At 46.4% G+C, this 131,397-nt stretch overlaps 1 protein-coding gene and 1 long non-coding RNA gene across 3 annotated transcripts; one reads left to right on the top strand and one right to left on the bottom strand.

Moving 5' to 3' along the window:
* Positions 1 to 17,940: 17,940 nt before the first annotated feature.
* LOC128832442 (uncharacterized) lies at positions 17,941 to 19,404 on the bottom strand. Its single transcript, XR_008443985.1, has 2 exons — positions 19,071 to 19,404; positions 17,941 to 18,395 (listed from the first exon to the last, which is right to left on the bottom strand). It is a non-coding gene; the product is annotated as an uncharacterized LOC128832442 (long non-coding RNA).
* A 5,750-nt stretch (positions 19,405 to 25,154) lies between these two features.
* CLPTM1L (CLPTM1 like) lies at positions 25,155 to 129,206 on the top strand. Of its 2 annotated transcripts, none has more exons than XM_054018288.1 (17): positions 25,155 to 25,464; positions 30,721 to 30,821; positions 32,921 to 33,110; positions 36,742 to 36,887; positions 40,485 to 40,563; positions 43,849 to 43,966; positions 49,177 to 49,271; positions 75,809 to 75,893; positions 79,431 to 79,534; positions 86,798 to 86,863; positions 91,432 to 91,482; positions 114,472 to 114,554; positions 117,329 to 117,363; positions 118,461 to 118,516; positions 118,611 to 118,655; positions 125,130 to 125,245; positions 126,549 to 129,206. In XM_054018288.1, exons 1-17 carry the CDS (start codon positions 25,273 to 25,275, stop codon positions 126,631 to 126,633), a joined length of 1,647 nt encoding a protein of 548 aa, XP_053874263.1. In that variant the 5' UTR covers positions 25,155 to 25,272; the 3' UTR covers positions 126,634 to 129,206. The 2 variants fall into 2 exon arrangements, with proteins under 2 accessions (XP_053874263.1, XP_053874264.1); XM_054018289.1 differs by lacking the exon at positions 25,155 to 25,464 and adding an exon at positions 25,528 to 25,712.
* Positions 129,207 to 131,397: the final 2,191 nt, after the last annotated feature.

Genomic DNA, 131,397 nt, shown 5'->3' with positions numbered 1-131,397 from the left:
CATAACAACCTAGTATGATATTAGTCTCTTTTGTAGCTGCATCATATTGTTGACACATTCTCTTTGTGATTCACTATAATCCCCAGATCCTTTCCAGCAGTACTATTGCCTAGCTAGTTATTCCCCATTTTGTAGTTATGCATTTGATTTTTCATTCCTAAGTGTAGTACTTTGCACTTGGTTTTTATTGAATTTCATCTGCTGATTTCAGATCAATCCTCCAATTTATCAAGGGCATTTCAAATTCTAATCCTGTCCTCCAAAGTGCTTTCAACCCCTCCCAGCCTGGTGTCATCTGCAAATTGCATAAGTGAACTTTCAATTCCATTATCCAATTGATTTATGAAAATATTGAATAGTACTGGACCCCTGTGGGACCCTGCTGGACACATTTCCCCAGTTTGAAAGTGTATCATTGATAACCATTCCTTGATTACTGTCCTTCAACCAGTTTTTCACCCACCTGCACATGACTGAGCCATAGAAGGCAGGCCAAGCACATACTTGGCTAAAATAATGTAGAAATATCTTGTGGTTAATCTGAAGAGCAGAAATACACTATTTTTCTTCTTTGACCAAGGAGTGACTCAGTTATAGGTCAGAAGGAGGAATGTGCTCATGCCATCCAGCAAAAGTAACAGTTTCAGCCAGATATCTAGGCACTGGGACAGAGGCTGGGTGAGAAGCTGAGAGTTAAGGTAAGCAAGCTATATTTAGCAGGTGCCCCCTATGAGACTGAACTCAGGCCAGTGGGCCATTCAGGTTAGGCATAAGGAGCATACAAAAGCCTGTGCGGTTACAACTAAAGCTGGGTGATTTTTTTGTTCAATCAAAACAACATTTAAGAAAAAATGAGTAGAAAAATGTTGTTTCATTCAACTTTTGTTTTCCACTTAAATTAAAGTCTTTAAAAATGGTTTTCATTGAGCTTTTCCTCTCTTGGGCTTTCCTTCTCCTTTCCTCCTTTTCCCTCTTGGGGCAGGGAGAGAAAAAGGTAAAGAGGGAGAGAAAGGAGGCAGGGTAGAGGGGTAACAACAAATTGAAAACCTTGGAGGCTTTTTTGGTTCTTGTTTCACCAAGAAGCAGAAAAACACAAACAAACAAACAAATAAAAACCCTTCTAAACATTTCAAATGAAATGAGAATATTTTAGAATCCCTGACCCATCCTGCTCCTTGTCCCCTGACTACCCCCCGTTCTGTGCCAAGAAGTGACCCGCACGCAGACTGTTTGCGCTGCTTGGGAGAAACCCATATCAGCGAAAGGTGCAAGATTTGCAAGTCGTTTAAGTCTCGGACCAAAAGAGAAAGGGACATTAAGCTCCAGGCCATCCTGATGGAGTCGGCGCTGACCCCGACCCTGGCACGCCGCTCCAAACCAGTACCCGGCACCGCTCCCCATCCACGGGGCACGCCAAGAGGGCCAAGAAGATTCCCTCTTCGCAGTGGCACCGAGGGAAATCTGGGACAGAGGCTAGGCCCATGTTGGGCAGTCCTTGATCCCCAGCAGGCCCCAGGCCTCCAACTCAACTTGAGCGGAGTAGCCCGGCCCCTTCGGAACAGGCCTCTCCAAATGTCCAGATACCTTCCACGCCTGAAGCCCTCCAGGTGGCCTGGGACGTCATGTCCATGCCGATGCCCGGAGCGCCGCCGATGTCAGCCCCGCGCTGCAGAGGCAAGCCGCTGCTGGGGTCTCCGCTGTCGCCTCCGGCCCAGTTCCGGTCTCAAGAATGTTCCCGACACTGATCACCGCCTGGTAACTGCTCGGGACAGAGTCCAGGTGGATTGCCTTCAACGCCACCCAGACTGTCTGTCTGGGTTCCGGTCGGCTGGGACTCGTGGCACCGATCGTCCTCAAGGAGCGAATATCGATGGGACCACAGTGGGCGTCGCCGTCGGTCCTTGTCTCAGAGAGGGTACCACAGTCGGTCACGGCACGGTCATCGACACTGTTCCCGCTCGGACTCCCACTCCAAGTCTCCGCCAAGACATCGCAGCCCCGGGTGTCGATCACTGTCTCGCCCTCGCGGGTCCACTCTTCGAGGCCGTTTGCGGAGCAGCTATTACCGTCAGTACCGGTCCTCCATGTTGAGATCGCGCTCCTGTGGCCATCGTAGATCCCAGCACCGCTGCTCCTCCCGGTCCAGGGACAGCAGCGGATCTTACGCCAGCCCAGTCTCCATCCATAGCCGTCCTTCGATGGGCCAGGCCAGCCAACCTGGACAGCCGGCCCCACCGGTGCCACATCAGGTGCAGTGGCACCAAGTGTCGTGGCCGGTCGAATGATACCAGTGGGCACTGTGCCCTCCGGCGCAGCCCCCGGTAGGAGCTCGCTCGGTGCCCAGACCTTCGGAAGCACCATCGGCCTCCCTCTCCAGACTCCCGAGAAAGGAGTCGGTGGGACGTACGTCCTCGGCATCGTGCCTGGAGTCCAACCAGATGGTGGACTCTCCGGTGCCGGCTGACACCCAGAGCACCGCACCAGCCTCTTTGCCCCGGCCGGTGGAGGCGATTGCGGCCCCGCCCTCCTCCATCCCGCAGGAGGACTCTAGGGCCCACCAAGAACTCTTAAAGAGGGTGGCAGCAAGCCTACAACTCCAGGCAGAGGAGATGGAGGAGCCCTCAGACTCTCTATTTAACGTGTTGTCCCCATCGGCACGGGTAGGTGGCCTTGCCTCCCCATGAAGGGGTGGCTAAGATTTCAAATGCCCTATGGCAAACACCGGCCTCGTTGGCCCCCATCTCTAAAAAGACGGAACGCAAGTACTTTGTACTCACTAAGGGGCATGAGTACTTGTATACTCACCCGGCGCCCAACTCCTTGGTGGTCGAGTCGGTCAACCATAGGGAACAGCAGGATCAGCCAGCCCCAGCCCCAAAGAACAAAGACTCTCGGAGACTGGAGTCTTTCAGAAGGAAAATTTATTAATCTTCGAGCTTCCAGTTATGAATGGCGAACCATCAGGCTCTCCTGGGCCGGAACGAATTCAATCTGTGGGGCTCCCTGCCTAAGTTTGAGGACTCCCTCCAGGAGCGCTCTAGGAAGGAGTTTAAGGCGCTAGTGGAGGAAGGGACAGCGGCCGCTAGGGCATCCCTGCAGGCAGCCTCCACGGTGTCCATGACATGGGCGTCATGGCTCCTGCTCTCTGGGCTGTCCAGCGAGGCGCAATCTTCCATGCAGGATCTCCTGTTTGATGGAAAGCTGTTTGCGGAGGAAAGAGATACAAGGCTGCATGGCATGAAAGACTCCCGCATGACCCTCCAGACTCTGGGCCTCTATGTCCTGGATCCGGCAAAACCTAAATTCAAGCCACAGCAGACTCCTGCCCAGGCTGCCCTCCCAAAGTATGAGGCCACCCATAAGAAGCAGCGGGACTATAAGAGACGCCCTCAGAGGCAGTCTCAACCTGCCCCCCAGCCTGGGTCCTCCAAAGGCAAGGAGGTGGGGAAAAGGCGTTTTTGATGGGATGCTATGGGGCACCCCGCCAGTCCTCATCAGGGATCCACCCCCAATAAAGCTTCCCTTCTCCAACCGGTTGTGTGCTTTCCTCCCAGAATGGTCACAGCTAACCTCAGACCAATGGGTCCTCAACACCATTTCCCGGGGTTACACCCTCCAGTTTACTTCCTCTCTGCCCAACCACCTCCAGCCCCCATTCCTCTTGGGGGACCCCTCTCACGAAGTTCTGCTCGAGCAGGAGGTGGGGCGGCTCCTAGGACTAGGAACGATAGAGGCGGTGCCAGAGGAGTTCATGGGCAAGGGGTATTACTCCCGTTATTTCCTTATCCCGCAGGCCAAAGGGGGGCTCAGGCCCATCCTGGACCTCCGAGGTCTGAACCAGTACATGGTGAAGCTCTCCCTGGCCTCCATCATCCCCTCCCTGGATCCCGGGGACTGGTACGCTGCCCTCGATCTACAGGAGGCATACTTCCACATTCACATATTTGAGGGGCACAGACGCTTCCTCCGTTTCGTGGTGGGACAGAATCATTACCAATTCACGGTCCTCCCGTCAGGTCTATCCACTGACCCCAGGGTGTTTACAAAATGCCTGCCGGTGGTAGCAGCCTACCTCGGATGGCAGGGGGTCCAGATATTCCCCTATCTGGATGATTGGCTTGTCAAGGGCACCTCAGTCACAAGGTTCCCGGTGACAGCAGCCAGGGTTTGCCTGCAACTCTTGGGTCACATGTCAGCATGCACGTACGTGGTCCGTCACACCACACTCAGGATGAAGTCCCTCCAGCTCTGGTTGGCCTTGAAGGTCTTCCAGGCCACGGACAGGATGGACAAGGTCTTCATCACATCATCTCTGTGATCATCTCCCTACAGTGGTGGTCCGCCCCAAACAACATGCTCCAAGGGGTCCCATTCTGGGACAGGGCCCCGTCATTGGAGCTGGTGTCCGACACGTCGGACCTGGGTTGGGGGGCCCATGTGGGGAACTTTCAGACCCAAGGTCTGTGGTCAGCTCAAGACCTGACCCTACATATAAATGTCAAGGAGCTCAGGGCGGTGCGGCTGGTGCGTATGGCCTTCCGCTCGCACCTGGAGAGCAAGGTAGTCAGGGTCCTCACGGACAACACAGCCTTGATGTTCTATATCAACAGGCAAGACAGGGCCCGATCCTCTGTCCTCTGCCGCGAAGCCCTCACGCTGTGGAACTTCTATATAGCCCACGACATCACCTGAAGGCCTTCCACCTACCGGGCGCCCAGAACAAGATAACTTGAGCAGGGACTTTTCCTCGCAACATGAGTGGTCCCTCCACCCGGAAGTGGCCCATCAGCTCTTCCAAAGGTGGGGAACTCCCCAGGTGGACCTATTCGTGACTTGGCAGAACTGGCGATGCCCCTGGTTCTGCTCCGGGGGGGCCTGGGGAGGGGCGCTATCTCTGAATGCCTTTCTCCTGTCCTGGTCAGGCCGGCTTCTCTACACCTTTCCCTAATCAGCAGGGTCCTGGAGAAGATAAAGTCCTCCTGATTGCCCCGGCGTGGCCCAGGCAGCATTGATACAGGACCCTGACGGGCCTGGCGGTAGCTCCACCCTGGCTGTTCCCGCTCCACCCAGACCTGCTCTCTCAGGACCAGGGCCGCCTCCTCCATCCCAGCCTAGCGGCTCTTCACCTCACAGTGTGGCTGCTCAGTGGTTAGGTGGAAAGGAAAGGACATGCTCGGACCAGGTTCAGCACATCCTCGAAAGTAGACGGCCCTCCACTCGCCGCGCTTATTTGGTGAAGTGGTCCCGGTTTTCTAGGTGGGCGGCAGACCAGGGTGTCTCCCCAGTGACAGCCCCGATCCAGCTTATCCTTGATTACCTCCTCCACCTGAGGACCCAGGGCCTGGCGCCCTCGTCGATCAGGATGCACCCAACAGCCATATTGGCCTTCCATCCACTGGTGCAAGGGCACACAGTATTTTCCCATGCTATGATTGACCAGTTCCTTAAGGGTTTGGACCATCTTTTTCCGTATTCTAGACCCCCGGTCCCGCAGTGGGACCTAAACCTGGTATTGGCTCATCTCACGGGGCCTCTGTTTGAACCACTGGCCACGTGCTCCTGGTCTCACCTCTCCTGGAAGGTGGCCTTCCTGATTGCAATCACATTGGCCAGGCGAGTCTTGGAGCTCAGGGCCCTGACCTCCAAGCCTCCATACATCGTCTTTCATAAGGACAAAGTCCAGCTCCGCCCACACCCTGCGTTCCTCCTGAAGGTGGTCTCCGCTTATCACATGGGTCAGGACATTTTTCTGCTGGTCCTCTGCCCCAAGCCTCACGCATCCAGTGAGGAGCGCCGTCTCCACACGCTTGATGTGTGGTGGGCTCTGGCTTTCTACCTCGAGCGGACTAAGCTGTTCAGAAAATCCTCACAACTGTTGGTCGCCTTGGCTGAGTGCGTGAGGGGCCAGCCGATTTCCACTTAGCAGCTTTCCAGTTGGATCATTTCATGCATCCGTTCCTGTTATGAATTGGCGGGTGTTCCTCCGCCACCCATTGTGAGGGCACACTCGACTCGGGCACAGGCCTTGTCGGCTGCCCTTGTGGCCCACGTCCCCATCCAGGACATTTGGATGGCTGCCACGTGGTCTTCGGTTCACACGTTAGCCTCGCACTATGCGATCATCCCCCAGACCAGGGATGACGCCGGGTTCAGCAGGGCTGTCCTCCAACAGATATAGCTTGGAATCACCTATTGTGGAATACACATGAGCAATCACTCGAAGAAGAAAAGACAGTTACCTTTTCCGTAACTGGTGTTCATCGAGATATGTTGCTCATGTCTATTCCACATCCCACCCTCCTTCCCCTCTGTCGGAGTTGTCTGGCAAGAAGGAACTGAGCCTGGGGGGGAGCGCGCAGCTCCCCTTATACCGCGCCAGGCAGGCGCTACTCCAGGGGTCACGGGGGTGCTCCCCCCCACAGGTACTGCTAGGGGGAAAGCTTCCGGCACTGGTGCACGTGGCAAGCACGCACACCTACTGTGGAACAGACATGAGCAACACATCTCGAAGAACACCACTTACGGAAAAGGTAACTGTCTTTTTGGTTGAACAGGAGCAGTTCCTGACTATGACCAATGATGATGTAAAACAGTGTTTATGGGATAAGAAAATGGACTCAGCAGAAAGTCTTGCTGCTTATGCTGATCAATATGAGCAGTCCCAGACCGTCACAGAGGCGGGGCAAATCGGAACAAAATGGGTGGAGGTAGCAAGAGAGGAACAACCCTGGTCGCAGTTTGGGTGGATACCAGAAGGACACCCCGAGACCACACTATACCACCGGGGGCAGCCCAAGGACCCACCTACATTCCAAGGAAAACCCCAGACACATTATCATTCCACCACACTATTCTCCAGCAACCCACCTTGCCCCAGTGATCAGTCAGCTGGGCAATGTTTTAAATGTAACGAGTTGGGGCATGTAAAGTCTAACTGCCCCAAGAACCCCAACAGATTACAGTTTATTGCACCGGGGTCACACCAAAAGATCCTCAGGCCCACATGCCTCCCAGATACCTTCAGAGCGAAGGGAAACTGTGAGTGTGGGCAGGAAGAAGGTTATCGCATGGAGGGACACTGGAGCACAGGTGTCAGCTATCCACCAATCGTTAGTGGACCCCAAATTCATCAACCCAGAGGCCCAAGTGATGATTCAACCCTTCAAGTCAAACTCTTTTGATTTGCCTACAGACAAGTTGCCTATCCAGTACAAGGGCTGGTAAGGAATGTGGACTTTTGCAGTATATGATGATTATCCCATTCCCATGCTGCTAGGGGAAGACTTAGCCAACCATGTGAAGCTAGCCAAGAGGGTGGGAATGGTCACCTGCAGCCAGGCTAAGCAAGCCTTCACACCTATCCCTGTCCCTGAGCTTTCTACAAGGGTCCCGTCTGTGTTACCAGCAACCCAGACTGAGGTGGTGGAACCGGACCCCATGCCAACATCTGCAACAGCAGTAGTGGATCCCGTTGCAGAGACCCAGTCAGAACCAGTCCCAGAACCGGAACTGGCGGACCAACCAACATCAAAACCATTGCCAGCACTGAATCCAGCGCTTGCAACCCTGTCTCCAACTCCAATGCCAAAGGGCACCACTGTGCCTGCATTGGCAGCAGCAGCTAAACCTACATGTAGTGAGGTGGTGTGGCTCCCCGCCGCCCCGGAGGGGGAAGAGCCCATCCAGAGGCCGGAGTGGGCGGAGCTAGGGAGCTCTGAGCCCGCCCCTCAGAGGGTCAGGCGGCGACCTGGAAGGATAAAAGCTCACCCTCACAGCTCAGTCAGGCCCCAGCCGCCAAAGAGACCAGACTTCTCCAGCCTAGCTCATGGGTGGGAAGACCCCGCGCCCAAGGCGGCCACCAGGACTGGCCGGGCCTGGCCTGCGCCCACTATCCGGAGGAGCCGCCGGGCCTGCCCTGCGCCCGCTATCTGGAGGAGCCGCCGGACCTGCCCTGCGCCCGCTATCTGGAGGAGCTGCCTGCTGATCAATCCCTGCCCTGATGAACCCATGATCCTGGATCCCCCAGAGACCAACACCAAGACCCAGGTAAGCCCTGAGGGAGAGTGTGGAAGTAGCCCGGGGACAGCTGACCCCAGTCTGGCTGCAGCACTGCCAGAGCCTATGTCAGTGTGTTGCGGCCAGAATCCCCACTGACAGCAGCGGGTCTTCTGCCACTGCTAGGGCCCCGGGCTGGGACGCAGTGGAGTGGGTGGCAGTCTCCCCCTCTCCCAGGCCTTTTGAGGCTTGGGCCTACTATTGTTGCTCAGCCCTGACTGAGGGCCTGAGCTTCTGGCTCAGCATTTGTTGCCCCGCCCTGACCTAGGGCCTGGGCTTAATACTTTGTACTACTGTTACTCAGCCCTGACTGAGGGCCTGAGCCCCTGACGTAGCATTGTTGCCCCGCCCTGAGCCAGGGTCGGGCTTACTGTGTCTTCTAGGACCGCAAAGGCTGCCGAGGGAGACCCTGCAGCCGGACGAAGTACCCAAGAACCAGTGTGTAGTGAGCCGGTGTGGCTCCCCACCGCCCCGGAGAGGGTCGAGCTCCGGCAAACCCGTGTACACGTGGTACCAGAAGTGGGGAGTGATCCCTTGGCCCCTGTGAGAAGAGTCTTGAGGGGGAAAGACTCCCCAAGAGAACAATGGAGATGGAGCAACTGTTTAAGCTGCTGGCCAAGAGTCAAGAGCGATAGCAGGCCGCCCACGTACAGCAGCAGCAGGCCGCTGCCCAGCTCCAACATCAACAACAGCAGGCCGCCGCTCAACTCCAGCAGCAGCAGCAGCTCATTCAGCAGCTGGGAGACCGGCTGCAACAACTCGTGACAGCGCTGCCGCGCCCCATAGACCTGCGGGGCTGGGTCACCCCGCAGCGCCGTCCCGGTGCGACTAACCAAGATGGGTCCCGACAATGACCCCGAGGCGTTCTTAGTAACGTTCAAACGGGTGGCGCTGGTCACGGGGTGGCCCAGGACCAATGGGCCACCCTTTTGGCCCCCTACTTAACAGGGACTGCCCAGATGGCATACAGGGAGCTGGCTACGGAAGAGGCAAGGGATTATAGCCAGGTGAAGGCCGCAATCTTGGATGCCTTAGATGTCAGTCCCGAGACTTTTCAGTGGCGGTTCCGAAGCCAGACGTACCCCATGGGCACCAGACCCAGGCTGGCAGCCCAAGCTCTGAAGGAGGTGCGTAGGCAGTGGCTACAGCCGGAAACGAGGACGGCGGAGGAGTTTATGGAATAAGTCATCCTCGAACAGTTTGTGCACATCCTCCCAACGCGAGGATGGGCCTGGGTGCTCCGCCACCGGCCAGCAACATTAGCTGCGGCCGTCGCGCTGATGGAAGACTTCCTCGCGGCCGAAACGCCAGTGGGGCCCACCCTCCGAGCTCAAAACACCGTGCTGGAACGCCCGAACACTGAAAGAAAAGGGGACACCCCGACCGGACCGCAGAACCTGGCCCGCAGGCAAGAGGCCCACCCAGGACCTCGGCTCAGATGCCCGGAACCTCCCCCTCGGCCCGGACTGTTCAACCCCATGCCGAGTGTCATGAGGGTTTCCCGGAGTCCGAGGGGAGCCCCCCAACGTGGCAGTCACCCTGAACTCAGGTCCTGCTTCCGTTGTGGGAAGTCGGGACACTTGCAACGGGACTGCACGGAAATGGACCGCAGCTTCGGTCAGGTCTGTGCAGGGGACACCAGGGCCCGGCTACCACAGGCTCCCAAGATCACGGTCCCAGTAGTTGTCAGTGACCACCCCACCAAGGCCTTGATCGACTCCAGCTGCAGCCAGACACTGGTTCGCTAGGCGGACCCCTACTTGGGAACAATTCACCTGCAGTGCATCCATGGGGATGTCCGGCCTTACCCTAGTGCCTGGGTCCGGTTAACAGTGACTGGCGTAACCCAACGAATTGTTGTTGGCTTAGCCCCTCGACTTGCGTACCCGGTGATCCGGTCAACCCAGGCCTTGGAAGGACAGTCCCAGGGGGCCCTACCGGAAGAGGAGCACGGGACCCCAGAACCCAAGGCAGGAACTGGAGAAGCCGACAATCCCCTGCCGGGGCCTGCGGTTGAGCTCCTCCTCCATACCGATTTCTGCCGTGACTAGAGAGCTGACCCTACCCTTAGCAGGGCCTATGAACAGCTAGCGGCAGTCGATGGGACCATCATCGATCCCCAACGCGCAACCCAGTGGCCCCACTTCGAACTACGCCGGGACCATCTTTACCAGATCGTCCGTGACTCCCGAACTAAGGAGCCCCAAACCCAACTGCTGGTACCGCGGTGTCACCGGTGTGACGTGATGAAGCTGGCACGACATCCCGGCTGCTGGGCATCTGGGCCAGGAGAAGACCCTCGCCCGGATTCTAACGCAGTTCTTCTGGCCTGGTGTTCACCAGGAGGTGAGGGACTATTGTAGCTCCTGCCCGGAGTGCCAGTTAGCCGCTCTGCAACGAGTACCCAAGGCACCCCTGGTCCTCATGCCTATAATAGAAACACCATTTGAACGAGTGGCCATGGACCTGGTGGGCCCCCTCCCAAAAAGTGCGTTGGGGTTCCAGTATGTCCTGGTTATTGTGGACTATGCCATCCGTTTCCCAGAGGCCATTCCGTTGCGGAGCACCACCGCCCGGAGCATCGCTGGGGAACTGGTGAAGCTCTTCGCTCGGGTGGGCTTGCCCCAAGAAATCCTAACAGATCAAGGCACTAATTTCACCTCTCGATTGTTACAGCAGGTCTGCAAGCTCCTGGGGGTCAAACAGTTATGGACTCCCGTCTACCACCCGCAGACGGACGGGCTGGTGGAACGATTCAACCGGACCCTCAAGGAGATGCTGTGGAAGTTCCCCCTGGAGCAGCTACACCAGTGGGACCAGTTGCTCCCTCCCCTGCTGTTAGCCATCCACGAGGTACCCCAGTCCTTGACCAAGTTCTCCCCATTTGAACTGTTGAATGGGCGCCGTCCACAGGGCCTGTTGGACCTAACGCGGGAAACTTGGGAGCAGTCTCCCTCTCCAACCCAGGGCCTCCTGAAGTATGTCCTCCAGATGCAGGAGTACTTTGCTCAGGCTGGGGCCCTGGCTCGTGAAAACTTAAAGGCCGCCCAGAACAGGCAGGAACAGACTTATAACCAGGGGACGCAGGTGCGTGACTTTGAACCTGGGGATCGGGTCCTGCTCCTCCTGCCCTCAAGCGAATCGAAGCTACTGTGGCCCGTTGGCAGGGACCCTACGAGGTAGCTCGGAAGGTTGGGCCCGTCACCTACGAGATCCGCCAGCCCAACCGGCGCAAAAAGACTCAGCGGTACCATGTGAATTTGTTGAAACCGTGGCGGGAGCGGGAGGGCCTGCTGATTACTCCTTACCCGCCAGAGCCTGAGTTCGGTCCCCACGCATACCGGGCCGAGGACCCTGCTGCTCCCCTGCTCGGCGACACTCTCACGGAGGAGCAGCGCAAGCAGGCCAAATGTCTCCTGCAGGCTTTCCCGGGGAACTTTCATGGCCCTACCCGGGTACACGACCCTGGTCTATCACTCTGTCCAGACTGAGCCAGGGAAGGTAATCCAAGAAACGACCAGACCACTGCCGTACTGGATGTGCCAGGAGGTGGAGGAATTAGTACAGGCCATGCTGGCCTTGGGAGTCATCGAGCAGAGTGAGTGGCGTAGCCCAGTGGTCCTGGTACCCAAGCCCGAAGGCACCCGACACTTTTGTATACACTTCCGACGGGTGAATGCCATCTCACGGTTCAACGCCTATCTGATGCCCCATGTGGACGAGTTGCTGGGTCGCCTAGGCGAGGCCCGGTTCATCACCACCCTCGACCTCAATAAGGGGTATTGGCAGATCCCACTCGATGACCCCTCTAAGGAAAAGACGGCGTTCGCCACTCCTACGGGACTTTACCAGTTCACCAGGATGCCTTTTGGCCTCCATGGGGCCCCGGCGACGTTCCAGCGGCTAATGGATCGCCTTCTACGGCCCCATCAAGACTATGTGGCAGCCTACCTGGATGATGTCGTGATCTATAGCCGCCACTGGGAAGACCACCTGGAATGGGTGGCGGCGGTCCTGAGATCCCTGTGGCAGGCGGGACTGACAGCCAACACAAAAAAGTGCCGCAACGGATGGCAGGAGACCACGTACCTGGGATACACTATAGGGGGAGGACGAGTGGAGCCCCTCGTCAGAAAAGTGCAAGCCCTGGCAGCCTGCCCGACCCCCACCACGAAGCGCCAAGTCCGACAGTTCCTGGGGCTCGTCGGATACTATTGGTGGTTCATCCCCCAGTTTGCGTCCATCACAGCACCCTTAACAGGATTGCTGACAAAGGACAGCCCCTGGCAGGTGCGGTGGTCCCCTGACTGTGAAGATGCCTTCCGGACACTCCAGATGTGCCTCTGCCAGGAGCCAGTCCTTTACAGCCCGGACTTCAACCGGGGGTTCATCCTCCAGACAGATGCCTCAGAGGTGGGGCTGGGGGCCGTCCTGTCCCAAGAAGTTGATGGAGAAGATCACCCGGTTCTATACCTTAGCCGGAAACTATTTCCCTGGGAGAAGAACTATGCCGTGGTTGAGAAAGAGGTACTTGCCATGAAGTGGGCCTGTGACGCCCTATGGTATTACCTCCTTGTGGCTCCGTTCATGCTACTCACGGACCATGCCCTCCTCCGATGGTTGATGAGGATGAAAAATAATAATGACCGTTTACTGCACTGGTATCTGGCCTTACAGCCCTATGCTTTCACCATCCAGCATAGGGCTGGCAAGGAGCATGCAAACACAGACTTCCTGTCCCGCCTAGAAGGGATGGAAGGGCTTGGCCCCGACGAGCGGGAGCCAGACTTGAGGGGGGGTGTAGTGAGGTGGTGTGGCTCCCCGCCGCCCCAGAGGGGGAAGAGCCCATCCGGAGGCTGGAGTGGGCGGAGCTAGGGAGCTCTGAGCCCACTCCTCAGAGGGTCAGGCGGCGTCCCGGAAGGATAAAAGCTCGCCCTCACAGCTCAGTCAGGCCCCAGCCGCCAGCGAGACCAGACATCTCCAGCCTAGCTCGTGGCTGGGAAGACACCGCGGCCCAATGTGCCCGCCAGGACTGACCGGACCTGCCCTGCGTCCGCTATCCAGAGGAGCCGCCGGACCTGCCCTGCGCCCGCTATCCGAAGGAGCCGCCGGACCTGCCCTGCGCCAGCTATCCGGAGGAGCTGCCGGACCTGCTGATCAATCCCTGCCCTGACGAACCCATGATCCTGGATCCCCCAGAGACCAACACCAGGTCCCAGATAGGCCCCGAGGGGGAGTGTGGAAGTAGCCCGGGGGCAGCCGACCCCAGTCTGGCTGCAGCACTGCCAGAGCCTATGTCAGTGTGTTGCGGCCAGGATCCCCACTGACAGCAGCGGGTCTTCTGCCACTGCTAGGGCCCCGGGCTGGGACGCAGTGGAGAGGGAGGGCCTGTGTCCCCCGGCCACCCAACCCGTGGGTGGCAGTCTCCCCCTCTCCAAGGCCTTTTGAGGCTTGGGCCTACTATTGTTGGTCAGCCCTGCCTGAGGGCCTGAGCTCCTGACTCAGCGTTTGTTGCCCTGCCCTGACCTAGGGTCTAGGCTAAATACTCCTGCCTGTTGCTCAGCCCTGACTGAGGGCCTGAGCCCCTCACGTAGCTTTGGTGCCCCGCCCTGAGCCAGGGTCGGGCTTACTGTGTCTTCCAGGACCGCAAGGGCTGCTGAGGGAGACCCTGCAGCCGGACGAAGTACCCAAGCACCAGTGTGTAGTGAGCCAATGTGGCTTCCCACCGCTCCGGAGAGGGTCGAGCCCTGGCAAACCCGTGTACACTACACAAGAGGCTCAGCCAGAGCTTGAAATATAACCTGGTGCACCTGCGAAAAGCGGGTCACAGACAACGGAAACGACCCCATCGTCTACATTGCTGTCAGAGGGACCAAGTCCAAGTTCACTATCCAGTGGGGAACTGATGTCTCCAGCATCAAGGGAACAGTTCCAGGCCAAGCAAGAAGCAGATGACAGTCTCCAGGGAGCTTGGATGGCAGCACAGAGCAACCCACTCATCTCTTCTAATCGATCCTGGTTTGTTATAGAAAGAAGACTTTTATACAAGGAAACTCTTTCTGGTGGGCACCAGGAGAACTGGCATCCTCAAAGACAGTTAGTAGTTCCAACTAAGTACTGGGTAAAGCTCTTAAGCTTAGCCCACGATCATCCTAGTGGCCATGCTGGGGTGAACAGAACCAAAGACTGTTTGGGGAAGTCCTTCCACTGGGAAGTAATGGACAAGGATGTTTCTACCTATGTGAGGTCTTGTGAGGTGTGCCAGAGTGTGGGAAAACCCCAAGACCAGGTCAGAGCCCCTCTCCAGCCACTCCCCATAACTGAGGTTCCATTTCATCGAATAGCTGTGGATATTCTGGGTCCTTTCCCAAAAAAGACACCCAGAGGAAAGGAATACATACTGACTTTCATGGATTTTGCCACCCAATGGCCGGAAGCAGTAGCTCTAAGCAACACCAGAACTAAAAGTGTGTGCCAGGCATTAACAGACATTTTTGCCAGGGTAGGTTGGCCCTCTGACATCCTTACAGATTTGGGAACTAATTTCCTGGCAGGGACCATGAAAAGCCTGTGGGAAACACATGGGGTGAACCACTTGGTTGCCACCCCTTACCACCATCAAACAAATGGCCTGGTGGAGAAGTTTAATGGAACTTTGGGGGCCATGATACGTAAATTCATAAATGAGCATTCCAATGATTGGGACCTAGTGTTGCAGCAGTTGCTCTTTGTCTACAGGGCTGTACCACATCCCAGTTTGGGCTTTTCACCATTTGAACTTGTGTATGGCTGTGAGATTAAGGGGCCATTACAGTTAGTGAAGCAGCAATGGGAGGGGTTTACGCCTTCTCCAGGAACTAACATTCTAGACTTTGTAAACAACCTACAAAACACCCTCCGAAACTCTTTAGCCCTTGCTAGAGAAAACCTAAAAGATGCTCAGGAAGAACAAAAGGCCTGGTATGATAAACATGCCAGAGAGCATTCCTTCAAAATAGGGGACCAGGTCATGGTCTTGAAGGCGCTCCAGTCCCATAAGATGAAAGCATCGTGGGAGGGGCCATTTACGGTCCAAGAGCACCCGGGAGCTGTTAACTATCTCATAGCATCCACCACCTCAAACCTAAAGCCTAAAGTGTACCATGTTAATTCTCTAAAGCCCTTTTATTCCAGAGAATTAAAGGTTTGTCAGTTTACGGCCCAGGGAGGAGATGACGCCAAGTGGCCTGAAGGTATCTACTATGGAGGAAAAAGTGATAGTGGCGTGGAGGAGGTGAACCTCTCCATGACCCTCAGACGTATGCAGCGACAGCAGATCAAGGAGCTGTGCACTAGCTTCATGCCGATATTCTCAGCCACCCCAGGATGGACCAAACGGGCATACCACTCCACTAACACAGGTAATGCTCACCCAATTAGAGCCCAACTTTACCTTATAGAACGGGAGATCCAGGATATGCTACAGGTGGGTGCAATCTGCCCATCTAAAAGTGCATGGGCATCTCGTGGTTCTAGTTCCCAAACCAGATAGGGAAATACGCTTTTGCGTGGACTACCATAAGCTAAATGCTGTGACTCACCCAGACAACTATCCAATGTCACGCACATATGAGCTATTGACAAAACTGGGATGTGCCCAGTTCATCTCTACCTTAGACTTAACCAAGGGGTACTGGCAAGTACTGCTAGATGAATCTGCCAAGGAAAGGTCAGCCTTCATCACCCATGTAGGGCTGTATGAATTTAATGTGCTCCCTTTGGAGCTGCAAAATGCACCTGCCACCTTCCAGAAACTTGTAGATAGTCTCCTAGCGGGATTGGGAAAATCTGCAGTCGCCTATGTTCACAATGTGGCCATCTTTTCTGATTCATGGGCAGAACACTTGGAACATCTATGAAAAGTCTTGGAGCGCATAAGGGAGGCAGGACTAACTGTTACGGCTAAAAAGTGTCAAATAGGCCTAAACAGAGTGACTTACCTTGGACACCAGGTGGGTCAAGGAACTATCAACCCCATACAGGCCAAAGTGAATGCTATCCAAAAGTGGCCTGTCCCAAAGACCAAGAAACAGGTCCAATCCTTCTCAGGCTTGGCCGGACATTACAGGCGATTTGTACCGCACTACAGCCAAATTACCACCCCACTGACAGACCTAACCAAAAAGAAACAGCCAAATGCAGTTCAGTGGACTAAAGAGTATCAGAAGGCCTTTAACCAGCTTAAAGTGACACTCATGTCTTACCCTGTGCTAAGGGCCCCAGTAACCCAGATGCAGCCGAGTGTGTTGTGGGAGCAGTTTTAATGCAGGAAGAACCAGATCAAGAATTCCATCCTATTATGTTTCTCAGCAAAAAACTGCCTGAGAGAGAAAGTCACTGGTCAATCACCAAAAAGGAATGTTACGCCATTGTGTACGCTCTGGAAAAGCTACGCCCATAAGTTTGGGGACGGCATTTCCACCTGCAAACCGACTATGCTGCGCTGAAGTGGTTTCATACCGTCAAGGAAAATAACAAAAAACTTCTTCGGTGGAGTTTAGCTCTCCAAGATTTTGATTTTGAAATACAACACATTTCAGGGGCTTCTAACAAAGTGGCTGATACACTCTCCCGTGAAAGTTTCCCAGAATCAGCTGATTAAAATCGTCCTTGAAATGTGAAAAATAGTTAGTTTTTATATAATTAGTAGTATGTCTAGAGGTGCATGTGTCTTATTAACTCTGTTTTCTCCTAGAGCTCCAGGAAGAAATCACAGCCAGTGTGGAACAGGCTGTCCAGCAGCGTCTATGATTTGGGGGGGCGTGTCATAAATATACACAGGGCAGCTATACTGAATTGCCTTACCTGTAAGGGGTTAATCAGTTCAATTAACCTAGTTGGCACCTGACCAGAAGAACCAATGGGGAAAGAAGATACTTTCAAATCGGGGGGCAGATGGGGAGGTTTTGTTTGTGCTCTCTTTGTTTGTTCCTTCTCTGGATGGAGAGAGGGTCCAGGCAGAAAAAACATCTCCTGGAAACATACCTGAAATGAGCATCTAAGATTACAAAAATTGTAAGTAAGGCAAGGAAATGTGTTAGATTATCTTTTGTTTTAGCTTGTGAATTTTCCCTATGCTAAGAGGTGATTTTATTCCTGTTTTGTAACTAGAAAGCAGAGTCAGAGGGGAATCCTCTGTGTTTTAAATCTTTTTATTTACCTTGTAAAGTTACCTTCCATCCCGATTTTGCAGGTGTGATTCTTTTACGTTTTTTTTTTTAATAAAATTCTTCTTTTAAGAACCTGATTGATTTTCAGTGTCCTAAAAACCCAGGGGTTTGGTCTGTATATTATTCTCAAGCCTCCCTAGGAAAGGGGGTGAAGGAGCTTGGGGGAATATTCTGGGGAAACAGGAACTTCAAGTGGCCCTTTTTCCTGAATTTTTGTCTAAATCACTTAGTGGTGGCAGCAATACCGTCCAAGGACAAGGAAAGGATTTGTGCCTTGGGGAAGTTTTAACCTAAGCTGGTAGAAATAAGTTTAGGGGGTCTTTCATAAGGGTCCCCACATCTGTACCCCAGAGCTCAGAGTGGGGATGGAACCCTGACAACTCCCTCAGTTGCCTGCCTCCCCTGTGAATCTGGCTGACTTGGAGTGCTGGCCTCTCCCAATTGGCCATGGGGCTGTGTCAGTCTCAGGATCCTAACTCCTCTTCAGCCCTTCCCCTTTCTCCTGGTGTTAGGAGAGCACCAACCAAAAAACCCCACCAAGTTTCAGTAAGAGTCCAATAGCCCACTGACATTCCCCCTTGCTAAAATTCTTCCCCCACTAGAATGTTCAGACCAGCACTTCCAGGTCCTATATTAACAATAACACTTACAAGCATCATATTATATATGAAAAGCATTAACAATTAACAGAAGAACATTTATTTAATATTCTATTTTCACTTCTTTATATTGTACATTGTAAGATTAATTAAAACAATGCATAGAACCAATAACATAATCATCTCTAAGATTAACAGGTGGTACACACTGATTAGTTGCAATTCAGTATAGCTGCCCTGTGTATATTTATGACACGCCCCCCCAAATCATAGACGCTGCTGGACAGCCTGTTCCACACTGGCTGTGATTTCTTCCTGGAGCTCTTTCTTCTTGTACCTTCTTAACGCTGGTGGTTCTATTCCCCTGTCCTGGGGTAACACCAGGTCAGTTTGAGGGATCTGACCATTTTCATCACAGTTTGGGTTTGCCACACCCTGTTCTCTTCAGTACTCAGTTTGTGGGATTAGAATCATACCCCATTGGTTTCAGTCTCTCCCAGGCATATGCCTCTGTGCATCCTATGGTCCCTGACTGGAGTAAAAATACAATGTTTTAGCTGGTCCCTATATACTGCTCTCTCAGGAACTCCTTGTCCAGGCCGAATAGTATACATTGGAAGCTCAGGATTGTTGTGAGCAACTACAATGTGTGGATTTGACTCCCACTTGTCCTGTATTTTATTACATCCCTGGTGTGTATGGTTATGAACTAGTACACAGTCACCAGGTCTGATGAGAGCCCCAATGAACTTGCGATCATAAGTCTTCTTCCTACTTTGGGCTGTGTTTAGAGCTGTAGAGCAACTTCACAGGCTGTCTTCAGCTTTTCATGGTAACCTTTGACCCAGTTGTCCAAATTGGTCACCATATCCTCCTCGTGGCCCTCTCTCTCCAGGATATCTAATGACAACCTGGGATCTCTCCCAAACATGAGATAAAAAGTGACATAACTCACTGATGAATGGACATGGCTGTTGTAGGCCAGCACCAACTCAGGGAGATGTTCCTGCCAGGCTCACTTCTTTTCAGGCAGGAGTGTCCTTAGCGTGTCATGCATTGTCCGATTAAATTTCTTGGACTGAAGATTGTCTTGCAGCTGATAGTGTTTTTCAGCTTTCGACTATACCATACAGTTTGCACAGCCTCTGACTCAAAATTCCTCCCCTGTTCTGAGTGCAATTTTACTAGACAAGAAGAAGTGACTCACCTTGTGCAGTAACAATGGTTCTTCAAGATGTGTGTTCCTACGGGTGCACCACTGTAGTTTTGACAGTCCTTCTTGATGGGTAGGGGAACCACTCTTCCTGCCTGGGTACACAAGTTCAGAGCAGGCATTTTTACAGTTATAAAGCAAAACTTACATATAACCTTATAGCATGGAACACAGACATTACAAGAAAAATTAATGCATGCAGCAACTTACAAGCATTTTATAGAGTCTAAACACGTTTTTACAAGTCTAACACCTATCTTGGAACAATAACAACATACAGGTGAGCTGGTCTGATTTCCGGCTATGAGTTTGTCAGTGCTCAGCTGATGTATACAGCGTTGGCAAGTGCTAGCACATGGTTTACCGGTGTCACAGGATATCCTGCAGAAGAATCCACTTCAAAGATTCAATGGACTATAAAGAAAGGGGCAGAGAACCTTTCACCTAAGAGGACAAAGGCACCTTTGGGCATCTGGAAGAGATCTTATGCACATTTAACATGCGCAATTTCAGCTTTATGCGGTCGGGGGCGGGAGGAAAAGTGCGGGCAATTCCACCAGTGTGAGACGTGAATCTGCTGTTCCCACTAAAATATTTTTGGGGTGGGACTTGACAGCAACAGCATGTCTTTAGGCCTGTGATAAGGTTCTCCCCTATAACAACCCTGGAGGGTTGGCAAAAAAAAAAAAAAAAAAAAAAAAAAAAAGTTTAAATAGTGTGTATGCCCCGGAGTGAGTGGGAGAGAGTGGGAGACGCAAATCTGCTGTTCCCACTACAGTACTCAGTCCCCCTGTGCCTCTCATACTGTGCGCATCTCACCGCGCTGAGATTCTACTGTACCTGTACTGTTTAAAGATACAGTATGTATTTTTCGTATAACATGGCCCCCAAACACAAGCCACCTACTTCATCTGGTGTTCAACTGAAGAAACAGCGATCTGTTCAACAATGCTGGAGGAAAAACTGGCTGTGTTGGACTTATTGAGAGACAGTATGTCCATCACCAATGTGGCGCGTAAGTACGGCAACAAGAAATCTAGATTTGAGAGAGAGAAATTCATCAAGCCATGGCATCAAGTGCTCCAGTAACTGCTAAGGTGACGAGCTAAGTGCGTGATAAGACTTTAGTGAAGACTGAAAAAGTATTAAACTTATGGCTGGAAGACATGAACCATAAACGTGTGCCTATCAATGGCAACATGTTGCGAGAAAAGGCTCTTAGCATCTATGCGCTGTTCAAATCTCCTGCCGAAGAGAGACAGCCTTCTGATAAGAAGAAATTCAAAGCCAGCCAAGGTTGGCTTAACAGTTTTAGAAACCGCTTCAACCTCAAAAACGTGCAGACTACTGGTGAAGCTGCATCTGTCAATGAGGAGGCAGCAAAAGCCTACCCCAAACAATTAAAGAAAATCATAGAGGAAAGGGGCTATCTTCCAGAACAAGTTTTTAATGCTGACGAGACTGGGTTCTTCTGGAAAAAAATGCGCACCCGCACTGACGTTTCAAAATCAGATAGACAAGCCCCTGGCTTCAAAGCAGCTAAAGACCGTGTGACTGTGTTGCTTTGTGGCAATGCGGCTGGGCATTTAATAAAGCCGGGCTTGCTCTACAGGGCTACAAATCCCCGTGCCCTAAAAGGCAAAAACAAAAATCTCCTGCCTGTGTTCTGGCAATCAAATAAAAAGGCTTGGGTGACAGCAGCATTATTTCTGGATTGGTTCCACAAGTGTTTCATTTTGGAGGTCAAGCAGTACCTTGAAGAGAAAGGACTTGACTTTAAAGTGTTGCTGATCGTAGACAATGCTTCTGGCCACCCTGCGGCACTCCGGTTTGCGCATAACCACGTTGAAGTCTTCTTTCTCCGCCCCCCCCCCCCATACCACCTCTATTCTCCAACCTCTCGACCAAGGCGTCATTAGCTGTTTCAAGGCCACGTACACGAGGCTTAAATTCTCATGGATCCTTACTGCTATGGATGCTGATCCCAATGTTAATGTGATGGAGTGTTGGAAGTCCTTCAACATTGCTGATTGCATCACTTATATTAAACAGGCAATGGATGCAATCAAGCCTGAAACAGTCAATTCATGTTGGTGAAACCTACGGGAATACTGTGTGAATGATTTTAAGGGTTTCCCAACCATTGACAAAGAAGTGAAACTCATTGTTCAGGTGGCCAGGCAAGTGGGTGGTGATGGCTTCATCGACATCCTCAAGGAATTAATTGAGGGCCATAGAGAAACATTGACTAACAAAGAGTTAAAGGAACTGATAAAATCGTCTACAGAACACGAAGATGATGACAAACAGGAAGAGCCAGCAACTTGGAATCTTCATACATTTTCTGAAGTGTTCTAAGCAGCGAAACACTTGAATGATTTAATTTCTGAATATGCTCCTTCTATGGAGCGAAGCCTCAAAATCACACGTAGTATTACAGATGATTTGAGACCGTACCAAGAAATGTTTGAGGAGCTCAAGAGACAACAGCGACAGTTACCAATCACCATGTTTTTAAAGAAAAAACGACCAGCAGCAGCAGAGCCTACATAATCAACTTCTCGAGCTGAACCAGAGCCAACCACTTCGTCTACGACTCGCTCTCCGTCACCCAAGCCTGGCCCATCGTCTCCTGGATCGACATCAAGCCCTGATGACTCAATGATAGTGGTGTCAGGGGAAGACTAATCATTGGAGTGTGTACAGTACAAGACTAGCAAGAATACCCAGAATGACTGGTGACTGTTCAGGTTTACAGTACTGTACTGTACTGTTTTCATTTTTTATTCTTTCATTCTTCCGTCTCTCTGTTATGTTATTTAAAATATGTAAAATTATATTTTGCATATGTAGTCTTTATTATATACTTTACTGTACATTGCTGTATACAATACATAATACTGGACAGGGTTGTATACACAAAACTGTACTTTATGGGTGATTTTAAGGGATTTTCAAGGGTCATTTTGACTATACGCAATTTTCGCTTTACGTGCTGACTGTGGAACGTAACCCCAGCGTAAGATGCGACAGATCTGTAGCAGAAGCTTTTAGGGCACTGAGGTTAAAACACAAGTGGTGACACAACCTGTCACTGGTCTGAATTGCATCCCAGAATGTGTCAAACTGTTACATCTTCAATGACAAGATTCAACTTTTGAAGGATAACTATTCTTGGTAGCTCCCAAGTCCTCCCAGTCCCCAGATACATGCAGATCTCCCAACACAGCAGCATATTCTGCTCACAGCTGCTGCAACAGCTCTTAAAGAAGTACCATTGTAGCCTGGCTGCCTATGCCCTGGCCCTGATACTTCTGCCCACCTCCAGGCAAGTGCATGTTTAGGTGTAGCTCTCTGTCTGCATGGAGCCAGCCTGGTCAGCTGCTTACAAAGGCAGGCAAGTAGGTGTGCTCACCACAGTGGACAAGGCAAGACTGGGGTTTTAAAGAGTGTATCTGGGACCCCTGTGCATAGGTGACATGTCAGGGGGCATGCAAGGTCAAGTGCTGCCCCAGATTTCTGCTCGGCCTGCTGAGAGGGGAGGTCTGGAGAGGGGTCTGTCCTCCTGCTGTACCTGCCCCCTGGCACATATGGCCCCTCTCCCTGGCAGCTGGGCCTGGGAGGGGAGCAGAAAGGGCAGGACTGAGCCGTTTTTCATGCTGACTGAGGGTGGCTGCTCAGGGGTGCTGCTCTGTGCAGTGTGGAGGCTGCCTGCCAGAACCCGGTTGGGGAGGTGGTGGCAGCCCACCTCCTCCACTGTCCACCCGGGCCCGACTGTTGGGGGCCGAGCAAACCAGAGCTCCTCTCCCCCCGCCCTCCCATCACATTTCTGGCTCGCTCAGACCCCATCTCCAGCAGCCAGGCCCAGGTGGGTAGCAGAGGGGCTGGGCCACCGCCATCTCCCCAGCTGGACTCGCTTTCAGGTAGCTGCTGCGCTGCACGGATGCAGTGACCTGGAGCAGCCACCCTCAGCTGGCGTGAGCAGCGGCTCCATCCTGCTCCCTGCCTGGGCCTGGCTGTCAGGGGGAGAAATGTGCCGGCGGGCTCTATCCTCTATCCAGCAGGAGGATAGAGCCCCCACTCCGTAGGTAAATCTGGTGGGGTGTGGAGATCACAGTGGTCTCCGGGTTTGGGTGCAGGGTGTGGGGTTGCTGGGGAAGGCGCCAGGAGCAGGCTCCTTGGCCTCTGCTCAGCTGGAAGTAGGGGCATTGCCTGTGCCCCATGTCTCCCCTGATGAGGTATCTGCGAACGCCGGAGAGACACTGGTGCTGTGAGACTCCGTGGCCAGGACTGGCCGCAGCTGGGCCCAGAGACACATGCTCCCTGCTCCTGTGGCCCCAGCTGTGGGGTGGTCTCATGGCCTCCCCTTTAAATTTTCCCCTCCCCCCCCATCCCCAGTATCAGGGGGCACAAGTCGTCTATGCACCTGGGCAATGGAGTTCAAAAATTGGGCCTGGAGCAAACAATGTTGTGGGTACAGGAGCATCTGCTGGAGGACCGTTAGGGTCAACAAAGCTAATGCAGTGTTTAGACTTGTATTGTGTGGACAGAAGTAGGTTGACTTTCACTCTGCATCATTGGGGAGGTGGTATTATTATGTTGATTAAATGGGGTGTTTATGTTGATAGGAAACTAATTTAGGTGCGGACACATGCAAAACTATGTCAAAAAATGTGGATTTAGGATGATCCAACTTTGTAGTGTGGGAGGCTGCATGTGAGCACAAAGAGTGGAAGAATCTATCTGCATAAACTCTGAGTTTGTGAGACCAATAACTAAACTTGATATCATTTTTGTAATAATTCGTCTGTAACATATCTTTTCAATGTTACATCCAACCAACTCCAAAATTTCAGGGAACATTTTAGGTATCAATGGCCAAAATTCTAACGATTTTTGGGGAAAATGGGGAGACACAGAAGCCCTCTATCTGTTTAATTCAGCAACAACTACAAACATTTTTGCAATTGTTTATAGATCAAACAACTGATTGACAGGTCCCATTAATACCTTCCAGCATAAAACAATACCCTGCCCATCCTCCCTTCTCTCAGATAAATGATAATAGTGAGGGGGAAGGGTGGAAGACAGTGTGAACACACCCCTTTACATGGGGGAAAGGGAAAATGTGGGAAAGTGGGGACCCTGCTATGGGAGAGGGGGCACACAAAGCCCCTAGCTCAGGGGGCAAACCATCTGCCATGGCGTGGGAATGGGGGATCTTGGTGTAGGGGAAGGGAGGATGAACCTTTGGCAGGGGGAAACTGGAAGACCCTCATAGTGGGGAGGATGCACACAGAGCCCCTAATAGGAGATGGGAATGGGGGACAGACAGAGCTCCTGGCATCAAGTGAAGTGAGGGAATGGTGGAGACAGGAGGACACATATAATTGATGACATAGGGGAGCGAATGGGAGACTCTAGTACAGGAGCAGGGGGAAATGCTTGGATGCAGAGAAGCCCGGGTAAGGGGGCAATTAGAGAGCGATGCAAGGAGGCCTCCCACTACAGGTGACTGGGTACAGGAGCATTGTGAGAAAGCTGCATAGGAGGCTGCCTAGCTGTCAGGAGTTAATGACCTGGGGCCTCCCCCGACTGGTGGTAACTAGACTTTTGATGTCAGGTCAATATAGCTGACTGGCCACTATACAAGTCCCCTTTTGATCAGACTTTCCAGACAAAAACCAGGCACCTGGCAAGCCCAGCTGCACAGGGGGTGACTGATCGGGCGCCAGGGCCCAGGCACATAGCGGCCAGCGGGCAAATGCGTGGCGGGGACTGGGCTCGCAGGGAGGGGGCCCGGAAAAGTCTCTGCCCGCCCTGCAGACTTTGGTCTGGTCGCGCTGCCGCCAGAGCGGCAGCAGCGGGACCCAGCATAGCACTGTGCGAGGCCCCGCCGCTGCTCCGCGAGCTCGCTGGGTGACGGGGCGGGTGGAACGGGGCCCGTCAGCAGTAGTTGGGGGGTGGGATCGATGCTGGTGGGGGCGGGGCTGTCCTCCCAGCAGGAACCTTTCCTGGAGGCGCCTTGCGGGGAGAGGCAGGTTACGTGTTTCCGCTGTCTCTCGGAAGTCGCGACGCGCGAGGAGGGGCTGGGCGGTGCCGGGCGCGCGCTGGGTGCCGAGGATGCCGGCGTTCTGTGGCCAGGGGCGGCTCGGGTGACCCCGGCGGCGGTTGCGCGGACGGTGGCGGCGGGGCCATGCTGAGTCGCAGCTCGTTCACCAGCCTGGTGGTGGGGGTGTTCGCGGTATACGTGGCGCACACGTGCTGGGTGATGTACGGGATCGTCTGTACACGGCCCTGCCCCGCCCTGGGCCCGGCCAAGGAGGAGCGGGCGGGAGGCGCGGCAGGCTGCATCTGGCCCTACCTGGCCCGCCGGCCCAAGCTGCAGGTGAGACGCGGGCTGGGCTCTCCCTCACTTTCCCGTGCCCGAGGGGCTGGCTGCAGCTCCCCGGCCCTTCGCCTGCCCCCGGGTCGCCGCTTCGCTGGCCACAGATGGTTACCTTCTTGGTCGGCCGGTCTGCGGGCTCCGGCGGGGGTGAACGCGTTGGCTGTGAGCAGCTTAAGGGCTCTGCCGGCGTGTACTTGACGGGCACCAGCTCTGCAGCAGTTAACGGGGTCTGGCCGTACGTCTATCAGGCGAGAGTCTTTTTTGTTTGTAGTTTATAATCTGTGCTTCCAGCGTTGTTGTGGGGCGGGGGGGGAGAGAAATGAGACTAGGGGACATCGACGTGGTATAGAAAAGAATAAGGAGCAAGTGGAATATAAAATACCATGGAAAAGAGAGTGGCTCAGTAATGAGGCTAATATGTAAGAATCTAAGAATAAGGGAGATCTTGTGTATTGAAGGAAAATTGGATTATGAAAGAGCAATTGAGGAATAAAATAATATGTAGTTGAAGAGAACGAGTGGGAATAAGGAAAGAAGAACAAATAAAGAAATAGAGCAGGTGACCCAGACAGGCCCAATTTAATTAAACTAGAAGAACTTTATTCCTATATTTTGTATTTCCCAAACATCTTCCAGTATTGCCAAGGCTAGGAGAAAGAGAGCAAATATTCTAAGTACTTATACAGAATTATGTACCAAAAAGCATTTACACTTTAATAGTTGTAATAATAATGACAGGTTTCAGAGTAGCAGCCGTGTTAGTCTGTATCCGCAAAAAGAACAGGAGTACTTGTGGTACCTCAGAGACTAACAAATTTATTAGAGCATAAGCTTTCGTGGACTACAGCCCACTTCTTCGGATGTAGTAATAATGGTTGTGAAGTCAAGCCCCCAGAAGATAGTCATTAATTACATAATCATACACTTTGTTTTCTAGGACCTCTGTGTCATACACTAGACTGTATGGTCGGTACTCAGTGGCTTATCTATTCATATGTTGTGTTCAATATTCCCCTATTTAATGTGGTCTTAGGCCTTCATTATTACATACAGGTTAAACCTTGAACTGAATACGGAATTATTAATGTACTCATGGGCTTTTCTGTAATGATCTGAGCATACTGAGTGCTTCACAAACATTAATGAATTTAGCTTCAAAACATTCTAATGAGGTGGTGGCATAGTAGATTCCTCTTATTAGCAATCCCTTTGATTGCCAGCAAAAAATTGCCATTATTCTGTGGTTACTAATAAGTGGAAGACAGTTTGGCAGCCAGGAAAGAAAGCACTTCAGTATGCCATCCCTGTCTGCGTGCCTCCAAATGTGCCTATGGGCAGGGTAGCAGCAGAGTAGGAGGTTTCAGCCTAGATGGTGTGGCTTTTTTACCAGGCACTGGGGCCCACAGACATACCTCTACCTCTCTCCAGGAGTCCTGGCTGAACACATCCCAGCACTTCCTTCCTTGACTGCAGCACCCCAGCAGAACTCAAGTGGATAGAGCCCTGCAAATCCACGGGTATCCATCCACTTCATATCTGCAAAAAGAACGAGGAGTACTTGTGGCACATTAGAGACTAACACATTTATTTGGGCATAAGCTTTCATGGGTTCATCGGATTCATGCAGTGGAAAATACAATAGGAAGATATATATCTGTGGACCATTTCTGCAGATACCAGTATGGATGCAGATACAAATTTTGTATCCACGCAGGGCTCTGACGGTAAGAGCAGGCGGTTGCGGATCCTCCACCTGCCCTGGGCGGAGGGCTTGGGGGTCAGGGGCTGGGAGCTGCTTGGGCCCCATGCCCAGGGCGGGTGGAGGGTCCACTGTGGCTCCCCACAGCTGCCCATCCGGCTCTTACCGTGGCCAGGCTGTGGTTCTGAGCCGCCCCCCTCCCTGACCAGAGCCTGGTCGGGGAGAGCCACGCTGGCAGCTGTGGGGAGCCTGGGTCCCTCCACCTGCCCTGGGCGGGGGGCTGGGATGCTGGGTGGGGGGCTGCTTGGACCCCCCCCCCCCCCCCCCAGGGTAGGTGGAGGGTCCGTCATGACTCTCTCCCTGACCAAGCTTGGAGCCTCAGTCCAGACCCCGGTATAGAGCCCTGCAAATCCACAGATATCTGCAGATAATTTCTGCGGATCATAGATCGGATGAGGATAATGTGCAGCTCCTGCATCTGGGCTGCAATCCCCCCCCCCCCCCTTTCCCACTAATGCCCTGCCCATAGCAGCCTGGCCTGCAGCCCCTTAGCTCATGTAGGCAGGTTTGTGGAGCTGCAGCCTTAGAAGGAAGCACTGGGACATGCCGAATGCTGACCCCTGGCTGTACATCTTAGTGCTTCCTTTCCCGGTTGCAGCCATACAAACCTGCCTGCATCTGGGATCTTTCTTCCAAACTGCATTCTTAATAAGTAGCATGCCTGGTGCCAGAATCCAAATCCCATTAGCCTTAAAGTCAGTGGGACAGGATTGGTTCCCAGGAAAACACTTCTGTCAATGGGAAGTTGTTAATGTCTAAGCAGAATGTACTCTCCATTGTGCTGATGCACAGAGACATTAGGGCCAAAATTGTCAGAAGTACAGTAGAACCCTGTTTAACCGAGTCTCCATTTCCAGCTCTCCATATTAACTGAACCACCAGCTATCTGCGGCTGATAGCAGCTGGGTCTCCTGCTATTAGCAAAAACAACAAGGAGTCTGGTGGCACCTTAAAGACTAACAGATTTATTTGGGCATAAGCTTTTGTGGGTAAAAACCTCACTTCTTTGGGTGCAAGTGAGGTTTTTACCCATGAAAGCTTATGCCCAAATAAATCTTAGTCTTTAAGGTGCCACCAGACTCCTTGTTGTTTTTCAGAGTAACAGCCGTGTTAGTCTGTATCCGCAAAAAGAAGAACAGGAGTACTTGTGGCACCTTAGAGACTAACAAATTTATAGAGCATAAGCTTTCGTGGACTACAGCCCACTTATGCATCCGAAGAAGTGGGCTGTAGTCCACGAAAGCTTATGCTCTATAAATTTGTTAGTCTCTAAGGTGCCACAAGTACTCCTGTTCTTCTTCTTGTTGTTTTTGTAGATACAGACTAACACGGCTACCCGCTGATACTTGCTATTAGCAAGAGCCCTGTCGCCCGGGGCTGACAGCTGGAGCCCTACCGCCCATTCTCCGGTTTATCTGGATTTTTGGTTATCTGATCTGGCCCAATTAGATTGGATAATTGGGGTTCCACTGTATCAACTAATTTGGAGTTCCTCATCTGAGACACCAAGGTCTTGATTTTTCAGAGTAATTAACATTTGTACTTGATATGTTCAAAGCACCATTCCAGTTGACTTGTTTTGCAGTTGAGTGCTCAGCACTTCTGCAAATCTGTATGATTCAAGTTGGGCACTCAGAAATGAGGGGCACACAGTTAGCTAAATTTGGTTAAATAACTTGCCCTGTATTGCATAGGACTTGTATAGCAGACAGACGTCTAGAATCTAGCTGCCTCATTCATGAGACCATCCTTTGTCTGTTCATCTTTCAAGTTCTTTAACAAATAGATTCAGAGATGCCAAGGCCAGAAGGGACCATTGTGATGATCTATTCTGACGTGTATAGCATACTCCCTAGTACTTCCCTAAAATAATTCCCAGAGCATAGCTTTTAGAAAAACATCCAATTTTGATGTAAAAATTATCACTGATCGAGACTCTCTGATGATCTTTGGTAAATTGTTCCAATGGTTAGTTGCTCTCACAGTTAAAAATGTACACCTTATTTCTATTCTGAATTTGTCTAGCTTTCAGTGAAACAGAGGCTGTACAGATGATAACTTCATTCACTACAAAGCCCTCATTCATTCCTTGAGCGTGGTCCAACCTGTGTACAGAATGAGAAAAGGGTTCTGGGGAGTCAATGTGGCCTTGTGGCTAGAGCACTAGACTTGTACTCAGGGAACCTGTGTTCTCTTCCTTACTCTGCACTTGGCTTGTTGGGTGACCTTGGACAAGTCACTTCTCCTCTCTGTGGCTCAGTTTCCCCATCAGTAAAATGTGGATAATGTTAATGGCATCCTTTGTAAAGTGCTTTGAGAGATATCTCAAAAGTTAATATATTAGAGCAAGGTATTCTTCTTCTATAGAAAAAGTAGCATGTGATTTAAGATTGTATCATAATGCATACATAAGCACAGGGGGACTGAATTAAAGATGCACAGGCAACATTAATTCTGGCATTTCTAAATTTTGGGTGTTTAATTTTGCAACCTTCGTTTTCTTTAAATGTGTTTTGTTGTTTCCCAATTTTTTAAAAAAGCAATCTAGAAAAATAAATCAGATGGAACCATGGAGCCCAGAAGGGTTGGAACCTTTAGATCTACAGCACAGACCTCTAACAGTTGACTAATGGAGTAACTGTTAGCTGTAGTAGGCTCTATATTTCACCTATAGCAGCAGAGAGTGGTGCACAGCCTGATAATTCACCTGATTTAATGTGAAATGTCTTTCAATTTGGGGGAGAAGGCATCTTTCTGATCCTCCCAGAGGACTGCCCCATGGCCAGTGGTTTTCAAACTACGGGTCTCAACCCAGTACTGGGTAGTGAATGTAACGCACTGGGTCGCAGCAGCTCTGGTCACCACCGCCAACTGGGCCTTTAAAAGTCCCATCGGCGGTGCTGCCCGTCTAAGGCAGGCTAGTCCCTACCTTTTCCAACACCACGCTCCGCCCTGGAAGCGGTCAGCAGCAGTTCTGGCACCTAGGTACGGGGGCAGTACTTGCGTGCGAGAGCCTCCACCTAGGAGCCGGACCTGCTGCTGGCAGTTTTCAGGGTGCAGCATGGTCCGCGGTGCCAGGACAGGCAGGAAGCCTGTCTTAGCACCACCACTGACCAGGAGTCGTCCAAGGGGCACCCAAATCCCCTTCCCCAGCCCTGAGCCCCCCCAAACCCTGAGTTGTTAATGTTTTATTTTAGGGTCTGTATTCAATTTCTAGCCTCTCTTCCCCACAAATATTCTGTTGGTATTCTTGTATTATTCCTGTAATGATCAGTGGTGGTCAAGTCATATGTATTTTTATTTGGAAATGTTTTATAATTTATTTTTCTCTGTGGATCATATGTCTTCTCTTCTTTATTTTCCTGTGATGATGATTATGCCACCTGATATGGGCAAACTTAGAACAGCTTTGTTAGAGATATGGAATGTGCCCTTGCTAGCATGGAACAAACAGTTCTTTGTCCATGCACTGACTGTTTTATCCTTTTTTATTTTAGTTAAGTGTATACACTACCACACGGTCAAACATTGGTGCTGAGAATAATATAGATCTGATTTTGAATGTGGAGGATTTTGATATTGAGTCCAGATTTGAAAGGTAAAGTATTATTATTATAAAGTTCTTTAGTGTTTCTTCAGAATTATTGTATCTAATAGATAATAGTTATGTGATGCATGTTAGTGCCAGTGAATTAAGGTAGATCTGCCATGCACCACAGTGTTTTCACGTTGAAATAGTGATTTGTTGTTATTAACTCTGCTTGGTGGATTTTCCACCATCAAAGTTAATGCAGTATACAGCATATGGCAATTCAGGCTTTATTTAAAAGAAAATAATAGTGAATAAAAGTTTTAATGTTAAGTCTGTCAAAATGTCAGGCCTTATTGCAAATTTAGTCTAAAGTTGAGAATGAAGTGCTGTTTTACTTTTGATTGCTGTACTGGAAATACATGTACTTCAAACAATGTTGTATCAATGGCAGTTTGAAACTCATCTTGTTTTTGACTGTATACTAGTTTTTCATTTTCTAATTCTTTAATATTTTATAATCTCTTGACATCTCCAATTCATTTAAAAATAAAGGGAAACAAAGAAGGGAAAATGTAGTTGTTAAGAAGAAATATAATCCACTTTGGCCCCACTGATGGGCTTCATGTATTTTTGCCTTTATTACAGTCCAGGAACCTTGAAGCTTAGTCGCCTGCTCTGGACCTAAAGTTTTACCAACTTTAATGTCCCTTTATTGTGCAGATTCAATGGTATATAATGTGCCAAATGTTTAAAGTACTTGTATAGTTTGGATTGTGCAGCCAGTATTTAAAACAACTGTTTTCAGCAACTTAAGTAAATATTTTACAAATGCTAATCAAGATGCCTTAAAGTATAGCTCTGCGCTGAATAGTGACTAAAATTGACATGGAAATCCAGGTTTGTCCTTCAATAACTTCTATAACATATCTGCTCAGTTTACATGTCAGGTGACTTTTTGCAACTTTGCCTAGAATCTGAAAGTCAAGCTATGTTTTTAGCTTGCACATCACCAACTCACTTTTCCATGTCTGTGTTAGTTCTACATTTCTAACAGAGTAATATAAACTAATTCTTTGTTGCTGAAGTAAACAGTTAAGACTCTGTATACTTATGAAGGAACGTCAATTGGACTAGGAAGATGTCCTTTTTATTTCAGAGTAGAATCTCACTTTTATGACTTAAAATGTTATGAATTTTTTATATTTAATTTTTCTAGAACTATGTCAATATTCCACTTCAAATCATCAGTTTAAAGAGAAACTATTTCACTTTTTAATTAAAAAAAAAAAAAAAACCTAAGATCACCCTGCCATTTTGCTTTTGGGTTGTCTATATCATATTCTGCTGTGTTTTTCAATTTTTTTTTTTCTTGTAACTCCACTAATTGGAAAGCCTAACCGCTGGTCATATTATGCTTCAGCTCAGATGGGTAGTAAATATGTATCTTTTACTGTGATGTAATTTGGTTCTGTGATCCATGGAAGTGTTCAGTGCAGTGCTAGTCTCTGGTAGAATTAACAGAAATACAGTTGGGGCTATGTAATCCAAGATAAAGCAAGAATAGCTTTTCCGCATTTAAACACACTGATATTACTATTACTCTGAGTTGAAAGTTTCATTGTCTGACACTGACAAAGTTACAGAAATATTTAAAATTTGTCCTGGGGAATCTGAAGAAGTGATATGGAATAGCTTAACAATACATTGAATTGTTTAGAACTTCAAATTAGTTCGTAATTTGCTATCATGTTTTATAATGATTACGTTGTGTGGAACTTTAATCCATGCAACTTCAGTAGTAATTGGGAGTAATTTTAAACCAAAGCTTGTCAAAGAAAAGAAAAATTAAGCATTCACAGCTAGTACAAAATGAAAACATGCTGTTTCTTGCTACACTCTTTCCAGAGTTCTGTGTTTGTAATTTACCATGGCTGAAGAGGAATTTCATTGTCACTAAGTACTTGACAAAAGATAAGTTAGTGATTTATACTGAATACATTTTGCTGAAGATTTGTTTGTTACATGATGATGAAATTGATTTTTTTGGTTCACCCTTTCTAAATATTTTTTTAAAGCAAGTTCTAGTATAGCATTTAAAAGTAGCAAGAATTCTGTATTTATTATTGACTTCACTATACTATTTTATAATGTATTTTGTATTTTAGAACAGTCAATGTCTCTGTACCAAAGAAAACTCGAAATAATGGCACACTGTATGCATACATATTTCTTCACCATTCTGGCATTTTACCTTGGCACGATGGCAAACAGGTGCATATAGTAAGTCCTCTGACCACATACATGGTCCCTAAACCAGAAGAAGTTAATCTTATCACTGGAGAATCCACCACCCAGGTAGGCTTTTTTCCTTGGTGGTAAAAATGTATAAAAAGAGCAACTGAAAATATCTTTCTTATCATGTCAAGATAGACATAAGGTAGGTTTCTTAAACAGAAAAAAAAAAACCTTAATAAAATATCAAATGACTTTTTAAAATAGTAAGGGCAGGTGCGGGGTAACATGTAGGAACTAGAAAATATTATTTTAGGTGTGTCAGAGAGGAGTGGGCGGAAGAAGGAGGGCTGATCGGAGCAGAAGGGACTCAAAAGGGAGAAGGATGGATGTAGTTGATGTCAGCAATACAGCTAACACCTTTGGATATTATTAATCAGCTTGACCTCTGCGGGCATGGGGAGTCACAAAAAGCAATTTGGGATTGTAAGACTTTGAAAATTGTAGTACAGTCTAAAAGCAAAGAAAATCTCGCTCACTCACACATCCTTACCTTTCAAGATAAAGTATTTTTTGAAAGTTTGACAGTGTTCAAATTATATAGGCTTATTCTTATCATTGGATTTTTTTTAATTTTGTAGTAAATGTAAGGGGTGATTGTGCAAATTTGACTGTGAATAAGGGGTCGCCAATGTGAAAAGTTTGAGAAACACTGCAGATGAGAGGTCTCAACTTGGTGGTTGCAAATAGTTTGGTGGTGATTGTAATCACCTTTCCTTTCTCTGTGAATGGGGACAGGGGAGTCCTGAAACTGTTTATTGTAACATGAGGTCACAGTATGGATAAGGTTAAGAACCACTGCTTTAGCAGAAGGAACTGGAACTGAGGAGCAGAACATTGCTGATCATCTTTTTGAATGTCTGTGCTCTGATTAGAAATGTGTGGGGAGGGGAGAGATTGGGTCTGGGTGTTTCAGCTACAGTCAAGTAGTTCAAAGGCAGTTATTTTTGCCAGAAAGCAAGTAACAGTTGAATTTTCAAAGTAAGCTGTACAGCAACATTTAAAATATTTATTGTAAATTTAACAACATCTGTTTCTGTATATCGCATCTTATTTTGAGGGGGATACTGAAATTTGCATAGGCAAGTGAGTTTAATTTGCTGGAAAAGCCACACTATACTTTGTAGGAGATTCAAAAGTTTGACACTTAGCTTAATCCTGATTATATGATCAGTAAACATCATTTGAATTTTAAAGTTTTGAATAGTTTGCAGGCTGGAAAGAGCCTTTTAATCTTAAATCAAACTGAACTGAAATGTTATAGAGGCACTTACAAGATCTGTAAGGAAGAGTCTCAGAAAGCTAGGTTTATTATTGTGCTTGCTTGCAGACCCATGAATGACTTGGTGTAAATCAGATTTGTGAGGTGTTGGAAATATCATTCTCTTTAATATGGAAGATGTGGAGTCTGGTACAGTGGGTGACATCATACAGAAAATAAAAAATACCTTCAGAAGTTGTGCGGATTAAGGCTGAATTCATCAAGTTAGAACTGGCTGGCCTGATTGTAGATGGTTTAGCAGTGAATATGTGTACAGGCTTACTTTAGGCAAGATACTCCCCATGTTGTTGTGAACCTTGCCAGCTACAACCAAGGAGAACATCACTGTAATTTTGAAAAATATTTTCAAATTTTACTGGTTAAATCCACAAACCAAGTTCTTACTGACACCTTTCAAGCTATTTGGACACATGCAGCATATGAGAGGGAGCCTGCCTTAGCCCCGGGCCCCTACTGCGCTGCCAACCTGACTTTTAATGGCCCGGTTGGCGGTGCTGACCGGAGCCGCCAGGGTCCCTTTTTGACCGAGCATTCCGGTCAAAAACCGGACACCTGGCAACCCTAGCCACTACCTCCATGGGCAGCTTCTCGGGCTTGGCTGTACTTCCCCCAGCCACACCCACTGGGGTTGGTACCAGGCTTACCAGCAGCTGTCCCTGATCGAACTAATGTGTGCAAGCAGCTCGCACACCTCTGGGCAAGAGATGCAGAGCGCTGCATGGAAGGGACTCCTGTCTGAGAGTGTGCGAGCCGCTTGCACACACTAGTGCAACCAGGGACAACTGCTGGGGGAGAGCAGAGCTTTGAGCAGTACAGCCATGCCCAGGGAGCTGCTGGCGTGGGGTGCTGGTTCCTGGGAGCAATGACCTGTGATGCGGCTGCTTTCGCCGCCATGATTCCCAGTAGAGCTCTTCAGCTCCGTGATTTATCTCTGTGCAGAGCTCTACTCTTCGCCCCCTACCCCAAAGCCCTCCCCTGCCTGCCACTAGCGCCTCTTTGCCCCTTCACCCAAGGGTGGCCCCCTGTCGTTCACACTGGAGAGGCATGAGCGGCAGGTGGGGAGGGACTTCAGGGAAGAGGCAGAGTGAGGGCAGTGCCTGAGGGAAGAGGTGGAGTGGGGGTGGGAAGAGGAGCAGTGCAGGTGGAGCCACGGCCCAAGCACCTTTCCGCGGCAGCACTGTAAAGGTGGCAGGCCAATGCGCCTCCAAAGGGAGGAGCGCAATATCCTGTTTGGGGAGGCTTAATCTCCTCTGGCCTATTGTACCTGCCACCCATGTTCGACAGCCTGAGTTATCCTTGTTCTAAGGAAAAAGGACAGGCAGATTTTGTAGGCACAGTGTGTTTCATGATGGACTTAAAATGCACTTGTGATTCAAGTCCTTTTTGAAGAGGGATTCTTTGCAAAAGCTAAAATATACTGTACTGAAACTTACAGCATGAAAGACAATCCTGGCCTTTATGTTAAAAAACGTATGCTTGGTGATGGTATGTTTGAACTTCTGGGTCAGGCCAGAAAGCAATACATCTTTTAAGGATATATTGATTTTGGTGGAAATTTGTTTTGTCCTGTAGCAAAGCAAAATCCAGAACTTGATTCAGATGTTAGTGACTGGCCAAAGTGTAGACTCTTTCCAGCTCCATTAGTCTGCTGTTTATTTGCTTGAAAGCAGACCAAGAAGAAAACAAATCGTAGCAAGTATTCAACATCAAATAAAGAAAGCATTAATGGAGGAAAGACTGAGAGTCTTGCATAATGATCCAAAGCAAAACAAACGGAATGGCAACTGTATCTCTTTAATTTACTTGAGAGAATGAAAAAACAGCCGGACTATTGGTGGGGTTTTTGTTTTTTGTTTTTTTTTTACACCCAGTTCTGAAGTCTTAGTTGCTTGATAACAAGTGATCAGATTTTTTTTCTTTCCTAATGGAAGCTGAGATCTTTTTACAAATGTCACATGAAAGTGGTGTTGAGACAGCACAAACTCAGTGCAAGTAGTGTTATCCCCACGCTCCCACATCCTTATACAGAGCAAGCAGATGTCAGTGTTCTGGCTGTTTCAAAATAGGCATGGAGAGTAATCAGAAAATCAGTGTTTTTTTAATTAACTTTTTTCTGAACTGGCTTCAGATTTTTAAAAGTTTAAGTCTTGAACCAGAGAAGTATAATATTTCCTCTTTTCTAAGTGTATGTTTTTCAGTTTTAGTTTCAAATAGCAATGGGCATAGGATTCCTTCCAGCACAGTTAGAAAAATATTGCTATGATGTCTGGTCCAAGCTGTAATAGTGCTAATTTTCCACATGTTCATGTTTCTGGTGTAGCTAATTGTAATCCAGGGTTTAAGTGACTTATTGTTTATTTTTTCTAAAATTTGCATTTAATGTGTACAGCTTGTTTCCTTTTTATTTAAAAGCAAATTGAAGCAGAAAAGAAACAGACCAATGCCTTAGATGAACCTGTCTCACATTGGAGGTCAAGGTTAACTCTAAATGTTATGGTGGAAGATTTTATTTTTGATGGATCCTCTCTCCCTGCTGATGTTCACCGATACATGAAGATGTAAGTTTACAAAGATTTTATTTTGTTAGACTTAAAGCTATTCAGTTTATAGGGCTAATTTCTCCTTTTAAATAACCTCTCAGTGAAATATTAAAGTTGTACAGTTAAAATCACAGAACTCATTGTTGGGGAAAAGGGTATTTTAACATCAGACTTAAACTTCATCAATCACAACGAGCAATATTTAATAGTAGTAGCCCTTACACTATGACCCAAGATTGCACCACATCTTAATTGTGGCCTGCTTGTGCTTATGTATGATGATGTATTCTTTAACTGCATGATCACATCTGGTTTCCATAGAAACCCATCTCATTCAGTGCATAGATTAGACAATTGTGGTGGTTTCCAGGGGTACCCAGGACTGTGAGTCACTTTGTTACCCCCAACCTCCAACAAGAAAGAGTCTTGCGTATGGTGGTGGGGTGTCATTGCCCTACCACCACCAGCCTTTCAATCACTCAAGCATGCTCCTGTGAGCTATGCCAGCCCTATCTGCCTTGCAGGCTAACAATACATACACTCCAATCCCTCAGTCCCTTTGAAGAGCTCCAGTCTCAACACTGGCTACTCACAGAATTCCCAAATCCTTTGCTCCCAAAGGTGCAGTGTATCCCAGTTTTCCCTTAAACCACTGTTCTTATAAAGTCTCACAGGACTCGTGAACAATTAAAGACTAGAATTTCTACTAGAAACGAGAAGGTGATGGAAACAAATGGGTACAATATAAAACAAAATCATAAGAAGTGAACCTGGGTCAATGTTTATTAATAGTTACCTTTCCTATCTAATAAAGTAGGTCCCTCCACCCTACTCCACCCCAAAGTTCAGTCTGTTGCAGAGCTGGCTGGCTTCACAGGAACCAGGGTCCAGTTTTTCATGAGAACATTCCTGCTCCAAAGATGTCTTCTCAGTGAATGGAGACAGAGTGCTTTCCTCCCCCTACTCTCTGTTATTCTGAAGTAATCTCTTGTTTTTATTCTATTCTGACTGTTGTAATGTTCCTTTTTTATCTCCAAGTGATTTTGATTGTTTGCATTTGTCTCGGATGGTTTTCTATTGAAAGTCTTGCGTTGGAGCAAGGCTAGACCATTGATCCTTGTATCACATCACCAGCTAAGCAGGACAGGAGGACTATGAACTCCCTCCTGTTTGAATGTGCCATTACAAAGGAACATCCCCTGGTGACTCACTTCTATTCGAAGTCCATAAAGCATACTTTTAACATAATTATACTATTCCTTATTTGTTACCCGTACGTACATATTGCAATGATTATGCATCTTTGCAAGTTATGAGCTTTCTGTAGCTTTCTTATATGCTGTTCTTCATGGATAAATATCCTGCAAGATATCTTTAGTGTACTGAGTGAGTCAAGTTTTAGGTCAGTTGTTTGCCACAAAGTTTCTGTGTCACAACAATACACAGGGCATGAGTCAGGAATGTTAGCATGTGATTGTATAGTTAAAATTGGATCATAATTCCTACAAAGGGTCAGAATTAAGGTTGCACAGAAACATTTGGCATTTAATGCCCTGAAAGCTTAACATTCTCAATGTAATTTTTTACTTATACAGCTCGTTTAAAAAAAAAAAAATTTTTTTAAATAATAATAAAATGTCTCATATGGTAATTTTTTTATGCTTCGGCATTTTCACTGCCCTTCTCTGAACCTTTATGCTATATCTGTTTTGAGATGGAAGATAATAAATGAGTGTTCCTTAAACGTGCCGTTGATTTATGATTGTAATATGCTGCTGGAGATATCCAGAGCTGAGAGCACTATATAACCTCTCTGCCTCAGCAAGAGTTAGTTTTGCTAGCAACAAGACTGGTCAGCTGCCTGCCACAGCAATCAATCTTCCTCACGAGCAAACTTCTCAAGGCTCTCCTAGCCCAAACCATCAGGTTGCCAGGTGTCTAGTTTTTGACCAGACTGTCCAGTCAGATGTATTGACCTGACCACAAAAGTCTGGTTACTATGCATGGGTGGGGTGGGAGCGTCATCAACCTGCACCAGCCCCTGCTCAGCTGGGGCCACCTCCTATCTGCATCTTGTGGCCAGGCAGGCAGCAGGCTCTGCGTCAAGCTGCAGCTCGTGTCCCAGCCCCAGAGCAGAGGGAGTCCATCTTAGGGGGAAGAGGGAGGGAGGTGGAGAGGCTCGAGTGATGGGGGCGGGGGGGAGCGAGTAGGGAATAGGGCCTCGAGGGAAAAGGCAGGACAGGTATGGTATCTTTGGGGGAAGAGGCGGAGCAGAAGAAGGCAACTATGTCCTTGATCTTACAGATGCTTAAATCTAGATAAATTGCAAGTGCAGGATAGTTCTTCAAAGGGGATCAGCAGCACCAATTCAATGTACTAGAGAGTCAAGATGGTCTTGGGGTTAGGTCAATAGATGGGGACTCCAGAGTTTTAGATTCTATTCGGAACTCTGCCTTTGGCTTCCTGTGTGACTTGGGGTACGTCACTTGGGCCTGGTTCTGTCGCCCATACTTTGAATAGTGTTCTATTCTGCAAGTACTCCCACTGTGTTCAGTGTAGCTGTATTTACTCTGGCAAAGTTTGGACACTCATAGGTGCACTTCTACAGTTCTACCGGCAATTGTAGAAGCTGTAGTCTTGACATGGCACTGGGTTTTTTACCACCATGTCATCTAGACCACCTCTGTTTAGATGACCTGGTAGTAAATAGGCCTGTGCCTTGTGTATGGTTTGTCTCCCACCATTACTTATGCCAGTGGAGCTGCCCCAGCGACTAATTATACATACAGTTTTTCCTAGTGTTTACAAGGCATAGGGACTTCACTAATATTTGTGATTTATAGTGTAGTTGTAGCCGTGTTGGTCCCAGGATATTAGAGAGACAAGGTAGGCAATATCTTTTATTGTACCCACTTCTGTTGATGAAGGAGACATGGTTTTGAGCTACACAGAGCTCTTATTTTGACCTAAAGAAGAGCTCTGTGTAGCTCAAAACTTTCTCTTTCACCAACAGAGGTGGGTCCAATAAAAGATATTGCCTCATCCACCTTTTCTCTCTAATGTTTGAGGTATTCAAATTCTGTGGTGAGTGCTGTGAAAAACTCTTTAAGCTGCACTGGTTTCATAGACTAACTTATTTTTACAATCAAGTAAATTTTAAATATGGGTAATCCCCAGTCTCTCATTACTGGGATACAGTTTCTTGTCTTCACCAGACATTGTAATGTCTGCTCCCACTTCTGCATGCTGTAGATACCTCACTACCAACTTCAAATGATAGTTTTATCCATCTTTTGTTTCTTTCGTTCTCTATCCTTTATATTGCATGTGTATCTGGAACTCTTCACTTATCCTGTCTTTCTGTATTGTTAACCTTGAAGTTGAAACTGCAAAAAGTGAACTGAAAAGGATGAATTCTCATTTGCAGCAAATATACTACTCTGATAGGGTAAAGAGGTCCAGTATGGAAATTTTCATGGCACACATTAAAGTTAAATATGTGTGAAACTATGTATAATTGATTCCAGAAATTTATTTTTTGTGCACTAATATGATTAGAAAAAGTTTTCTTTCTGGAGTAACGTAATCATAAAAATCCATGTTTGAACATCATAGGGTTCAGTTGGGGAAGACTGTGCATTACCTTCCAATATTATTTATTGATCAGCTAAGCAACAGAGTGAAAGATTTAATGGTGAGTAACAAAATGCCTTTTCACTAAATTTTGAATTACAGTTTTACGGAAATCTCTAGTACTGCTGTAATTAAGGCTTTGTCCTTGTTTCCATTACAGCAGCCCACCTCACAGAAATTCAGTGGACACAGCTAATACGTTGCTAATCTAATCTTCAGATTAGATGTTGATTAAATGCCCCCAAAATTTGTTAATGCAGAATTAAGGGTGTTCTTTCAGAATGTGGAAATTGGCTAAACCAGAAAAACTCCAAGTTAAGATACACACTGATTGCCAGGCTGGCTGCATCTCCTGCTTTGAGCAGGGGGTTGGATTAGATGACCTCCTGAGGTCTCTTCCAGCCCTAATCTTCTAGGATTCTTGGTCTCTTTGAGCACCCTCAGTAGGTCTCAAGCCTGTAGCTGGTGCCTCTGATTTAGGGTGGAATTATATGGCCCTTCCATTCTCAGGCCAGGCCCTTGGTTGCAGTCACCTGGTACTAACCATGGTTACCTTAGTAGGTCTAACTTAGCCTCAGACCCTGTTGTTCTGTTTTATCCAGAAGCAGCGACAGTGGTAATCAGTGACCAAACCGCCTCCTTAGAGAAGATTTATTTAGAACAAAAGCATTTCAGGGAAAAACAGATCTGAAAACAACATAGACTAGACATCTGTCTATTTTGCCAGGTAATTAATTATATTCCAGGTGAGGATCCAGGCAGGTCTGTAGACCTCAGAGACCTCTAGGGTCTGACTGGAATAGTCCATTCCCTTAACTCACAAACTGTTTCTCTCCTTTGCTTCAGTGAGAGTCCTCTTTTAAAAGCTGTTCAGTCTTTTTGTTCTCCAAGTTCCTAGCCTGGCAAAACAATCTTTCTTCTTCCTTGGAGACCTTAAATCTGCTGGCTTTTCACATTCTTTCAAGTGTCCACAGGGCTGTTCTTATCAGGGGCCATTATCATTTTCCTGTTCTTTACACAGCTCCCTATTAAGTTACATCAGTGTGTTCATAGAGGAAAGTCTTAACACAGTAACTTCCTCTCATTAACCTGGTCATGTATGGTATTCATAAAATTATTACATCTCTGCATTCTTAGATTACATAGCAATTCCACAAATGCTGTAACTTTGTCCACTGTTCACATTTCTGGAAAAGCATGAGGCACCTCTGGGCAAGTTTAACTCTGCACTAACAAATTCTTGGGCATTTAATTTCTCTTTTTTTTTTTTTTAATAACTTTTCATCATCTCATGTACCACAGCCCAGCCCTTCCATTCACTTTCTCTGACTCCTTGCAGTGATTACCTTGTACACAGAATGTGTTGCCCATACATCATCTCTTTGTCCTCCCATTTCTGTGCCTGTTTTGCGCACCTGATTCTTCTTCCTCCCAACGTTGGCAGGGATCCCAAAGGTTGAAAAGCTGAGGAGCAAATGCAGGAACTAAAATGGAATCAGTGGGGAAGCTTTTAGAAGAGGGGACCGACATGATGGATGTGAATGATGATGGGGAGGCTTTGTCTCTGTCCCCCCCCCCAAAAAAAACAGCTTTTCAACTCTGATCCCTTCCTTCCCACCCTGCTATTCCCTGCACTGTTCTAATACACTCTCAGATAGCCCCTCACTGCTCCTACTCCCCAAATTTCCTCCAATTGCTCAGACCACCACCACTGTCTCAACATCTCGTCTATGCTTTCTGTCATGTCCCTGGCTCCAACCCCCCCGCATTACCCCTGCTGCTCTGAGCTACCACACACCAGCTCCACCTTCTTCATTGCCACTCCATGCCCCTGGTAAGCTTGGAGAGGCCCTGAGGAGGTAGGAAGGTAGTACTGGTGGAACTGTAAGGAATGCATTCATCAGCAGGAGGCAAGGAGGGGCAGGAGAGTGGAGATAGAGATTTGGGAAGGACCTCTGTGTCTAATGTTCGGGGAAGAGGCTCTATACATCCTTCTGCAGTATAGCACACTCAAGAGATATGAAGGGGCCCAGATGTTCTTAAATGAATGAGAACACCCCATGGAGATGAATACAGCCTGAAATGATAGTTCTGAGAGGTGTGAATTGCTTCATTCATCTCAGTGGGTTGTCATGTCTCCCCCACCGCGGGTGCTTAATATCACAACTAGCAGATGGGGTGGGGGAAGAGGCTCAGGATCCTCTGGATGATGGTTCACATGGGGAGTTAGGGAGAGGGTCACAGGACCCCCAGATCACAGCACAGACATGGGACATGGAGAAGGCCTCAGACTTGATTCCATACAGGGGCGGGGGACCCAGATCTACGCTTACATATGGGAATCCTTAGTTCGTGGGGGTAGGATTGCTGCTGCCCCATTCCCCTCTCTCCCCACTTTGTGAGACACATTCCTTCTCAACCGTAGCCCAGAGAGATGGGGTTGTGCGTGGGAGTCATGTCCCTCTATCTGGCCAGGACCAGAGAAGTGGGAAATGGGCAGCAACTTCAAATGGTAGGGGAGAATGTGGGGGAGGGGCCTTGTTAGCTTCAAATTGCCCATTCCTAACCCGATAGTTGACACTGAATTATTATACAGAAGACATCATAACCCAGTCACTGTGTTAGATTATTACCTCACTAAGGCAATAGTTTCAGGGCTTGTCTACACTACCGTGCGGGGTCGATCTAAGATACGCAACTTCAGCTATGTGAATAGCGTAGCTGAAGTTGACATACTTAGATCTACTTACCATGGTGTCTTCACTGCGGTAAGTCAACCGCTGATGCTCTCCTGATGTTGACTCCACTTGCGCTTCTCGTTCTAGTGGAGTACTGGGAGTCGACAGGAGAGCACTCGGCGGTTAGTTTATCACATCTATACTAGACGCAATAAATGGACCCCCTCTGGATTGGTCGCTGCCCGCCAATCTGGCAGGTAGTGTAGACAAACCCTTAAGGTCAGAGATCTGCCTGCTCCCAGGCAACAAGACAGACCCACATATGCATAAGGAAGTAAGATGGAGACCCTTCCAAAACAAACACAACATTGCATACCCAGTCGCCCCTCTTGAGGTGATGAGAGAATGAGTCATGTGGGAAATGTTAGTTATGTTGCTTAATGCATTTATCAGAGGTGCTTAGATGCTTCAGAGATGAGGGTTGTATAAGAATCTCAATAGAACAAACTACCCATTTAGTATATTAACACATGGTGTTTTAAATACTGCTTTATTGATTTTTTTATGAAAATTAAACAACCCCTAAGTATTAGCTGTTGTTTCCATTTGCATTCCCATTTGTATGTATATTAACTTTGTTGTTAAGACTATTTTCTGTCCAAATGCAGATAATAAACCGTTCAACGACAGAGCTACCTCTTACAGTGTCATACGATAAAATATCTCTTGGAAAGCTCCGATTTTGGATCCACATGCAAGATGCAGTGTTCTCCCTGCAGCAGTTTGGTATGTTTACTTTTTCACAGCAGAAGGTCAGGTTCTTAACTTCTAATTTATAAACTATATATTGACTGCATTTACAGTACTGTAAAATGGTGTAGTTCTTTTGTCTTGTTTGACACACTATCAGAAAAATCTGTGGGCTTCTGCAATATACATCTTGAGTTTGTACATATAGTATGTTGTGGTTAAAATTAAGCAATAAAATCAGATGAGACTAATATTGCAAGGGAGCAGTGATCCTTCCACTAGTTGTTAGGGGCTTTTGCATGTGAAAGTCCGTAAGTGCTGCTTTTAAAAAAAAGTCACTATTTGGAGTATACTTTTAAAAAATGTTTTATCTTGAACTCCCGAAAAATAAAATCTTAAATAAAAATGGCACTTCATTATATTCACTTAGCTAAAAATAAAGTATACATAAAAGAAATGCCCTATTGCTAACAGACTGATAAACTATGGGAGGTAGTTCATGCTTCTATAGCCTACTTTAATTCAAATTACCTCAGTTCTCAAGTAGTTAACTTGATATACAGATCCTAATCTTAAGAAATACCTCCGTTCTCCAAATGACTTCATTTGGAGTTGTGTACCTAAGACTTGAATTTAAGCTGCTAGGGATGGATATCCAGAATGAGTGGAAATTTTAGAAATCAAACATTTAACCTCCAGATAGACTGGTCATTGGCAGGCCAATCATGTCTTCTCCATTCCCTTGACTCTGCCCTGTCTGTGGTGTATTTTGCTCACCAGTAATTTTTCTGCCTCACTACAGCAGTGCAGCCAACCAGCTTCAGGAACTGTACACTGCCTGCCATTCTACTCAGGATTTCTTTTGCAGAGTTTTCAAAATTGTGTCTTTGTTATAACATAAATTCAATAAAATATTTTCATTAAAAATAATGCATGAGGTTTTTGTTTTAATGAATAACACTGATAAGAAACTTTCTGTGTTTTGTATCTTCAGACGGTCAGATACAAAAGTCAGTACTGTAAATCTCTTTAAAGTAACACAATTTAGGCAGGTAAAAAAGAAAGGGAGAGCCATTCTGGACAAAGAAATAGAAAGTAAAGGGCAGCTGAGTAAATTAACCAGCTTCCCCAGGTTATCTCTTAAGTGAACATTCCAGTTGAGACAATTTTTTTATTAAAATAATTTGTGAAAAAAGCATCTAAACTTGCATGCTTTCTCAAAGAGTAGCTGTGCAAATTTGTACAGAGTCACAAAATTCCAGGCATGCTAAATCTATGCTTTTGTGAAAGGGAGAGTCAGAGAGTTAGATAATGTTTTCACCTCTCAGCTCTATTACACTATCTTCTAAAGGCGCTGCACAAAACTCGCATCTCTGGGAGAGGAAGAACTAAAGTACATTTAAGCTACCTTCTCACATTCCTGGTTCTGGGCTGCAATTGTGGTCCCCAGAGTCTCTTAAGTAGCCTGTCCCCAGCTGCATATGGGTGGAAGTTCCTCTTCATGCCTCCTATCCTGGGACTTGTGGCAGAGGCATAATAGGCAGCATAAATTGCCCTGTGCAAATCCTGCAGCAGGCAGGACTTTCCCAAGCCAGATCTGGGCTGTAAAGAGTCTTCTGCACTACAACAGCAGCATAAAAGGGCCAACAGTGAAGGAGTGAATTCTTCTCAAGGTTTTTTCTGTCTCTTAAAAATAATAGAAAAAGTATCCAAAACCAAAACCTGAATCAGTATCTGATGCATTCTTTATAGTTCAGAGACCTCAAGATAACAAAATTTAGGAGTTTTTCACTGATGCCCAGTACTACTATTATGATCTTATATTTCAACTCCAATAGATTTGTTGAAACAGGACAAATCTGTATGAAACATTTTAAAATCCCATACACCTATCTTGAGAGGATGTGATGGCTCTTTCCCATTTAATAACTAACTTTAATGGGTATAGAAGACACAGAAATTTCCCTGTACAATCGTCCCACAACATTCTGAGTTGCCTTATTTAAAAAGAAAATTTGCTCATTAAGGAAGGGCTCTCTAATACTGGAAACTTTAAATTCTGTTCAATAAGAAAACCCCTTTCCTGAAAATATAGGATAAAGGAAAGGCATGGATTAAGGTCAGAAAGGAAAATTATGATCTAGGCTAATCTGTATAACACAAAGCATAGAATTTCATCAAGTAATTTCTGCATCTAGCTCAGTAATTAAGACTGGATGTAGTTTAATCTTTCTGAATACATCCAGTCTTAATTTAAAGACTGAATGACGGAGAATTTACCACAAACCTTGGTAATCTGTTGATTATCCTCACAGTTAAAAATGTGCATTTTATTTTCAGTTTGAACTTCGTTGACTTCAGCTTCTTGCCATTGGATCTCTTTGTCTTTTTCTGCTGGGTTAAAGAACCTTCTAGTATCAGTGTCTTGTCCCTGTGTTGGTATTTATATACTATCATCTCTTAACCTTTTGAATAAACTAGATCAATTGACCTTCTTAAAATCTTTCTGTAAGCCCTGTTTCTCAGATTCTCGATCATTCTTGTGGCTTTCCTCTGAACTCTTTCCAGTTTTTCATCATCCCATTTAAAATGCTGATAGATGCAATAGTTTCACAAGAGCCATATGCTGGGATGATATCATGTCCCTCCTCAGTATTCCTGTTTGTCTGATTGTTAGCCCTTCTAGCTAGAGCTGGGAATATATGTTCAGTTGGTTATCCACCATCGTTTCTTAAGTCCTTTTCAGAGTCACTTTTGAGGATTATAGTCCACTATCTTGTAGGTATAACCTACATTGCTTATTCTTTGAGTGGTTGCAGATGGGTATTTCACTCAGGTGCATTTGTGCTGAGGGTATCAGAGTTGGAGACTTTCCCCACCATGGTACCTATTGGAACGGCGCGCCCACCCTGTGTTGCCTTTGGCCCCTTCTGAAACAATATAATGGTGATGCTACCCTAATCCCCCTCAGTCCCTTCATACCGCCAGTATCCTTAGTCGGAGCTCCCCCTGTGCGAGTCTTCTCATGGCTTTTTTTCTCTGCATCACACTTGTCACTGGGACTTCTCTTGTAAAGAATTTTTAATCGTATCTGTAGTGTAGTATAGTTTGTAGCTAATTTAGTTTGTCCTTATAGTAATTTCTGGTGCTCAGCACTATAGGGCATGCAGCGTTGTCCAGGCCTTCAAACGTTGCTTGTTAGGTGGACTTTCTATTCCCAACAATTGACTCCTACACTTACTGCGTGTAGGTGAAAGTCACATTAAGGAGAATGTATCATTTGTTGGGAGAACACAGATTGCAAGAGACCTTCACCTGAAGCAGCTTTTGTTGGAACAGGCTCTGAGTTGCACTAGCACCAAGACCCTCTTCCGCTAGCAGGACTGGCAGTCCTCAGCCAGCCACCTTCCGCATCAACGCTGGTAGACAGACCCCTGGACTCTGACTCTTCCCCACGAAGAGAAAGGGGTCGATATGTGTTCACTGAGGTACCCCAGAAGAGACCTACAAAACAGATCAGGGATGTTCGAAATTGAGGAGAGAGTCGTCCTCTTTATCAAAGATAGTTCCTCAACATTCAAAAGATCCAGGGTACAGCCAAGCTATCGATTCACCTCAAGGCTGGAGATTCCCAGTACTGTACCACTGACTCAAGGCTCACCTGGTGGACAACCATTGAGTCTGGTACCTATGGTGCCACTGCTTTTTGGTATCAACAATCCCACAAGCCTATATGGTAGTAACAGACTTATTCTGCCTGTCTGTACCAGCCTCCCTGCTTACTCAGGAGGCGGGTGTACTATCAGCACTGCCAGCTGTTTCAGGCCCCTCAAATTCTACAGACTCAGGGTTGAGGCCGCTACTGTTGATGCCCTCGGTACCAGTGAAACCACAGGCACCTTCCTCGGTGTAGATGCCTGTGGGGCAGCACCTTTGTCCTTGGTGCCATCTCTGTCCTCTGTTTAGTCACCATTAATTTCAGTTAACACAGGTGCCCTTTGAAACCCCCAATTCTGTTGTGCTCTTTGGTACTGTCATGGAAGATTTTCTCATACTGACAACAGTCCCATCCCTGATACCAACTTTGCCCTTCTCTCATTGGACTGTGGATAAATTGGGCTATTCTGTGGTCCTGCCGGAGTGGCCACCAAGAGTGCCCAAGGACTTCTGTTACTCTAATATGGAGTCATCCAGTTGGTCTTTGCCTTGGCGAAAAGTCCCAAAGATCTTGCAATGGGCAGCAGAGGGAAAGTGTCTGCACTAAGAGCACAGCTGTTCTAACAGTAAGGGCAGATCCTTGGCATCCTCAATGTATTGAGCCCCTATGCCATACTCTCTCACACAGTGATCACCTTGGGACCTGTGGGGTACTCCCTGCTTGAAGAGGTCTAAATTTCTACTCCAGTCCAGAGAGCGAGTCCCTTAATCCTGAGATGGACCAGCCCCAAGAGTGGCCTCTGTTACAGATGCAAGAGGAGGTCTGTCCTCTTGAGACACCTCTTTTTGGGGCAGCCTTTGCCAAAGGAGCAACCTCTACCCCAAGTAATGCCAGCAGTCCCATCCTCTCCTTTCCCGGACAACTCTGTAATCCCAGCTTCCTTGTCTTCCCTCCCAGAGGATTTTAAATCTTACCAGGACTTACTTTGGGCAGGTCTACCCTAGGATTCTCCATCAGTGACAATTTATAATCAAGATTGGATGTTTTTCTAAAAGGTATGTTTTAGGAATTATTTTGGGGAAGTTCTGTGGCCTGTGTTATACAAGAGGTCAGACTAGATGAGCACAATGGTCCCTTCTGCCTTGGAATCTCTGAATATTCTTCAGGCAGCAATTCTGGGAAGGGTTGCCTTCCTGATTAATGACACCTTATTACAGTCAGCAAAAGCTTTGTGGCGTATAGGTGTATAAAATGTTAGTTGCCAAGCTTCCCCTTTCCTTATTCATTTTGGAGCTGATTTTAAAGACTAGACAAACTCTTGTAGGACCAAATTTAGTGACTGGTCAAGATCAATATCTTATAAATTACTAGCTCAAAATGTTTTTAGGGAAAACATACAAAAATTGATTTTTTGTCAGCAAAGCTAGCATCTGGTTTTTATTATTTATCTGTTTTTTATTATTTTTTATTATTATTATTAAAACTTGTGTCACTTAAAAAGGGTGTCCTTTATACTTGAATCTACTATACTAATATCTAGAACACTAATTTTTTGGTACTTTCACATTTTACCTACTCTTTCTTCCAGGCTTTTCAGAAAAGGATGCAGATGAAGTAAAAGGAATTTTTGTGGATACTAACCTATACTTTTTGGCTTTGACATTCTTTGTAGCAGCATTCCATGTAAGTGGATCACTTGCTGTTTTTAAACAGTATACACTTAAGTATAAGTAAATAATAAAAGTAAAGGTACTTTGAGCATTGACACTCACATTTCTCTAAATACCAATAATTGTTTTTGGAAGTGTGTGTGTGTGTGTGTGTGTATGTGTATATATATATAATATGCTATGCCAATTTTTCCTTCATAAATACAAATAGAAAATTCAATAGCAAAATGTCATGTTCTGCAAGGGAACATCTATGCAATATGTTTTTAAATTTAGGCCAGAAAAACTGATTTCTACTCCCAAATCCAATTTCAAAATTAGGGGTTAAACCCACCCTGTCCAGTCCTTCCCAGAAAGAGAATTTCTACATTTCCTTGTGTGTCTGGCTATCCTCTTACCTGGGCTGTTTGTGGATCACACTTCACCAGTGGATAATGGAAAGGTTAATGACTTCAATGGATAGTGGAATTCTTATTTGCAAGCTGGCTGGCAGCCAGCACTGAAAATTGATCACCCATCCTCATAACAAAACAGCAACTTGATCTGCTGTTGAATATACATATTGGTTTAAAAATTAATGTAGACTGTAATTAGAAATCAGTGAAAGGTTAAAGATACAATTGATATTTGTCTGATTGTTAGAAATAAAAATTTTATCTCCTGGAAAGAATTATTAGTTTATAAATTATCAACTTTTCTATAAAATTCTTAATTGACATGTAAAAATATTTAACTCTTAAGTGAAATAATGTAGTGTCAATTTCTTTATTTAACCTGAGTTAAATTAAAACCTGAAAATCATTGCAGATGAATGCTGACTCAGATTTTCTGCTCTGAGATTTTCTAGCAGAGAGGAGGGAACGTAACTGTCAGGGAACAGGTTACAGTTCTGATTCTCTCACTGATTCTGTACAAACCATGTCCCTAGTGGAGTCTGAATAGTCATGGGTCTGCTCTAAACTTGCTAGATGGTACCACCGTCAAGGGCGCTGTCTGCCAGTTCGAAATTGCCAGAGCACACCGTCTCTGGGTGTCATTCTTCATGCCATTGACACATCTTATGTCATTGTTACAAGGGCATTTAGGGGCTGGTTATACCGACTTAGTTTCTCTATACCAGGAGAGTCCTCAGCTGGGGAGTTGTGGCCATTTTTTGCCTAATCAGAGAACAGGGAGAGGAATGAACCAGAGAATCTGGACTGTTTTGTGTTAATACTGTCTTGGCCTTCAAGCAGTAGGAGATTTGTGTTCTCCAAGAGTGGTTTATATCCTTGTTAGAGAAATGTGTGCGCACACTCAGAATTCTCTATTAGGCTAGGTCTACACTACAGGGGGGGGGAAGGGCCGACCTAAGATACGCAACTTCAGCTACGTGAATAGCATAGCTGAAGTTGCGTATTTTAGGTCGACTTACCTGGCTGTGAGGACGGCGGCGAGTCAACCGCTGCTGTCGACTCCGCTTCCGCCTCTTGCCGCGGTGGATTTCCAGAGTCAACGGCAGAGCCATGGGGATTGATTTTTATCGCGTCTTCACTAGACACGATAAGTTGATCCCCCAATAGATTGATTGCTACCTGCCGATCCAGCGGGTAGTGAAGTTTACTGTTTCATGGCTCAGCAACAAACCTTACAAATTCATAAAACTGTCATTAGGCCTTCACCAGGTGGTCATGCTTTCTTTCTTCCTCTGAAACACTGTTCTATCTCTCATGTGACTGTCTGAACTCATTCTCCAATAGTAAAATTCTTTCTGCACCTATCCATTTAACAGTATGGGCCAACTATTCTATTATTCCATTTTGATGTAGTGACCAGTCATCTGAGATCATTACCCTACCCATGAAGCACCTGCACCTTGTTGCTTCCAGCAAGATGCTTATTTCCAAGCAGATGACTTTAATACTTAATGGAGCAAAACACTGAAGAAAAATATCTTTATTATTCATTTGCCCATATTCCTTCAGCAGCAGAAATGTGCAGTGAGGGTGCTCCTCATATTGCCTGTCCTTGTGGGACTGACCAGAGTCAACTCAGGCTATTGTTATACTTCCAGTCTTGGGGCAATGGCTCCGACAACACGCAGGTCTCCAGCAGCACTCTGGAAGAATCTCCACCTCACCTTCCCAAGCCTTTGGTGGCTAGTTTGTCCACTCTATATAACCTGGTATATAGATGGCCAAACTTCCTGCATGGCATTTCAGGCTACCACACTGCTGCTATTCCTCCCTAAGCTACTCAGCAGCTGCTGAAGAAAGTGGCCCATCAGGGTTTGTCTGCACTGCAATGTAAGCCCAGAGTTAGTGGGACTCAAGTCAGTGAACCCTAGGTTAGAGAACCCAGGGTTTAAGCCATCTACATTGATTATCAACCCTAAGTAAAGAATTTTCTAACCTGGGTTTGAACCCAGGGCTCTGGCGTCCACACTGTATCATGCAGACCAGATTCCAACCAACCACATCCCAGACTTAATAGCGCCTTTGCAAAACATGGCCTCTGTAGCTCTTTGACTGTGATGCAGTCTGGGATCCACCCTGCACGTTACAGGAAGTTTGACCATCCTGCAAACATCTTGCCAAGCCATTGTTTTGTCTGTGTGCTCTCAGCAACCAGAGCCAGCAATATCAAGGAGGTGCCACTTGAAGAATTTCTCTTGCTGTTTCAAGAAATGGGCAGAAATTCTGTGAGACGGTGGACATTTCAGCAGCATTTTCTGACCAATCAAAGGTGCCTGAGAGAACTTCTGATGGAGCAGGAGGAGCAGGATACAGACATGGCAGACATGAACTGGATGCTGCTGCTCATGAGTCTCGGGATAGCCACGGATACCCCCTACTGGCACTTCTAGAGCAGGGCCACAAGCTCAGATTGGTGAGCCCAAAACATTTTGCAGATCTGGGATGACCAGTAGTAGGTCCAGAACTTTCACACGAAGAAAGATACAGCCTCTCCTGACCCTCCCTAAAGACACGTGCATGAGGGTGGCCATGCCAGTCGGTTCCTATAACCCTCTGGAAGCTGGCTACCCCACACTGCTGTAGGTCCATTGCCAACCAGTCTGGGATTGGAAAGTAGACTGTGGGTACAGTGGGGATGTAGGCTTCTGAGGCATTCAGGTGTGTGTGGTTTTACCCTGAGGGGACAAGTATAAAAGATATTCCTGAAGTTGCTGGCTTTTAGAGAATGTATTTCCAAAATTCACGAGGGCCATTGATGGGACTAGTGCCTATAGTTTGCCCTCCTCAAAGGGCACATGAGTACGTAAACTGCAGTATTCCATTGCTAGTCAATGCCTCGTGGACCACAGAGGTCGATTTATGAATGTCAATGTAGATTACTTTGGGAAAATTCTTTTGAGTGCTTGCTCATGTTGATTCCATTCTAGGTGTGTGTGCGCCCACGTGCATGGTCGTCGGAGATTTTTGCCTTAGTGGTATCCGTAGGGCCGGCTCTGGCGCCCTCTGGAGTGCCGTGCTCATGCGGCGCTATATCAGCTGCTGCCAGCCCCATGTCCTCTCAGTTCCTTCTTAGTGGTTAGTTGGAGCACCTTTTCTTGTCTAGCAAAGGCTAGTATTTTTTTCCTCTTGCGAACTTTGTGACATAGGGCCTTTTGTAAATAATTTGTGCATAGTGTTAACTACTTAATTAAGTGTAGTTGTTAGTAGTAGTTAGGGTCCCAGTGGGGACATCACCCCAGCCGGGGCATGCCCCGATCTCCCAAGTTAAAGCCCTGCTCAGATTGCAACAGGCCTATACCTATTAGCATCCCCTATAACAGCTGTCTTAAGTGCTTGGAGGAATCACATGTTAAGGATCGGTGCCGGATCTGTAAGAACTTTCATCCCCAAACTCAAAAGGAGCGGGATATTTGTCTCAGGGCCCTCCTGATGGAGTCCTCCCTTCGCCCAGCTTCCAAGCCATGCAGACAGTTCACACCGAGCGCCTCGGCCTCTGTGCGCAGCATTCCGCCGGCACCAGTCACCATTGCTGGTGCCAAAAAAGAAAGCAAAAAGACACAGCTCCCCGGCTCTGAATAAGAAGGCCCAAGAGTCATCGGCCAAGGGACCTGTGCCTGGCCGCCAGCCTACTCCGGAGCCATGTCCTCCTGCCTCCCTGGGTGGAGCCTCTAGCGCCCTCAACAGTCCGTCACCGACTTCTGGGAAAGGTATAGGTTCCATGCCCCTGCCAGCACCGTTGTCCTCCCAAGCACAGAGAGAGCACAGTCTCCACATACTCCCATGACAACTCTGGTGCCGCAGGACTCTGTTAAGGCTCCCCAAGAGAGCAAACCAGCCGCCAAGACCCCTCAAGGATTAGGGGAAAACTGATGGTCACTGGAGAGGGGGTGACGTTCCTCTCCACCGCGCCGAGGATCCCGGGACAGGTCTGAGATTCGTCAGTGGTTGCCCAGACTAGCATCCAGATCCCCTCAGCATCACTCACCTGATACTCTCTATGCTATTCCCGGCACCGGTCATCCTCTTGTTTGTCGTCCTCTCGACGTCAGTCCCGATCACCGGCACAGTGTGTTCCCCATCTCAGCACCAATGAGCGTTCCCCATCTCGGCACCAGTCTTCCTAGCACCAACACTGGTCTTCCCGCATCTGGTCATCGGTAGCCACGACCAGTAAACAAACCCAGGTGTCAACGGCCCCTTCCTGGTCACTGGAAAGTGATTCCGCTGGCCCGGAGGGACAGTTCAGCCCATCGCACAGGCCCCACTGGTGGGATTGGGCACTGGAACCCACACTGTCGGTGGTGGCACTGCAGTGGCAGCACGGCCAGTGGCCAGCGTAGTGGCCTCATTAGAGCACATGGGGCGTACCGGTCATGAGAGTGCCCCCTTCACAGCGTTGTTTGGTCAGCGCATCGGAACACTCGTCGGTGGCACCGGGCTCAGTGCCGGGGGCGCATTCAGAGGTTGCAGTGGAAGAGCCTGTGCCCATCCCTAAGCCTCCCTCTCTGGCGGTAGTGAGGAGCAGAAGAGCCTCGATCTGGTGCATTCCACCTGCTGCGACCTGGTCCTGATGTGTTAACATGGACTTTTCTATGTTTATCAAGTTCAATGCATAGAGTTTATTGGAGCGGTTCTTGACTCCACACAAGCCAGGGCCTTCCTCCTGGAAGCACGTTTTCAGGCTATGTTGGACCTGATCTCCCATGTAAGGAGCCATCTGCTCACCATGGCCCACACCTGCCTGCGACTGATTGGCCACATGGTTGCATGCACGTACGTGGTCAGCCATGCTTGACTTCATCTATGGCCTCTGCAAGCATGGCTGTCCTCAGTCTATATCTCCAGCAGGCGCACCTTGGACCGAGTGGTCATGGTGCTGAACCACATCCTTTTGTCCCTGAATTGGTGGCTGGATCCCAAGTCAGTGCTGCAAGGAGTTCCCTTCGCTTACCCTGCTTTCAGATGCATCGGATCTGGGCTGTGGAGCCCTCCTGGGTGAGCTCAGCAGCCAGAGTTATTAGTTTCAACACAACTTAGCCCTTCTAAGGTGCTGGCCTTCTACATAAATAGAACGAAGCTGTCCTGTAAGTCAATGCCGTTGTTCATTGCTGTCGCAGACAGGATGAAGGTGTGACGGGTTCCCCCCACGGTGCCACTTGGAACTGAGATACCACTGAGCCCACCTGTCCCATCAGCCGGGGTTCCCCTTACTCTGTGCTGCTGTAATAGTCTCTCAAGCCCCCTTCCAGCACACACACAGGTAGAGAGACACCCAGCTGCAGCTATATTCACACAGATGTTGAGATCAACTCTGCATGGGAGAGCTCAGCTAAGGAATTGCCCAGCATTCAAGTGCACTCCCCCTCTGGAGAGTAAACCCAAAGTTGTATTGTCTTGCACTGCACAGAGAACTGTACAGCGTAAGCTAATTGAAATTCGCCCTCTCCCTCAAAGCTTTCCCGCTCTTCCCCACACATGCACACGGCAGTTATTAATTTCACAAACTGGGTTTAAAACAAAAACAAGTTTATTAAGTACAAGAGGTAGATTGTAAGTCAGGGGTCGGCAACCTACGGCACGCGGGCCAAACACGGCACGCAAGCCGATTTTGAGTGGCACGCTGCTGCCTGCCCGGTGAGAGAGAGAGGAGGGGCAGGGAAGCACCACAATGGGGGAAGAAGTGGGGGAGGGGGGAAGCTTGGCTGCCGCAAGACCAAGCTTCTGTCTCCTGCCCCTGCGGGGGAGAGCGGTGTGGAGGAGGGGCACCAGCCCTCAGCCCCACCGCTCTCCACTGCGGGGTCAGGAGGCACAAGCTTGGTACTGCGGCACTCAAGCTTTCCCCCTCCCCCGCTTCTTCCCCCAGTGTGGTACTTTCCTGCCCCTCCTCCTCTCCTTTGCTGTGCCGATCAGCTGATGGCCCTTGCGAGGGGGAGGGGGACGAGTGGCAGCGTGTTCCCTGCTCCGTAGAGGAGGCAGAGAAGAGGTAGGGACGGGGGCTTGGGGAAGGGGGTGGAACAGGGCATATCCCTTCCATCCCCCTGCCCTGAGCCACTCAGGGCAGGGGGCTGGGAGCACACCCACAAGCCGAGCACCCAAGCCTTCTGCCCTGAACGCCCGCCACACCCAGCCTTCTGCCCTGCACCCCCACCCCAGCCCTCTGCCCGACCCCTGAATGCCCCACACCCCCACTGTCCTCTGCCCTGAACCACCCCCAGCCTTCTGCTCTGAACCCCCCCACATCCCTACTGCCCTCTGCCCTGAACCCCCTATGCCCCCAGCCTTCTGCCCTGCACCCCCACACACCCCCAGCCTTCTGCCCCGAACCGCCCCACATTCCCCCACACACAGCCTTCTGCCCTGCACCCCCCACACACACCCAGCTCTCTGCCCTGACCCCTGAAAACTCCCCCAGGTCTGGGGTCCCAGGCTGGAAGCGGGCTGGTGGCGTAAGATCAGCATTTTAATTTAATTTTAAATGAAGCTTAAACATTTTGAAAACCTTGTTTACTTTACATACAATAGTTTAGTTATATAATATAGACTTAGAGAGAGAGACCTTTTAAACGTTAAAATGTATTACCGGCATGCAAAACCTTAAATTAAAGTGAATAAATGAAGACTTGGCACACCACTTCTGAAAGGTTGCCTACCCCTGTTGTAAGTGATTATAAGGGATAGCCAACAGATCAAAGCAGATTACCATAGTAAATAAACAACTCGCAAACTGAGCTTAACACACTAGATAAGTAGGATTTAAATTAGCAAATTCTCACCCTGAGTGATAAACAGGCTGGCAGGGGCTTATGGCACAAGTTGCCAGGGCTTTCCCAGATTTTCATACATAGGCTAAAGATCCATCACTTCCCACAGTTCAATCTTTGTTCCTCAGGTGTTTCCAGGTGTGGTGGTGTAGGGAGAGTGGGTTGCCCCCATGATGTCATTTTTCCCCTCTTATATCTTCTCCCCACTTGCTGGAAAACTCATTTGCTGTGACCTGGGTCAAACAGTTCCCATTGTGTAGTGCTGTCTCTCAGAGGTTTCTGTGGTACACAGTTCCTGGGGTAACCCTTGTGCTTGCAAGCATTTCCACAAAAAGCCATTAGCATTGTTTGGCCTTTTTAGTGTCATACCTAAAAAGCTGCTTGTGGGTGTTTTCAACCTCACAACATGTTTCAGTAACACATACATAGCCAAACTTCATAACTTCACATACGACCATAGCACATACAATCCAACGAGATATTACTATCTAGCACAGGGGTAGGCAACCTATGGCACATGTGCCCAGGGTGGCATGCAAGCTGATTTTCAGTGGCACTCACACTGCCCGAGTCCTGGCCACCGGTCCAGGGGGCTCTGCATTTTAATTTAATTTTAAATGAAGCTTCTTAAACATTTTAAAAACCTTATTTGCTTTACATAGAACAATAGTTTAGTTATATATTATAGACTTATAGAAAGAGACCTTCTAAAAACATTAAAATGTATTACCGGCATGCGAAACCTTAAATTAGAGTGAATAAATGAAGACTCAGCACCACTTCTGAAAGGTTGCTGACCCCTGATCTAGCAGATCAAGATTTTTAGAATGACACCTCATAAGGTATACTTTGTATAAGGTTGTGATGGGTTTGGACCCCCTCCCCTCCCCTCATCTGGGATGCCATCTGATGTGCTGGAGTCCCACTGGTTCGACCCATTCCACCAGCCTGGGTTTCCTCACCCTGTCCTAGCTGTACCAGGCCCTCAAGCCTTCTCTAGCACACACACAGGTAAGGCCTCACCCAGTGGCAGATACAGACTGAAATCACTCTGTGTGGGAAGATTCAGCTCGGGAATTTACTCAGCACTCATGTGCACACCTCCTTTTAAGTGTAAACCCAAAATAATAATGTCTTGCGCTGCATAGAGAGATCTGCACAGCACAAGCTCATAAAAATTTGCCCTCTCAATGTGGAGAGAGAGATGCTTCCTCCCACCCAGCCACTCCCATATGAATTGTACAAACTGGGATTTGTAATAAAAAATAACTACCAAATGTAAACGTTAAGTGATTATAAGGGATAGCAAATAAAACAAAACACACAAACTAAGCTTAATACACTCAAGAAACAGGTTACAAAATGTAATTTATCAATCTAAATGTTGTTGTAGGCAGGTTGCAGAGTTTCTGCAGCTTAGGGTATGTCTACACTACGAAATTAGTTCGAATTTATAGAAGCCGGTTTTATTGAAATCGGTTGTATACAGCCGATTGTGTGTGTCCACACATAAAATGCTCTAGGTGCTCTAGTCGGCGGACTGCGTCCACAGTACAAGGCTAGCGTCGACTTCCGGAGCATTGCACTATGGGTAGCTATCCCACAGCTATCCCACAGTTCCCGCCCCTTGGAATTCTGGGTTGAGATCCCAATGCCCGGATGATGCAAAACAGTGTCGCGGGCGGTTCTGGGTACATGTCGTCAGGCCCCTCCCTCCCCCGTTACAGCAACGGCAGGCAATAGATTCGCGCCTTTTTACCTGGGTTACCTGTGCAGACAACATGGAGCCCGCTCAGCTCAGCTGAGCTCACCGTCACCATATGTCCTCTGGGTGCCGGCAGACGTGGGACTGCATTGCTACACAGCAGCAGCTGCTAACTGCCTTTTGGCGGTAGACGGTGCAGTAGACTGGTAGCCTTCATCGGCGATCTGGGTGTTGGCAGCCGTGGGGCTTGCCTTTTGGCAGTAAATGGTGTATTACGACTGTTAGCTGTCCTATTACAAGTCGGGTCATCGTACGTTAGCAGAGTCTTCCCTGAGCAGCCGATTGTGCAATAGGCCTGAAGACCATCGTCATACACCGCCCTGTATTTGCTGCCAAGCACCCAGAAAGATGCCGAGGGCTATCAGTCACGCTGCACCGTCGTCTTAAGATGTAAAAAATAGATTTGCTCTGTATTCATTTGCTTCCCCCTCCCTCCGTCAAATCAACGGCCTGCTAAGCCCAGGGTTTTCAGTTTAATCTTTGGGGGGACCATTCTGTGTGACAGTTGTTTGTGTTTCTCCCTGATGCACAGCCACCTTTCTTGATTTTAATTCCCTGTACCTGTACGCCATGTCGTCACTCGGCCCGCCCTCCCTCCTTCCCCTAGTCCGTCAGATACTACGTTTGCGCCACAGCTCAGAGAGCTGAGAAGCGCCTTTTGCGCCTTTTCTTTGAATTCTGGGTTGAGATCCCAATGCCCGGATGATGCAAAACAGTGTCGCGGGCGGTTCTGGGTACATGTCGTCAGGCCCCTCCCCCCTCGTCACAGCAACGGCAGACAATAGATTCGCGCCTTTTTACCTGGGTTACCTGTGCAGACAACATACCACGGCAAGCATGGACCCCGCTCAGCTCAGCTGAGCTCACCGTCACCATATGTCCTCTGGGTGCCGGCAGACGTGGGACTGCATTGCTACACAGCAGCAGCTGCTAACTGCCTTTTGGCGGTAGACGGTGTAGCATGAGTGATAGCCGTGGGGCTGGCAGCCGTAGGGCTGCATTGCACCAGCCCCTTGCCAGGCGATGGTATATTATGACTGGTACCCATCGTCGTCGTACTGGTGTGGCTGTCAATCATGGCCACCTGGGCAGACATGCTACTGTTTCGATGATGATGGTTACCAGTCGTAATATACTATTTCCTGCCAATTGCCCAGTATTGTCTGCTAAGCACCCAGAAGAGGCCGAGGGCGATGCTGGGTGCTGGCGGACGTGGGGCTGGCAGACGTGGGGCTGCATTGCTACACAGCAGCAGCCCCTTGCCTTTTGGCAGATGATGGTATATTATGATTGGTACCCATCGTCATCGTACTGGAGAGGCTATCACTCATGCTGCACCGTCGGCTGCCAGCTTAAGATGTAAAAAATAGATTTGTTCTGTATTCATTTGCTTCCCCTTCCTCCGTGAAATCAATGGCCTGCTAAGCCCACGGTTTTCAGTTTAATCTTTGGGGGGACCGTTCTGTGTGACAGTTGTTTGTGTTTCTCCCTGTTCCTATACCTGTACGCCATGTCGTCACTCGACCCTCCCTCCCTCCCTTCTTCTCCTGGTCCATCAGATACTACTTTCGCGCCTTTTTTCAGACCAGGCGCCATAGCTAGCACTGGGATCATGGAGCCCGCTCAGATCACCGCGGCAATTATGAGCACTATGAACACCACGCGCATTGTCCTGGAGTATATGCAGAGCCAGGACATGCCAAGGCAAAACCCGGACCAGGCGAGGAGGCGATTGCAGCGCGGCGACGAGAGTGATGAGGAAATTGACATGGACATAGACCTCTCACAAGGCACAGGCCCCAGCAATGTGGAAATCATGGTGTCACTGGGGCAGGTTCATACCGTGGAACGCCGATTCTGGGCCCGGGAAACAAGCACAGACTGGTGGGACCGCATCGTGCTGCAGGTATGGGACGATTCCCAGTGGCTGCGAAACTTTCGCATGCGTAAGGGCACTTTCATGGAACTTTGTGACTTGCTTTCCCCTGCCCTGAAACGCCAGGATACCAAGATGAGAGCAGCCCTCACAGTTGAGAAGCGAGTGGCGATAGCCCTGTGGAAGCTTGCAATGCCAGACAGCTACGGGTCAGTCGGGAATCAATTTGGAGTGGGCAAATCTACGGTGGGGGCTGCTGTGATCCAATTTGCCAGGGCAATGAAAGACCTGGTGATAGCAAGGGTAGTGACTCTGGGCAACGTGCAGTCAATAGTGGATGGTTTTGCTGAAATGGGATTCCCAAACTGTGGCGGGGCCATAGACGGAACCCATATCCCTATCTTGTCACCGGAGCACCAAGCCACCGACTACGTAAACCGCAAGGGGTACTTTTCAATGCTGCTGCAAGCCCTGGTGGATCACAAGGGACGTTTCACCAACATCAACGTGGGATGGCCGGGAAAGGTACATGATGCTCGCGTCTTCAGGAACTCTGCTCTGTTTCGAAAGCTGGAGGAAGGGACTTTCTTCCCGGACCAGAAAGTGACCGTTGGGGATGTTGAAATGCCTATCGTGATCCTTGGGGACCCAGCCTACCCCTTAATGCCATGGCTCATGAAGCCGTACACAGGCAGCCTGGACAGTAGTCAGGACCTGTTCAACTACAGGCTGAGCAAGTGCCGAATGGTGGTGGAATGTGCATTTGGACGTTTAAAAGCGCGCTGGCGCAGCTTACTGACTCGCTCAGACCTCAGCGAAAAGAATATCCCCATTGTTATTGCTGCTTGCTGTGCGCTCCACAATATCTGTGAGAGTAAGGGGGAGACATTTATGGCGGGGTGGGAGGTTGAGGCAACTCGTCTGGCCGCTGATTACGCACAGCCAGACACCAGGGCGGTTAGAGGAGCACAGCAGGGCGCGGTGCGCATCAGAGAAGCTTTGAAAACGAGTTTTGTGACTGGCCAGGCTACTGTGTGAAACTTCTGTTTGTTTCTCCTTGATGAACCCTCCAACCCCCCACCCCCCCAACCCAGTTCACTCTACTTCCCTGTAAACCAACCACCCCACCCCACTCTCCCCTCCCGCTTGCAGAGGCAATAAAGTCATTGTTTTTTCACATTCATGCATTCTTTATTAGTTCCTTACAGAGGTAGGGGGATAATTGCCAAGGTAGCCTGGGATGGGTGGGGGAGGAGGGATGGAAAAGGACACACTGCATTTTAAAACTTTAACTCTTATTGAAGGCCAGCCTTCTGATGCTTGGGCGATCATCTGGGGTGGAGTGACTGGGTGGACGGAGGCCCCCCCACCGTGTTCTTGGGCGTCTTGGTGAGGAGGCTATGGAACTTGGGGAGGAGGGCTGTTGGTTACACAGGGGCTGTAGCGGCGGTCTCTGCTCCTGCTGCCTTTCCTGCAACTCAACCATACGCTCGAGCATATCAGTTTGATGCTCCAGCAGACGGAGCATTGCCTCTTGCCGTCTGTCTGCAAGCTGACGCCACCTATCGTCTTCAGCCCGCCACTTGCTCTGTTCATCCCGCGATTCAGCCCGCCACCTCTCCTCTCGTTCATATTGGGCTTTTCTCATCTCCGACATTGACTGCCTCCACGCATTCTGCTGTGCTCTATCAGCGTGGGAGGACATCTGCAGCTCCGTGAACATATCGTCCCTCGTCCTACGTTTTCTCTTTCTAATGTTCACGAGCCTCTGCGAAGGAGAAACATTTGCAGCTGGTGGAGGAGAAGGGAGAGGTGGTTAAAAAAGACACATTTTAGAGAACAATGGGTACACTCTTTCATTACAAGGTCGCATATTTCGGCTTGCAGGCAGCCATGGTAGGCCACGGTGTTTTAGCTTTTTTAACCTTCTTAACATGCGGGAAAGGTTGCAAACAGCAGCGCATTTCCCATATCAAGGATGAATTGGGCTGTCCATTTAAAATGGGGTTTCAATGTAAAAGGAGGGGGCTGCGGTTTCCCGGTTAACATGCGGCACAAACACAAGTAAACCCCCCCCCCCCACACACACACACACACACGATTCTCTGGGATGATCACTTCACCCCTTCCCCCCACCGCGTGGTTAACAGCGGGGAACATTTCTGGCGCCTCTGAATGTCCCCTTAATAAAATCACCCCATTTCAACCAGGAGAGCTTTCTGGAGATGTCCCTGGAGGATTTCCGCTCCATCCCCATACACGTTAACAGACTTTTCCAGTAGATGTACTGGCCGCGATTACCAGGGCAAATTAATCATTAAACACGCTTGCTTTTTTTTTTTTGTAATGTTTACAAATAGTTACAAAGTTACACTCACCAGAGGTCTCCTGTGTGCCCTGAGGGTCTTGGGTGAGTTCGGGGGTTACTGGTTCCAGGTCCAGGGTCACAAACATATCCTGGCTGTTGGGGAAACCGGTTTCTCCGCTTCCTTGCTGCTGTGAGCTACCTACAGTACCTCCATCCTCATCTTCCTCGTTCCCCGAACCATCTTCCCTGTGTGTTTCTCCAGTGAGAGAGTCATAGCACACGGTTGGGGTAGTGGTGGCTGCACCCCCTAGGATCGCATGCAGCTCCGCGTAGTAGCGGCAAGTTTGCGGCTCTGCCCCGGACCTTCCGTTTGCTTCTCTGGCTTTGTGGTAAGCTTGCCGTAGCTCCTTAATTTTCACGCGGAACTGCTGTGTGTCCCTGTTATGGCCTCGGTCCTTCATGGCCTTGGAGATCTTTTCTAATACTTTTCCATTTCTTTTACTGCTACGGAGTTCAGCTATCACTGCTTCATCTCCCCATATGGCGAGCAGATCTCGTACCTCCCGTTCGGTCCATGCTGGAGCTCTTTTGCGATCCTGGGACTCCATCACGGTTACCTGTGCTGATGAGCTCTGCATGGTCACCTGTGCTCTCCACGCTGAGCAAACAGGAAATGAAATTCAAACATTCGTGGGTCTTTTCCTGTCTACCTGGTCAGTGCATCTGAGTTGAGAGTGCTGTCCAGAGCGGTCACAATGAAGCACTGTGGGATAGCTCCCGGAGGCCAATAACGTCGATTTCCGTCCACAGTACCCCAATTCCGACCCGCAAAGGCCGGTTTTATCGCTAATCCCCTCGTCGGAGGTGGTGTAAAGAAACCGGTTTAAAGGACCCTTTAAGTTGAAAGAAAGGGCTTCGTTGTGTGGACATGTCCAGGCTTAATTCGGTTTAACGCTGCTAAAGTCGACCTAAACTCGTAGTGTAGACCAGGCCTTAGAGTTCCAGTTATTTCTCTTTACAGACTGGACTCAGCCCCTGCCATTCCCTTCAGGTGTTTCTAGCAATCTTCCTTCTTGGAGGGGGAGGCAATGGACAAGAGTCCTGATTGACTTCCCAGCCTTAAATAGAATTTACATAGAGCAGGAATCTTTTGTTTCCCAGTCTGAATGGAAAAACACTGAAACCCCAATATGGGGGTCTAGTACAAAGTGACCCTATCGTGTCAAAGCAGCAACCCTAGAAGCTTCTCAGGAAGGCGGGAGATTAGTATCTTCCAAGTCTTACTGTTTTTCCTAATGGCCCATTGATGCTGATTGCCTACTGAGTGGTGGGCATTCCCCCAAGCGCGCACACAGTTATAAGTGTTACAATGTCAATATTCCTAACTTCAGCTACAGAAATGATACATCCATACAAATTGGATAAACACATTCAGTAGATCATAACATTTTCAGTGATATCTCACATACCCATATTGCATAAAAGAAATCTTAGTTATGCCATATTCATATCATAACATTTCTATGAAGAATATGGGGTGTAATGTCACAAAGGCCTATCCTAATTATATGACAGTGATGAATATTGGGGTGTCAGGGTGTCACAGTGGGTTGCCCAATGTCTGTCCAGAGAATATCGTCGTGGATCACAGCCTGCATCCACTACTGTTATGAGTTGGCAAAGGTGCCCCCACTGGTGATGGTGATGGCTCACATGACTAGGGCGCAGGCGTCATCAGCTGCCTTCCTGGCGCAGTACCATCCACACGTTTGCATCTCATTGTGCGCTTACCCAGCAAGCTCGGGATGACACTGGCTTTGGCAGAGCAGGGATGTAAGCTGCAAGACCGTGAACTCCAAGTCCGCCTCCATTGATACTGCTTGTGAGTCACCTAGAATGGAATCGACATGAGCAAGCACTCAAAGAAAAAACTGTTACCTACCTTTCGTAACTGTTGCTCATGTCTGTGACAGTGTACCCTATAAGGCTTTATGGGGAGGGGGTGCTTATAAATGTATGGATGACATAGCTGGAATATGTTTTGTGCTGCCTGTGCCATGTAACATATCTCCGTAAAGGTTCTGGTCTATTATATCTATTCATCCAATTTGTACATATATATCATTTTCTACTCGAGGTTAAGAATATGGGCTGTATGCTTGCTTGATTTCTAAGTAAGCTTTGTGAGGCATTTGGTCAGCTTCTTTAGGAAGGAATTCGCCAGGTTAAGTACCTGATCAGGAGACACTTAGGGAACAATGCATCTTGGAATGCTCCAATCCACATGAGAAGTCTTCCTGGAGACATGCAAGATGCCATGTGGACAATGGCATCGGCCTGCAAAGACTGAGTCATGCAGGGGCATGTGACTTGCCCAGGTGACTCCAAAACTCCATCCTGGAGCTGGACTTGGCATAGGAGGGAGGAGGGGGGTCTCCACCCACAAGAGAGAGTCTATTTAAACCTGTGGGAGACCCCTCCATTTTGTCTTCAGCTGGCTAAAGAAGGAGCCTCTCCACCCCCCCCCAGGATACTTGAAGGAGACTGAAACAAAGGACAGTAACTGCAGGGGGTGTGAGTGATTGCTGGACCCAGGCTAAAAGGAGATTAGCCTGTAAAAGGGAGCACTCTGGAACTGGTGAGGAAATTATCTGTATTCAGTTTGATTAGGCATAGATTCGCGCATTTTATTTTATTTTGCTTGGTGACTTACTTTGTTCTGTCTGTTACTACTTTGAACCACTTAAATCCTACCGTCTGTATTTAATAAAATCACTTTTTATTTAGTAATTTACTCAGAGTATGTATTAATACCTGGGGGAGCAAACAACTGTGCATATCTCTCTATCAGTGCTATAGAGGGCGAACAATTTATGAGTTTGCCCTGCTTTATGCAGGGTAAAACGGATTTATCTGGGTTTAGACCCCATTGGGAGTTGGGCATCTGAGTGCTAAAGACAAGCACGCTACTGTGAGCTGTTTTCAGGTAAACTTGCAGCTTTGGAACAAGTGATTCAAACCCTGGATCTGTGTCTGGAGCCAAACAGGAGTGTCTGGCTCAGCAAGACAGGGAGCTGGAGTCCTGAGCTGGCAGGGAAAACAGAAGCAGGGGTAGTCTTTGCACATTGGGTGGCAGCTCCCAAGGGGGTTTCTGTGATCTAACCCGTCACAATGTCCATTCCATTACCTGCCCTTCTGCCCCTCTGTCGGAGTTGTCTGCAAGAAGGAACTGAGAAGGTATAGGGCTGGCGGCACCTGATGTAACGCCACATGAGCGCGACACTCCAGAGGGTGCCACAGCTGGCCCTACCGCTAAGGCAAAAATCTCTGATGGCACACGTGGGCGCGTGCACCTAGAATGGAATGGACATGAGCACCACATCTCACAGAACAACAATTATGAAAGTTAGGTAACAGTTTTTTCATGATGCCTGTGTTTTTCATCAAGTGCGAGTCAAGATTTATTAACAAGCTGGGACACTATTTGCACCAAATGACATTGTCATAAATGGAGTTACTGTCTCCACAGTTATTTTGGGGGACCCCGTGTACCTCCTTTTTCTTTGGCTTATGAAACCACACGGATATCAGAGGCCCTGACAAATGAAAGTATAATTACATTCTCAGCAGGTGTTGAATGTGCTTTTGGCAGATTGAAATCCCGTTAGAGATGTCTACAGAACTGTTTGGATGCCAGTGTCATCAATGCTATCTGCCTTACTTGTTTCTTGCTGTGCTCTTCACAATCTCTATGACGCCAGAGGTGAGCCCTCTCCCCCCCGAATGGAAGCATGGCAGTGATGGACTGCTGAATTGGTAGTCATCCAGAAAGTGCACCCGGGCAGCAAAAGTTAGGGAAGTCAATCAGTTTCTCTGCCCTCCAAGCAATATACTTAGGAATGACCTGACCGCTTATCAGATGAGAGCAGGGGGGTGATTCATAGTATGGTGTGATTGATTGATGAATGGATTGATGTATCTAATTGTGTATGAGGAATAGTATTTGTATATAAATTGCCAGTTGTCCCTGATCATGTGTTTCCATTTATCATCAGAAATACACATGGTATGATAAACTTCCTTGATAAAATAAAAAGCTTTATTTATAAACATTTTTTTAGAAAAGTACAAAATTAACCATTGATTCTGCACGCTAGCTGCCACTACCACACCAAAACCTTAAAAAGCAAGATAAAACAAATGCCAACAGTGAAACATGTACAAGACAGAAACTCCCTAATGTTGCATGTCCCCAGCCTCTCCATTCTCCTTTCCCTTCCTTCCATGTTTGCTGCACACTTGGCACCAGGGGAGAGGGTGAGGGGGTCAATATGGAGCACTGCATGGGCACAGCTCTGCCCAGCTGCTCTTAGGGCCCGATTGCATGGGCCACCCAGCCATGGAGTTGTCCAAGCTGTTCCAGGATGGCATCACAGGGTACTTTGGAGGGGACTCAGGCCCTGGTGCATGTGCAGCAGGAGCCAGTACTCTTGCAGCTATTCGTGATAGCAGCTGCTCAAATAGTTGTTTCTGTTGAGCTCTGTCATCCTCCATTCCTGTTCCAGGAACTGCGAAGCAAGTGCCTGCTCCTGCACTGAAGCTCTGTGCTCAAGCTGTGCAGCCAGGCTGAGCCTTTCCTCTAGCTATAAGTCCCTCTGTCTTTGGTACTGGAGCTGCTTGTTAGCCCTCTCTACAACTTCAACTAAAGTTTGTCACGGAACTGCTTCATCTTGGAACAGTCTGTACAAGTACATTGACACAGGCTTCTGCTGCATTGTGGGCAAGCGGTGGAGGTACTGTAGCCTGTAGAGGTTGAGGACAAGACACAGAGAGTTATTGTCTCAAATAGCTCAGTGCAGGAGCACAGGAAAAGTCCTTGTGGAATTTCAAGGACATAAAATGATACTTTTCCAAACTGAACTTCAGTATATTGTGAGAGGGATGTGACAGACCACAGAAGCTTCTTGGACACAGTCAGGTTAATTGTAGTGACAGAAGTGCAGACATAAGGGTAAGGATAAAAAAAATCCCGACTGCTTTTCCACCTCCATCTCCCAAAAAGTGCAGAACAGCTTGGGTTCGGAGGGGGGGTGGGGGTGGAGAAGTTAGTTGACCATCCCAACAAAAGGTTTCTATATCATTTCAGCCATTCCATAACAGTTCTTTTTGGTGCCTAACTGGCAAAGGGAGATGTTATTCTAAGCTGCTAGTGGGAAACCAACAGTGTGTGCAATCAAAGTATTCAAATGTATGGTGACTAAACAGCACATCTACAAGTGGAGTGGGCTAATCAAATACCAAGGTGGCCCTGGAAAATGCACGTGTCGCCAAAATGTGACTACCTAGCTGGAGTTCCTGCTACAAGGAAAGTTTACAGCTATCAGCACCCTGGATTCATTCAGGATTCATGAGGGAATCAGTTGGATGCTGTGTTAGCTTCCACATGGCTTACCCCGTTATACTTGCATCCAAACACCCAGCACTCAACTGCCATTCTCCTTACTCCTTCCTTCTGGCACATTTCTGGACAAAATTTCAAACCTCAGTCATGTTTGGGAAAAATTATTTTGTCACCTATGGACTATATTTAATTGAAATGGACTAGATTTGTAACTAGAAAATGTTTCTACCTCTTCTCTCCCCAGTTCTGTTTCCTGGTGCCTCATTACAGTGAGTGGTTATAGAACAGTGTACTTCTGGGGATGGCAATATAAAGTTATAATTTTTATGAAACAGAAATCTCTAGCCAAAATGTGCCCCTTTCCAATAAAAATTCACTTTTAAAGGCTTTTTTTACTGTTTGCATTTCCTGGTCGCCATTTTGAACTCCACATGGTGTGAGGAGGGAGGGGGTGGAGGATGTTGAGGTGCTGGCATACAGTTGCCATTAGTGGATATATGCTGCTAGTCAGGGCTTGTAATACCATTTTCATTGGTTCATAGAGGGGAAATGTATATTAATAAATATTCAAATGGAGCCAGAAACTTACCAAGCTCTGGGATGGCTTTTGTCCCTTCCATTTCTGGTTCTGTGGCGAGCTGTTTCTCTGAGGGGGAGAGTGTCAAAAGTACGATCCCAGGATATACTGCAGTTGCTCTTGCAGCAAAGCCTTCTCTGGGACCAGTGTCAGCAGCACCACTTTGCTGGTCTTATTTGGCTCCCATCAGTCGCCATGCTGTATTCTGGGGCCAGCAGCTTGCCATCCCAGCTGACCAGGTCATCGTGCATCACCGTTCTTCATTGTTTGCTAATATGCACAGTCATCCCCTGGTACTCTTACTAAAATCCACTGTTTTGCTGGCCTTGCGCCAGAGATTAACTGAAATTTGGCTGTGCTTCGGTGGCCACGAAGCAACATGCTTTGTGGAAGACTTTTTCTGGTCAGTCTCCATTCCAAATTGCAGAAGGTGGTGTGCTTGCAGCTCATCAGTCAATGAAAACTGCTGCACTACAACAAGGGAAGGATTCCTTCTGTTTCCCTGGAGTCAATTGGTGATTTATGGGATAGAGGAGACAAAGGAAGTTGGCCCATGTGACTGTGGGATACTCATTGTGGGTTCCAAGGACCTGAGTCTGGGGGAGAGAGAGGGCCTGCATCTGCACTGCAAAGCAATAGTGTTTAAACCCTCCACTCCTGCAGTGTCCTAGGATTGTAGGTCCAAGCCCAAGTCAGAGATTTGTGTGTAGATGGACGTGGAGTTTGTTCTCAAGCCTGAGTCTGAGCCTGGGCTTACATTGCAGTGTAGATATATCCACAATGACCTTGGCTTTGATCATTCAGATCATCTTAATTGTGGTGACAACAGATGACAACTGAAGTAAGAGGAAAGATGCTAGAATATTAGTGGCAGAAGAATTGGAACAAAACTGGTGTATTGCAGCATAAAGACTTCTCAGATTCTCATTCCGTAGTTACGTGGGGAGGTCAAAAAAAGGGTTTTTGCTTCCATAGCATCCACAAAGCCTTGATCATATTTATTCTGGATTGTGGACAGTTTCATAAATTCTAGCTTCAAGAATATTTGTTGGGAGGAAATTGTCAGTTTTGTCAAGGAAAATTGTTCAGATTCAGCCTAAACTTTCATCATCCATGGAAACAGTATTGTCATGGCAGGAGTCTCCAGCTAGCACAGTTAGTTACACTCAAATTGTTTATCTTAAAGTGATTGAACACTGTTCAGTGTTTAAAGAGATTCTTGTATTTTTGTTGTTTTTTTCCCAAAGTTATGGCAAACAGTGAGAGTTGGCTCTCTGCCTTAATCTCTTAACTAAAATATGTTCTTGGGGCCAAATTGCTCCTATAGGTATATTAAGTATTTTGGCTGAAATTCCTGAAAGAGGATTGCCTGCTTATTTTGACTGACAACCTCTGTTCAGACTGGTGTATACAGTGGAAAAATAAACAAGTTATGTTAAAAGAACAGGAGTACTTGTGGCACCTTAGAGACTAACAAATTTATTAGAGCATAAGCTTTCGTGGGCTACTGCCCACTTCTTCGGATGCATATAGAGTGGAACATATATTGAGGAGATATATATACACACATACAGAGAGCATGAACAGGTGGGAGTTGTCTTACCAACTCTGAGAGGCCAATTAAGTAAGAGAAAAAATTTTTTTTGAAGTGATAATCAAGCTAACCCAGTACAGACAGTTTGATAAGAAGTGTGAGAATACTTACAAGGGGAGATAGATTCAATGTTCGTAATGGCTCAGCCATTCCCAGTCCTTATTCGATCCTGAGTTGATTGTATCTAGTTTGCATATCAATTCCAGCTCAGCAGTCTCTCGTCGGAGTCTATTTTTGAAGTTTTTCTGTTGTAAGATAGCCACCCGCAGGTCTGTCATTGAATGACCAGACAGGTTAAAGTGTTCTCCCACTGGTTTTTGAGTATTATGATTCCTGATGTCAGATTTGTGTCCATTAATTCTTTTGCGTAGAGACTGTCCGGTTTGGCCAATGTACATGGCAGAGGGGCATTGCTGGCACATGATGGCATATATCACATTGATAGATGTGCAGGTGAACGAGCCCCTGATGGTATGGCTGATGTGATTAGATCCTATGATGATGTCACTTGAATAGATATGTGGACAGATATGTGACACGTTTTGTTACAAGGATAGGTTCCTGGGTCAGTGTTTTTGTTCAGTGATGTGTGGTTGCTGGTGAGTAGCGCGGCAGCGCTGTGAATCCACAAGTGTAGCCAAGGCCTAAGGTGCCACAAGTACTCCTGTTCTTTTTGCGGATACAGACTAACACAGCTGCTACTCTGAAACCTGAAGTTATGTTAAGAATGTACCTAGACTCTTCATCGATTTATCCTTCAATGGGAAGTCAACCTATAATGTTTCTATCTGTTCTGTTCAGCAGAGCGATGAAAATACATTATATTGGGGTGATAAATAATATGTCTTCATTGAAGTTTCAGCCATTGCCTCTCTGAGGTTCTAGGTATTTGGGACATTTGGGGTGGAAAGAGGTATTTCAAATTGCTGAGAGCTAAGTAATTATCTCCAAAATTACTAAAAATATCTAGAGAAACAAGAAGTGGTAGGCTATCTCTTCCTAATTATTTCTCTTTCTGCCAATTCAGGGATGTGACTCCCACTCTTCTAGTCACAAGGGTTCTTTTATATACTTCAGAGACATCACCACTAAATCCTAGCAAAATCATCAACCATCAAATCTCTTGCATTATTAAAGGACAACATAAAACCGAATACAAATGATAAATGATTACTTCTGTTACTGTCTCTTCTGAGTGCACCTCTTTGGAAAGTTTTTAACAAATATTATATTTTTTTGTAAGTTAAGACCAAAGTATTACTTTCCAAATTGAGTCCAGTCTTAGTATATCATAGATATACTAAAACTGTTTATAGATGAGCAAAATAATTTTAGGGGCAGGTAAGTCCAGTTTGGTTTATTAAGGATAATGGTTTATGAATGGTCAATGTAAGTAGTCTTAACTAAATCCTCTGAAATCAAAGAAAGTATTTAAATCATTTTTTAAAAAAGAAGCCATTTAAGGAGTTGTCTTAAGGCCAGTTAGTGATTATTAAGAATCTTAAATCCAAATTAAATCCCATTATATTTTTGTTTACCAATATTCAGCCCGTTTCCTTTCTAAGAATACATGGTCTAATGAAGTGGTGATTAATAGGAGAAGCTGCTAATATGTTACAATAAAATTTCAAAATTTCAATATTCCAATAAAATCATTTCACAAGGTTTTTTAATCTTGGCAGTTCTCTAGCTATTTTCATATTGTACTGAAGTCTTAATGATGTCAACTGGGCTAGAAGGTTGCTTTTTGCTACTGTTGTGTGGCTGCTGTTTGCCTTTTCAGCTGTCTGTAGCAGTTTGCTCTCAAAGATAAACAGGATGAGTTGTGTTGAGTGCTGTTGAAGTTGAGTAGGTAGTAGACAAGAGTGTGCTGCTTCAGGATCACACCAGAGTTTTTGTACTCTTTTCCTTTCTACTTTCATGAATTCATAGGAAAACACACTTCTTTCAATCTTGTCTAGATTTAAAATTGGATGCTCTCATCCTTTCATTGGTTCAGTGCTGTTGGAGGTTAGTTATCTTGACATCTTTGTCTTGTGAATATGTGGTTTACTTAATAAATATGCAACACTTCTAATTGCCTTTGTTTTTTTGTGGGAAAGTCTCTAATAATATTTGAAGAGTTTAAAGTCTCTTCCATTTTCTGAGAGAGTTCTTAATTTCATCAGGGTTCAACAGGAATTGAAATTCTGATTTCAAAAAATACATACTTTTATTTTCTGTATAAAACATCTTAGTTCTTAAAGTAGTCTTTTAAAATTAAATAAGTCTTAGAGTGTTCATACAGGAATAGTTATTCAAGATTGAGAAAGGACAACTTCTTTGAAGAGGTGATTCTTGTTCTTCTGAGTTGTATGAGGAGTTGCTCAAGCTGCTAAATAATTTCTAGTTAATGTAAGGATTTCATACTTAAATTGCTGCTTCTATTAGTGATCAGTTTAGCAAAGTCATTAAATTCTATTTTGATACATAAAGCATTTTACCATTGGTTGTATGAAGGAAACTGCACAGATAGTGGATTACTTGGCCTGACTGCCACACCCATGCTGCAGCACACAATAATCCCAAATATACATTTTCCCTCACTGCAGCACACACTCCTCATCTGCCCCCTGCACAGGTCCACACAACTTTCCCAGCACAACACAATCAGCGCATATAATAACCACAAACATCACTCGGAAGCTGAAAATGTCTGTGTAAGTATGAAGTGATGGAAACAGCCACAAGCACGGTTTAGTGCTTTTTGTTTAGAATAACACCAGGTTCAATCATTGGGATTTGTAGTCAAATATCATGCAGTTTTTTTAGCTCTCAGCCATTTTTTATTCTAGTGAAAAGCCATTACGACAACATGGGTTTTCAACTACTAGTTGGTGCTATAAAAACCCACTCAAGTGGTAATACCTGTCCTAATTTTTTTAATACTAAGTATTATTAATCCAGCCCATTAGTGCATTTGAAGTTTTAGCCTTGTCTTCATGAGGAAAGTATTTTTTTATCTGAGTTAGCCAACACATGGTAAAATGTTAGGCTTCATCTAAACTTAAAAGTTATTTCAACATAGCTGTGTCAGTCAGGAGTGTGAATATAATGTACTGACCAACATAGCCATGCTGGCCAAACCCCCAGTGTTGATTCAGCTATGTCAATGAAAGAGTGCTTCTGTTGATGTAGATAACATCATTCAAGGAGGTGGAGGTGTAATACTAATAGAAATAACTTCTTCTATGAGCTGAATCTACAGTAGAACCCACAGAAAGTTGTTGAGGCTGAAAAATTACCAAGATTCATAAAGGGATTGGACACTTACATGGCTAACAAGAATATCTGGAGTTATACTAGATAATGCTTAACAAATTTTGGAAGGTATATTCAATCTCATGATTCAGGAGATAAGTTGGGCTGTTATTATTATAATATTATTATTATAATCGCAGTTAACTCATGCAATTAACTCAAATTATCGAGATAAAAAAATCACAATTGCACTTTTAATTGCACTGTTAAACAACTGAAATTTATTAAATATTTTTGATTTTCTATGTTTTCATATATATTGTATTCTGTGTTTTAAATTAAATCAACGTGTATATTTTTATTACAAATATTTGTACTGTGAAAATAATAAAAGAAATAGTATTTTTCAATTCACCTCATACAAGTACTGTAGTGCAACTCACAAATGTAGATTTTTTTTTTTTTTTTTTTTTTTTTTTTTTTTGGTATACTATAGAACCATAGAGCATCAGGATTGAAAGGGATCTCAGGAGGTCATCTAGTCCAACCCCCTGCTCAAAGCAGGACCAATCCCCAGACAGATTTTTGCCCCGATCCCTGAATGGCCCCCTCAAGGATTGAACTCACAATCCTGGGTTTACAGGCCAATGCTCAAAGCACTGAGCTAACCCTCACCCTGTTACATATCTGCACTCAAAAACAAAACAATGTAAAACTTCAGAGCCTGCAAGTCCACTCAGTCCTACTTCTTGTTCAGCCAATCACTAAAACAAATAAGTTTTTTGTTTACATTTACAGGAGATAATGCTGCCAGCTTCTTATTTACAATGTCATCAGAAAGTGAGAACAGGCATTTGCATGACACTTTTGTAGCTGGCATTGCAAGGCATTTAGGTGCCAGATATGCTAAACATTCGTATGCCCCTTCATGCTTTGGCCATCATTCCAGAGGACATGCTTCCATGCTGATGACGCTCATTAAAAAAATAACATGTTAATTAAATTTGTGACTGAATTCCTTGGGGGAGAATTGTACGTCCCCTCCTCTTTTACCTGCATTCTGTCATATATTTCATGTTTAGCAGTCTTGAATGATGACCCAGCACATGATGATGTTCATTTTAAGAACACTTCCACTGTAGGTTTTACAAAACTCAAAGAAGGTACCAATGTGAGATTTCTAAAGTTAGCTGCGGCACTCGACCCAAGGTTTAAGAATCTGAAGTGCCTTCCGAAATCTGAGAGGAACAGGATGTGGAGCATGCTTTCAAAAGTCTTAAAAGAACAAAATTCTGATGCAGAAATTACAGAACCTGAACCACCAAAAAAGAAAATCAACCTTCTGCTGGTGGCATCTGACTCGGATAATGAAAATGAACATGTCGGTCTGCACTGCTTTGGATTGTTATTGAGCAGAACCCATCATCAGCATGGACTCATGTCTCCTGTAATGGTGGTTGAAGCATGAAGGGACATATAAATCTTTAGCACATCTGTCACGTAAATATCTTGCGATGCCAGCTACAACAGTGCCATGAGAATGCCTGTTCTCACTTTTAGGTGACGTAAACAAGAAGCGTTATCAGCATTATCTCCTGCAAATGTAAACAAACTTGTAAGAGCGATTGGTTGAACAAGAGGTAAGACTGAGTGGACTTAGTTTTATTTTTGAATGCCTTTTTTTTACATAACTCTACATTTGTAAGTTCAACTTTCATGATAAAGAGATTGCACTACAGTACTTGTATTAGGTGAAATGAAAAATATTTCTTTTGTTTTTTTACAGTGCAAATACTTGTAATCAAAAATAAATGTAAAATGAGCACTGTACACTTTGTATTCTGTTTTGTAATTGAAATCAATATATTTGAAAATGTAAAAAACATCCAAAAATATTTAAATGGTATTCTATTATTGTTTAACAGTGCGATTAATTACAATTTTTTTAATCGCTTGACAGCCCTAGAGATAAGACAATCTCTAACTAGTAGAGATCAGAATGAGATGGATTAGGAGAGCACGTTATCCCACTTTTACAAAGTTTTTACATTTTCCTCTCAAGCAGCTGGTATTGGATACTGTCAGAGATGAGATACTGGAGTAGATTGGCTTCAGGGCTGATCCATTATGGCAGTTCCTGTGTTTGTAATGTAAGGCTTTGGAACTCTGCAAGATTCTCAGCCCTCTTTAGTTCTTGCAGTACTGAAGAATTCATGAGCTCTGCAAGTTTCTTAGCTCCGCACATGAGCTACTGTCCTGCAGAATTCACAAGATGCATGGAGTCCCTGGCTCCCTTTGTCTTCCTGTAAGATGAAGCTTTGTAGTTCTGTCAGTCCATGGATTCCCTAGTTAGTTCTTCCTTGCAATGTTTTGTGGAACTTGGGTCTTAACAACAGGGTTCACATCTCTGAGCTTTTCCTTTCTGCATCTAGACTATCTCTCTTTTATTTAATGAAATCATCAACTTACATTAAGTATGTAGTTGTAAATGCATGTTTTTATTAACTCAATTGACGTGCCAGAATTAGTGCAGGTTTCAATCAAATTAATGGTGCGTATCTTCATATTTGCAGCTTCTTTTTGATTTCCTTGCATTCAAAAATGACATCAGCTTCTGGAAGAAAAAGAAAAGCATGACTGGAATGTCTACAAAAGCAGGTATGGCATATATGAGGTAAAGAGGGTGTGTATTGATCTTGTTTTTACTCTTGTATATTAGAACACATATGAATTTCTGGCATGCTTTAGGAGATGTGGCAAAATGAAAACAGTTTTTGTACGATCGTCATGGGAAAGTGTGCTGTGATTTAATCAGTGTTCAGTTATTTAGCAGATTATATATAATCTCTGATTATGACTTTCTTCTAAAGAGGAAAATGTGTGACCACAAGAAAACTAAGACATTACTTCAAAAGCTTAATTGGGAAAACCTCCCTATTTTTTATATAATGTTATCAAATGATTGAGTATGGGTAATGTGGTTGGTTGTTAGGAATTAAAATTGTTGTATTTGAGAAATGTAAGTTGTCATTTTGTTCTTATGCAAAAATCTTTTATTCTTGGTTACAACTGGAAGTGTCCTCTCACATGTGATCTTAAATCCTTGCTGATCGTAAACGCAAAAAAGAAGCTTGCAAGAAGTGGAAGATTGGACAAATGACCAGGGAGGAGTATAAAAATATTGCTCAGGCATGCAGGAGTGAAATCAGGAAGGCCAAATCATACTTGGAGTTGCAGTTAGCAAGAGATGTTAAGAGTAACAAGAAGGGTTTCTTCAGGTATGTTAGCAACAAGAAGAAAATGAAGGAAAGTGTGGGCCCCTTACTGAATGAGGGAGGCAACCTAGTGACCGAGGATGTGGAAAAAGCTAATGTACTCGATGATTTTTTTGCCTCTGTCTTCACGAACAAGGTCAGCTCCCAGATTGCTGCACTGGGCAGTACAGTATGGGGAAAAGGTGACCAGCCTTCTGTGGAGAAAGAAGTGGTTCGGGACTATTTAGAAAAACTGGACGTGCACAAGTCCATGGGGCCGGATGCGCTGCATCCGAGGGTGCTAAAGGAGTTGGCGGATGAGATTGCAGAGCCATTAGCCATTATTTTTGAAAACTCATGGCGATCGGAGGAGGTCCCGGATGACTGGAAAAAGGCTAATGTAGTGCCCATCTTTAAAAAAGGGAAGAAGGAGGATCCGGGGAACTACAGGCCAGTCAGCCTCACCTCAGTCCCTGGAAAAATCATGGAGCAGGTCCTCAAGGAATCAATTATGAAACATTTAGAGGAGAGGAAAGTGATCAGGAACCATCAGCATGGATTCACGAAGGGGAAGTCGTGCCTGACTAACCTAATTGCCTTCTATGATGAGATAACTGGCTCTGTGGATGAGGGGAAAGCAGTGGATGTGTTATTCCTTGACTTTAGCAAAGCTTTTGATATAGTCTCCCACAGTATTCTTGCCGCCAAGTTAAAGAAGTATGGGCTGGATGAATGGACTGTAAGGTGGAAAGAAAGTTGGCTAGATCGTCGGGCTCAATGGGTAGTGATCAATGGCTCCATGTCTAGTTGGCAGCCAGTTTCAAGCGGAGTGTCCCAAGGGTCGGTCCTGGGGCCGGTTTTGTTTAATATCTTTATTAATGATCTGGAGGATGGTGTGGACTGCACTCTCAGCAAGTTTGCAGATGACACTAAACTAGGAGGCGTGGTAGATACACTAGAGGGTACGGATCGGATACAGAGGGACCTAGACAAATTAGAGGATTGGGCCCAAAAAAACCTGATGAGGTTCAACAAGGACAAGTGCAGAGTCCTGCACTTAGGACAGAAGAATCCCATGCACTTCTACAGACTAGGGACCGAATGGCTAGGTAGCAGTTCTGCAGAAAAGGACCTAGGGGTCACAGTGGACGAGAAGCTGGATATGAGTCAACAGTGTGCTCTTGTTGCCAAGAAGGCTAACGGCATTTTGGGCTGTATAAGTAGGGGCATTGCCAGCAGATCGAGGAACGTGATCGTTCCCCTTTATTTGACATTGGTGAGGCCTCATCTGGAATACTGTGTCCAGTTTTGGGCCCCACACTACAAGAAGGATGTGGAAAAATTGGAAAGAGTCCAACGGAGGGCAACAAAAATGATTAGAGGTCTGGAGCACATGACTTATGAGGAGAGGCTGAGGGAACTGGGATTGTTTAGTCTCCAGAAGAGAAGAATGAGGGGGGATTTGATAGCAGCCTTCAACTACCTGAAGGGGGGTTCCAAAGAGGATGGAGCTCAGCTGTTCTCAGTGGTGGCAGATGACAGAACAAGGAGCCATGGTCTCAAGTTGCAGTGGGGGAGGTCCAGGTTGGATATTAGGAAACACTATTTCACTAGGAGGGTGGTGAAACACTGGAATGCGTTACCTAGGGAGGTGGTGGAGTCTCCTTCCTTGGAGGTTTTTAAGGCCCGGCTTGACAAAGCCCTGGCTGGGATGATTTAGTTGGGAATTGGTCCTGCTTTGAGCAGGGGGTTGGACTAGATGACCTCTTGAGGTCCCTTCCAACCCTGATATTCTATGATTCTATGTGCACATGGTTTACTGCACTCGATTTTCAGTGATACTACACATTTACAATGATGATCCAGTGAATTTCAAGGATTAGAGTTCTAGGTTAACATGAGAATATTTGCTAGCTGCTACCCGCATAAGTGTGTAAAACCAAAGTAGAAGGATTCTGAGGGACACTGGATAGTTTTAGTTTCTTGGAACTAAAGTAATGCCGTTTTCAAAGTGTCTTCTCGGTTCCAGCATCTCTATAGTTGGGCAGAATGGTTGGGAGTTTAAAGATGTACATTTTAAATACTACTTACAGTTACACTATTTGAAGGAAATTAGAATTGGAGGACATGAGAATTCTCTTGGAAAAATCTCTTTTCCCAAGAGAAAAGAAGGAATGTCTGTGCAGTGTTTAGCATTTAAATGGGACTGCACTTATTATTTGTCACTCAAATGTTTTTGAAAAACACTCATATCTGTTTGCTTAGCATTTTTTAGTGTCCAGTTCTTGCTCTTCCTTATGCCTTTTCCCTCTTCTCTAATATAAAAATCATTGGGCAGGAAATGGTGCTATATATAATTGCAAAGTTTAACAGAACCTGAGAAATTGCATACATGCAAAGTGTCTTATTTTAATCAAATACCATCAAATGTATTTTGTTCAAGGATTTCATGGCAGTTTTCACAGGCTAAACTTTGAAATTTTCATAGCTAGAAAGTTTTATTGTCTGAGGTTTTCTTCTTAACAAGAATCACTAACATATATTTAGTAATATCTTAAAGTACTGCTGATATGTTGTTGTATTGCTACCAATATTCCATTATAGAAATACTTTTTTTATTGCAAGTTTTTTGTTGATTCAAGAATATTTCACTCCTTATGCATTTTTTTTACTTTGCTTACTCTGAATCCCACTGATCAGGTTGTTGGTTCTCAGCAAATTCTTGCTATTCAAAATCATAATTCTATTGTGACATCACTTCCTAAAATCATCTATAGTCTCACAAGAAGCTTTATCTGGGGAAGAAGCTCATATAGCCTGTTGTCATTCTTCTTTCTATCTTTATCTTCTAATAGTTTAACTGTAACATTCTTTCATCAGATATCACTTATTCCTTTAATATCTAAATTATATTAACTCACATTTCTATTTACTTATTCAGTGCTTTGGCGATGCTTCAGTACCGTGGTAATATTTCTTTTCCTTTTGGATGAACAAACCAGTTTATTGGTGCTAATTCCAGCAGGTGTTGGTGCAGTGATTGAGGTGAGTTCATAAAGCTCTGAAGTCTGCTTATGTGTTATAGGTTTATTGCTGACGCTGCTGCTATTTACATCTACAGTCCTATGGGGATGATGTTAAACTGTTCATTCTATATATATATATATATATATATATATATATATATATATATATATGTCTATGAGTATGTGTGTGTATTTATCCATCTATCTATAAAAATAGTCATTGTCAGTTTAAATTTTAAGTGAACTAATTTAGAACAATTCCAGTTTAGATAGAATACACTTTAAATAACTTCTGTTTAATGTGTTTTCTTCAAGGAACTCTAATCATAAAGGGTAAACAGTAAAACTGTCCATATATAAAGTGCTGTAAAGTACACAAAGTAAACAAATTGGAAAAAAAATCTTTTTACCAACTTTGCAGTTCCTGTAATTTTGGAGTATTATTTCTAATTAGAAGCACAAGATTTCAAATGTGACTTTGATTTGGAATCCCTTAAGATTGCAAAAAACACACACACAGGTTAGGGTTCTAACAAACATTAACTAGGGAGCTCACGGTACAAGCATTTAATTGTTAAAGGTTTAACTTCATTATATGGATGTGTCTATGTTCTCCAAAATTACCGCATTTACTTTTGGAATTCTGAACTAACTTTCTGAGACTGTTCAAGGAAACCCAGTAATTAGTTTTAAAATGGGTCCTTTAAGAAATTTAGCATTGGGTCCTGACTGTCATTTGCTCTCACTAGAGCTGGTCAAAATTTTCTGACTGAACAGTTTCTGTCTGCGTTGATTTGGTTAAAACATTCAACAAACAAGGCACACTGTATACGATGAGTGTGCCAGCCTGCCTGGCTGGCAAATAGAGATGAAGTTCAAGAGAGCCTGCCATGCAGGAAGCCAGGAATTCTAGGGACCATATTTCAAAATTTCTGTCCAGCAAAAATTTTAGTTTGACTTTTTACCCTATTCAGAACGAACAAAACTGTAAAAATTCAAATATGTTCACAGGATAAAAACTGTGTCTTGGCTAGCTCTAGTTCTGACTCAGGATCCCATTTTCTACTAATATTTGTGTAAATATTCAATTTAAAAAAAATTGATCAGTAATGAAAAGTAGGACTGCCAGAACTGACTTTCAGATTTCCTGTTTAAAAATGTATGAAGAAAAACTACAAACAAAATTCAGAAGGCATAAAAAGTTCGACTGTGTGAAGTATCATACTGTTAGGGCACTACTTACAAAGACCATAATTTATGACCCGTTTTTAAGTATTGTCCCATGCAGTCCAAACTGGGGAATGACTTTCACAATACGTATTTACAATCCTTAGCTGAGGTTTTATTACCTTGAAAGCTACAGTAAAAAGGCGACGAGTGCCTCTGGGTTTATTTGTACTGTTCACTTAAATGCTGATACCTTTATTCACTGATCCAATGAATTCATTTAACTCATTGACTTTAGTGGGACTACTGAAGGAGTAAGATATTGTTCAAGTGATGGTCCCTATATGTCAGGGGTGGCCAAAGTGTGGCTCTTTCACAGTTAAAGTGCTGCTCGCATTCTCCACCTACCAGCCTGTGGGGAGGGAGGAGTGTGTGGCTGCTCCATCTACCAGCCTGTGGGGGAGAAGGGAGGTTGGTTTCTCCACCTACCAGCATGTGGCAGGGTGGTGAGGCTAGGGGCTTCTGCCAGAAACAACTGGTGCCTGCTGAGATTGGGGGGCACAGTTTACAGGTTTGTTCCCCCAACAGCTTGAATCATGCCCTTCCAAGCACACATTCCCTGTTACCCTCAGCGGCCCCTCCCTCCAACTCCCAGGTGTTAGCTCCTTATGGAGAGGCAACAACAAAGAGCTGGGAGCTGCAGGGAGGGGCTGCTGCTTTAGTTCCGTGGGGAGAAGCAGCAGCAAAAGCAGCGGCTGTCCTTGCAGCTCCCTGCTCTTTGTCGTTGTCTCTCCCCACGGCCGCAGCTCCAAGCTTGCCAGCTCCAGCAACTGCCATGCAGGGAGGAGCCTGGTGGCACCATGTGACTGAGTAGGGCCAACTAACCCTGGGAAAAATCGGTGGGAGGGGAGGGTGACCCCATGTGCCCCCTCCACGTGTCACCTCTGGACATTCTGCCCAGCGGGGAGGGGTGTCCTGGGGCATGCCTGCCGGGGTTCAGGGCTTCAGATCTGCAGGGTGCACCTGCCGGGGCTTGGTGCTTCAGCAGGAGCAGGACTGAAGGTGTGAGTCCTGGCAGGTGCACCCTGACTCTTGAACTTATGAAGATTGTCGTATGCACCTCGGATGGTCAGTAAGTTTGGCCACCCCTGCTATATGTATTCCAAACGTGGGTGTGCAGGCGTGCTATGTGTTGGAGCCAGAAAATTTCTGTAGCAGTGTCCGTTGACCCGCATGAGCAATGTCCGTAGCCACATGGTCAGGCAAAGTTATATGAGGCTGTGCGGAGCGACGCCCTCTGTTTCCTTGTACCATCACATGGTTGAAGTCAGAATCCCTCTTCCTCTGCGATGGTAGTTTTGGCTAACAAAGCCCTTTCATTCATTTGTAGTAGCCTTCTTCTGTTTTTCTCTTTAGTTTGCTGTGCGTAGTTCTGAGTGTAGTGTAGTCAGTTTTCTGTGTCCTTCCCCAGGAACTATGCCCCATTTTCCAGGGTTCAAAAACTATGCATTATGCCCTCTCTCATTCTCAGTGAGTGACAAGCACCAATGCTGTCTCTACTGTCTTGGGGAGACTCATCTTGCTGCAAGATCTGTTGCTCCTTCCATCTGTAGATTCGGAAAGCGTGCCAACTTCACCTCCACAAATTTCTTATGAAGGATGCGCTCCGGCTGCATGCACAGTCCAACCCCAGAGGGGTGGAACCATCGGTGCAGCGCCCTTCACTGGTGGTGAGTGCTCCTCCTAGCACGTCCCATGTCCCAGGTCTGGCAGCGCCAGCGGTCTAGGATAAGCCCAAGATTGAGAGCCAGAAGCTCTTGCATGGGTATCGCAGCAGGTCTCCTTTGCAGGCTGTCTCCAAGCACAGCGCTTCCTCCCTGAACTGCCCCAGGTCGGTTGAGACATTGAGCGCAGACCCCGCCACACCACCAGCTAAGCTTCCTCTCTCTGAGGGTAAGGTGAAGAAGGAGAACTCGATGGCCCCACCACCCGCCATGCCAGTTACCTGCCTGGAACTCTCCCCAGGGTGCCACCACCTGTCCCACCTGCATTTCAGCATCCGTCGGTCTGTTCACTGCACACACCACCTCGCTCTTCGACTTCTCACAGGGACATTTCCCAGACCTTGGGACAATGTGAGCCCCTTCTCCAGTCAGCACATCTCTAACTGCCCTACCCTCATTCTTCGCTGCTCACTTCGCATGAACCTCCCACTCCAGCAGAGGCACCGCTACTGCTCCAGGGAGGGGTGCTTTAAGCCTATGCATCCCACCAGTACCGATGGCCTCACCATTCCCAAAGGCTTATACCACTCATACTCTTGCCTCCTGACAATCAGAAGCAGTATCAGTACCTACTACAGTGGGTGGCCATGGACCTGGGTGTACCCCTGGAGGAGGTTGCAGGATCAGCACCATCAATTGGTGGACACCCGGCAACCCCAAGGGCCATCTGGGTGGCACTGCCTGTTCACAGTGCTATCCTGCAACCTGTGAGAGCGGTCTGGCACACGCCGGCTTCCTGTGTCCCCACACTGAAATGGACAGGACATTGGTACTTTGTTCCAGCTAAGGGGGCAGATTTCCTCTTTTCCCATCCCACCCCCCCCCCCCCCAAGTCATGCGGTGACTGAATGCATCTGCCAGCACACCCATAAATTCACTCCTCCAGAGCGGGTGGGCAAGCACCTGGACTTTTGGGGCAGGAAGGTCTACTCCTGTGCAGCATTGCAATTTCGTATTGCCAACTACCAGGCTCTGCTGGCGAAGTATGATTTCCACAATTATGCCAAGCTCGCGGAGTTCCTGGACGACCTGCCACAGGACAAGCAACAATACTTCTATGCCCTTCTGGGAGAAGACTGCCGACAACTAAGGTGAGCCTCCAAGTGGCCATGGATGCTGCAGATACGTCCTCTCACTCTTTAGCAACTGGGGTCATTATATGCCGAGACTTATGACTACAGTCCTCCTTTTTCCCATGAGAGGTCCAGAACACCATCCAGGACCTCCCCACTCTCGTTCCATGTGCCATACCTGGGACACCTCTCACTGGGATCTTTTCACTACACAAGACAATCACAAGTTCCCTCTTTACTGCTCCCAGGGAGCCCAGGGGCTCAACTCTCAAGGCAATGCTCTCGTGCTCTGGCAGGGAGAACTTCGTTACGCCTTTTCCCCCGTTCCTCTCCTTCCCCAGGTCCTCTGCAAGATCTGCCAGGGCCTGGCTACGGTCATAGAATCATAGAATATTAGGGTTGGAAGAGACCTCGAGGTCATCTAGTCCAATCCCCTGCTCAGAGCAGGACCAACACCAACTAAATCATCCCAGCCAGGGCTTTGTCAAGCCAGGCCTTGAAAACCTCTAAGGATGGAGATTCCACACCTCCCTAGGGAACCCATTCCAGTGCTTCACCATCCTCCTACTGAAATAGTGTTTCCTAATATCCAACCTAGACCTCCCCCACTGCAACTTGAGACCATTGCTTCTTGTTCTGTCATCTGCCACCACTGAAAACAGCCTACCTCCATCCTCTTTGGAACCCCCCTTCAGGTAGTTGAAGGCTGCTATCAAATCTCCCTTCACTCTCCTCTTCTGCAGACTAAAAAACCTCAGTTCCCTCAGCCTCAGTTGAACCTCATCCTATTTCTTTTGGCCCAATCCTCCAATTTGTCTAGGTCACTCTGGACCCTATGCCTACCCTCGAGCGTATCTACCTCTCCCCCCAGCTTAGAGTCCTCTGCGAACTTGCTGAGGGTGCAATTCATCCCATCATCCAGATCATTAATAAAGAAGTTGAACAAAATCGGCCCCAGGACCGACCCCTGGGGCATCCACTTGATACCGGCTGCCAACTAGACATCGAGCCATTGATCGCTACCCGTTGAGCCTGACAATCTAGCTAGCTTTCTATCCACCTTATAGTCCGTTCATCCAATCCATACTATAACTTGCTGGCAAGAATACTGTGGGAGACTGTATCAAAAGCTTTGCTAAAGTCAAGTTATATCACATCCACCTCTTTCCCCATATCCACAGAGCCAGTTATCTCATCATAGAAGGCAGTCAGGTTGGTCAGGCATGACTTGCCATTGGTGAATCCATATTGATTGTTCCTGATCACCTTCCTCTCCTCCAAGTGCTTCAAAATGGATTCCTTGAGGACCTGCTCCATGATTTTGCCAGGGACTGAAGTGAGGCTGACCAGACTGTAGTTCGCCAGGTTCTTCCCTTTTTTAAATATGGGCACTATATTTGCCTTTTTCCAATCGTCTGGGACCTCCCCGATCGCCACAAATTTTCAAAGATAATGGCTAATGGCTCTGCAATCACATCAGCCAACTCCCTCAGCACTCCTGGATGCATTAGATCTGGGCTCATGGACTCGTGCATGTCCAGCTAATACTGATAACCCCGTTCTGGTCCTGCCAGTTTTTGTTTCTGGACCTCCTCAGGCTCTCTGCCTGCCCCTCTCCTCTCCAGTTCCACATGGTTCTGGACCATCTCACTCACGACCAAGGCAGTCTGTCATACCAGTCCTGGCTCCCTTTGCCTCATGGCCTGGTTTTTGGTTTGGGCTCCTGTGTATACAATGCTTGTTTGCCGCTGGTGCAGCACATCCTTAAACGCAGTAGGTGGTGGACCTCCATAAGAGCTTACTATGTGGCAAAATGGAAATCTTTCACATCTTGGGCTCAGCACCACCACCTCCCCCTTGAGGCCATCTCCATCCCTACCATCTTGGAAACTTCCTGGAACTTAAGACCTCAGTCGTTAACTTCAGCTCTGTCCGGGTGCACCTGACAGCGTTGAGAGCCTTCCTTACTCCTGTGGATGGCCGCTCGGTGTTTACCCACTCCACCACCGCCCGCTTCTTCAAGGGCCCGCTTAACAGCTTTCTGCCAGTGTGCAAGCCCATACCCCCCTGGGACCTCAATCTTGTCCTCTCCAACCTCACCATACTCCGTTCCAGCCTCTGGCCACATCCTCCCTCTTCCACCACTCCATGAAAGTCATCTTCCTTGTGCCTATCACTTCTGCTCGGCGGGTCAGCGAACAGGTGGCCATGATGGTCTACCTCCTCTCCCCCCTATCTCCTCAATACAGTTTTCCATAAAGACAAGGTTTCCTTGCGCCTCCACCTCAGATTCCTCCTGAAGGTAGACTCAGAGTTTCACCTCAACCTGTCGATTCACCTTCCGGTCTTCTGTCCTAAGTGTTGGCCCTGCACGCCACTCCTGCAAACAGGACCCCGCATTTCCTAGATGTCCACTGTGTGCTGGCGTTCTACCTTGACAGAACCCACACCATTCATGGCTCCCCACATCTCTTCGTGGCCACTGTAGACAGATCCATGGGCCAAGTCCTGCCCTTCCAATGCATCTCAAAGTGGGTCTCTGCATGCATCCACATAGGTATATGCTATCCAATACCCTGCCGCCCAGAACAATTACAGTGCACTCAACGTGGGCACAGATAGCAACATCTGTCTCCCTGGCAGACTTCTCCTCGCATGACATCTGCTGAGTGGCAACATGGCATTCTGTTCATACCTTCACTACCTATTACGCAATCAACTAGGCGGCAGCAGACGCAGCTGTGGGCCATGCTGTCCTCCAGACTGCAATGCCTCTTGCATCCTCGCACCCGCCTCTGCGCTGATCACTGCTTGATCTTACCCACATTTGGAATACATATAGGGACCATCACTTGAAGAAAAGGCGATTACTTACCTGTAACTGAAGGTTCTTCAAAATGTGTTGTCCCTATTTGTATTCCAATACCTGCCCTCCGTCTCATCTGCTGCGTGCCACGCTGCTCAGCGTTAAGATGGTGACCGAGAGGGCGTCACCCCACACAGCCTCATGTAACCTGACCTGGACCACATGGCTACATACGTGTGGGTCGATGAATACTGCTACTGGAATCTTCTGGCGCATGGCATCCTGCGCCCCCACAGTGGAATACAGATAGGGACCACACATCTCGAAGAACCTCCGGTTACAGGTAAGTAACCTCCTCTTCAAGTCTAAGAACTAGATTTTGATATCCTTAGTCATGATGAATAAGTTGTTCTTGATATATAAGCATTGTATTTTTGTAACTTAAACTACAGCTCTGGAAAGTGAAGAAAGCACTGAAAATGACAGTTATATGGAGAGGCATGAGGCCAACAATCCAGGTACAATACCTTTGCTCTTTCATAATGACTAGAGTTATGAGCTCTCTGCTCCCTCAGAGATTAGTGAACAGCTTACTTTAAAATAAAATTCAAATAAACAAAATATGAAGATGTATAATGTCTAGAAGTATATAAATGGGGGAGGGATAGCTCAGTGGTTTGTGCATTGGCCTGCTAAACCCAGGGTTGTGAGTTCAGTCCTTGAGGGGGCTGCTTAGGGATCTGGGGCAAAATCAGTACTTGGTCCTGCTAGTGAAGGCAGGGGGCTGGACTCGATGACCTTTCAGGGTCCCTTCCAGTTCTATGAGATAGGTATATCTCCATAATGCTGCTGTGTTCATCCATTTGTATAATATGATTCAATAAAAAAGTTGCAGAATTAGCTACAGAAAACCACAGATCAGTCTTCCATTATTACTGCTGGAGGATAGAAATGTTATTTGCTACTGAATTGAGAAGATTAAGACATCTTCTGCAAACAGATAGTTCTTCGAGTGCCCGGTCCCTGTGTGTGGGGTGTAAATGCACTTCACATGCCTGAGACCAGAGAATTCTTGCAAGCAGTGTCAATTGGTCTGTCTGCACCCTTGCTCTCCTCATACACCATGGGTATATGGGATGCTATGGACTAACCGCCTATCCAGTTCCTTTTTACCACTGCATGGCTTAGTTTGCAACTTCCAGTATCTAGAGCCCCTCTTTCTGTCGTCTTTGTCTTCAAATCTGTAAATATTTCAAAGTTTTATAGTTATTTTTACTGTAGTGTACTTAGTGTTAGTAATTTTAAAGTATACTTAGTAACAGGTATAATCCCCACCTCAGTGAAGTGTTTAGCTTTCCCAGTATAGGATTTAGATTATCCCTAGGATACCAGGTTTCAAAAATTGTCATGTCCCTGATCCTTCTCAGTCAGTGATGCTTCCACTAGGTGCAGTATCTGTCAGTCCTTTCCCACCTGGGCCTGCAGGCACAAGAACTCTGGCTTAAGAAGCAACTCAGGAAGAAAGCAATGAGGCCCCAGTTGGATCCTGCCACCGTACATCTGCCTGAGTTATAGACGAGCGCACCTCCTAGCACAAGATCTGACACAGAAGGGGGAAACAGTAAAGTCAGGGACCCTTCACTGGGCTTCTACCATGAGAGTAAGCGCTGTTTTCATAAGCACAAGAGCAGGGCCCCACTGACAATGCAAACTCAATGTGTTATGTGAACAAGCCAGGAGGAGCACGCTCCCTAGCTTTGTCAGCAAGCAATAAAGTTTTGGCAATTGTGCATCATGGAAAACCTCATTTATACAATTGCTTACTTGCCCAGGTGCTCAGAATCACTTAGCCAGTCACCTCAGCAGAAACTTCTCTCAGAATCATGAGCGATCTCTGAAGAGCGATGTGCTGAGATCCATTTTCAAGGAAGAGGCATTCTGACAGTGGACTTATTTTCAGTGAAAGACAACAAGAAATGCAGTCAGTTTTGCTCTCAAGTGGGTCTCCGTCTAAGGCTCATTAACTGATGCTTTCCATTTGAATTGGGGATCAGTCCTCATGTATGCCTTCTCTCTCCCCCCCCCTCCCCCCTCCCCCGATACCACTCATCCCTCAGGTGATTCTCAGACTGAAGTTGGATCAGACTAACTTAATACTCATTGTGCCAGCTTGGCCAAAAGAGTGTTGCTCCTCTGACCTTTACAGTCTGTCTATTCTACCTCCCAAATTTCTTCCTCTCGCTCCTGCCTGCTGACACAACACCATGATCAGATATGGCATGTAGCTGTGAGCAATATGCACCTAACTGAGTGGATGCTACATGGTTAGATGACCCAGAAGAGCAAGCAGTGCAACAAGATCTACTTACTAGCAGAAAACCTTCTACTAGGTTTTTCAGTTTGGTTGTTGGCAAGGGGAGTTCAGCCAACGTTAGCATGTATTCAAGACATTTTGGGTTACCAGTGACTTCTCAAGTCCTCGGGTCTATCGCTCAACTCACTGATGAGGGCCCACTTAACGATTTCAGCATTTCACCCTCCAATCTAAAGGGAGACATTATTTTCCATGTCTCCATGGTGGTTAGATTTCTAAAAGGTACTGTCTTCCTCTTTCTGTCTGTTAAAGAATTGATTCCTTTGTGAGACCTCAGTACTATACTGGCTGCCCTCATGGGTTTTCCATTTGAGTCCCCAGCCAGTTGCGCGCTCTCTCTCCTTTCCCAAAAGACAGCTTTTCTTGTTGCCATAATTTCAGCAAGGAGAACTGGTGAGCGGCAGGTCTTAATGGCAGATCCTCCATATACTCAGTTTTTCAAAGGCAAGTTGACCTTAAAGTCATACCCTTAAGTTTTTGTCTACAGTGATATCACAATTTATCTTAACCAAACAATATACCTACCTGTATTTTTTCCTAAGCCATACTCAAATGCTGATGAGCAGCATCTTCATTCCTTGGATGTGAGATGATCAAAGTTATTCTATCTGGAAAGGACTAAACTCTTTTGGGCATCACTTTGACTTTTTTTATCTTATGCAGATCGGATGAAGGGTCAGGATGTTTCCACACAGACAATCTCCAGGTGGATTACTTCTGCATTACTACAGCATATGCGGTAGCACAGGCCACACCTCTACAGAGACTGGTGGCTTATTCTGTGAGGGCTCAAACGGCTTTTGTCATGTTTCTCAGTGACGTTTCTATATTTCTTACCCACGAAAGCTTATGCTCCCAGTACTTCTGTTAGTCTCAAAGGTGCCACAGGACCCTCTGTTGCTTTTTACAGATTCAGACTAACACGGCTACCCCTCTGATATCTATATTGCATGTTTCTAGGGATGCTACCTGGTCTTCCATATATGCTTTTCGCAAGCATTACGCTATTACGACATCTAGATCAGATGGAAACTTTGTCCAGAAAGTTCTTCAGTCATTATTTAAGTAGACTCCGAGTCCCACCGCCATTGGTTACTGCTTGTGAGTCATCTATGGGGAGCATCTGTCTGCAACCACTCGAAGAAGAAAAAAGGTTATTTACCTGTACTGTAACTGTTCTTCGAGATGTGGGTGCAGACGTATATTCCACACCCCGCCTCCTGTTCCCTCTGCATTGGAGTTTTGAGAGAACTGAGGTGGTTGGGACAGCGCTGCCCTTACTAGCATAGGAGGGGGCATAAGGGCCAGAGGAAGCAAGAGCTGCCCCAACAGGTAATGCTAAGTGAAGTTCTCTGGCTCTGATGCATTGGGCTCATGCACACCTGAGTGAAATACACATCTGCACCCACATCTCAAAGAATATCATCTACTGTACAGGGTAAGTAACCATTTTGTCTCCATCACTTAAATTTTGAGAATAGTTAGTTTTCATTCACAGATTAAAATGAGACTGATATTTCTAGTATCCAAAAACTTCCAAATGTTCCATTAACAAATATTTGAGTGTGACAAAATCAATAAAAGGATGGGAGGAAAGGAAGAAACCTGGAAAACTCACCGGATGTGGGATTGTATTTTAAAAACCCACGTTTTTCACAATTCTTTCACTTAGCAATCCAGTCTTGCTTGCTATGGAGCTAGCAGTGGATATGTCCTGCTGGATAATGCCTTTGGCTGGCGGGGAAAAAACATTTTGGTTTCACAAACAATATTGGTTGTATTGAATTTGACCAGCAGAGAATGTTTTACAATGTGGTCTTGCTCTTCTTTATGAAGTATAAAGACTTGAAAAGTGTGTTTTATCAAACCTTTTTTTCTTGCTTATGTTCTTCATTAACAGTATAAGAAATATTAACTCTGGTCTGGGCTTCCTTTGCATTTCTGGGGGACATTATTTATGGGTCTCTGTTAACTGAAGGTAGGTGGGAGTGGAGATGTTTAACTTGTAATTGATAATTCTTTTGTCCCAAATAATTATTGGGCATTAAAATAAGACCAGGGTGTGATGCTGCTTTAAGGACCTTTACCTGTTATTTAGGTTTTTAAGTGTAGTTTTGCTTTGATTTAATCAGTTTCTGTATAGGCTATTGTACAGTCAGTGGCTGAAGGGCTCAATTTTCTGTCTGCATCATGTTGAAGAGAGTGAGGGTTGTAGCTCTGAGTGCTGTGTGCTCTTTTGAAGCATTTGTAGATTTGTATTAACTTTTATATTGTATAAAGAAAATTAGGAGTAAGTTTTTCATCTTTACAAGCTTAGCTTTAATCAGTGAAACTTGAGCCAACTGCAGTATACCCTTGGGCTCGACAGATCTCTTGAACCTTTGTAGCTTTCTTCTGTCAAGAATGGTATTGAAAAATGAGTTGTCTTATGATGGTTCATGTAGTATTTAGCAAAGAAATTCCAGAGCAAACTCCTCGCCTTGGGATAGTGCTTTATATTACATCTTTTTTTTTTTCCAGCTTCAAAAATCCTGTTGCTAGTTGTCATCTTCCTTGTATTAGATTGCAGTTAGACCTAATATCATTGGAGTTTCCTTTGAATTTTATGATAATCCTGACTTTTTTTCCTAACAAAGTACTGTATTTCCCCCTTCTTCTCTTTTATTTGTCTAAACCAATTATGATTTCTTCTCTCTATTAAATCTAATACAGTTTGGTGCATACAATGAATCTGAAAAGAGAACTGAGGAATATGATACCCAGGTAAGACACAATCCTGTAATATTGTTGACATGTTGGTTATTTAATCAAATATGTAGTGGGACTTATTCTCCAACAAGCAGATTGCACCTTTCAGCCTTCTGCTGGACAGCAAAAAGATAGTGTGGAGAATTAGATCAAATATTAACTTGAGTCTTCCTTACAAAAGCAGACAGAAACAAATACAATTATTGTGTTCAGTGTCCATGGAATTCATGTATTTTTTTAGGCTAGCAGGGGCGATAACAGCCTAGTCTGACCTCTTGCACAATGCAGACCATAGATTTTCACCCAGTAGTTCCTGCATCTATCCCAGTAACTTGTGGTTGAACTAGAGTGTATTTCTTGATTTAAAGGTTATCAGTGATCAATTTTTTTTAATGTCCCTTCATTCTACAAAAATCTGTGTTTTGGTATGCCGTTTTAAAATAGCATTGGTGTAGGTGGTCTTGAGAGTTCATTATAATTTTGAGGTAAATCTTGAATTTTAAGTTGCTTCAGCATGTCACTGCACTTTATTGTGGCAAACCTGAAGAAATTATTTAAGTGGTATGCTCTAAGGCTAGGGATTTTTCCAGTCTGATGCACGCCAGTTGTCTTTTTGTTTTGGGGAAACATATCCTCTGGACAGATGAAGTCTGCCGTGGTTTATCTCCCCAGGGCTGGTAGCTCATGCATCAGATCTTTTTGTTACGGCAGTCCATAAGGATGAAATCTAAAGAGCCCTCAGCTGCTGACTTGGGCACTGCACATGGTCCCCACTGGTCTTTGTCAGTCTCCAAAGATTCCTCTTTAGGGCTTCAAAAGCTGACTTTGGCACTCTCCCTCTTAACTTTTTGAAAAGACTCTAGTATGGTAGCGAAAACAAATCCTTGGTAACTCGTGATATTTTGGGAGTGGTCTGGTGCTGAAAACTACAAATGTGCCTTGGACTTCAATTACTTCCTTTGGTTCCCAGTCTCTGCCAAAGAGCTCATTGACTATGAAGTCGAAAAAGACTTTGGTCTCCAGTGCTGAGGCACTCTGTGTACTAATGTTGAGACCTTCAAATCTCATTCCAGTTCCAAAGTCTTAGTGCTGCCTTTACCTACCCTACTGCCAGGAGGTTTGGACATGCTAGTGCCAGTTACCCACACTTGTCTCCAATGCAGACTATTCCATCTTTTCTCTCCCCTGAAATGAAAGGAGAAGAGGAAACACAGTGAAACAGTATTAGCCTCTGTTACCTAGAAGTGTGATTCCACCTCTGACCAAAGCCATATTATATGTTTTCATAGTGGTAGCATTGTCTTGTTCTTTGAATAGGAGCACTGGGAGTCAGGAGACCTGGGTTCCAAGTCATTATAGAATTGCAAATAAATTTGGCTGAATATGTGAATATCTCATCTTCAATTTTATTTAAGATATGCATGTAAAATGTTTAGCTGTCCTTAATTCTTACACTAAAGCTAGCCAATTCTTTTTGAACTAATCGAAGTTGTCATTAATTTGAACAGAGAATACACTGTTTTTTATGCAAATGTGCATGTTAGACCATGACTGATTGTAAATTATATCTGAGTCTTCATCAGTTATGAAGACCTAGTCTGTCTGTTTTGAATTATATCATACTGTAAGATCCCTTGGAAGCATCAGAACCTACATCTCCTTCCAGTGATTGTCCATATGCACATTCCACTTCTGATATGCATCCACTGCAAGCACTTGAGACTTTTGGCCAGCATTATCTGTACGGCATGCCTGAACCTTGAAGTTTCTCTGGTTCTCCAGCAAGGGCATGTAAGGGCAGTGTGTGTCAACTGCCATCAGTTCCTCTCAGCTGCTTCCTGACATCGATGAGACGGAGCATTTGTGGTCGGTAACACAGACCCTGCCCCACCCCACACAATCCAGCTTGTAATTGCTAGTTGTTCCTCGTTAGCCTCTTAGTTAACATAGATGATTTTCTGCCTGTTGACCAAAAAAACCTTACAATGACTGTAAGAACTGCCCTTCATGCGAAAGAACTATGCCCATCAATGAGTACTAGAAATGCCTCTGTTGTCTTGGAGAGTCATACATCCCAAGGAAGTGTTCCACTTGCAAATCTTTTATTTCAAGGATATGTGAGGTCAGAGAGGCAAGGCTTCAGGTATTCCTTCTGAATGAATCTGAGACCTGCCTTGGATCAGGCTGTCTAGACCTCTCTCTGTGAGATCCAGCACCAAAGAGCACAAACACTGGTTCGTTTTCATATGCATATGAGCATTTCATGGGAGAGAAGAAGCATTCTGATCAATCCCAGAGTACAAGGATCTCCAAGAGCAGATCACCCACCAGCGGTTGCTTGAGAAGATCCCCCTCTGCATCAAACTGTCAAGATGCCTCAACTCAATGAGGTTTCCACAGAAGGTCACTCAGTTTAAGACACTGACTCAGAGACCAGCCATCATGAGATATCTAGCACCAATTACATCACTGACTGCTTTGGACTTAACGGCAGCACTGCAAACCATGAGCACCACAACCTACCACTTTTACATTGGCACTCTCTGGACTGACAATTTCTGTCACCAGGTGGTCCAAGCACTCCACAACTGCAGCTAGCACTGACAGGATTCATGGCATTGAGAGGTCTAGAGCTTCTACAGGAGCTAGAGTCTCCACCTCGCTCCTGTTAGCAGGATTGTACCCATGGCACTATCCACGTCTGCACCGCCACTGATAACACCAAGGCCCTCTGCACACCACCTCTGGATCTACTTTTGTAGGGTCAGAGGAGATGGATCAGCAACACACCACCTCTCCTCCAGCCTCCACTCCGCTGTTGTGTGTGTCCTGCAGGAGTACATGGGGCTGCTCCAGAGACAGACATTGGGACTCAAACTGATCCCAACCCTCCTGGTTTCTGACACCATGGCTATGTAGAACTTACCAGATCAACATATGGTCATACTGGGGCTCCTGGGCCATCCTGAGAAGCTTGCAACTAGGCGGACAGACTTTTATGTCCCCAGGACATCCCATCCACAGATACAGTCCCCCTAGCTGCACCTTCTCTTTTACCACTGCAGCCCTCCCTAGTTCCAGAGTATAAACAGTGAGAAGACACTCCTCCACAAACAGGGTTCCAGCTGGTGATGGCTCTGTTATCTTCCTCTCCAAACAAGTTGTCTCCTCATTTGGGTCCCCAACCTGATGTTCTGAAGGTGTTCCAGGGCCTTTTAAAGAGGATAGGGGAGGCACTTTAAATGCCAGGACTCAACATGTGTGTGTTGATATCCTGCAGTCTACGTCTTTATTCACAGGGTATATAATGGACTCATCCAGGTGCTGTGGTATATCCCTGCAGCAGTACCCACACCTCTCAAAAGGGGGACAGAAAATAACAAGTTCTCCCCAAGGGTGCTGAATATTTTTATACGCATCCTGTTCTGTCATCTCTGGTAGTTACATTGGCTAATGAGAAAGCAAGATAAAACAGGGCGACAGCAAAGGAGGGAGAACCAAAAAGATTAGGTTCATTTGGCAGAAAATCTAATCAGCAAGCATGCAGTTCTGGCTTGCTAATTATCAAGCCCCAATGTTGAGGTAAGATTTTTTTGTATCTGAGAAATTCACTGTTTTTCACAAATAACAGTCTGACTGATTTCCAGAAAGAGCTTGCTTCTCTGATCACAGCAGGGCAGTTAGTGGTAAAACCAATCTCCAGGCAGCTCTGGATACAGCTGATATCACTTCCCGCTCTATGGGAAGAGTTTCAAAGGGATCTCACAAAACTGGGTGACCGGGCAATAAAATGGCAGATGAAATTCAGTGTTGATTAAATGCAAAGTTATGCACATTGGAAAACATAATCCCAACTGAACATACAAAATGATGGGTTCTAAATTAGCTATTACCACTCAAGAGAGAGATCTTGGTGTCATCGTGTATAGTTTTATGAAACTGTGCTTAATGTGCAATGGCAGTAAAAAAAAAACTTAATGTTAGGAACCATTAGGAAGGGGATAGATGGATTATAAGACATGAAATATCATAATGACACTATATAAATCCATGGTATGGTGTTAGCCACGATGGTCAGGGACACTGAGTGTCCCTAAATCTCTGACAGCCAGAAACTGAGAATGGACAACAAGGGATGTATGACTCAATAATTGCTTTATACTGTTAATTTCCTCTGAAGCATCTGGCACCGTTCTTATTGCCGCAGCCACAATTATGCATAGGTCATCGTGGCTGCAAGGGTCTGGATTTCCCAGAGAAGTTGAATACACTGTGGAGGATCTTCTGTTCGAAGGGGCTGAACTCCTTAGTGCCACAGCAGATGAGGCCTCAAGGGTGGAATTGCTGGGGGTGTACACTCTGGCCCCTAAAAGAAAGCATTACTGAAAGCAGAGATGCACCATAAAAGTCTGAGCTCACTATCCCATGTCTTCCACCAAAGATCTAGCAAGTCTCCAAGGAAAAAAACGACACTTTCACAGGAGAAGGTAGCACTCTGTTGACCCAACCATCTTACACACATACACGTACACACTGGTCACAAAAGCATCAGTTTTGACAGCCTGGTCAGAGGTGTATTCATTCCCCTAATTCTGAAGTCTACCCCTCTTTTGGGGAATTGTCTTTCTTCTTTGAGTGATTGCTCATGTGTATTCCACAATAGGTGTGTGTGCTCACCACATGCACCGGTGCCGGAAGTTTTTCCCCTAGCAGTACCCGTAGGGGAGCGCCCTAGCCACCCCTGGAATGGTGCCTCCATGGCATGGTATAAGGGGTGCTGCGCACTCCCCCCACCCTCAGTTCCTTCTTGCCGCCAGTGAAGGTGCTTCAGAACGGCTCTGCTCTAGCTCGTCCCCAGAACTGCTTGTTCGTTCAGTGTATGGTACCTGTAGTTAGTTAGTTGTTTAGTTAGTTTAAGTTAGCTAGAGCGCCCAGGCCAGCGCATGCCCCGTGCCCCGGGTTTTAAGTCATGCGACACTTGTAGGCGATCTATGCTAGTGAGTGATCTGCATGCGGACTGTTTACGCTGTTTGGGGGAAACCCATCTCAGTGATTGCTGCAAGATTTGCAAGTCGTTTAAGCCTCGGACCAAGAGAGAAAGGGACATTAGGCTCCAGGCTATTCTGATGAAGTCGGTGCTGACCGCAGCTCCGGCACGCCGCTCCGAGTCGGCACTGGGCACCACGGTGTTGGTGCACGGCAACCCTTCAGTGCCATTGACTAGTTGGCACCACTCCCAGTCCATGGGGCATGCCAAGAAGGCTAGGAAGAAGCCTTCTTCGCCGCGGCACTGGAGTAAACCAGGGACAGAGGCTAAACTCATGTCGCAGTCCTTGATCCCCTCCAGACTCTAGGCCTCCAACACAAGTTGAGTGGAGTAGCCCAGCCTATTCAGAGCAGGCCTCCCCAGATGTCCAGATGCCCTCCATACTAGAGGCCCTGCAGGCGGCCCGGGATGTTATGTCCATGCCGGTACCAGGAACACCACTAATGTTGGCCCCGCACTCCAGAGGCAAGCCACCGCTGGGATCTCCACAGTCACCCCCAGCTCGGTACCGGTCTCGGGAACGTTCTCGATGCTGTTTGCCGCTCAGCGATCATTCAGGGCAAAGTCCACGTGTATCGCCCTCGAAGCCCACCAGGCTGGCTGACTGGGTTCTGTCTGACCGAGACTCTTGGCACCGCTCCGCCTCGAGGAGCAAGCACTGACTGGACCGAGGCAGACGACACCAATGGGCCTCTTCTCGGAGGGGCTATCACAGCTGGTCACAGCACGAACGTCGACGTCATTCCCATTCATCGTCCCGCTCCAGGACTCCGCCACAGCACTGCCTCTGCAGCACCGGGCGCCAATCGCCAGCATCTCACCGTTGCGGGTCTGCCCACTGGAGCCGATCTCAGAGCAGCTGTTACCGACGGTACCAGTCCTCCACGTCGGGATCGCGGTCCTGTGGTCGGCATCGCTCCCGGCGCTGCCGCTCCTCCTGGTCCAGGGACAGCAACAGATCGTATGTCAGCCCGGCCTCTCTTCGTAGTTGTCCATCGAACAGCCAGCTCCGCCGGTGCCACAGTAGGTGCAGTAGTGCCAGGCCCCGTGGCCGGCCCAATGGTACCAGTGAGCACTGTGTCCCCTGATGCAGCACCCGGCGGGGAATCGCTCAGTGGCCGGAGCCTCAGAAGGGCCATCGGCCTCCCTCTCCAGACCCCCGAGGAAGGAGTGGTGGGATGTACTTCCTTGGCATCATGCCCAGAGACCAACCAGGTGGTGGACCCTCTCGTGCCAGTGGAAATACAAAGTACCATGCTGGCCTCCTCACCCTCCCCAGATGAGGCGATTAAGGCCCCTCCTCCCTCCGTCCCACAGGAGGACTTTAGGGCCTATCAAGAACTCTTAAAAAGGGTGGCACCAAGCAGAGGAGATGGAGGAGCCCTCGGACTCCCTGTTTAATGTTCTGTCCTCCTCGGCACTGGGCAGCGTGGCCTTGCCTCTCCATGAGGGGGTGGCAAACTCAAGTATTTTGTACCCGCCGAGGGGCATGAATACTTATACACCCAACCTACTCCTAACTCCCTGGTGGTCAGGTCAGTCAAACACAGGGAGTGGCAGGGCCAGCCAGCCCCTACCCCAAAAAATAAAGATTCAAGGAGGCTGGACTCATTTGGAAGAAAAATGTATTTGTCCTCGAGCTTCCAGTTATGGGTGGTGAACCACCAGGCTCTCCTGGGCCGGTATGAGTTCAATCTGTGGGGCTCCCTGCCCAAGTTCAAGGACTTCCTCCAGGCGTGCAACAGGAAGGAGTTCAAAGCGCTGGTGAATGACGGTACAGTGGTTGCCAGGGCAACCCTGCAGGCAGCTTCGGATGCAGCGGCCACAGCCACGTGGTCCATGGCCTCAGGTGTCCATGAGAAGGGCGTTGTGGCTCCTGCTCTCTGGGCTGTCCAGCAAGGCGCAGACCTCCCTGCAGGACCTCCCGTTTGATGGCAAAGCTGTTTGCGGAACTAATCGATACAAAGCTGCATGGCCTGAAAGACTCCCGCACGACCCTGTACACTCTGGGTCTCTATGTTCTGGCTCCGGCTAAACCTAAGTTCAAGCCGCAGCAGACTCCCGCTCAGGCCACCCATTCAAAATATGAGACTACTTATAAGAAGTCATGGGACTATAAGAGGCTCTCACAGAGACAGTCTCAGCCTACCCCCAGCCTGGGTCCTCCAGGGGCAAGCGGGGAAGAGGCAGTTTTGACGGGATGCCCGGGTGCACCCTGCCAGTTCTCATCAGGGATCCACCCTCAGTAAAGCTTCCCTTCTCCAATCAGTTGTATGCTTTCCTCCCGGAGTGGTCGTGGCTGACCTCAGATCGATGGGTCCTCAACACCATCTCCCGGGGATACACCTTCTAGTTTACTTCCTCCCCACCCCTCGCCCCCATCCCTCCTGGGGGACCCCTCAATCTGCAGGACGCGTAATTCCACATTTATATACTCGAGGGGCACAGACGCTTCCTCCGTTTCATGGTGGGGCAGGAACACTACCAATTTACGATCCTCCCATTTGGCCTGTCCACTGCCCCCAGGGTATTCACGAAATGTATGTCGGTGGTGGCAGCCTACCTCAAGTGCCGGGGGGTCCAGATCTTCCCCTATCTGGACGACTGGTTGGTCAAGGGCAGCTCCCGGTCACAGGTGCGGGATCACGTGGCACTCTTTCTGTCCACGTGCACCACTTTGGGCCTGTTGGTAAACAACACCAAGTCCACGTTAGTCCCGGTACAATGCATAGAGTTTATCGGGGCGGTCCTGGACGCCTCATTGGCCAGAGCCTCCCTCCCACCGGACAGGTTCGAGACCCTGAGGGGGCTTATCGACACGGTCACAAGGTTTCCGGTGACAACAGCCAGAGTGTACCTCCACCTCTTGGGTCATATATTGGCATGCACGTATGTGGTCCGTCACGCCAGACTCAGGATGAGGCCCCTGCAGCTCTGGTTAGCCTCCGAGTTCTCCCAGGCCAGGGACGGGATGGACAAAGACCTCACGGTGCCCGAGCCAGTGATCACCTCCTTATGGTGGTGGTCCTCCCTGAGCAATATGCTCCAAGGGGTCCCGTTCAGGGGCAGGGCCCCATCGCTGGAGCTAGTGTCCAATGTGTCGGACCTGGCATAGGGGGCCCATGTGGGGAATGTTCAGACCCAAGGTCTGTAGTCAGCTGACCATCCACATAAACGTCAAGGAGCTCAGAGTGGTATGGCTGGCATTCATGGCCTTCCGCTCGCACCTGAAGGACCAGGTGGTCAGGGTCCTCATGGACAACACGGCCTCAGTGTTCTACATCAACAGGCAAGGCAGGGCCCGATCCTCTGCCGCGAATCCCTCAGCCTGTGGGACTGCTGTATAGCCCACGACATCTGCCTGTAGGCCTTCCATCTGCCGGGCACCTGGAACAGATTGCTTGAGCAGGGACTTCTCCTCTCAGTACGAGTGGCCTGACCACCTAGAGGTGGTGCACAGACTTTTCCAAGTGTGGGGAACTCCCCAGGTGGACCTGTTTGTGACTCGACAGAACCATCGCTGTCCCCGGTTCTGGCAAAGTGGTCTCGGTTTTCCAGATGAGCGGACAAGCGGGGCGTTTCCCCGGTGGCCGCCCTGATCCAGCTTATTCTGGATTACCTCCTTCATCTTAGAGCCCAGGGTCTGGTGCCCTCGTCAGTCAAGGTGCACTTGGCAGCCATATCGGCTTTCCATCCGCCGGTGCAGGGCCACACGGTATTCTCCCATGGTATGACTGGCCAATTCCTTAAGGGGTTGGATCGTCTCTTCCCATATGTTAGGCCCCTAGTCCCACCGTGGGACCTAAACCTGGTGTTGGCTCGTCTCACGGGGCCCCCGTTTGAACCGCTAGCCATGTGCTCCTAGTCACACCTCTCGTGGAAGTTGGCCTTCCTGGTTGCGATCACATCAGCTAGGCGGGTCTCGGAACTCAGGGCCTTGACCACCAAGCCCCCGTACATGGTGTTTCATAAAGATAAGGTCCAGCTCCACTTACACCCTTCTTTCTTCCCGAAGGTGGTCGCTGTGTACCACATGAGTCAGGACATTTTTCTGCTGGTCCTGTGCCCCAAGCTCCATGCCTCCAGGGAGGAGCACCACCTCCACATGCTGGATGTGAGACGGGCTCTGGTTTTTTACCTGGAGCGGACTAAGCTGTTCAGAAAGTCCTCGCAACTGTTCATCGCCTTGGCCGAGCGTATGAAAGGTCAGCTAATCTCCATTCAGCGATTCTCCAACTGGATCAACCCATGCATCTGTACCTGTTATGACCTGGTCGTAATCCCTCCGCCACCAATTGTGAAGGCACACTCAACTAGGGGGCAGGCCTCGTTGGCTGCCTTTTTGGCCCATGTCCCCCTTCAGGACATAGAGCTGCCATGTGGTCTTCAGTTCACACGTTCACCTCACATTATGCAGTTGTCTCTCAGACCAGGGAGCACGCTGGGTTCAGCAGGGCCGTTCTCCATCCCAAGAGTTTCTAAACTCCTTCCCACCTCCAGCAGATATAGCTTGGAATCACCTATTGTGGAATACACATAAGCAATCACTCGAAGAAGAAAAGACAGTTACTTTTCCGTAACTGATGTTCTTCGAGATGTGTTGCTCATGTCTATTCCACATCCCATCCTCCTTCCCCTCTCTGAGTTGTCTGGCAAGAAAGAACTGAGGGTGGGGGGGAGCGCGCAGCACCCCTTATACCATGCCATGGAGGTGCCACTCCAGGGGTCGCTGCGGTGCTCTCCTCTGAGTACTGCTAGGGGAAAAGCTTGAGGGGCTCACCTCAGGGAGCACCTCAGGGAGCGCATCCCAACTAGCTCTGCACATCAATGTTCGGGAGCTCATGGCAATACGCCTAGCCTGTCAGGCATTTCTCGGTCTCCTTCATGGCCGCTGCGTGTTAGTCCTCACAGACAACACCATGGCCATGTTCTGTATTAACAAGCAAGGAGGAGCCCGGTTGTCTCCCCTATGCCAAGAGGCCATTCGCCTGTGGGAGTTCTGCATTGCCCACTCGATACATCTCATGGCATTGTTCCTCCCTGGAGTCCAGAACACTCTGGCGGACCGTCTCAGCAGATCCTTCCAGACACACAAGTGGTCGATTTGCCTGGACATCATCTGTTCCATCTTCCAGAGGTGGGAATTTCCCCAGGTTGACCTATTCCCCTCATACTCAAGTATCTCCTGTCCCTGAGACAGCAGGGCTTGGCGATATCGTCAGTCAGAGTTCACCTGGCCGCTATATCGGCGTTCCACCCAGGAGAACACGCTTCCTCGGTCTTCTCTAACCCGATGGTTGTCAGATTCCTCAAGGGCTTAGACCGGCTATACCCACAGCAGCTCCAACCCGTTCCGGCGTGGGATCTTAACCTGGTTCTCTCCAAGCTCACAGGGCCCCCGTTCGAGCCATTGGCTACCTGCTCACTCCTTCACCTATCTTGGAAGACAGTCTTCCTCGTAGCCATCACTTCAGCAAGACGTGTTTCTGAACTCAGGGCGCTCACGCCTGAACCTCCGTATACAATCTTCCATAAAGACAAAGTGCAGCTTCGCCCCCACTCTGCCTTTCTTCCCAAGGTGGTATCAGCTTTTCATGTGAACCAGGATATATTCCTCCCGGTTTTTCATCCTAAGCCACACTCCACGCGTCAAGACCAGCGTATGCACTCCTTGGATGTGCGCAGGGCCCTTGCTTTCTATATTGAACGTACGAAACCATTCCGAAAGACGACGCAACTTTTTGTTGCAGTAGCCGACCGGATGAAGGGCCTACTGGTCTCCTCCCAACGTCTCTCCTCTTGGATCACGTCCTGCATTCGTGCTTGTTACGACCTGGCTGGTGTCCCGACTCCGCGCCTCACCGCTCACTCCACGAGGGCCCAAGCCTCCTCGACTGCCTTCCTGGCTCAAGTTCCGATCCAGGATATTTGTACAGCTGCAGTTTGGTCATCAGTCCACACCTTCGCCGCTCACTACGCGCTTGTACAGCAATCCAGAGACGATGCAGCATTCGGATCAGCGGTTTTGCACACGGCAATGTCTCACTCCGACCCCACCGCCTAGGTAAGGCTTGCTAGTCACCTAATTGGAATCGATATGAACAAGCACTCGAAGAAGAAAAGATGGTTACTCACCTTTGTAACTGTTGTTCTTCGAGATGTGTTGCTCATATCCATTCCAAACCCACTCCCCTTCCCCACTGTCGGAGTAGCCGGCAAGAAGGAACTGAGGGGGCGCTGGGTCGGCTGTGGTATATATTCAGCGCCATGAAGGCGCCACTCCAGGGGGCTCCACAGCCGACCCACCGGGTGTTGCTAGGGTAGAAAACTTCTCCGATCGTGCACGCGGCACGCACACACACCTAATTGGAATGGATATGAGCAACACATCTCGAAGAACAACAGTTACAAAGGTGAGTAACCGTCTTTTCTTATTGTGACATAGTGAAAAGAGATCTGCCTGCTGTGTTAAAGGTTCATTCTGCTACAGCCCAAGCAGCCTCAATAACTTCCCTGAATGCCTCTATTTTAGACATTTAAGGTGGCCACCTAGAGTTCTATCCACATATTTACCACGCACTAGTCACTTAGGGAGGCATCTCACCCGTGTCTCTTCTCCTAGACTCCAAGTTCCTACCTACAGTGTCATGGTCCACTGCTTGGGAGTTATCGTTAGACAATTTCCCAAAGCAGAATGGGAAGTTAATTACCTATACAGTAAAGTGGAGTGCTTTGAGATGTGTTGGTCATATGCACAATCCCTAACCTACCCTCCATGCCCTCTAACTGCTGTTGAGGGAACTGATGGTGATATTGCATTCTGTCCTTATATGCTGTTGCGGTGGTGCACAAGGAGAATCAGGGTGCATGTGCACCATAGAAATACTGCTGGCCGGGGAGCATACGCACAGTACAAATACTGCTGGCCAAAAGTGTCTGGTCTTGCGCGCATGAGGTGCATGTACACCAAAAGTGGAATGTGGACAATGCATCTCAAACTCCAGTTACTATATAGGTAAGTAACTTCCCAATTCAGAGTGTTCTGTGCCTCAGCAATGCACTTCAGACAAAGTGGACTCCTGTGTGTAGTGAATTGCACAAATGCCTTTAGACTTTGCACACACGTGGTGAGACTGGGGTTTTCTGAAACATTATATTATATTGGAAACCAATATTTTCTTCAGTTGTCTAATGTGACTTGCCTGGCTGATCTCAGTTAATGCTTGTGTTTGCTTACTGGCAGGTGTTTCAGCTTGATGTCATTCCTCTGTTCTTTTGACATCCTAGGGAAGTGAGATTTTCTTCCTGCTTCTAACTTTGATAATTTATAGTTAAGCTTATTACTTGACTTTCAGTCAACCTAAGGTTGCTCAAACTCTTGAAACAGTATTTCTTAGGCTCTCTTTCAGGTGCCGTATACCTGCATTCTATGAGATTACCTCATTCTCTGACTTACCTTGGCCAAGGTTTGTCCCAGAGATTTTTTTCTAGTTGGCATATTGTTTCTGTATCAAGTCTTCCATTGAAGATAGTTGTCCAGATCACTTCTTTCCAGTATGTAGCATAGAGTTGAGATTTGTATCTTGCTTCTAGCTCAGAAATCCACGCTTCTTGCATCCTGGACAAGTTCTAAAGATTTTTGATTTATTCCCTAACATTTGTGCAGGAGATGAATTGGTGCACTTGTTGGTGTTATAGTTCTTTCTCTAAGAGAAGGCGTTTCTTTGGTGTCAATGACACTTTTGGTTTAAAAAAAAAACCTACAAAAAGTCACGTAAGTGACTTTAACTGGTGGTACCTAATGTCCTCTTCATGTTTATTCTTCACAGGTATTCTGATGAGGGTATTTGGTGAACTAACCCTTTTTCAAGGCTCATCTTCGGCATTTGAGGCTCCTGTTACAGATACTGCAACCACACAGTGTCTTTGGGAACCATATTGTATTAAGTTTATGAATGTTTTATTTTATCATTGTATGCAACTCCATGTGGGGAGGGTTACCGCAGCTCCGCCAAGAACTAAAAACAATAGGGAGTGATTACTACAGTCCCTGAGAATTGTCATCAAATCCAGAGAAGTACGAAACTACATGGTGGTTTACATATACTGGTTCAGACTGCATTTTCCAGATACTAGGAAAAGGGCTTTTGGTATATTCAGGCTGAGTTTGGGGATGCTGTCTTCCTTTTGATTCAATGGACAGGATTTCACCAATCCTTGCCGAAAGTTTGGAAGACTGTCTAATTAAGGCCCCAAGAGATTGATTAATGAGTCCTGGTATATGGAGTGAGCGTATCAGGACTTTTAAAAATGTGTTCTCCGTGTACTTTTTATGTCCTTAAAAATAAATGTACTCTGCTGAGAAGGAGTTGTGTGATCACTGATAAAAACAGTGTCATAGCCATGCACAGAGGCTGGCCGTTAGGTAGACTGGCTTGCTGGGGATATCACAGTATATAATGGGGCTCCTGAGACTTAAAAACCCAAATCAGGAGGAGGAGATGCAGGTCTCAGCTCGAGAGGTGACAACTGTGAACCTAAAATCTTAAGTGGGACAACAGAGTGGAAAATATAGGTGCAGTTATTGCTAGTGCTGCTGTTCCTGAGCCTCCCGTGTTTCTGTATCAGCGTAGATTGTAGGATATTGACTCAGCAGACCTTGATGTTAATCATAAGGAAAGACCATAGGCTCAATTCAGTGGCGAAGGCTCGGCCAGGTTTATTGTCAACAGAGCAGGTTATCAGTGCCCCGGCTCACTGGTTACAGGTACATTAACATGTATATGCCAGTGACAAGTTATCAACTCAATGAATATAACGTTTTCCCTAGGCCAATACAAATATACTCCTCCTATTACTCCTCTTTTTTACGTTGATCAAAACAAGTTATGTATTGCATTCCAGATGTTATTAGTTACCATTCTTATGCCTTGTACCTGATAGATCAAACAAAACATCCTCATCCATTATCCTGACATTCCCTCCTTTTCTTATGTCGGGTCTGTGTGTTCCTGTACCATCTTCTCAGGAATGCGCTTACTTGTTTAGCTGATGCCTAGTTCGGTTATTCTATCAAGGTCTGCTTTGGTTCAGTCTCCTTTGATTCATGCCTAGGGCTCCAGCAAGGCCTACAGTAGTTACTCTGATATTGTACCAGCTCCTTTCCAGGATTCTTTTCTGATTACTGAATACAACACATTTTCCGCCTTCTCAACATTTAGACTACATTTCAATAGTCTTGTTAGATGGGGCATCATAATGGATGTATGGATTCATGAGATAGATTAACTGTGGCTGGGTCTCTAGAACCAGTTCTACCAAGTTGTCTGTTGTAATGCTAGAGAGTCTCAGACAATCGCAGTCATTCAGTGTGTTACCTTTCTCAATTGCATGTAGAAGGGAATGGCTACAGAGTGTAACAGATGTTTATTGTAGTCTTGGTCAATCCTAATTCAGACTGGAAATTAACTTCCCTCAATGTTAAAAATGTGTCTTAACAACTGGAACAATTTACCAATGGTAGTAGCGGATTCTCTGTTACTGGCAGTTTTTAAATTGAGATTGGATGGTTCTCTAAAACATATGGTCTAGTTCAAATGGGTATTAATTCAGGGAAGTCCTATGGCTTGTGTTATCCTGGAGGTCCGACTAGAGGATCACAATGGTCCCTTCTGGTGTTGTGTATGAATCTAATCTGTGAATCAGTTTGAGTCACATACCCTTCCTGAACAAGTCTTTGGGACTTGCTTGCTGTCAGAATTTTAGATAACTTAAGACCTTGATTCTGAAGTTTTTTAGCATCCACCTTATTTCCAAAGAGAAAACACTCACTAGTACATGCAGGAAAACTTGCTAAATCTGTTTAACACTGCTAGGTTATTCATATAGTAATACAGACAGATGATTGCACTCCTGTGCAAATTTTGTTTCTTAATATGTATGGGAAATAGACTATATTTTTTCCTCCAAACTCTTTTCCCAGTATGTAACCAGGGTTGTTTTATCCTTGGAACCAATGTTCATTTGACAAGCCTTGCCTAGGACTCTGTGTCTACATTGCATCTGGGAGCAAGCCACCCAGCCCATGTCTACAGACTTATCCTGGTGGGGCTCATGCTAGTGCTCTAAAAATAGCTGTGTTAGATGTTGCTGTGTTAAGATCAGCGTGGTCTCTCAACCCACCCCACTGCCCCAGGCTTGAGATCCCAAGTTGCAACTGAGCCCCAAGAACAAAGCAACATCTATACCAGGGGTCTCAAAGTCGCCCGGCAGAGTCAGCCATGGAGGCAGCATCATTAGTTGCCGGGCAGAGTCAGCCATAAAGGCACCGTCACTTTTTTCCACAATGAATATAAACAAGTCGAAATACTGAACACAACTATCTGATGCACACCTTGCTGCAATCCTGAAGGTTTCAATTGGTCAGTCACTGAGGCCAAACATCAGCAAACTGACAGAACTAAAGCGTTACCAGGTGTCTGGTAAACACTAAAAACTCTCTGGCAGGCGAAGAATTCTATAAAGCTGTATAACAGTTTTATTCTTTCTAAGAAATTTGAAATCAAAAATACAATATAAATGTTTTCTTTTTTGAACACCATCTTCAGTGGCATTATTGGTCCGCTGGGAGGATTTGAGGACTGGCACTGGCCCTAAGGTAAATTGAGTTTGAGGCCCCTGATCTATGTGGCTATTTTCAGCGCACTAGCACAAGCGTTGTCAGCACAAGTCTCTCAACCCAGGCTGAGAGACTCACTCCCAGATTCAGAGTAGACATACCATTGATTTCTGGATGGAGGTCACCGCCTTAATCTGAAGGTAGTCTTCTCCCAAAACAGATAGGCAGGTGGTTTAGCTTTCTTAAGCTGGTGCTTTATATTTGATTACTGGAACTGTATGAATGTATTCTGAAGCATCTTGTGCATGTGTGGTCTGACATCTCAACTTAATGATAATGCAAAGGACCATATTCTTTCATTTGTCTTGCTTGTCATGCAAACTGCATTGTCCTCTTTTTGAGAAACATGTAAACTGTCTGTTTGCCTCCTTTTTTAGTGATGTATTTTGCAAAGTCACCAGCAATTCTCTTGGATCTGAAACTGTTTTAGAGAACTTTTGTTCCTTTCTAATTTGAAAAAATTGACTTCATTCAAGCATTTTAGTCTAAGATTAGGAATCCAATTAAGATGGTATTTCTTTACAGAAAGTAAAAGTATTTATCTGTATTTCTGCTTCTTTGAAAATATTAGATTCCTTTTCACCAGCTACTTTTCTCTTCAAATTTGGTAGGTAAAAATATGTAATTACCAATTTTAACCTTCCAGTGGGGAAATAAATAAGTGCCCAGTCAAATTATAGTCTTAAGACTAAAAGCTTGACTGAAGTCTTCATATATGGCAAAAAATATATTGTTGTGAAACTTTGCTTCCTACTAATTAAGGGACTTTAGTTCTAGAGTTACTAAGGCATTGGCAATTGATCTATACATGAAATACACTGACTGATATATAGCAAAGGGCCAAAAACTTTTAGAGTTAGGAGAATTCCTATCTGTCTTGTAATAGGAGCACAATCTAAAAGTGGGAATCTGGTGAAAATGTTACTTCTTGAAAAGCAGGTTTGGAAGTAAGTAAGTAACCTTCTGAAGATATACATCTCAGTGGATTACCCTTTATTCTTCTTCGAGTGATTGTTCACGTCCATTACACATTAGGTGTGCGCGCGCCGCGTGCACGGATGTCGGAAACTTTTTCCCTTAGCGGCTCCCGTCGGGCCGGTGGGGCCCCCTCCTTCCCGCCAGAGCGGCGCCCCGCTCCAGGGTATATATATCCCTGCCGACCCGACCCCTCCAGTTCCTTCTTACCGTCCGTGGCGGCGTTGGAACAACTCTGCCTCTCGTCTGAGAGTGTCCCTTAGCAATAGTCATTAGTGTTATCTAGCAGTTATCAGTTAGTTTGTAGTAGTGTTGAGCCAGTAGTTAACGGCTCATTAGGGTACTTAAAGTTCCTGCCGGGGTTGTTTGTTCAGCCCCGGCACCGGCCCTGGGCGGCGGGGTATGCCACACGCCCAAGGCTTCAAGGCTTGTGCCACGTGCCGCAGGCCTATGCCATTGAGCGACCCCCACGCTTCGTGTCTCCGTTGCCTGAGGGAGGCTCACCAGAAAGAGCACTGCAAGATCTGCAAGGCCTTTAAGCCCAGAACTAAAAAAGAGAGGGACTTTCGCCTTAAGCAGCTGCTCATGGAGACGGCGTTACAGCCCTCCACTTCGACGGCACCGTCTGCCTCCGTGCGGAGCGCCCTGGCATCGGTGCGGGAACCGGCGCCGGCGGGTCACCCGAAGCCCGCGGCACCGACCCAGCGGGGAAATACACGATGCCGATCGTCTTCGCCGGCGAAAGCGAAGGGCCAACCTAAGGCCCGAGGATGCTCCCCGCACAAGAGGGCGGCACCGGTAAAGACCTCGAGTGCCCCTAAGGCCGATACGGCCCCAACACGGACCCCGGTAGTGGCTCCGGCGCCGAAAGGCCCGTTGAGCCCCAGGATGGGCGCGTCGAGCGAGGATGAAGGGCTGGAGGAGCTCGTGGAACAGCCCTCCACTCTGGACACGTTTGAGGCAGCTAAGGACCTCATTGCTTTGTCCGTTGAGGCCCCGGCACGCGCTGAGGGCGCCCCGCCGATGCTGCCGTGCAGAGGCAAGCCAGCAATGGTGCGCCCATCACAGTCGCCGTCTCGGCACCGCTCCAGGAACCGGTCGAGCTCCGCCTCGGTGGACTCCCAGTTGCCCTTGGCGCAGGAAGCACCGCAGCAGTCGGGCTTCAGCAAGCGGTCGGCACCGACTCAGCAACCGAGCACGAGTCGGCACCGCGAAGCGTCGTCGGTTCATTACCCAAAGCCGACCAGCCGTAGCCGTTCCCAGTCCCGCGATCACCGGTACCGTTCCAGGTCCAGGTCGGCGAGGCGCTATTCCAGGTCCTGGTCGCGGAGGCGCTACTCCCCAAAACCGGACCGGCACCATCCTATGGCTCCACCGTGGCCTTCCAGGTCACCGTCCGTGGTCTCGGGGACTGACTCAGACCGGTACGGCGGGTATGCCCATAGGTCACAGGCCAGCAGGGACTACGGTCAGTCCCAATGGGGCCAACCAAGCCAATGGCCATTCTGGACACCCTGGGCCTACCACCAGCAAGGGCCCCCATCGAGGGCCTCGAGATCCGGGCCATCCGGGTACCGATCCCGCTCCCCGCGGCACCGTCCGCCATCGTATAGGGAGGCAACGGTCTCTAGACCACCGGAGTGGGAAGGAGTGGACTCGGCACCGAGTACGGTGCCGTCCCAATCCCACGCTGCGGGTCAGGCCGCAGAGGAACAATTGGCTGATGCCGGATTTCAGGACAATGAGGATGGGCAGAAGGCCCCGACCTCTTCCTCCTCGCCAGACGAGGCGGTAGCGGGCACAGTGGTGTCCGGCCCTCCCCCGATTGACCATCGGGCACACCAAGACCTGCTTCGCCGGGTAGCCCTCAATCTGGGCTTGCAAGCGGAGGAGACTGTAGAGCAGGACGACCCCATGGTCGATATCCTGAGGATCGCCAATCAGCAGGCGATTCTAAACAGGCACAATTTTAACTCTTGGGCATCAGTTGCCAAGTTTAAGAACTCCCTCCCACCTGACGCGCATCAGGAGTTCACGGCCCTGGTGGATGAGGGAATGGCAGTGGCCAAGACCTCATTACAGGCCGCACTAGACTCAGCCGACGCTGCGGCTAGAACAATTGCGTCGGGAGTCGTGATGAGGCGTTCGGCGTGGTTGCAGGCTTCAGGTCTCCCGCCAGAGGTGCAGACCACGCTGCAGGACCTCCCGTTTGAAGGTTCGGGCTTGTTTTCCGACCAGACGGACGCCAGGCTACATAGCCTTAAGGACTCACGAGCGACCCTTAAGTCGTTGGGTATGCACACTCCGGTAATGCAGCGTAAGCCCTTTAAACCCCAGCCGCCGCAAAGGCAATACCACCCTCGCCCCCGACACGAGCCGTACCGCCGTCGAGGCAGGGATAACAGGCAGAGACGTAACAATACGCCTAACCAGGGCCAGAGTCACGGCCAGGGCAAGCCACAGCCAGGGAATAAACCAGGCTTTTGAAGCTACGCCCGAGGACAGCGTACCATATTCCATACCGGATCCTCCTCTGTTTTTCAAAGACCGCCTGTCCCATTTCTACTGGGCATGGTCGCGCATAACATCGGACCAATGGGTCCTGCGCACAGTGAAGGTGGGCTATACCCTCCAGTTTTCCTCGCCCCCTCCCTGCCATCCCCCTTCCCCGTCCCTCTTCAGGGACCCTTCTCACGAGCAACTTCTCACGCAGGAGGTTCAGACTCTTCTCGCTGCTGGAGCAGTAGAAGAGGTCCCAACAGACCTGAGGGGAAAAGGATTCTACTCCAGATACTTCCTGATCCCCAAGGCAAAAGGAGGCCTCCGTCCTATTTTGGATCTGCGCGATCTAAACAAGTTTCTGATCAAAGCTCGCTTCCGTATGGTCTCCCTGGGAAGTATTATCCCATCCCTGGATCCGGGGGATTGGTATGCTGCCCTCGATATGAAAGATGCCTATTTTCACATCGCAATCAAGCCGGCCCACAGGCGATTCCTGCGCTTCGTTGTCGACCAGTGCCATTTCCAATTTACGGTCCTGCCCTTTGGCCTGGCGTCAGCACCACGAGTGTTCACGAAATGCATGTCCGTGGTAGCAGCCTTCCTTCGAAAGAGAAGGATGCGTGTGTTTCCGTACCTGGACGATTGGCTACTCGCGGGCAGGTCGGAGGCCGAGGTCCGATCTCACGTGACGCTGGCCTTGCAGACGTTCGACAAGCTCGGCCTCCGGGTCAATGTGCCCAAGTCCACGTTAGTCCCCACACAGAGGCTGGACTTCATAGGTGCAACCCTGGACTCGGTAACCGCACAAGCGAGCCTACCAGAGGCACGGTTCATGTCAATTCACAGAGCCGTAAGCTCGGTCCAAAAGTTCCCCACGACAACGGCAAGGTGTTGCATGCAGCTTCTGGGGCATATGGCAGCTTGCACACACGTGGTCAGACATGCCCGCCTGAGGCTCCGGCCTTTACAGTTGTGGTTCGCCCACACGCATCGCCCCAACAGAGACCCATTGGATCAAGTAGTCACGATCCCAAACCAGGTGCTCGGCTCGCTACGCTGGTGGCTCGATCGCCAACAGGTATGCGAAGGGATCCCCTTCGCTGCCCCACAGCCCACTCTGACGTTGGTAACAGATGCATCGAACCTGGGTTGGGGGGCGCACCTGGGGGAACTGCGGACCCAAGGGCTGTGGTCCAGAGAAGACAAGCTGCTTCACATCAATCTGAAGGAGCTAAGAGCGGTTCGCCTCGCCTGTCAGACCTTCCGCGCCACCTTAAAAGGTCACAGCGTGGCAGTCCTGACGGACAACACTACCGCCATGTTCTATATAAACAAGCAGGGCGGGTCACGGTCTTCTCCCCTCTGTCACGAGGCACTCCAATTATGGAACTTCTGTATAGCCCATGCAATACACCTCATCGCGACGTATCTTCCGGGGATTCAAAACGGCTTAGCAGACCGCCTCAGCCGATCCTACCGAATGCACGAATGGACGTTGAGGCGAGACGTCCTGCATTCGATCTTCCGGAGGTGGGGCTTTCCCTGGGTGGATCTATTCGCCACCAGGGACAACAGTCAATGCCCTCAGTTCTGCTCGTTCCAGAACCTCAGCCGGGGATCATTAGCAGATGCTTTCATGATCCCATGGGGAGGGAGCCTGAGATATGCCTTCCCTCCGTTCCCACTCATACACAAGGTTCTCCTCAAGACCCGCAGGAACAGGGCGACGATCATACTTATCGCCCCGGCCTGGCCACGCCAGCATTGGTTCACGTCCCTGCTGGAACTGTCCATAGCAGATCCAATCACCCTCCCCCTCCATCGCGACCTAGTCACGCAAGACAAAGGTCGCCTACTCCACCCGAACCTGTCTTCGCTACATCTCACGGCATGGTATCTCTCTGGCTGAATGATGCAGAACACAGGTGCTCTCACCAAGTCCAGCAAATCCTCCTTAATAGTAGGAAGCCCTCTACAAGAGCGACCTACCTGGCAAAATGGAAAAGGTTCTCCCACTGGTGTGAGCCTCAACGCATACAGCCTTTACAAGCCTCAGTTCCGTCGATCCTGGACTACCTACTGCACCTCAAGAATCAAGGGCTTGCGCCCGCCTCAATTAGAGTTCACTTAGCTGCTATCTCGGCCTTCCATCCGGGAGAGTTGGGAGTGTCCGTGTTCTCCAACCCCACAGTGGCCCAATTCCTCAAGGGGCTGGAAAGGGTGTTTCCCTACTCGCGCCCGCCTGTCCCGGCGTGGAGTCTGAACCTAGTCCTAACAAGACTCATGAGTCCCCCCCTTTGAGCCCCTAGCCACTTGCTCCCTCACGCACCTCTCGTGGAAGGTGGCGTTTCTCGTGGCCATCACATCGGCCGGAAGGGTATCGGAATTGAGAGCCCTCTCTTCGGAACCACCCTATACAGTGTTCCATAAGGATAAGGTGCAACTGAGGCCGCACCCCAAATTCCTCCCAAAGGTGGTATCACAGTTTCACATGGGGCAGGACATTTGCCTACCGGTGTTTTTTTCTAAACCCCATACGGACCCTCACCACCACAGCCTACATACCCTGGATGTCCGAAGGGCGTTGGCATTTTACCTGGAACGGACCAGGCCGTTCCGCAGAACACCCCAGCTGTTCATTGCTATTGCGGAACGTATGAAAGGCTTGCCTATCTCGACACAGCGCTTGTCGGCATGGATTGTGCATTGTATACGCACTTGTTATGAGCTCGCCAATGTTCCGGCCCCGGAGATCCGGGCCCACTCGACTAGAGCCCAAGCGTCCTCAACGGCCTTCTTGGCGCAGGTCCCTATCCAGGAGATCTGTAAGGCAGCCACCTGGTCGTCCGTACATACGTTCACAGCCCACTACGCGATCCATCATCAGACCAGAGAGGACGCGATGGTCGGTCGGGCTGTGCTACAGTCAGTTGTACCTTGACTCCTACCCACCTCCAATGGTAAGCTTGGGAATCACCTAATGTGTAATGGACGTGAACAATCACTCGAAGAAGAAAGAACGGTTACTTACCTTCTGTAACTGTTGTTCTTCGAGATGTGTTGTTCACGTCCATTACACTTCCCACCCTCCTTCCCCTCTGTCCGAGTCTCCGGCAAGAAGGAACCGGAGGGGTCGGGTCGGCAGGGATATATATACCCTGGAGCAGGGCGCCGCTCTGGCGGGAAGGAGGGGGCCCCACCGGCCCGACGGGAGCCGCTAAGGGAAAAAGTTTCCGACGTCCGTGCACGCGGCGCGCGCACACCTAATGTGTAATGGACGTGAACAACACATCTCGAAGAACAACAGTTACAGAAGGTAAGTAACCGTTCTTTCTCATCCTCTCAGACTTTGAGACAGTAAAATTTCTGATTTTTAACTGTTCTGTTAATTGGAATGTGTTTGGGGGCTTTTCACTTGCTGGCATGACAAGGGCTGACCATGGTACATTGAGATGGCACCTTAGGCACTCTGTAAATGGCTGCCTGGGACTCGCTGTCTGTCTTCCTCACCCTGTGTCTCCCTCCTCCCGCTGCCTTCTACCCACCCCCATGTGCCTAATGGTCTGAAACTAAGAACTAAAGGAGTTCACACCTTGTCTTGCATTGGGAACACACTCAAGTGAGAGAATCAACTGAGATGTAGATCTTTAGCATTCAGGAAATACAGGTATGTAACTTAATTTGCATGCAAATAAAGAACCTACAGATATTGTGGATTCAACTAATTCCCATGAAAAATCTCTCTAAAACATACTGATATACTAACTCTAACTGAAAAAAGCTGTCATCTTGTTATCAACAGGCTATGAAATATTTGTCCTATTTACTGTATCCACTGTGTATTGGAGGTGCAGCTTATTCACTTCTGAATGTGAAATATAAAAGGTAGGGTGCTACAAATTGTTATAAAATATGTAATTAAAGATTAATCACCCTTTTAAAAATTGTAATTACCCTTTTTGGTGTTAATTGATGTGAGATAATGGGGTTGCAGAAGTCTTTTGTTCTAAGGGGCATTTGATCAGTCAGGTAGGTAGTGATTGGAAATTGGTGGCTGACAACCTCTTTGAAGTCTTAGTTTTATTCTTAGGGATATTCACATTACAGCCATCTTCTCTGTTCTGGGGTCTGTGATATTGGGTGCAAATGTACTACCTCATTCTCAGTACACAAAAAGTTAACTTCCACTTCATTCCTTACTGATAGGAAAAGCCATAAGAAGAGCTGCTGGAGAGGCCAGGAGAATGTGTCAGTAGGAAGTCAGGGGTCCACACTTATGTGCTGAGTTCTGGATGAACCCCAGTTTACAGAAACTTTTTGCTATGTTTGCTTTTGTTAACTCATTCTGACTTTTTCCTGCTGCTTATTACTTTTTATTTCTGCTGAGTTTGCCCACTAACTTACAAGCACCCGTAGTCACCTCAATGGACAGGTCAAGGATTGAATGGATATGGAGACTGAACTACCTTTATCTCCAGAGGCTGGCCATTCCCTAAATTATGTTGGATTGAATGTTGAAGATTGAAATTTTACCTTGGTTGTCTAGGGAAGCTTGTCATAACGGTCTGAGCAGTTCCTTTTCTGTAGATAAAGAACTTCTGTCTCTATTGCTTTCACTATGGTATTTTTCACAAGCATTAAATCCATGTTTTTAAAAAGGAAAATATTGAGGTGGGTATGTAAGAATGCAAAAATGGAGAAGGCAAGTCCGTGCACTCATATTGCTTTCCAATTAAATCATCCAGGAGTCATTTAAAAATATTTCAAAAGATCTTCCTCATGCCCAAACCTGTTCTGAGTGCTCCAGCCTATGCTGCCAGCCTCAACCCACTACAGTTTATAGAAATATTAGTAACTGGTTAATTAGAAAAACTTGTGAATTAGCCACTTATATTTGACTGGATGTTAAAAATGAGACATATTTTAGAAAAAGCAACTTCATTTCCCAATTTGAATATTAAGCCCTGTCTATATGAGAAATTTGCACTGCAGTAACAACATAGATATAATCTTAATGGAGCAAATTCTAACATAGAGACATATTGCACCAACATCAAGTGAGTCTTACTCTAATACAATAGAGTAATTTTATCACATTAAGTTGCACCAGTATAAACCCCATGTAGTAACTATGCAGATTAGAGACATCTGCACTGATGTATCTACAATGTAGAATGCGCCTACAGGAAAGATAGTTTTGTGATTTTAAGGCACCGGACTGGGACTCAGAAGACATGAGCTCAGTTAGTTTTCTGTCGTAATCTGCTTATATCACCTTGAGCAAGTCACTTAATCTCTGCCTCAATTCCCCACCTGTAAAGTTGGGAATAATATGTCCTTTGTCTCCTCTATTTAGATTGGAACAAAGAGTTCTGTGGCACCTTATAGACTAACAGATGTATTGGAGCATAAGCTTTCGTGGGTGAATACCCACTTCGTCACCCACGAAAGCTTATGCTCCAATACATCTGTTAGTCTATAAGGTGCCACAGGACTCTTAGTCTGGATCTGTAAAAAGCAACAAACATAGCTACCCCTCTGATCTATTTAGATTGTAAACTTCTTAGTGTTTGGGACTTTCTGTTAATATGTGTTTGTACAACACCTAGCACAGAGGAGCTCCTATCTCAGTTGGGAAAATAAAGAAAAAATATATAGGTTTCTAAGAACAATTTTTTGGATCTCCTTAATTACCGGAAGATTATTTAAATCATTATTAAATGTTGAAAAATGACAATGTTTGCCATTTCTTAGAACAATAAATTACAAAAGACATAACTCATCAAAACTACATCAGCAAGGAAGTGCCATAGAACAATTAACCATAGTTTAATAATGGTGTAACTTAATTTGTAGGCTATTGCAAATTCTGTTAATCATTTTGTGACTACTCACTAAGGCCAAAACTTCACTGTAAATATATTTCTGCTAACATAGTGGAACATAATGTAATCTGTACAATGACGCTGTGTTCTCTTACATTAAGCTCAAAATTCATATTGACCTTTTTACTGCTCTATTACACTGCAAACTCAAGTCTTGATTTGCTTTCCATCACCTGTAGCATTACTTATTTCTAGCTTTATGTACTCACTCCATTGGACATCTGTTTTTGTTAGCTTACATTTTTCCCAGTTGAATCTCATTTTATTCACTTCTCATGTTTCCAGTATCTCTACTGTAAAATCCTATATTCCTTCTATCTTCATTAATATTTGCAATTTTGTATAATCTGCAAACTAATAATCCCTATGTGTCTCCTGGTCCTTCCCCCATGAATATACCGTCACCCGGTCCTTTACTGAGTTTTCATTGTACAATAGCATTCCTTTCAAAGCCAATTTGAATCAATGAGTTTTTCAAAATCCTGAAAAGTTATTCACTCATTGATACAGCTCCCTACTTGTGCTGGGACATTTCATGTCACAGTAAAACACTTCACAATACAGCAAAATACCCCCTCTGAAATCTTATCAAATTAAAGAGGTTAATGAGATGTGAAGGAAGTGTCATTTTTGTTTTTAAAAGTTTTTAACTTCATTCTCTTCCATGTTAAACATTTTCTAGGAGATGATGATCTCTGAGAGTTGTCGGTTTAGTGTTGCATTTTGGTTGCGGGGAGGAAAAGGAAAAATAATTACACTGTCTCTTATTTTTAGCTGGTATTCTTGGTTGATTAACAGCTTTGTTAATGGTAAGTATCTGTGTATTTTCATCTCATAATATACGTATATTTATTTATTTAGTTTTATATTAAAGCCAGGAATTTCAAAAATAGCCTAAAATTGGGCTGGCTTCAGTAGGTGGTGTTGAGTGCTTAACATTTGAAAAAAAACAAAAACAGATCACTTATTTAGGTGCCTAAGTGTAGATGTAGTAGCCTGAGTTTGTTCCTATTTTTTTAAATGCTGGCCTAGATTTCTTTTCTTTTTTTTTCTTTTTTTCTTTAATTTTACAGGTGACATTTCAAAATAAAATTTGGACATCTCAGATTTTGTAACTGTGTGATATGGGGTTGTCATGATTTGGCTGTGCATCCCAAAACAATAGCAGTCAAATAGAGGAGCAAACAGGGAGGAAAAAAAGACCTTAAAATAGTGGTATAATAGAACATAGTCCATTAGAGCAGGGGTTCTCAAACTTCATTGCACTGCGACCCACTTCTGACTGCAAAAATTACTACATGACCCAGTGTCCTGTATTACTCTAGATTCTAGAATCTAGAATCAGAGCCAGTGTTAAGGGGTGGTAAGCAGGGCAATTACCACATTCCACAGGGGGCCAAGCGAAGCTAAGTTGCTTGTGTGTTGGCTTCAGTCCCGCCCTTGGCAGCAGAGAATCTTAACACCAGCCCTGGCGACCCTATTAAAAAACTTGTGACCCACTTGGTGTCGTGACCCAGAGTTTGAGGACCGCTACATTAAAATAAACCACAGAGTGAGGATGATTACACGTGTATCTTGCACTTGTGCACCTCCCTTTAGGATACGTTCACACTGCAGCTGGAAGCGTGCTTCCCAGCTAGGGTAGACAGATGCACACTAGCTGTGCTTGAGCTAGTGCTATTTTTAGCGCGTTGGCTTGAACAGAGCTAATATATGTCTGTCTACCCAAGCTGGGAAGCACACTCCCAGCTTCAGTGTAAATGCTTCAGTGTTCATGCTAAGGAGACTTGTGTACATGAAAAGGGAAAACAGATGTCTATCAAACAGAAAGTGTATTCATTTGAATGGAATACTTACTTGCTCTTTGTGGTATATACCTTAAAATATGTTCATATTGTATCTTCAGGGGTATATGCTTTTGGATTCCTATTTATGTTGCCCCAGCTGTTTGTGAATTATAAGGTATGTCTAAATGTTTATAATGGGATATTTTTGGCTTTCAGTATCTATAACTTATTCTCATTTTTGTTACAAATTATGTTTACATTTCTTGTAGATGAAATCAGTTGCACATTTACCATGGAAGGCATTCACATATAAAGTAAGTAAAGCTGTAATTTCAAAAACTTGTGCTACCAAAAGCAACAGAGGGTCCTGTGGCACCTTTGAGACTAACAGAAGTACTGGGAGCATAAGCTTTCGTGGGTCAGAACCTCACTTCTTCAGATGCAAGAGAAGTGAGGTTCTGACCCACGAAAGCTTATGCTCCCAGTACTTCTGTTAGTCTCAAAGGTGCCACAGGACCCTCTGTTGCTTTTTACAGATTCAGACTAACACGGCTACCCCTCTGATACTTGTGCTACCAAGACAGCAATTGTTTTTTACTTGAGAAGGGGACAATAATGTGTAGCTTAAATGTGAATTTTTAGTATTAAACTACCAGTTTAACCCAGCACAAATTTAATTTTTTTTGTAATTTTTTCTATTTGCTAAGAAAGTTATGACTCCTTCACTTTTTTTATTGTGGCTTTCCTATAATGTAAATTATTTTAGCTTCCTAGTTTTGATGGAGTTGACTGGTTTTGCCTGGCTGCAATCTTTCGTATTCGTAAAATACTTAAAATGCATATATTCAATAAAATAGTAATAGAATTCCATTGATTTGCTAAATATGTTGCAAACTGAAAGACAGTTCTGGGAAAAAGTCAAGACCTCATGTACTCTACAATACCAAGGAGTTCCCCACGTTGCAGCAATACTGTGTTCCAAAATCTCTGTTCACATTATTAAACAGTGTAAATTAAGCTATTTTGTTTTTGTAAACCAGCAGAAAGCCTAAAATGGTAGCCTTACTCCTGGGGGAATTCTGCACCACTTCACAATGCAGAATTTTGCAGAAATTAATGTGTGCAGAGAATTTCCTTTCTCCCACAGAAATAGGCTGCAGAGCTGGTGACTGCCACAAGGGGCTGCTGGACCCGGCAGAGCCCAGCTTGCACATAGAAGACACTGCCAGGGGGAGGGAGCGGGAGCTAGAGGGTTCCCAGCAGCAGCAGTTCCCTGCCTGCCCTGTGGGAAGGAGTCATGGAATCATAGAATATCAGGGTTGGAAGAGACCTCAGGAAGTCATCTAATCCAACCCCCTGCTCAAAGCAGGACCAATTCCCAACTAAATCATACCAGCCAGGGCTTTGTCAAACCCTTAAAAACCTCTAAGGAAGGAGATTCCATCACCTCCCTAGGTAACCCCATTCCAGTGCTTCACCACCCTCCTAGTGAAAAAGTTTTTCCTAATAATCAACCTAAACCGGCCTGTAGAGGAGTGGACTCACCCCTGCGGCGCCTCCTGCTGGTGATTCCCAGGAATTAGCTTGTTCCAGTTCCGGAGCACCCTCTGCAGGCCGGTGATCTGCCTGTCCTCTGGCCCCCATGTCCCTCCCTGGACCCCGGTGCCCTTGTACCTGGGGTGCTGCCCCTTAGCAGTAACCCTTCAGTCTTAGGGTCTCCCCTCTCTGGGGATCCCCCACCCACTATTCCCACCTCGTCTCAAAATAAGGCTACTGCCAGCCATCGTCTAGCTCCACGCCCTGGGGCAGACTGCAGTATCAGCCTACTCATCACTGGCAAGGTTGGGTTTGGACCTGCTGCCGTGGCCTACCCCGGGCTGCCCTGTGCAACCCCCAGTACCTTTTAGCCCAATGCTAGGCCATAGCCTGGGGCTTTCCTAGGCTGGAGCGCCCCAGCGCCTCTGCCTTTCCGCAGCCCTGCTCCACTCAGGTACCCTGTTTAAACTCCCTGCAGCCATGCCCATCTCCCTCTACATGCAGAGAGAGATTTCTTCTGGGCCTCTAGCTCACAGCCTTTTATAGGGACCAGGTGGGCCTGATTGGGGTATGGCCCAGCTGCGGCTGCTTCCCCAATCAGCCAAGGCTTGCTGCTTTCCTAGCAGCAGCCCTCTCCAAGACTGCTTTTACCCCTGCAGCCCTCTTTCAGGGCTGATTTCAAGCCCTCCAGGGCAGGAGCGGGTGTCCACCCCGCTACATTCCCCCACTGCAACGTGAGACCATTACTCCTTGTTCTCTCATCTGATACCACTGAGAACAGTCTAGATCCATCCTCTTTGGAACCCCTTTTCAGGTAGTTGAAAGCAGCTATCAAATCCCCCCTCATTCTTCTGCAGACTAAACAAGCCCAGTTCCCTCAGCCTCTCCTCATAAGTCATGTGCTCCAGCCCCCTAATAATTTTTGTTGCCCTTCGCTGGACTCTTTCCAATTTTTCCACATCCTTCTTGTAGTGTGGGGCCCAAAACTGGACACAGTACTCCAGATGAGGCCTCACCAATGTCGAATAGAAGGGAATGATCACGTCCCTCGATCTGCTGGCAATGCCCCTACTTATACAGCCCAAAATGCCGTTAGTCTTCTTGGCAACAAGGGCACACTGTTGACTCATATTCAGCTTCTCGTCCACTATAACCCCTAGGTCTTTTTCTGCAGAACTGCTTCCTAGCCATTCGGTCCCTAGTCTGTAACAGTGAATGGGATTCTTCCGTCCTAAGTGCAGGACTCTGCACTTGTCCTTGTTGAACCTCATCAGGTTTCTTTTGGCCCAATCCTCTAATTTGTCTAGGTCACCTACCCTCCAGCGTATCTACCACTCCTCCTGCCCTCCAGCGTATCTGCAAACTTGCTGAGAGTGCAGTCCACGCTATCCTCCAGATCATTAATGAAGATATTGAACAAAACCGGCCCCAGGACCGACCCTTGGAGCACTCCGCTTGAAACCGGCTGCCAACTAGACATGGAGTCATTGATCACTACCAGTTGAGCCCAACGATCTAGCCAGCTTTCTATCCACCTTATAGTCCATTCATCCAGCCCAAATTTCTTTAACTTGCTGGCAAGAACACTGTGGGAGACCATTTCCAAAAGCTTTGCTAAAGTCAAGGAATAACACGTCCACTGCTTTCCCCTCATCCACAGACCCAGTTATCTCCTCATAGAAGGCAATTAGGTTGGTCAGGCATGACTTGTCCTTGGTGAGACGGCAGCACGCAGTAAGCTCCACACAGCCTGATGCTGGGTCCCAGGCTTGTTTCTCCCTCTGGTTCCCTGGGCTCTGAGGGGGGTGCCCTGTGGCTGGCCACTAGGGAGGAAGGAGTGTGGGTGTCTGGGCAAGGGTGGGGCTGTAGCTCGGCACTGGGTTGGGAGGGGTGCAGGTGTCTGGGCGGGTGGGAGGGGGAAAGAGGGTGCGGGTATCTGGGCCAGGGAGGCTCTGAGCGGGAGGGGCTTTGGGTGTTTGACACCTCCTCCCCCCTCCAGCTGGGCTCTGGAGTGGGGGAGGGGGCAGAGAAACAGGAACTGGGTTGTCGTCAGAGTTTCTTTAATTCTCTACTCCTGGGGGGATTTGTGTGTGTGTGTGTCTGTATTGTTACATATATACTTGCTGACAGGTATTTTGGAATAAATTACCAAAATAATCGAGACTGGCATGATAATGTAGTTATTTTGACAAATAAAATTTGCAGAATTTTAAAATATCGTGTGCAGAATTTTTATTTTTTTTTGGCGCAGAATTGGCACTTTTTCAATATTGATAACGATAGCAAAAACATCCAACAAGTGTGTTTATCCCATCATAGGTTGCCTCCCACACTTACCTAGATGGAAACCTAATGTAAAAATGAATAAGACAGAGGCATCTTTACTAATTATTTATTTTCCTACTTAATCTTTAAAACAACCATTTTAATCTAAATGAATCTGCCACGGAGTTTAGGATGCAGAAGGCCATATAAAGAATAAAATTAGACTTGCAGTATTGTATTCTGTAATTTTCAATAAAATTCTCTACATTTCTGATAGATAACATGATCTCCTGAATAAACAAAATCAGATATAAGTGCAGGAAGGACTCAGAGTCCAGATCTATTGTAGCATAGTAAATCACACTGTCCTTTTGAGCAAAACATAAATCTGTCTAGAGAGTCCCTTCTTGTCCTATTGAGAATGTATAGACTAGGGGTGGGCAAACTTTTTGGCCTGAGGGCCACATCTGGATATAGAAATTGTATGGTGGGCCATGAATGCTCACGAAATTGGATATTGGCCGGGGGGGGGGGGGGGGGCTCCAGCTTGGGAGGTGGGGCTGGGAATGCAGGATTTGAGGTGCAAGAGGGTGCTCCGGGCTAGAACTGAGGGGTTTGGAGGTGGGGAGGGGGATCAGGGCTGGGGCAGGGGGTTGGGGAGCTGGGCGGAAGGGGTCTCAGAGGTGCAGGCTCTGGGCGGTGCTTACCTCAAGCAGCTCCCGGAAGCAGCGGCATGTCCACTCTCTGGCTCCTATACAAGGAGGCATGGCACCAGCCAGGCAGCTCTGCGCGCTGCCGATCCGCAGGCGCTGCTCCCCGTAGCTCCCAGAAACAGCAGCAATTCTCCCTCCGGCTCCTACATGGAGGCATGGTGCCAGCCAGGTGGCTCTGCGCACTGCCCCGTCTGTAGACGCTGCCCCTGCAGCTCCTGTTGGCTGCAGTTCCCGGCCAATGGGAGCTGCCGGGGGCGGCGCTTGGGGTGGGAGCAGCGCCGGAGCGGGGCAAACCCCTACCCCTCTCCCCTGCGGAAGTTTGAGGGCCAGATTAAAAGTTCTGATGGGCTGGACCTGATCCACAGGCCGTAGTTTGCCCACCCCGGTATAGACCATGCCTTTACCACACACTTTATTTTTTCTTTCTATTCATGGTGAAATGTGTGTGCTTTGGGATGCTGTGGTAGGTGTGTGCAGTCTGAATGTGTGCTTGTTTCCTCAGTGAGGATGAAGTCTCATTCTGTCTGTGAGCACATTATGTCCTCACAGATAATTCTTCCTAGTGCTTAAGTAATTTCCCAAACATCTGATCATAGTCTTAGTCATAACGGGGAGTTGGTTGGTGACATGTATAGAACATAGAGGTAGATATTAGAGTTTAAATGCAGAATATCTTTGGATATTTTGACCCACAGATTGGATTGTTGTCTTGCATAGTAGTGATGTATTTTTGCTAGTTCTTTGAGACAAACAAGGAAACCAGTAGAATTTCACCCACTTTGGTTTCTTTAGGGTGTGTACTTTGAATTTCTTATACCCACTGGAGCGGTACATAGTAGACGATTTTGCCTGACCAGTTCTTTTGTATTATAACTGCGATGATATGAGAAATTTGGGGTTTGTTTCCAAAAACTGAGAATAAACTTTATATATTCTAGCTACTTGTCGTAACTGGTCATTTTATCGATATTAGAGCCTTATGATTGGAGCTCTGAAGGTGCACATATCCATGTGCTATGAAGGTTGTCTGTGACCATAGTACAGTTTTTAAAACCAATATAAAAAAAACTGCAAAACTATTTACATATGTCATACCTGTCAGTCCTCTATAGCAAAGGTTTCCTGCTTCCACAGTAAATGTCTTTTCCAGTTGCTTACAACTCTCTCAAACATTCACTTATGGGCTTAAACATTTTCAGGCTTGGTTTTGCCTTGAGAGGGAATTTTATTTGGAATGAATCAGCAAAAACATTTTGGCTCTTAAACAAAAGCAGCAAAAAGCAATCACCAAAGAAAATTTTTTGCCATTAACCATTTAAAAAAAACCTATATATCTATATCTATATCTATATATCTATATATCTATATCTATATATATATATATATATATATATATATTTTTTTTTTTTTTGAGAAGCTAATACCTAAATGGGAGGAAGTAGACAGTTTAAATGTGGCAGAGAGATAATGGTTTTGATGGACAAACTTTTTTTTTGGCAGACCAAGGAAAATACATTTTGGTTTAAGAGTTTAATAAAGATTTTTAAATTACATGTTGTTCATGTGTAATTTAAGGATTAATGGGTAACTGGTTCTCCACAAAGTGAAAGTGATCAATGAGGTATTCATGAATCCTCACATTTTCAACCGAATCAGGAATGTGGCATCATTGTAAACCTGTGGGGTTTTTTTAAGTTATGATAAAAAATAAAATATTTAGACGATGAACAGGGCCGGCTCCAGCGTTTTTGCCGCCCCAAGTAGCCCCTCTAAAGGGATCAAGATACAATAGTTTGCCACCTCAAATGGAGTTACACACACTGTTCACAAAACTGAATTAGTTTTGATTAAAGAATAAAATAAGTTTATTTAATTACAAAGAGAGAGGTTTTAAGTGAGTACAAGTAATGAGGCATCAAAGTCAGAAATGGTTACAAGAAAAACAAAGATAAAATGCTTCCTAAACCTAACAAACTAGACTGGTGACATTGCCAATACAGGCAGGCAGACCTTAAGTTAGCACCTCACTGCCAAATGCAGATACTGGTGCAGGCAGATCCATTTTTTGTCTTTAACCTGGCTGTAACTTCTCCGGTTCAAAGTTCTGGCTGTTTTTTGAGGTTTGCCTATTAGTTCTTAAATAGTGCACTGTGTTCTCAGACCTGGGTAGTAGCCCAAGTCCTGGTGTGATATTTGAAACTGACAATAGAGTTAATGTGCTACCAACTGAACTATACTTGATACCTTTGCTGAAAATATTTCTTATATTTATAGGCATTCAACACCTTCATTGATGATATCTTTGCTTTTATCATCACTATGCCAACATCGCATAGGCTGGCATGTTTTAGGGATGATGTGGTATTCCTCGTCTACCTTTACCAAAGATGGTATGTTTTCCCTCCATCCCTACTCCTCTTTTTATCCATTTTCACTGTTGTTTGTCAACTGTAGATCCATGCAGCTATGTCAACAGTAATTAGTCCGATACAAGAGACAAAAATAGTTTAGGGCTGACTTAAGACTTCTCTCTTAGTATGTTAATGTACAGTGTAATGTGTTTTGGAATCTGATAGTCCCAAGCTATACTCTTATCAATCATATAGGGCCTCTTAGGAGTGAGTTACTCATGCTTTGAGAATTAAACATAAATAGCTCATGAGTCTGATTACTCACCCTTATTTGGTGAGGGAGGAACCTACACCATCAATTCTAACAAAATCTAAGCTTGCTTTCTTAAAACTTAAAACTAACATTCCAAAAGTGAACTAATAGCATAATCTTCCTGAGTCTGCAGACAGCTCCAATACTTCTGCTACTTAGTTTGCCATGCAGCAGAGTGATATTAATAAGATTCCTAATTTTCACTGCTGCTGCTATGCAGAACTCTGTGGCAGCAGGGTAGTTGTCAATAATTCATGTCAGTTTCTTGTTGTTGGATGGGAATATTAAGAACAGAAGCAGATTTTGGAGTTATTCACTGGGAAATAGGACGGAAAAGGAGACAGAGAGGGAAAGACATTTAAACTAGCAACAGAGATGTCCCATTCTGGTGACAGCCTTTTGTAGTATGCAGGGGAGAGGAGACTCAAGGCTAAAGGTGAGTAGAGCTTCAGATTTGCAAGGCGAAGACTGATCTGAAAGATGAATCATAGGGCTGGAAGGGACCTCGAGAGGTCTAGTCCAGTTCCCTGCACTCACAGCAGGACTAAGTATTATCTAAACTATGAAGTCTCCAGGTAGGGTCTAGAGACAGCACAAAGCAGCTGGTGACGGTTATTGGCCTTCTCAGCAAGGCACTTCCAAGTGCTAGTTGGTGGAAGTTCTCCCTTCATGACTACCTTTTCTTTCTAGCTTTGAATAACTAGTGGGTTTTAGTCCTCCAGCTAGTAGGTATCTGGTATGTTTTTCAAGTCCTGTATTATGTAAACAAAGTTAAATTTAAAATAGAAAATTAAACTCTATTTAATGTTTTAAGTAAATATTATATGGTGGTTCTTTTAAAGTTTTAGCTTTATTTAAACTGATTTAGGAGTACTAAAACAGGTTAAGGAAAGTGATATTTAAAACAGTCCAGCTTCTTCTGATTGATGAATAAGGAATCAGTTTTTGGCAGATTAAACAGTGGGGTACACTGTCTTTTACCACGAATCATTGCATCATGTAACTAATGTGTGTTATTTTATCTGTAAGGCTATATCCTGTGGATAAGAGCAGAGTGAATGAATATGGAGAGTCTTATGAAGAAAAGCTGAAAAGAAAACCCCACAGAGAATAGTTAACAGTAGAAGACTATTTCTGGACTGCTGCTGGCTATGTGTATTATTTGATCTTAATGAAGAAAAAAAGATTGGATTATTTAATAAGAGTATTTTTTAAAGCTTTGACAGAACTCCATGGACAATACATCTTCTGCGTTGCCAAAATCTATTTTTGATGGTTCTTTGATGTTTCAAGATCCCTTTTATGTCTTTATGAAGAAGTCTGCCAATGTTTCTGCCAGATGTCACTTAAACAATAGTTAAACATATTTAAACTTCTCTTACATGAAAATTTAAACGAATATTAATTTGTCTTTATTGTTATGATGAACATTTTAGTGTGTGTTTTGAGATAGCCCAATTAACTGGTCATGTGGTACCTTTATTTGGTAAAGGGCTACTAGGCCATGAAGAGTACAGGTAGGCTGTGATTGTTATAGCAGAATAGAGCATCACTGCTGAACCAGGGGTTGTTAGAATTTAAAGGTATAACTTCTGGAATATACACTTTAAACTGCATCACACAACACCATTCTAGGTTGACACCGGACATGGAAGGGCTCAAATTGATGGGGGGTTAAAATCTCATGGCTGACCTAAGTTGTATGGAACTTCGAAATAAGAGTCCTCTGGCTTAAAATAGTCTTCCTGGAAGGAAGGGGAAAGTAACCCAAACAGTTAAACTTCTTAAAATATTGTCACGCTTTTAGACCATGATATGACTTTAAATCTTAATTTATTTTTAAATGGCAGAGATTTTTATTGTAAAAAGCTAGTGAGCATGTGGAGCAACTGTCAGTGACTATTTTTAGTACATATATAAAGTTGCATAAACCTTTCCTGCATTGCTAGCCAGGGTCCCTTGATTCCCCATTAAAATGGGTATTTATATGACTGACACAAAGCATTTTGATGTACTAGGAAAATACCTCTCTGAATCAGTCTTGCAGCCTTACATGTTTGCATGATAGACCCCATTGTGAACTATTGTGCCAACTCTCATATGCTTTCACAGGCAAAAGTTTCCTAGTCCTCTTGATTTGTATTTTAAATTAGGTAAAGAAAACATACAGCATTCAGCTAATTGGAAGGGGATTGCTTGAACTGATACTTGCTCAGAATATTATTTATAGAAAAAGCATAAGTAAAACAACCTTCAAAATGCGCCCATAAGTTAATTTTATTTCCAGTAGCAACAATGTTTAAAGGGTGAAGTGTCACTCTAGCTTCCTATCATGTTATCAGTTTGGATATTGTATTTATCACTGAAATTCAGCACTTCTTGCAAATTGTTAGAATATGCTAAAATAAAGTATATTCAAATAGTAGAACAGTATGCATTTAGAACCCCCATTATGCAGTTTTATGAAATAACAACTTGCATTTAGTGAGCACTATAGTTAAATAACCTGCATTGAGTAACACTGAAAATACATGTTGCTTTCCTCGCATTAATAAACAAAACATTTGATTCCCAGAACCAGCATTAGCAGCTAAAGCCTAGTTTAATTAAATGCTTTGTTTTAAAGTTAAATTGATTAACTTCTAGAGATTTTATGTGGAAAAAACCAACACTGCTGACCAAAGCTACGTCTTTCTTTTAATTTACTGCGTATTTTTGGTGGGCTGTCAGAACAGTTTTTTGGGGTTTTTTTGTTTGTTTGTTTTACTTCAATATGCCACTAAATCAAAATGTAAATAGTTCAAGTGAAGAAAATGTTGCTCTAATTTTGTCATAAATAGAAAACAATGGTTTGTTTTATACAGTAGGCTTTGTCAAATCCCAGTGTTGCAGTGGTTTGAAAGCACAAAGGCTGTCGTCCTGTAAAGACGAGGCATGTGCCTAATTTGACACACTGAGTAGTCCTACTGGATCTTAACTTCACTTACACTGAGGTCCCTTTACACCATTCTGATAGTGTAAAGCTGTCATAAAGTGGATATTAGTTTAATGCCCACTTTAAGGCCACTTTACAATTCAGTAGTTCCAAGGGCCTGATTCTCATTTCTACTAAAATCCTTTTACACTGCTATAGCAATGTAAAGTTACACATGTGCATAAGATTTTGTAGGATTGGGATTGAAGTTGAGACAACCAAGATTTTTCTCATGTTGCCAGCTGCAGCTCTGCATTTTTATGCAGACTGCTCTAGGATTCCTATTTCATAGTAGTAAACATCTAGTTTTGTATGTTGAAAATAACTTGTCCTGATATTTAGTAACTTTATACATTGGTCCTTTTTGTGCCATTTTAAAATGAATTTGAGTCATTAATTTTTCTGAAGTGGCCTCTGAAAGTCTAATTACTGCATTCAGGTAATTTACATTTATATTCAACATTCCTTTTTTGTGGGTAATTGTTTGAAAATCACTCTTACATCTTTATGTACTGTTAGTTTATTACCCTTCATAACTTTCCATGTCTTCTGGTGATATAAAAGATGAATAATTTCCCATACAACAATGGTAATGCTGAATGGAAGGTTAGAACATTTGATGTTGTAATAAAGCAACCAGGCTTTTTCAGGCTTTGAATCAGTGATTTGTTTCCTGCATTCCATTTGCAAATAAAACATGTGTGGGATGAACAGTTTGAGTTTTGATCTATTATTAGAAAGACTTAGTTACTGCATTTGTTACATAACTTAATGACGGATGAAACAGGAACTGACATTTCTTTTTTAAAAGCTTTTTTTCAGTGCAATAAAATAGTCTTACAAAATGATGAAGTGGTGTTCCATTGAATACTGCATGTTTTGAGCTATCGTCCTCTTGGTTTGAAATAGATTTAAAATGTGTCAATCTTTTCCTCCTGAATTTTTCAAACATAAATGGAAAGAGCTTCAATGCCTTTCAGAGGAGAATACTATTGAAGTGCAAGATATTATATTTTAAAATGCAGGATTATAGATGTACATTGTATTCATGATAATACATGTGTTCTTCTGGCACACTCACACACAAGATGAGCTAAGTAACCACCATTTTAGTATAGATTGTATATGACAAATCCTATGGTCTCTGTTGGATTTTAAGGGCTACATTTAGAACTTCCATAATTAAATCCCAAGCATTATTTTAAAAAATGCACAAATAAAACATTTGAGTTAAGTAGGCTGTCTTGTGCAACTTGAGACAAGCTCACCACATCTTAAATCTCCCTTAGTAATGCTCTCTCATTTGCACCGTGGCAAGAAATTGAACTATATAATGTCACAAACTATTAATAAAGGATTATCAGAATTAGGAATAGACAGTGGGATTTTAAAAGTTGCTTAAAATATTTGAAAATGTCAGCCAGCATGTTCAAGGTGGACCTGCAAGGAGTTATTCCTGATTTCTTTTTTCTGCTGCATTGATGTTATTGTTATCCTACCTTCCCACACCTAAAACTCTGCAAGGGTGCCCTACTCTCTACCCACCCACCCACCCCAAAAAAAGAAAAATTCCAGGGATGCACCAGGTTCTGGGGCCAAACAAACTCAAGCTGCAGAAGCAAATTAAAACGCAGCCTCAGCAGGGACAAACTGCTTCCTACCGTTTTTACTCTGGAAATTCCCTTGTGCTGATTGGCTGTTTGGTCCATCTGTTCCCATCCCCTTCCTCAGTTTCTTCACCTCACCATCATTCTACTTGCTCTTCAAGCTGTCCTGTTTCCTCTCCCTTTCACTATTCACCACATCTCCTTCCTTTTGTCTTTTGTTTAGCTAATTGCCCATAACAAAACTATACCCAAAGAATGTTATAAGAACTCAATCTTGGAACTAACATATTAGCAAATCATCACTTTGTTCACTCGCCCTGTAGGTTGTATCCTTTTCCTACTTCCTTTGTCTTGTCATAAAAACTGTCATATTGGATCAGACCACTCTTTCATCTATCCTGTTTGTGACAGAGGCCAGCAACAGATGCTTTAGAGAAAGGTGCAAGAAATCCTACAGTAAGCAGATGTGGGATAATTTTTCCACTATGAAGGTCTCAGCCTAATAGTTAGAGATGCTGTGAAGTATAAAGCTTTTTCTATCCCTTCCAAATTTTTTGTTAGCAATAGCTATTAGAACTCTGGATATGTTATACATATAAATGCCCAGTATCCTGACTCTTGCTAGCATTTGGTCTTAATATCCCCCTGCAATAAGTTCCAAAACCTAACTATGCATTTTGTTGAAAGTAATTTAGTTGGTTTTGAATTTCTCACCTTTTAATTTCTTTGAATGCCCCCTTTGGCTTTATATTCTGAGAAAAAACAAGTATTATAGAAGGAACTGGTAGGAAAACCTGTAAATTGAGGTTGCCTGACCCTTTCCATTATAAGACCCTGTTTTCAGTTGCTTAAACTTGGCCAAAATGTAACCATTTGGACTGAAATTTTCCATGTCTGCCTTAAACTGATTTTGGGGGGGGGGGGGGAGAGAGAGAGAGTTGCAGTTAACAGTTAAACTATTTTAGAAGGAGATGAGGAGAAAATATGTTGAATCCTTACAACTGTTTGTAAGACCAAAGCAGACTGCGAAGAGTTACAAAGGGATCTCCCAAAACTGGATGACGGGGCAATAAAACGGCAGATGAAATTCAATGTTGATAAATGCAAAGTAATGCACATTGGCAAACATAATCCCATCTCTGTATATAAAATGATGGGGTCTAAATTAGCTGTTACTACTCAAGAAAGAGATCTTGGAGTCACTGTGGATAATTCTCTGAAAACACCCACTCAATGTGCAGTGACAGTCAAAAAAGCTAACAGAATGTTGGGAATCATTAGAAAAGGGATAGATAAG

Source organism: Malaclemys terrapin, chromosome 2, assembly GCF_027887155.1.
Source record: "Malaclemys terrapin pileata isolate rMalTer1 chromosome 2, rMalTer1.hap1, whole genome shotgun sequence".
In the NCBI taxonomy this organism is placed as follows: Eukaryota; Metazoa; Chordata; order Testudines; family Emydidae; genus Malaclemys; species Malaclemys terrapin.
Note: the sequence above shows the minus strand (reverse complement) of the source record. Positions and strands in the feature narration are given on the sequence as shown.

Excerpts from the sequence above, each read along its gene's own strand:
- CLPTM1L (XM_054018288.1), top strand. The coding sequence starts at position 25,273 with ATGCTGAGTCGCAGCTCGTTCACCAGCCTGGTGGTGGGGGTGTTCGCG. Across the intron at positions 49,272-75,808 it reads TCTTTGTAGCAGCATTCCAT|CTTCTTTTTGATTTCCTTGC; the intron begins GTAAGTGGATCA and ends TCATATTTGCAG. Across the intron at positions 125,246-126,548 it reads GTCTACCTTTACCAAAGATG|GCTATATCCTGTGGATAAGA; the intron begins GTATGTTTTCCC and ends TTTATCTGTAAG.